This window comes from Eptesicus fuscus, chromosome 13 (genome assembly GCF_027574615.1).
Source record: "Eptesicus fuscus isolate TK198812 chromosome 13, DD_ASM_mEF_20220401, whole genome shotgun sequence".
Lineage (NCBI taxonomy): Eukaryota > Metazoa > Chordata > Mammalia > Chiroptera > Vespertilionidae > Eptesicus > Eptesicus fuscus.
The window spans coordinates 22,648,523-22,786,069 of record NC_072485.1 but is presented as its reverse complement, the minus strand read 5'-3'; the positions used below and the strand labels follow the sequence as shown (position 1 = coordinate 22,786,069).

General features: G+C 42.4%; 5 protein-coding genes, 1 non-coding gene and 3 pseudogenes across 8 annotated transcripts; 5 read left to right on the top strand and 4 right to left on the bottom strand.

The window, feature by feature from the left end:
* The first annotated feature begins 3,514 nt into the window (after positions 1–3,514).
* Positions 3,515–3,633, top strand: LOC129151358 (5S ribosomal RNA). Its single transcript, XR_008558048.1, has one exon. It is a non-coding gene; the product is annotated as a 5S ribosomal RNA (ribosomal RNA).
* Positions 3,634–16,321: 12,688 nt separating this feature from the next.
* Positions 16,322–28,530, bottom strand: CWC15 (CWC15 spliceosome associated protein homolog). 2 transcript variants are annotated; one of them, XM_008149182.3, is made up of 7 exons: positions 28,419–28,530; positions 26,797–26,935; positions 26,106–26,218; positions 25,183–25,271; positions 23,961–24,074; positions 19,670–19,788; positions 16,322–16,492 (listed from the first exon to the last, which is right to left on the bottom strand). In XM_008149182.3, exons 2-7 carry the CDS (start codon positions 26,925–26,927, stop codon positions 16,363–16,365), a joined length of 696 nt encoding a protein of 231 aa, XP_008147404.1. In that variant the 5' UTR covers positions 26,928–26,935; positions 28,419–28,530; the 3' UTR covers positions 16,322–16,362. The 2 variants fall into 2 exon arrangements, with proteins under 2 accessions (XP_008147404.1, XP_028012791.1); XM_028156990.2 differs by lacking the exon at positions 28,419–28,530 and adding an exon at positions 28,160–28,375.
* A 105-nt stretch (positions 28,531–28,635) lies between these two features.
* LOC114234323 (lysine-specific demethylase 4D-like) lies at positions 28,636–63,037 on the top strand. 2 transcript variants are annotated; one of them, XM_054725767.1, is made up of 4 exons: positions 28,636–29,002; positions 30,455–30,548; positions 53,248–53,331; positions 60,563–63,037. In XM_054725767.1, the coding sequence occupies exon 4, from the start codon at positions 60,857–60,859 to the stop codon at positions 62,426–62,428; it is 1,572 nt and encodes a 523-aa protein (XP_054581742.1). In that variant the 5' UTR covers positions 28,636–29,002; positions 30,455–30,548; positions 53,248–53,331; positions 60,563–60,856; the 3' UTR covers positions 62,429–63,037. The 2 variants fall into 2 exon arrangements, with proteins under 2 accessions (XP_054581742.1, XP_054581741.1); XM_054725766.1 differs by lacking the exon at positions 53,248–53,331.
* Positions 63,038–74,805: 11,768 nt separating this feature from the next.
* LOC129151157 (von Hippel-Lindau disease tumor suppressor-like) lies at positions 74,806–81,343 on the bottom strand (annotated as a pseudogene).
* A 3,614-nt stretch (positions 81,344–84,957) lies between these two features.
* Positions 84,958–87,100, top strand: LOC129151342 (lysine-specific demethylase 4D-like). Its single transcript, XM_054725768.1, has one exon. It carries the CDS (start codon positions 84,958–84,960, stop codon positions 86,482–86,484), a length of 1,527 nt encoding a protein of 508 aa, XP_054581743.1. The 3' UTR covers positions 86,485–87,100.
* Positions 87,101–98,895: 11,795 nt separating this feature from the next.
* On the bottom strand, positions 98,896–105,430 carry LOC129151156 (von Hippel-Lindau disease tumor suppressor-like; annotated as a pseudogene).
* Positions 105,431–108,312: 2,882 nt separating this feature from the next.
* On the top strand, positions 108,313–111,195 carry LOC129151155 (lysine-specific demethylase 4D-like). The gene is made up of 2 exons (XM_054725094.1): positions 108,313–108,377; positions 109,003–111,195. The coding sequence occupies exons 1-2, from the start codon at positions 108,313–108,315 to the stop codon at positions 110,579–110,581; spliced, it is 1,644 nt and encodes a 547-aa protein (XP_054581069.1). The 3' UTR covers positions 110,582–111,195.
* Positions 111,196–116,882: 5,687 nt separating this feature from the next.
* LOC129151154 (von Hippel-Lindau disease tumor suppressor-like) lies at positions 116,883–129,547 on the bottom strand (annotated as a pseudogene).
* Positions 129,548–132,925: 3,378 nt separating this feature from the next.
* LOC129151153 (lysine-specific demethylase 4D-like) lies at positions 132,926–135,291 on the top strand. Its single transcript, XM_054725092.1, has 2 exons — positions 132,926–132,945; positions 133,116–135,291. Exons 1-2 carry the CDS (start codon positions 132,926–132,928, stop codon positions 134,692–134,694), a joined length of 1,599 nt encoding a protein of 532 aa, XP_054581067.1. The 3' UTR covers positions 134,695–135,291.
* Positions 135,292–137,547: the final 2,256 nt, after the last annotated feature.

The window sequence follows — 137,547 nt, the reverse complement described above, 5'->3', positions numbered from 1 at the left end:
TTGGTGTTTCTCTCTCTCTCTCTCTCTCTCTCTCTCTCTCTCTCTCTCTCTCTTAAATTAATAAACATATTATCAGGTGAGGATTAAAAAGAAAATACTCCAGCCCCAGCTGGTTTGGCTCAGTGGATAGAGCGTCAGCCCAAGGACTGAAGGGTCCTGGGTTCAATTCCGGTCAAGGGCACGTACCTTGGTTGTGGGCTTGATACCCAGCCCCAGTTGGGGGGCATGCAGGAGGCAACCAATCGATGTGTCTCTCTCACATTGATGTTTCTCTCTGTGTGTCTCTCCTCCCCCTCCTTTCCACTCTCTCTAAAAATCAATGGAAAAATATCCTTGGGTGAGGATTAACCAAAAAGATAGATAAACAAACAAATTCCAGAGAGAGAGTGGTTCTCAACCTTTCTAATGCCGCGACCCTTTAATACAGTTCCTCATGTTGTGGTGACCCCCAACCATAAAATTATTTTCGTTGCTACTTCATAACTGTAATTTTGCTACTGTTAATGAATCATAATGTAAATATCTGTGTTTTCCGATGGTCTTAGGCGACCCTGCTAGAGGTTCTCAACCTGTGGGTTGAGAATTGCTGCTGTAGAGCCTAAGACCATTGGAAAACACAGATATTTACATTATGATTCATAATAGTAGCAAAATTACAGTTATGAAGTAGCAACGAAAATAATTTTATGGTTGGGGGTCACCACAACAAAAATAATTTTATGGTTGGGGGTCACCACAACATGAGGAACTGTATTAAAGGGTCGCGGCATTAGAAAGGTTGAGAACCACTGAGCTAGAGGCTGTTCCCCAGCTACCCTTCTTGCAGCAGGTTCTCTTGAAAGGCGGTCTGAGTAGCTGTGACACCCTGTGCCTAGCTAACTATAGACCAGGTACTCAACACACGGCAATCCAGAAATCTCTTTAAGCAGTGCCCACATTCCAACTTTCCCCTTTCTCTTCATCATCAAAGCTTAGCTGTCTTGCCCTAGTTGGTTTGACTCAGTGGATAGAGTGTTGTTGGCCTGCGGACCGAAGGAGCCTGGGTTCGATTCAAGTCAAGGGCCTGTACCTCAGTTGCAGGCTCCTCCCAGGCCTGGCAGGAGCCAACCAATCGATGTGTTTCTCTCACATCGGTATTTCTCTCTGTCTTTTCCCCTCTCTTCCACTCTCTCTAAAAATCAATGGAAAAATATTCTTGGGTGAAGATTAAAAAAAACAAAAAGTTAGGTGTTTTTCATGCTGTTCTTTTAAGACGCTGTGTCCTGTTTTCTTAAGACCTTAATGCCCCTCCAGGAAATGACTGTCATTGGAGAGTGGCTAAGCGTGCAGGTCCCGAGGCCGAACTGCCTAGGTCAGTGCCTGAATCCACCACCTACTGACTGTGGGAGGTGGGTCAAAGCACCTAACTCTGTGCCTCACTTTTTTCATTTACAGATTTCTGACAAAAATAATGGCTATCTTGCAGGGCTGTAAAAATTGCTACTTAGAACAAAGCTTTGAGAATAAGTTCTCAGAGCCCTCATCAATAATAGGATTAGTGCCCTTATAATGGAGACCCTAAATCAAAACATTTTTTTGCTTAATCTCTTTACCTTTTTCACCCAGCCCCCAACCTCCCTCCCCTCTGACAGCTGTCAGTCTGTTCTTCATATCTATGAGTCTGTTTTTATTTCGTTTGTTAGGTTATTTTGTTCATTAGATTCCACATATAAGTAAAATCATATGGTACTGGTCTTTCTCTGAATGGCTTATTTCACTTGTGGTGGTGAGCACACAATACGATCTACAGATGATGTATTATCGAATTGTACACCTAAAATCTATATAATTTTAATAACCAGTGTCACCCCAATAATTTCAATAAAATAAAGTCTCTTTAGTTAGAGAGAGAGTGTGAGAGAGAGTGAGAGAGATTGCTTGCTCTCTTCCTCCCTTCGTCATGTGAGGATACAAGGAGAAGTCCGCAGGCCTAAAGAGTGTCCTCACCTGACCAAGCTGGCATCCGAACTTGGGCTTTTAGCCTTTAAAACTATCTGTATAACAAAAGGTTAATATTCAAATTGTCCCCTCGGTAGTTCCACTGACCGGGGGTGGTTGCTATGACATGAACTGACCACCAGGGGGCGGAGCGGCAGCCCGGGGAAGAAAGGCCCCGATTGGCCCTGATTGCTGGCCAGGCCTAGGGACCGAATTTCGTGCACCTGGCCTCTAGTGAGAAATAAATTCCTGATGTTTATAAGCTACCCAGCCTACCATGTTTTGTTAGAGCAGCATGAACAGATTAGGCCAACAATTAACTAAAAATTAATAAGTTCTCAGTCAAAATTAATATTAATATGATTAATTAATGTTAATTAATATTAATATATCTCCCAGAAACATGTTTGCCTTTGAGCTTTTGCATTTCAATTTATCCTACTTGCTAACGCCTAGTAGACATTTAAAAAAAGTCTGGCGGAGACTTTAAGGAACCCTTCATACCATTGCATGTAGGCCAGTATCTATTCTGCCTGGCTTTGGAATCAGACACGAGGTTGTTAGCATAAAGCCGAACACATAGTAAATACTCAAAATGGGAGAGTGATGTCAGCACCGCGGCAAGAAACATGACTCTTGTTTCTCCCCTTAAATTTGCAACAAATCAGACAACCATAACTCAACAAAAGCTCTCCTGCTCAACACACCAGCATGCCTGAAAGATCCACAATCGAAATGGCAGCTATTTCTCCCATGAGCACTGGTAAACATAGTCTCTGCCTTCACTTTTTTCTTTTCATTCTTTTATTTACTCAACATTTACTGAGCATCTGTGGGTGTCAGGCACAATGGTAAGTGCCAGAGAATCAAAGATTAACCAGACACAGTTCGTGTCCTTCACAAGACCAGATGCTAAGAGGAGAGAAGGTACAGGCACAAAAGTAACTATATAAAGGGTAGGAAATCGTGTTAATTTTAGCAGAGGGTTGGATAAAGTGCTAAGAGAGTAGAGAAGAGGGAGAAATTGCTTTCAGAGGGGCATCAGGGAAGACCTTCTGGAAAAACAGATCCATCACCTGGTTTGTAGATGCCAAGATCTAGACGCACGGGACCCGGGAATGTGCAGAAAGAGCCCCTTGGAAAGGAAACGCATTTGGCATTGTATTTATCATCTGCCAGCACCTGGCCTGGAGGAAACTATGCGTGTTTTCAGGGAGGTGTTGCTTTATATGAAACAGCTGCCTCTCAAATCACATTATAAATATAAATGGCAGCGTCCTGGCTGGTGTGTATTAGTTGGTTAGATGTCCAAAAGGTAGCCAGGCCTGGTCAGCATGGCTCAGTGGTTGAGTGTTGACCTATGAACCAGGAGGTCAAGGTTTGATTCCTGGTCAGGGCACATGCCAGGGTTTCGGGCTCAATCCCCAGTAGGAGGCATGAAGGACGCAGCCGATTGATGTTTTGCTCTCACTTTCTCCCTCTCCCTTCCTCTCGCTATAAAAATGAATTTAAAAAAACATTTAAAAGTATATAAATGGTCTATGGCCATACCACCCTGAACGCGCCCGATCTTGTCTGATCTCGGAAGCTAAGCAGGGTCGGGCCTGGTTAGTACTTGGATGGGAGACCGCCTGGGAATACCGGGTGCTGTAGGCTTAAAAAAAAAAAAAAGTATATAAATGGCAGAACTACACAGCAAATCAGAAATAATAACAAGGATAACTTCAAGCCTGTCATCTGCTCCTTTTAAGCATTTTATAAACAATGCTCACCTCTGAATGCTTTTCTGGGAATGCTTTTATGCCCTGATGGAGGAATACATCAAGGTCTTTTCCTTTCTTTTGGTCATTATCAGAATAATTGCAAGGGGAACCAACACCCTGTTAAGGACTCTGACTCTATCCCTTCCTTGGGGGGAATTGCCACCTGTCTCCTGCTCATCCTGAACTTCCTCCAAATTGAGTTACTTTTAGATTTATTCCTATTCTGCCCTCACAAACTCCACTTCATGCAGGTCCCCCACTAGGCTTCTAAAATGAATGCAACCTGCGGGCTGACGTCACCTGTGTTTCTGGTCCTCACGCCTCTGCTGGGAGAGATAGCCCTGGTTGAGATTTCTAGTAAAATGGGCTGGTCCTTGGCTATCTGTTTATTTATTTATTTAATATATTTTATTGATCTTTTACAGAGAGGAAGGGAGAAGGATAGAGAGCTAGAAACATCGATGAGAGAGAAGCATTGATCAGCTGCCTCCTGCACACCCCCCACTGGGGATGTGCCCGCAACCAAGGTACATGCCTTTGACCAGAATTGAACCTGGGACCCTTCAGTCCCCAGGCCGACACTCTATCCACTGAGCCAAACCAGCCAGGGCCAAATTAAGTTTAATGGAGGAGTCAGGTAAGGAAAGCAACAGGATTCTGGGGGCGATCGAATTCTTTCTGTACCTCTCCCTCTGGATGGCTCATAATCATATCGATTCCACTGCTTCTCAGGCCCCATTTCTCTGAACTGAGAGAGTTAGCTCGGAGGGTATTTTTCATGGAACATTATCTCCATGAACTATAATTGTTATTAACCTCCCTTCATGCTTTGGCAATGGGAAGCTGACAGCTCCTTTTCTCTAAGGACTAGGAGTAGGTGAGAGAGGGTGTTTAAATGATGCCCTGCCTTTTCAGGACAGGTGTTTGTCTCTTTTTTTCAAGAAACCCAGGGAAAGGAAATGTGCTTTGTAGAAATAGCAGGCACCAGGGGTGGGGTGGGCCAGCGACCTCCCTGCTCCTCTTTGAGTTCACATTTAGCTCTATCGAGAGCAGGGGGTCAGGTGCCCTTCTCAAAGCATCTGCTATGGAATTAGCTGCTTGACAAAAAAAAATATCATTGCACCAAATACCAATGAAATTAGCCACTGACACATGTAAGGGAATTTGTATTTTATTGGATTCCCACATTGTCCAGAGGGCAAGCTGTCATCGACCCCAGGTGACAGCTGAGGAAACCTGGGCCCCATCTCCTTCATCCTATGACCTTGCTGAAGGTCATCCTGTGCTTGGGCAAGAACTTGAGCCCAAATACAAACAAAATGGTGCTCCTTGCTACTGGAAATTTGTTGGGAAATGGCGAACAAAGGAATAAAAATAAGATGTAAGGGCCTAAAATTATGAGTTAAGTATTGCCTCACAGTCACTCACAATGGAGGAAACAGTTGCATAGCTCCTTTTCTTAGGCACCCTTATGAAGAGAAAAACATGGTAGACAAACAGAAAATGATTGTAAATGGATTTTCAGTTTTGCTTGCTTTTTTTCTTTGTTTGTATAGAGGAGAGAATAATTTGTAGTTACTTGTACTATTAAAATAAAAGTAAGAATTGAGCTCTCATTATTTTTTGAGGGTTGGAGGAAATGAGAATAAATCTACACTAATAAAAGAGAAATATTCAAATTGGCCATCACTTTGCGACACCCACTAGCCAATCAGGAGTGAGTATGCAAATTAACACGACAATGATGGCGGTGGCCCCGCCCCCAGCCGCTCCAGGCCTCTGGGCAGCACGCATGCAGGCATGGAGCGGCCGGGTGGGGCGGGATGCCTGCTATGACGGGGAGGGGAGGGGGTGGAGGGGGATACAGGAGCGGCACTCTGACTGGAGCAAAGACTGAAGGCTCCGACCAGAGCGAAGGCCTGGGTCCTGGGTGCCAGAGGAAAACTGGTGCCGGCAGCCAGGGGAAGGAAGGCCTATTGCATGAATCTTCATGCAACGGGCCTCTAGTAATGCTATAAGCCTCTATGAGAGGCTAGAAGCTCCTAACTCAGCAGGAGAGAAAATACAGTGGAAAGTGGGAGGGGAATTTCTGATTGTACCTGCAGGGACCTGGGAAGGTGTGTCATAGGTCTAAGCTGGATCAGGGGGAATGGGAAAGATAGTTTTGGAAAGACAGTTTGTCAGGGGGAAATGGCAGTCGAGGGACAAGGAACAGTGGGAGTGAGGACAAGAAGCATGGCAAGCCCTTGCCAGTTTGGCTCAGTGGACAGAGCCTCAGCCTGTGGACTGAAGGGTCCCGGGTTTGATTCCAGTCCAGGGTACGATCCTGGCCCTGGTAAGGACACAACCAATCCATATGATGTTTCCCTCTCTCTGTCTCTCGCCCTTCCTTCCAATCTCTCTAAAAATCAATGGAAAAATACCCTTGGGTGAGGATTAACAACAACAATAAATACATAAATAAATGCACAAATGTTTTTAAGAAAAAAGAAGCAGGGAGAGTGCTGGAATATTTGAGATACTACAAGCAGATGAACGTAGGGGCTGAGTGAAATAGCGATTATTACCTTGAACAACAAAGTTTGCACCATTATTGAGGAAGTGGGGAAATTCCAAGTGAAGTTTGGAAGACCACAGTGACAACCATTGACCTCCTCACTGACTATTTATAAAAGTGCAGAATTCTCAGAATCAGAGCCTTCAGTGTTGAAAGTCAGCAGGGGTTGTTTCTCCCCTTCTCAGCATTCAGCAAGTAAGTCCCATCACTCCACCTGCAAACCTTCACGCTCGCCCCTCGCCACCGTCAGAGGGCGCCTCTCTGCACAGTAAGGGCTCTGCAGGCGGAAGATGCTTCCTTCCATCGCTCTGAAATCTGTGTCTAGGTCCAGACCCATCAAGGCCCATGCCCATACCCACAGCAGCCTCCCACACAGGTGAGCACGGCCTCCTACCTCTCCAAGCTGATCCTGAATCTTTTTCTCTGGACTAATCGTGGGGTTCCTTCAACAGTTCCCATTTACCACTCCTGTTTTTTCTTGTTCTTTGAAAATGTTCATTTATTTCTCTCAAAGTGCAGCTTTGCACTTTGCCACCTCGCTCCCTCCACCCCGCTCCCTCGTCGTGTGCCAGTGTGCACCCCTATAGGCTTGGGGGATCACCGCAGTGAAGAAAATAGGTAGCTGTTGATAGAGTAGGAGAAGGTGGGGTGGGGGCAGGAGAGAACTAAGGTTTATTGATCACTTACTATGTACCAGGCTTTGTGCAAAGAGCTTTACACACGTTTTGCCTTATTCTTACAAAATGAAATCATTATCCCCATTTTTTGGATCGGCAAACTAAGTCTCCGGTAGATGAAATGAGTGGACCCACGTCAAGAAAGTGGAGCAGCTGTGCTTTGAACCCACCTCTGTGTGACCCCCAGATAGGCAGACAACTTACATCTTCGAATGTCACGTTTAGAACAGGGTCTTGCACATTGTAGGTGCTCAGTTTTAAAGCACATGCTTTAGACCCACCTTCTAAAAGCACCGAGTATTGCCCTAACTGGTTTGGCTCAGTGGATGGAGCGCCAGCCTGCGGACTGAAGGGTCCCAGGTTCGATTCCGGTCAAGGGCATGTACCTTGGTTGCGGGCACATCCCCAGTGGGGGGTGTGCAGGAGGCAGCTGATTGATTTTTCTCTCTCATTGATGTTTCTCTCTATTCCTCTCCCTTCCTCTCTGTAAAAAAATCAATAAAAATATATTTTTTAAAAAATAAAAGCACTGAGTATTATAAGCAAAGCACATCATAGCTTAGTATTTACCCCATATATATATATATATTCTCTCTCTCTCTCTCTCTCTCTCTCTCTCTCTCTCTCTCTCTTTCTCTCTCTCTCTCTTTCTGCCCCCCCTCCCCCCTTGCATCAAAACCACGGTCTTCTCTGCATGAGCAATTTCCGCTTCTCCTGGTATGCTGCTTTGGTGCTCGGAGGCTTCTGACAGCCTCTTTAATAATTATGTTCTGTCTCCACATGTTTCATGAGCTTTTCCCAATAACCAACTCAGGAGACAATGGGAAGATGGATGTAGTAGTGTTTGTCTGGAGCTGATGGATGTGCCTGCAGCCTTCGGTAATTTTCAAGCGGATTTAAAACTGAAACTCAAGAGAAAGCTTTCCCCCTCTGATTTGTTTGGCCTCAGTGAAACCGCTCCCTCTTCCCCAGCCTGGCCCGTGTCCCACAGTGATCACTTTCAGTGGGTCTGGCCTGGAGCCCCTTTGTGTGGTGATAAGAAAGCAGGAGTCCAATCTGCTCCATTGTCATCACCACCTCAGCCCATGAGTCTTGGTCAATAAAAACGGGGTAAATGTATCTACTCTGAGTGTCACGTTCCTCTTGTCAAGCCTAGCTTTCCTGTCCAAAGAACATGTTCTACCTCTAAGTGCAAGTAAATTCTCTTTGGCATGTCTATGAACTTTACTTTTTCCCTAAATTGAGAATTTTCTTCCTCAAAAAGAGAGAGAGAGAGAGAGAGAGAGAGAGAGAAAGAGAGAGAGAGAAGGAAGGAAAAAAGGAATCATGAAGGACAGAAGGTAAGGGAACCAACATTGCTGAACACCTAGGCATTTTACGTGTATTTAAGCATATGTTACCACTACAGGCCTGGTACACGAAATTTGTGCACTGTGGGAGGGGGGGTCTCTCAGCCCGGCCTGCACCCTCTCGCATTCTGGGAGCCCTTGGGGGATGTCCTACTGATGGCAGTCAGATATCCTTAGCACTGCCGCAGACGGCTTCTGGCTCAGGGCTTCTAGCTGAGCGGCACTCCCCCTGTGGGAGCACATTGACCACCAGGAGGCAGCTCCTGAGTTGAGTGTCTGCCCCCTGGTGGTCAGTGCATGTCATAGCAACTGGTTGTTCTGTCATTCAGTCGATTTGCATATTAGCCTTTTATTATATAGGATTGAAATCCCCACAGAAAGTGCTGTTCTCAGGGGCAGTACTGCCCCCAGTGGGGGGTTGATAAAAGGCAGAGATGGAGTCAGGAGCCGTTCTGTTTCCAAGATGTTTGTGTGAGGTGCTTGTGGGCCATGAGTGGAGATGCTCAGCAGACAGTTGGAAGAAGTAAGGGCAGGAGCTCTGGTGATGGATGTGTGCTGGAGATGTTATGGGCTCAGTGACATAAAGCTGTGCCATGCTTACTAAAAGAGCTTAACCCTGTGGAACAGACTTCTTCCTGGCGCTACCCAACCTCCACACCACCCACGATCGCCCCAGGTGAAGAATTTCCCAAACCCAGGGAACTCGGACCTCTTATTCCATGTGGGTCTTCAGAATGCTAGGGTGAAGGAGCAGTGAAGGGAAAAGGCAGGAAGGACTTAAATGGAGGAGAACATGAAATGGAAGGAAGGGTGAGAGGTTTAACACTATGGGAGGACCCCATAGAAAATGTCCATCCACATAGAGCATCTTAAAAAATGGAGGCAGCAAGGGAACAATAAGTGAGCTGCAGTTGGGGTCCGATACCTGGCACGCCCCTGCCTTGGTATCCTTCTCCATCTGGACTAAGAAGGACTTTGAGGAACTGCCCAAGCCTCTTTAGTACAGCATTGCTCAAGTCCTCTGAGTTTATTACAACTGGGGGGCGGGGGGAGGACGGGAGGAAGACAGGAAAGAAACCAAAAAGAGATATACTAGTACAATAAACAGTCAGTCAAAAGGTGATTGCTTGGTTAGAATATTGTAAACTCTCATGGGGTGGGAGGTGTTGGAGAGGGGGGATGCTGTCTCTGAAAAAATAAAGGTCCTGATTTGTATTATTTGCCAATTTCCATGGTATAAATTCTTCCATTATGGTTGATTTATAACTGGATTACAAAATTTCTGACTATTTACTAAGTAGCTTTTGCAAGAGGTAATTATCAAATTATCTTGCAGATGGTTCCAGAATATCATGGAGTTTTGCATATAGCCATTCAGAAGAATGAATTATAACCAGTTGTCTTAGAAATATTTCTATAAATTTTTGTTGAATAAAAATGACAATCATAGAATTATGTCATATTAACTTATGTCATATAAAACAAACAAATGTGTGTATGTGTGTGTGTATGAGAGAGAGATAGAGAATGTGAACACAGAGAGAAGCCTGGATGATACCCATGGGTTACTTAGTAGGTGCTAATGGGGAAGAAGTAGAAGAGAGAAAATAGGAAAACAGAAAGCAAGAAGCCAAGTAATAGAAAAATACTGGGTCTTTTTATTTTTTTAAATCACATATAATACATGAGATATAATTATATTTATTTTTATGTGAAATTAAATATATACCAAATTTGTAAAAACAGGTAAAGTGAAGCAAAAGCAATGTAAATAATAAATTTAAATTTTTAAAAATTTTCACGAGCGACAATAAGGGCAAGGTAAGCAGGGAAGTCTGAAGGGAGCAAGCCTGTCTACTGATGGATGTTGACCTTGTGTTCATAGTGGACCACTGGGCAGATGGTTGTCTCCTGGAGAAACCCTGACGGCCATAAAGTCCACCCTGGGACAGAGAACTGGGTCCTATCACCCACGCTATCCAAATATATCAGAAAAAACTTTTACAACACATTTAAAAAAACCATAACATTATATAAAAATACCTTTGTGGATATGAAATATCAATCTACAGAATCACTAAATTCAAGAGCTGAAATTTTGAGAATGAATCACTTAGATCCCTTAATGCAGCCACAATAAAATATATTCCTGAATTAGAGCATTCTCCCAAGGTCAGAACCATAGCTCTCCCAAGACCTTTGCACTTCTCTGTGAATCTAGAATTCCCACACAAGATGTAATTATTCTAGTTCTGGCCAAGCTATGCTGGGCTTTAATCCATAAATCACCTTTGAACAATGCTTCAGGGTAGGTTAAAAATACCTTCAAAACCTATACAGATTCCTACCCTTATCCTCGCTGTTCCAAAAATATGCTCTGAACACCAGAGCTGCTCAGCAGCAGGAGGGGAAGGCAGAGGGCTAGTTGGTTTCCTGCCTGGCCAAGGACAACCTCATCATTTGCCCTGAGACCTTGGGAGTCCCTTCTCCCATCTCTTTCCTAGGGACCAGTTAGTGCAGCCATGACAGCATGCCGCCTCCCAGTTCATGAAGGAGCTACTGAGATGGCAAAGGTTCCATGCACTGCAACAACTGGGGGTAGGCCTAGGGACACGTGTGTGTGTGTGTGTGTGTGTGTGTGTGTGTGTGTGTGTGTGAGAGAGAGAGAGAGAGAGAGAGAGAGAGAGAGAGAGATTGTGCATGTGTGCTTGACTGTAAACACATTTCATACAACTACTTTGAGCCCAGACTAACCCATGAACACCTGCCTGAGATCTAGATGAAAACAGGTAGAATCCAATGCAGAAAAAGTGACTGCTGTGTGTAGCGTACAGCACTGGGGACCCGAAATGCATGACAGGCAGTTCCTCATTTCTAGAGGGAAAATGCAGTCTACTCAAGGGATAAGACACAGGCACAAATACATTTTTTAAATAAAAGACTGGATATATGTGTTGTTTCAGAACCAATGACATCCATTTCTTAGTATAATGAATGCTAAGAGGAAAAAGAAAACTTTGATGGCCCTGCTTCATTTTGTTCTTTTTAAAAAATGTTTTCGTTGATTTCTTTTAGAGAGAGGAAGGGAGAGGGAGAGGGAGAGAGAAATATCAATGTGAGAGAGAAACATTGATTGGTTGCCTCCAATACGCATCCCTTCAGACTGGGGACTGAACCCACAACCTGGCATGTGCCCTGACTGGGAATCAAACCCACAATCAGTGGATAGAGCGTCGGTCTATGGACTGAAGGGTCCTGGATTCAATTCTGATCAAGGGCATGTACCCTGGTTGGGGTATGTGCAGGAGGAAACCAATCGATGTCTCTCTCTCACATGCATATTTCTCTGTCTCTTCCCTCCCCACTCTCTCTAAAAAATCAATGGAAAAATATCCTCATGAAAATGTAAAACTCATAGTCATAAATCTAACGAGAAATGTGCAGGGCCTCTTTGAAGAAAACTCTAATACTCTACTGTGGAGCATTTAAAAAGGCTGTAATAAATGTGGAGAAATGCCTATTCCTGGGTGGAAAGAATCAATCATATAATTTATCAGTTCTCTACCCAAAAGGAATTATTATGAAATTCTAGGAGTTTGGGATTTTTAATAATTGATGTGTTGACCAAATTATTTTTAAAATTCCTGTTAAAATAAATGTGTAAGATCATAAAAAAAAATCTGGAAAAGAATAATGAGAAGGCCTTTCCCCACCAATTTTAAAATGGATCACACATATACAGGGGGTGGGGAAAAGAAGGTCTACAGTTGTGAGTGACATTCTTTTGAGTTAATAAAGCTATTGTAATAATCATAATCTGCATGTCTTTTTCCATCCAGGAATAGGTATTTCTCCACATTTATTACAGTAGAGTAATAAATGCCCCACAGTAGAGTATTAGAGGTGTTATAGGGTTAGGGTTAGGGTTAGGGTCAGGGTCAGGGTCAGGGTCAGGGTTAGGGTAATGCGTTATACATTTTCATGAATGGGATTTTAAAAAGTATATACTTTTTTTATTGATTTTTTACAGAGAGGAAAGGAGAGGGATAGAGAGTTAGAAACATCGATTCAGCTACCTCTTGCACACTCCCTACTGGGGATGTGCCCGCAACCAAGGTACATGCCCTTGACCGGAATCGAACCTGGGATCCTTGAGTCCGCAGGCCCATGCTCTATCCACTGAGCGAAACCAGTTAGGGCAGTGGTGGGTGTTTATTGAAGGGTGTAAACAAGGCTGGGAGTGGCTGTACCAGGGATGGTGGGGAGGGGTGGCCAGGTGGAGGGGTGGGGCGGGGTGGCGGGAGGAGGTGGGAGTGGTCAGAGGAAAGTGTGAGTGCTGTCTCCCAGCACCACCACCACCACCACCACCACCACCAGCCCTAGCACTTGCTGAAAGTGGCTCCAAGGCTGGGCCTGTGTCCGAAAACCTTGGCCCTGGAAAAAGGGGATGGGCACCAACACCCCAGCCCTTAGAAGCACCAGCTCTCCTCTTCTCCCTTTCACTGGATTCCCCCTGCCCCCCTCCTCCCCACCCAGGAGTAGTTCAATCCAATGAGCCCTACTTCTAAGGTGTCTTAAAGACAGGACAGGCCCCACGGTGCTCCCTGGTGCTGGTGCTCCGAGGTTCCAGCAGGAAGCTGGCCCAGCAGGCCCTGCTCTCGGCAGGACTCCTAGGCCTCTGCGCCCTGGGTCCCAGCTTTTCCACCTGTGCTGGGCGAGTACCAGACCCCGACTGTGCCTGTGCCCAGGCCTGCAGGGGGCAGGGGGGAGCGCAGAGGGCAGCCCTTGTTATGTCCCTAACATGGTGCCAGGTCCTGGGGGAAGCTGCAGGCACTATCCCTAAGACTGGAGTTACAGCTGAAACATTTCCAAGTCTTGCTACCATATAAGTGGCTGAGTATTTCAAGCCATGTCAGTTCTAAAGCGTGTACTGTTGACACTCCTCCACCGCCCTTGCCCACATTTGTACTAGGTACCCTGCTTCCTGGCCACCTCTCAGTGGACCAGCTTGTCTCAGAACACAGATGCTCTGTTGGCCAGTGGAGCTATGGAGACACCCTTATAGGGACACTGGGAGTATGGATGAGTGGCCTCGAGGTTTTTTTGTTTTGTTTTTGGTGTAGAAATCTAGTCTTGCCGAAGCGGGGCAGATGAATAGTGAGAAGCAGAGTAAGAGCTGGACAAAGAAGGTGCCTTTTAAGTATTCTCAAAATAAACCTCTATTTCACTGAGTTTCCGTTACTGGCTTTCTAATCCCAGGAACCAAGCGAAAGCATCCCTGTCCGCCATACCTATTGCCCAACCCAAGCTCTGAGGGGCTAAGGAAACTCTTAATTCAAAACCAGACCTTTATGATAGGACAGAACAGGCTCTCAAACTTCCAGCAGCCCTGCTCTCGGCTAGTGAAATCCCCATGTGCCTGCCACGCGTACATCTCCTATCATTCATTCCCACCAAACGTCCTTGCAGTTGTTACTATGGTTTCATAGTGAGAAAACTCAGAAGGGCTCAATGACAGAGGCCAACACACCCGGTAAGAGGATGGGCTTTGGGATAAAGGCAGGTCCAGGTTTGAATCTGGCCCTATCCCCTTAAGGATTTATGGCTTTGCTTGTTTTTTCAAGTTTTCTTGCACACTTCAGTTTCCTTAGCTATGAAACAGGGAAAAGAATGCCTACCGTACAGGGAGTGGTGTCGACGAAATGGCTGCAGTTCTAGTCAAGCCCCAAGTGACAGAGCTGGGCGTCACCTCCAGGTCCATGTGGCTTCAGAGCCTGGCTCAGCAGGGCCCTTGAAGGACATGGACAGATTCCTCCCTCAAGGCAACCGAAGAGGTTTGGCAACGAGGAAGCAAGGCGTTTTAGCTAAGGCTGTTTCCTCCATAAATCTGAGCTGAAACGAACATTTATGTGTCCTGGACCAATGACTGGTTATACAACGTTGATTTATATTGTAAAATGTTAGGGAAAGGGAGAAATCATTGAAATCAGCCTTACTCCGATTCTTCCTGAACCCATCAGGCAGAAACAGGAAATCTGAAGTGGATCTTGGAGTATTGGTGTACCCAATCAGACCCATATGGGAAATCTAATAATGGTGCTCACACCTGTAAGCACATTTGCATGTAGTTTTAAGGCATCCATACATGTCCCATCATGTATTAATCTTGATCCAGTCACTCAGCCTGAATTTCATTTTTATCTTTGAATAATCTGGTACTGTCTTCCTATTAAAGTGTTGCTATGAAGAAAACTGCAAATGAATGTAAAAGCACTTTTTAAATAGTAAAATTGGAGATGAAAATGTTTTATTATTAAAGGCTTAAAAAAAAACACTAGTCACCCAGCCAGTGTGTTCAGTGGTTGAGCATCAACCAATGAACCACGTCAGGGTTTGATTCCTGGTCAGGGCACATGCCTGGGTTGCAGACTTGATCCCCAGTAGGGGGCCTGCAGGAGGCAGCTGATCAATGATTCTCTCTCATCATTGATGTTTCTCTCTCTCCCTCCCTTCCTCTAAAAATCAACCAACATATAATTAAAAAAAAAAGTAACAGTATTCACAATTTTGAGTCAATAGCTCAGTTGGGAAATACAGTGCAGGGCATGAGCAAGTCCACCTGGGCTCCATTTCCAGCTCTAGTCCAGACTAGGGCTGCATGCATCCATCCATGCTTCCACTGGGGCAGTGGTCAGCAAACTCATTAGTCAGCAGAGCCAAATATCAACAGTACAACGATTGAAATTTCTTTTGAGAGCCAAATTTGTTAAACTTAAACTTCTTCTAACGCCACTTCTTCAAAGTAGACTCGCCTAGGCTGTGGTATTTTGTGGAAGAGCCACACTCAAGGGGCCAAAGAGCCGCATTTGGCTCTCGAGCCGCAGTTTGCCGACCACAGCACTGGGGAAATGCTGTAGTGGATAAGGTCTTAGAATGGGTCTTTATGTGTATCTGTAAAAGGCTCAATGTTTGGTCCCAAACTTCCTATCAGTGACACCCTTAAAATCACAGCCTGGGTTTATGGAAAACTTCATTTCCTAGCTGAGTAGACATCTATCTCCACTTTCCACGTACACATACTCCCAAGATAACAAATAAGCAAAATCCCATTTCTAAAGGCTTTTAAAAAAGATGTTTTTATTGATTTCAGAGTGAGGAGGGGAGAGGTAAGAATCCTTGATGGGCTGCTTCCTGCACAGCCCCTACTGGGGATAAGAGCCTGCAACCTGGGCATAGGCACTGACTGGGAATTAAACCCTGACCTCCTGGTTCATGGGTCGACAGTCAACCACTGACCCACACCGGCCAGGTTCCAAAAATTTCACGTATCGTTTGATGTTAAAATTTCCCTAGGCTTTGCATCTAAGGTGTGGCTGTGTGCAAACTCTATCTCATTTGACAGAAACATGGCAGCTGAGTATCCAGGAGAAAAGGTGAGTGCCACATGCTTCCTCGGCAAGCTTCAGGAGCTCTTGCCTTGGGCCAGGGAGCCTCTGGGAAAGTAAGATACCCTGTGCCCCCCACACAAATCAGGGTGCTTCCTGGTTGAGGACACATTTCCATTGCATATGGGCCTCGATGGAATCCCTTTAATCTTTCATCATACTTTTCAAAAAAACCACAGGAAGATATCATGAATTAACTGCTCTTAAATCCATGTTAGAGAAATGAGGAGAAAGTTAATGTACAGAAATACAATATACAAAAGAAAATATGCAAAGTTTCATAAGCTGCATACATTTCAACAAAAAAGTTGGAGGACATGATTTTGGTTACTTAGATCATTAAAAACATTAAGCAGATTACCTTTCGAAGAATACCTGACTGGAAACATACAGAGACTGGAAACTGGTTTAAACCAATTACCAAGTCCTTATCAAATAAGGTATCAATCAAGGAAAAGATATTTTGGAACTTAAAATTAGAAAAGCCTATTCACAATTTAAATGAGGGGGAAAGGAAAACAACAACAACAAACTAGCCAAAGTGAAGTCAGAATGATCATTTACAGAGTCTTTAATTAAGCACATAAAACTGTACTATTTAATATATTTCTCCATGAACTTTTTGTGAAATTCAGATCGCAGCGTATCATTAACAAATCTTTTGTCTTTCTTCTGGTCATCCACACCTTTTGCACAGTTCTTGAAAACAACATCATCATCCCACCTGAAGAAAAAGAAAATAAAATGTTCTTATAATGCTTGTATCAGGAGATACACTGTGTGAATTGCAAAGCTTAGTCATTACACAGAAAGATGTTCCGCACGTATACTGAGGCAGCAATTACATATGCCCCAAAGAAGACAGAATGTGATCTTGCTCTATCACAGCAAAAGGGCAATTCCTATTAGAACATATAAAACATTCTTCTCACTTCACCAGTACCAGATGCTTTGACTAACTCAGAAAGCAGAAATATATAAACTTTAACTGCATAAATATCAAATGTTTTCAGTTCTAAAGCAAAGAGGCAATACCTGGTACCACCCTGATTAGTACAAGATAACTCTAGACGGTAACTGACCAATTTACTGTAGTTCAGATTATTTGGTTCTAAGCATTTTATCTACTCTTTCATCAGTTAGCATTTAGTAATCATCCACTGTAGTATTTATATTTCAGGACAACAAAAGGAGAAGTACTGGCATATAACAATAACGCTCATATATTGGCACATATCTGCATTAACCATGAAGAAACAGAAGCTGAAGAGCTTAGAGCAGGACTGTGGTTGGATTCTTCTGGTTGGGTTTCATAATGCACAAACATAAAAAGAACACCCATGGGTGGGCTACAAAATAATGTTTTATAGAAAACCAAGAATGTAATTTCAAAATGTCATCTAGCCCATAAAACAAAAACCCACTCTGTAATATATATACTCTAACAAATACATATAAAATGGAAGCCCATGTAATGTGTTTGTATGCACAAGTTGCATGCCAGAAGACACTGCACATGGAAAATAAGCAAAGAGCATGGCATCTGTGGAAAGTGTCAGTAAACTCATCATGGTGCAGGACACAGGTGAGTGAAAAGCTGAGCAGAGCTGGGTCAACTGTAACCTGCATGTTAAGACTGTTCCAGATGCCACACAATTCCATCTGGATCCAAACAAGGCAGTAGAACAAAGTAGAGTTTAACATCAATATACCTGATGTAGTTTTTCCTCTATCCACCCTCCCAACTCACTCCCAAAAGGCTTTTAGCCTCCTTCTCAACATCAACCTGCTCTTCCATGTTGCTAAATCTGATGGCCACTTTCCAGCACTCATTTTACTTGACCTGTCCTCATTACTAGACCTATCACTCTCCTCTTTTAGAAAGAAAGCCTTGTCTGTTTGGCTTCCAAGGCACCCACCAATCTCTCTTGCTTCGCCTCCTTCCTCACTCCTTCTTAGCCTGTTTTTTTCCTCCCCCATTTAATCAATATTTACTGGGCACCTAGTATGTACTGGGCACCCAGTACGTTCCAGGTATTGACAGTTAACCACCTATCTACTCTCTAAACATTATCCTGGGCTCAGTCCTCTGACTTCTCCCTCTAGCTGTGCTCATCCTGTAGGTGACCTCATCCAGTCTTTGTGGCTTTAGAAAACTTCTGTAGGATGACAGCTCCCAAATTTATTGTTTCCAGCCTGGATTCACTCCATAACCAGTCATCAAGCTACCTAACTCAACATCTCCACATAGATTTATGTAACATTCTGAACTTGACATCTTGTATCTGTCACCTCCAACTACTTTTATTTACATCTCTATCCTTTAATGTTCAGGCCAAATACCTCGGAGTCTGGCCTCTGCTAAAATGTCAGCTGCCAGGCAATTACTGCCCTTAACCATGCTTTGCCATTGTAAGGAGTCATTTTATTATAAATGAGTTGGGAAGCCATGGGATGGTCTAAAACAGGAGACTGTGATCTTTCATTTTAAAAGGACCACAACACTGCGGTGTTAGGAAAAAACTGGGGGTGGGGAAGGAGAGTATGAGCGCGTAAGCAGACCAGTGAGGGCCCTGCATTACTCCAGATTGGAGGCGGGAGCAGTGGAGCTGGTGAGAAATCAGATAGGTGTGAAAGCTAAGCCTACAGCGTTCCTTGATCACCTTATACAAAATAACAACCAAGCTTCCTCACACTCAGCATTTCTTATAAGCTGTTCTGTTTTATTTGCCTATGTATCACTATCTCAAGTACTATATTCAGTTATTGTTATTGTTTTGCTTCTGTTAAGGGTAGTAGTGATTATTTGCTTAATAATGGTTTTCCTATGTAGCAGATAACTTTCTTTAAAAAATTTTTTTAAATTGATTTTAGAGAGAGGAAGGGGGGATGGCGAGGGAGAGGGAGGGACAGGGAGAATATAAATCATCAGTTTGTCGTTCCACTTTAATTATGCATTCACTGGCTGCTTCTTGTATACGCCCTGATGGAGGATCGACCCACAGCCTTGGCTTACCGGGATGACACTCAAACCAGCTGAGCTGCCTGGCCAGGGCTATGTTCAGTATTTGTTGTTTATAGTCTCTCCCTCTTTAGCCTTCTACTTCACCCCTCCCAACACGCATGCTATACAGAAGAGTAAACACGGTGGGCCTAAAGCTACTATCCTTAGAAAGGTGCCACTTGCAAGATTGGCCCTAAGCTAGCACTTGGAAACTTGGGACTCCAAGAACCTTCTATCACTGTGCCCAGACTCTCTGTACAAACAATGTGGTTTATGTGGAACACCTGTTTCCCTTCTGGGAGTCTGAATTTTGGCATGTGCTAGGCAGAGGTTACCTCTATGACTAGACCCCATAAAACCCTTGGGCATGGAGTCTCTAAAGGGCTTCCCTGGGCAGAACCATTGCACAGATGTTACTCCATTTTCGTTGCCAGGGGAAAGGATGTGCTGTGTGTGGCCCCTCATGGAAGAGACAGAGCATAAGGAAGCGTGCACCTGGATTCCTTTTATTCCTTTCCCCCTTATGATCTGGCTGTGACTTTACTACGTTTGTCATGAAAACAACTACTATAAGCTGAGTCCCGAGTCCTAGTGAGTCTCCGAATGTGAAGGGTGGACTTGGGACCCTTGACACATATAGCTAAAACGTAAACTTCATAGGGTGAAAGGCTCAGTGCACTGCTCCGTCTCTAATGCTTACAACAGTAGCTGGTACACAGCTGGTTCCTGTAATTATCTATGGAAAATATATTATTTCCTTTCATTCTCCTTCTTCCATTATTCCAAAATCGGACACAGAAGGTTATCAGTGAAAAGTGTGATTTTAAAAGCTTTATACAGTTTGCTATAAAACCCACATGTGTGTATGTACTTTCAACTGATTACTGTGTATAGTACCTTCTTTTAACTTTGAAGTTGGCCTGAGGCTGGGATGGGCCAGTGAGATTAAGGAGAGGGTTTCCACTCAGAATGTTTTCCATACGAATCCTTTCTTCTTCAGCTTTTTGTTCTTGTTCCTGTCAACGACAGGGGAAGATTCGTATTTACTTATAGTAACTTCAGGGTCAATCTTTTATACAACTCATATATTAAGACTGTTAGGGATAAGAATTAAAGTAGTGTTGTTTTTTGTTTGTTTTCAAGACATACCAGAAAGTTTCCCTTTTCAAAATAAAATAATTTGATATTTTTATTATGTTTCATGCATGCCATCATTCATTACTGTCTTCTGACTCTAAAACTCTTTAGATGCATACTTAAATCTTTCTTTTTTGAAGTAATCACAAAATTGCTTATTTTAAGAGAGTAGACCAATAAACATTCTAATAATTCAAGTATACTAGCCTGGCTGGTAGGGCTCAGTGACTGAGTGTTGACCCATGAATTAGGAGGTCACCGTTTGATTCCTGGTCAGGGAACATGCCCCGGTTTTAGGCTCCATTCCCAGTTAGGGGGCTTGCAGGAGTAGCCAATAAATGATTCTTTCTCATCATTGATGTTTCTATCTCTCTCTCTCCCTTCCTCTCTAAAATTAAAAATATATTTTAAAATGTATGTATATTTTAAATATATATATATATATATATATATATATACATATACTAAACATAAAAGACATTTAGCAAAGCTATTACCTCAATTTTTAAAAGGCTATACATAACTGAATGTAAATATTTTATTTTGAATTACTAACAATGTAAACATGAATTTCTAAAATTGTTGACAAGTTTATTAACCAAAAAGTATCTCCTAAAATAAGGCAAACTATCAAAATTATATTGTAACATGTATTTCTACCAATTTACCTGAAGCTTATAATTTTTGTCCTATGACTTGTTACTTTCTATTTTTATACCTCTCATACCTTACCAGTTACAAGCTTATCTTTCTTCACTTTTATTTTAGCATGAACTTCTTTAAATTCAAATCCCCCTCAGTTTCATTCATAGAATTAGGAAGATAAAATGTCTAAAAATCCATAACCGTAACTTCTAGACCTACCTGATTCCATATCTTAACCCAAAGATAAATCCCACTTTGCTGTGTATTGGGGTGATAAATTAATAACTTCATCGGGCATGGAAAAAAAAGACTTTCTGGAAGTCTATTTAAAAAATAAAACTATGTTGCCCTGGCCGGTTTGCTCAGTGGTTAAAACGTCATTGGCTTGTGGTCCAGGGTTCGATTCCTGGTCAAGGGCATGTACTGGGTTTTAGACTCAATCTCTGGCCCCCGTTGGGGCACGTGCAGGAGGCAACCAATCAATGTGTTTCTCTCCCATCTCTGTTTCTCTCTCTCTCGCCCTCTCTCTCCCTCCCTCCCTCCTTCCCCCCAGCTTTGTACTCTCTCTAAAAAAACAATGGAAAAAAATATCCTCAGGTGAGAATAACAACAGCAAAATAATAATAATAAATAAATAAAATAAACTTATGTTAAACCACCTGGAAAAATAACCTAATTTTCAGTACAGGTTAATGATACTTCATTTTTTAAAAAATTAAATTTATTGGGGTGATATGGGTTAGCAGAATTATACAGGCTTCAGGTGCACAATTCTACAACACATCATCTCTACACTGAATTGTGTGTTCACCACCCCAAGTCAAGTCTGTCCATCACCATTTATCTCCCCTATACCCTCTCCCTCTCCACAATCACACTTGTCCATGTCCATGATCTTTTTCTCTTTTTTGCTCAATCCTTCTAACGCCCCTCCTCATCCTGTCCCCCCAACATCCAACTGTGAACACTGGATTTCATTTTCTTATAAGGTCAAGTAACTGGAAGGTGATAAAATGCAATTTTCAGGGGGAAAAAATAATTTAGGCCATTGCTCAGACCTTTAACAAAGTCAGGAACATCCACCATATATTAAGAACAGACAGCTTTCTAAAACTATGTATTTATTTTTTAACAAATTATATTAATGCTGAAATTTAAGACATTACTCTGAGATGCTAGAAAAATAGGAGCTAAAGTATACAATGTATCCAAACCTATAACAATGTGTAGGATGTAATAAGGTCCTGGCCATTCTATGTTTGGAATATATTTCCTTTAGAGTTATTGGCTGGTTGCTACACACAGCCCTGGAAAAAAAAGATGCTAACTCTTTCCATATTCAAGTACCAGGCACACTATGGGGATCAAATCCAAACCACCCTGTTTTATAAATAAAAAATTATTTGAACAGTCACATTATTAATTTATGTCCTGTCTATGGTTGCTTGTGCTACAACAGGCAGAGCTGAACAGTCGTGACAGGGGCTATGTAGCCCACAAGCCTAAAGTAGTTATAATCTGGCCCTTTATAGAACGCTTTCCAACCCTTGACATGGGCAGACTGGTCTGAAATGTTCTTTTAGGACACACAAAAAGCAACCACTAGAAAGCCAGGGCAACAGGGAACTAAAACACAGTCAACTCCAAGAAACACCAACACATTTTTGTACAGAGACCAGATGAACCTCACAAAGTTACAAGATCTTCTGAAATGTTTATCTTCCTTAAATGTTAACCAATGTATTTAAATTGCTCATCTCTCTATGTATTCAGAACAATTGCCCTCTAGTGGTGTACAAGTGATTTTAGAAATGTTCTTAAATTCTTTGATTTCTAGAATTAGAAAAATTATAAGCTATTATAGAAGTTACGCTATCCTGTGCCAAACTCTGATAATAGTAAAATATTTTTCTTCTTCCAATCTGAATTCACGCAGTCCTCAAAGCCTATCCCAAATTTGATCTCTTTTCTGATGACCCTCTGATAACACATGAACTCTACAACCTCCCTAGATTCCAAGCATTAACCTACACCAGTCTTTTCTCTAAATCTTCTTCCTCTTTTTTTAAACAGAACAATTTTTGGCTCATATGAAATCTTACACAGATGCCATAAAACAGCTGCTCTGTTCTGGTTGAAAGGGCAGACAGCTATCTCTACTTGGACATCTCATAATGTATCAAAAATATCCAATTCAACATGTTCCGAACAGAACTCATCATCTCTTTTCTCTCCACCTCCCTTCTGTATCACCTTTCGTTTCTCTCTGCCCATCCTTCTGTATTCCCTGTTCGTGTATGGCACCATCTAATCTACCCAGAAAATGCGATCATCTTTACTGCCACATATGATCAGTAAATTTATTTGGTCAATTCTACCTCCTTGATAGCTCCTATCAGCATCTGTTTACTTCTTTCAATTTCAACTCCTATTAAACACGATTATCATAACTGCATGTGAGGATTATTGGAATAGCTTCTTCCATACTTCTGCCAGAGTAATCTTTCTAAAATGCATAATCTCACCAATTTCCTGTTGAAACTGACCAGCTGCTCCTATTCTTCAAAACAGTGTCCAAATTCCTTTAGCATTGGTTTACAATGCTTTTTTTAAAAATTGATTTCAGAGAGGAAGGGAGAGGAAGAGATAGAAACATCAAAGATGAGAGAAAATTATTGATCAGCTGCTTCCTGCATGCACCCCACAGGGGATCGAGCCCACAAGCCAGGCATGTGCCCTGACCAGGAATCTAACCATGACCTCCTGGTTCATAGATCGAAGTTCAACCACTGAGTCACGCTGCTGGGCTCTCTAATGCTTTTTGGCCTGTTCTTGCCTCCAATTTCATCTCTTATTTTTATTACTATGTGTCTTATTTAATTCTTACAACTGTCTTTGAGTTAGATATTCTTTCCTCCTTTTGTGTAAATTGAGAGACTGTGGAGACTCTGAGAAGTTAGGTAAAATGCCCTAAATTATATAAAATCTATTGACAGACTGCTTCAACAAGTGCCTTGAAAGAAGGCTAAGGCAGGAGACAGGGGAGACAAGGGGAGAAAAGACGATGACATCATTATATTCATGAGTTCTTTGTAGGCCATGACTAAATCATTTTTTATTCTTCTGACACTTAATAGACATTAACTAAATGTCTGTTGAGCAAAGAAACAAGTGGATTAAGAGCAAGATGAGTATTATATTATTAAGCATGCCTGAACTATTTGGAAAGAATTTTCCTACATTACCAAGTGACTTAAAATGCCATAAAAATTTATCAGATTTATAGATCTACAGGTGATATATCTAGACATGCCAAGAAGAATTTCCAATATAAGATTTTACTTGAATTTAAAAATATTTCTACTTTAGTTTATGAAAGAAGATGTATTTAACACTTTCATTTTACCTTCCTGGCTTGCTCTTCAGCTCTTTCTTTTTTAATTTTTTCTAGTTCTGCAAGAAGAGCTGCAGTATCATCGTCATCACTCTCCTCTTCAAAATCTTCATCTTCATCTTCCTCCTAAAAAAGAATGTGATGGCCCATTGAAGAGAAAATTCACATTACTATTTTTTTCCTCCATAAAAATTGCCAGGTCTTTGGAGCAGGATTAATTTTCCCAGTGGGAGAGATAGATACACCTAGATATTATTAAAATCAACAACTAAACAAAAAATAAAACCCACAAAAAAGCTTATGAAAACTCACTAAAATGTCAACCCCTGTTATGTTTTAGAGATTGTAACAACAAATAGTATAATAAAATACCTTTCAAATTGACATGGTCAAAGGGAATTTAGACATAAAAATATTTCTAAAACTAGGAAAAAAACAACAACACTTTACACTGATATACACAGCACATATATACATAGTGTATCACCCTAAGAATCAAAATAGTTTTATACAGCCTAAAACTTGTACCTATTAGGATAATCCAAAGTACTAAAAGGGCAGTAACTTTTCAGAAGAAACCAATTTCAAATGAATAATCATTAGTCTCACTGAGTTCCCTATAGTTAATTAACTGAATTATTTAATTCAATCTGTCCACTCTAGAATTGCTGATTTATGTGCTTAATCAGATGCTACTCATGAAAGATTACTCAGATTTCACTGTAAGTAGAAAACTGCAAATTAACTGTGGGTCCCATTGAATTTCCATGTCACTAAAGCACTAATCCTTAAGATCTCCCACTTAGCTCACTTCCCTCCCTCAGCACAGAGGGCGCCAGTAAGTGCACTGCACTCTGGAGGGGCATCAGTGGTATCTGATATGGAAAGGCTCGAGTTCAACTTTAGGGGCTGCTATTGACAGAGCGAGTGCCCAGTCTGAAGAGTGCCCTCTGGAGATTGATAACATGGCAGCCCAAACTCTATGGGTAAATATAGGGAAATTATTTTTTTAGGGAAGCATATTCTTTAATAAACCACTTCCCTCTATGGTTCTCCAGAGATAAAGTTTGATTAACCTGCAATACTTTGTTTTAAAATCAACTATAAAGTTTAGCATTTGTATAACAGTTAAGTAAAAATAAGTACAGGGCACTTGTTAAAGCTGAAAGAATAAAAAAAAATTCAGAAAACATGATATAAATTACTACAGAGATGAAAGGAGGAAACAACATACATCTGTTAGAGGATCATCTGCATCGAGGTTGGCAGCAGGAATCTGGTCTAGCCGAGGCTTCTTTGACACTGAAGAGGAGGTTGTATGTTCTGGGAAAGACAAACAACACTTAGCTCACTGAAACAAAGACTACATTTCTTGTAACATTTTAGGGACCTGTGGGTACAAATAACTTAGATTATGTGTATCATGACACAGGGATCAAAACCACAGTGCCTGGCAAATAAGCCCTTGGTAATAAATATTTGAAAAAATTAATGAAAGCATTGATTTTAATATGGGAACTGTAGCCTCTCTCAGGAAATTGAGAGAATAGTTTACATAAGCTGGAAACATATGCTCCTAGATGCCTTTCCAACGAAAAATGGGAGAACTTCATAGGCAGAAACCATGGGGCCTCAAAAAGTCTGGCTCTTATAAACATTTTGATCTAAACTGAAACAATGGCTGCTAAATATCCCCAGGTCATCTTATTCCTTCTATAGAACCATAAGAAGATAGAACTCCTAGAGTCAACTTTATTATCACCTCTAATCTAATCAAATCTGATCATATCATTTAATAGTGTTGCAACTCACACCAATATTTAAAAGCAAACAAACACAGCCCTAACCGATTTGGTTCAGTGGATAGAGCATCAGCCTGTGGACTGAAAGGTCCCAGGTTCGATTCCGGTCAAGGGCATGTACCTTAGTTGCGGGCACATCCCCAGTAGGAGGTGTGCAGGAGGCAGCTGATCGATGTTTCTCTCTCATTGATGTTTCTGATTCTCTATCCCTCTCCCTTCCTCTCTGTAAAAAATCAATAAAATATATTTTAAAAAATAAAAATAAAAGCAAATAAACACAAATAGTAGCCTACTCCAAATACCAAGCGAAAGAAAAAGTATTGTTAACAATCTTATGAAACATATGTGTTGGTACCTCGAGTTGGACGATCTCTATTCTTTTCTCTTGCAGCAACTCTCTCTCTCTCTTCTAATTCTCTTCTGAAGTCACGGTTCCGAACCTCTTCAGGGGCATCCTGAGTGGTCTGTCTAAAGTAGAAACAAACCAGGGCAAAAATGTTTCTAAAAAATATATGGCTGTAGCAATGGAAGATAACTCACAAAAAGCATCTCTGTCCTTGAGTCCCTCCAGCACAAAAGAAGGAATTGGATGAGATATTACCCTAACCTGAGGGTTACTTATAGGTATCCACATGGTATTTGCAATATTTCAAGAATCCCAAAATGAATCACATATATTCTCATAATAAGGCTAGAGATCCATTAAAATGTCTTTATTTTTTGTTAGCAGGTCAACTCAGGGAACATTACAATAACACTTTTTTTCTCATATTGATTAGTACTGAGAGTGTATTGTCTCTCTGAAGTAATGTTATTATTTTTCCATCTACCTATGGATATTCTTGGTTAACAGGAATTTCTGCTTAAGAAATACCTGGTAGCTTTTTACAATCATAGCATAATTTTAATGTTAGATATTCTATTACAATCTACTTATATAAAAATAGATGACTTAAGTGATATAACCCAAACATATTACTATCTCATGACCATGCCACTTAACAGTCTTGCTTTGTGAACAAGAATAAAATGAAAGTCTTCATTACCTATATTTTATCTTTGTGTGAGAGGGTAGGTCTCTACTTGAATACTGCTTTGAGAGTTGGCTCAAATCACCTTCTCCTTTTCCTCTCCCGCCTCTCGCAGGTTCGAAAGTTGGCCGAGCTGCTGTTGTCATCTTTTATGCTTTGAAGAAAAATAATACCAAGTTTATTTCCCAAATGGCAAATTCTCATTTCTTAAAGTATTAATATCCATCCTTGTGAAATAATTTCCGTAACTCATTCTCCAAAACTTACTTAAATAACCTCGACACCAAAGTTCTCAAGAAAACAAATAATGAGGCTCAGTGTATACAAAGATTAAGGCTAGGTAACTCCTATTTAGTACAAAAAGTTGTCATGAAGATCTGAGTTTGTGTTCCTGTTCTTCTGCCTCTGTGGCCTTGGGCAAGTCACTTAGCTTAAGTTTCTGTCATCTGTGGAATGAGGATATTCTTCATAGAATTATTATGAGATCTGAGCGGCAAAGCCCTTGTAAAATACAGTATTGCCATGACTGAGTTTTAAAAGTTCTCAACTCCACCAGAGTCCCTATGGCTCGCATCTTATCTAAACCTCACACAACAGAAAATAGGCTAGACACTACAAAAGGAATATTTAAAACTCACCAAAAAGATAATTTAATCACTTCGTGTCCTGGATAAAGTGTGCTAAGCCTCAGTAACAGTTACCGAGCCCTAGCCGTTTTGGCTCAGTGATAGAGAGCCGGCCTGCGGACCAAAGGGTCGCGGTTCGATTCCAACCAAGGAAGGTGCCTCGGATGCAGGTTCCTCCCCGGCCTGGGCCCTGGTCAGGGCTCCTACTGGAGGCAACAAATCGATGTGTTTCTCTCATATCAATATTTCTCCCTGTCTTGCCCTTACTCTCCCACTCTCTCTAAAAACAATGGAAAAAAATGTCCTTGCATGAGGATTAAATAACAAAAGCAAACACTGACAGTTACCTGGGCAAAATTCTCCAGCCTTTTGTTGATCCAACTTTTTCTGACAGCAGCCAATACAGTACAAGTCAGATCTTTTGTAAGTTATAATTTAAGGAATGCTCGAAAGACAGGAACCTCACCCCCAAAGGATGCTGATAAAATCCGGGACCCGGCCTTATGCTACTTTTGGTTATGAACAGCCAAAATAACATTAAAATAACATAATACAAGTGGCTACTAAGAACCCGTTAAGCGTCGGAAAAGCAAGTGTGCGGGGGATGTAGGAGGAACCGGTACGTCTCTAGATTTTCAAAAAAGGGAAAGGAATGTACGTATCCAGAGGGGGAGAAACTGTTTCCGGCCGCCGAGGGCGCCGCCGTCTCCCACTCGCCCCTGAATGACGATTCCCGTCTCCCGGGAGTTCACCTTCGAGATGTCAGCAGGAACTCGCTGACTTCGCCTCGCCGACTGGGCAAGGGCTGGGGAGGCCCGGACCCCGCAGACCGCCGTCTGCAGTGCTGCCTTCGCGCTGCGCTCTCCGCGGCGCCCGGGACCCAAGAAGCGCCCGCCGCTCTGGGGCCTCCACCCACGCAGGGTCCTCCGCCCGCGATTCCGATCCCAACCGCCCTTTCCCGCCGCACTCGGATAAGAAAGACAACCCGCTACCGTCCCGCCAAGGACCTACCTTGGCCGAGGTCCCTCCGATTCTGCAGCCTCTGGAGATCACACAGACATTTTCATCGGCTCTTGGGCTCCCAGAATCCTCTGCATCCGGGGTCACAGCCCAAGACCCGGAAGTGAACTCCAAGCCCTTTGGCCGCGCTTCAGGGCGGAGGAAGCGACCAATCCGCAGGGGCCGAGGGGGAAGTCGGAGCGACGTCAGCGGGGGGCGGGGCCGAAACGGCCGAGGGGGCGGTCGTTTGAATTCGGTGCCTCAGAGCTGATCTTAAACATCGTTTTATACCTTCAAGAACCAATTACTTAATGTCTCTTCCGTCTTTTCCTTCCCCGACCCCCTCCCAGACTCCTTCATTCCGGTACTGCGTGGACGGAAAACCCCGGGTAGCCGACACCACGTCCCCGGCTAGCGGGAGAGAGCGTAGAGAAGGATTCCTCCCAACTGTTTAAATCCAACGGCTCCTGCTGCCTTTCTCCAGAGCTAGACCCAACCAGCCTAGAGAGTTGGGCTACGGAAAAACTAGTGTTCTCATTTAATTGGATATGAAGAAAGAACAAATAAGTACGGGGGCAACCACGATCTTTATAAAGGTACCATTCCTGCAAAAAAAAAAAAAAATATTAGCCTTCAAAGCAAAGGTTGTATTCGTATTGTTTGCTAAAATATTATATTTTAAGGAACCTAAGTTCTAGCGGGAGGGGTGATGTCACGATTAGAGATTTCATTCATTTCTGAATTGGCTCCGGGGGTTTGGAACGGTGGGCCCAACGGCCAGGAGCACGAGCTGCGGTGATAAGATGGCTCCTCGTGCAGTAGGTGAAGTTTGAGGAGGGCAGCGAACGGGGAAAGATTAGCCCTCCTTCCCTCCCCTCTCCCCCTCCGACCCCCCGAACACTCTGGGAGCAGGGCTCTTGTTTGCTTAGTGTGTCATGCTGTCTCATCACACAGTGCTTGGCCAGTGTAGATGCTCAATAAATTATTCGCTAAACAAAATGAAAATTCAACTCCCTCAAGTTTCTAATGTAAAGAGCTCATAAAATTGAACATTAAAATGCTTTTCCCCCCCAGAAATCTTACTTGAAACTTTTAAGTGGGGGGGGGGGGGGGTAGAGGAGTAGAGAAAGTCCTTTCTTCCATAAAGTTCAAAAAATGTAAATATTGATTTTTCTCACTGAAGGTATTTCTCCCCTCCTCTTGCACATCTCCGTAAAGGACACCACCATCACACCAGTGACTCAACCCCCGATCTCAAGGCTCTTGCTGAAATTCCTTTTCAGTCCCTCTTCACATCCAGTTCCTTAGCAAGTCTTGCCAATGTAACTTTGCAAATACACCCTAAATGTTATTCCACTGTCACTGCCCTGGTCCAAGCCACGATCATTTTCCACCTGGATTGTAACTGCCTCCTGGGAGGATGGTCCGGCTTGCACTTTTGTCCTACCTTCAGTTTTGCAGAGCCGTGAGAGGGATCTTTTAAAATTACGAATCGGGTAGTGTTATCTCCTGCATAGAGATCCATTGCAGTTAGAACAACCATTGAATTTTTTTAATGTGGCCTGAGGACCCGTCGGGCGTGGGCTGGCCTGCCCGTCGCCCTGACTTTTCTAATCAGTCACTATCTTCCACACTAAGGTCTAGCCACAGCCAAGCAGGTGTTTCTGTTCCACAAACAAGGACAGATTTCCTCACCTAGCTTTTCTCTGCTGCCTGTGCCCCAACATAGCGGTTAGTACCCTTCAGGTCTCAGTCATTGAAGGGAAAGAGAGCTATAGGCTGACTGGTTTGGTTCTTAAATTCCAGTTCTGCCCTTTCCTTGCTGTGTAATCTTAGGCAAGCGGTTTTTCCTTTCTGCGCCCTCAGTTTCCTCATGTGTAAAATGGGAATAATTCTAGTTTGTACTTCATAATGTTATTATAAGAACTAGTGAATTAATACTTGTAAAGCACGTAAACTGTCTCAGAAAACAGTACTTGTTAAATAAATGTTAGCTATTATTATAATTAATATTATTTTTATTATTATTGTCTATCTTCCTGTATTAGAACATAAGTTCCAGGAAAGCAGGAACCTTGTCTCTCTTGTTCACTGGTGTATCCTCTGCATATAGAACAGTGCCTGGCAAATAATAGGTGCTGAGTAAGTATTTGTTGAATGAATGAATGAATGATGCACTATGAAGTGGAGGAATGAGTAACAATGGCAAGGTGGTGACACAATTACAGCAAGTACCCCTGGCTTTTACATTCCAACTGCCCTTATCGGCCCCGAGCCCATCACCCTGATTCATTTAACTACTAGCCTACCACCTAATCTTTTCATCATCAACCACTGTTAAATAACATCAACATATAATCAGTTCACAAAATTAAAAAGCAAAGTCAAAATTAATTAATTAAGTCAAAATTAATACTTTGACTTAAATGGTCTGAAAGTATTAATAAGGAAAAGAAACTACACACTCTTTTTATTTGTGGTTTTAAAGTACTAATAAGAAAATGAAACTAGAAAGCCGTTGACTTAAATGGTTACTTGGATTCCATTTATAAGTGAGATTATGTGATACTTGTCTTTCTCTGACTGGCTTATTTCGCTTAGCATAATATTCTCCAGGTCTCTCCATGCTGGCTCAAAGGGTAAGAGATCCTTTCTTAAAATTTAAATATATTTTTATTGATTTCACAGAGGAAGGGATAGGGAGAGAGAGAAAGAAACATCAATGATGAAGGAGATCCTTTTTTACAGCTGCTTAGTATTCCATGGTAAAAATGTACCACAGCTTTTTACCCGCTCACCTACTAATGGGCACTTGGGCTGTTTCCAGATCTTAGCTATTGTAGATAGTGCTGCTATGAACATAGGGGTTCATACATTCTTTCTGATTGGTGTTTTGATATTCTTAGGATATATTCCTGGAAGTGGGGTCGCTGGGACAACTAGCAGTTCCATATTTAATTTTTTGAGGAAACTCCACTTTGTTTTCTGTAGTGGCTGTATCAGTCTGCATTCCCGTCAGCAGTGCACTAGGGTTCCCTTTTCTCCACATCCTCGCCAGCACTTGTTATTTGTTGATTTGTTGATGGTAGCCATTCTGACAGGTGTGAGATAATACCTCACTGTTATTTTAATTTGCATCTCTCTGATGATTAGTGATTTTGAGCATTTTTTCATGTTTCTCTTGACCATCTGTATGTCCTCTTTGGAGAAGTGTCTATTTGGGTCCTTTGCCCATTTTTTAAATGGATTGTTTGTCTTCCTTTTGTTTAGTTGTATAAGTTCTTTATATATTTTGGAAATTAACCCCTTATCAGATATATCATTGGCAAATATTGTTCTCCTATACAGTGGGATCCCTTTTCATTTTGTTGATGGCTTCTTTTCATATAATCTCACTTATATGTGGAATCTAATGAATTGACGAACAAAATAAATCCAGAGACATGAAGCCTGGAACAGACTGATGAATCTCATAGGGAAGGGGGATGAGGGTCGGGGGCAGGAAGAGATTAATCAAAGAATTTATATGCATATAAGCATAATTACAATAGTGTGATAAGCCTGGTGGGGGCAGAGGTAGGGTGGAAGGGGGCAATGGGGGGAAAAAGAGGGACATCTGGCCCTGGCCTGTTTTGTTCAGTGGTTAGAGCATCGACCTGCAGACCAAAGGGTCACAGGTTCCATTCCCGGGGCATGTACCTCCTGAGAAGGCAGCCAATTGATGTAACGTACATGTTTCTCTCTCATCCCCTCCTTCCCTCCCTCCCTCATCTCCTTCCCCCCCTCTCTCCTTCCCCCTCCTCCCTCCCTGCCACTCTCTAGAAATCAATGGAAAAAATATCCTCAGGTGAAGATTTTAAAAAGGAGGGGATATCTATAATACTTTAACAATAAAGATAAATTAAAAAACAAATGGCTACTTAGAAAAAAAGATAAGATGTAAATTTTCTAAAAGTTTAAAATTCAGCTACCTTTGCTGGTAAAAAAAAAAAAAAATCCTATAACCTCTGAAGAATTCTCATTTTAAACCAATTACCACAAAAATCTTCTTGGCCCTTAATCCTGCCTACTAGTCCTCTTACACTCCCCTAATTGTTTGTTTTCCCACTCTGCAATAATATGACTCCTGCATTCCCCTCCTTAAATTTGCATGCGTCTTTCACCCTCTTTCCCTTCCTCATCCTCTCTCCCACTGGTAGGTAACATTCCGCTTTCTCTGGGAAAACGAAAGCTCTTAAACAAGAGCTCCTCATCTGCTGTCCAGCATATCTGCCGCACTGCCTTTGACTACGCCCATACCCCCAGCTTTCCACGTGTCTGGAGAGATGAGGTGACCCAGACCTTTACCCTTCTTTTCTGGACCCCAGTCCCTCTTCCCACTGGCATCCTGCTATATTTTCTATCTCATAACCTACTAATATATCCCTTTAAGATCATTCTTAGCAGCTTTTGGATATGGTGTAGTATATCTTAACCTTAACAACTGCTCCTTCATTTTAATGAGAATATTTTAATTTGATGTGAAAAGGATGTTTCATTAAATAACTGTGATAGCAAAATAGATTATTCTTACAGTAGGATGTAATGTAGTAATTCTAGCTACAAAGTGAATATAAATACTACATCCAGTTGAATTGAATGCCCAAAAGGAAAACAAATAACCATAGAAATCTTAAGAAGGAAATTTAAGAGACTGTTTATACAACCTAGGGTTTGTAAAGAATTTCTGATCAAGGCAGAACATCTGAGAGCTATAAAAGAAATCATTTTAAAAATTCATCTATATATACATGTAATTTTATGGCAGAAGATACCAAAAGCAAAGTCAAAAGATAAATGCCAGATTAGCAGGTAAATTTTGTAATGTCTCTTAACATATAAAGGGTTACGACTACCACTATTACTGCTAAGACACGTAAGATAAAAAATACAAACAACCCAATAAAAAAATTGAGTGATGAATATAAATAGACCATTCAGAAAGAGCAATTCTAAATAGATAATAAATGTGAAAGACAATCTCCCCATTAAGAAAATGAAAGTAAACTAACAATGATAATATTACAGCATTAGCTTGGCAACAATTTTTAAAAATTTATACAGTTGGGCCTAGCCGGTGTGGCTCAGTTGTTGAGCATAGGCCCATGAACCAGGGGGTCATGGGTTTGATTCCCAGTCAAGTGCACATGCCTGGGTTGTGGGCTCTATCCCCAGTCGGGGGTGGACAGGAGGCAGCCAATCAATGATTCTCATCATTGATGGTTCTGTTTTTGTTTTTTTTTTAAATAAGGAGTGATTGTTAAGGTTAAGACATACTACACTATATCCAAAAAATGTATTTTCTTAAATATATTTTTATTGATTTCAGAGAGGAAAGAAGAGGGAGAGAGAGAGAGAGAGAGAAACATCAATGATGAGAATCATTGATTGGCTGCCTCCTGCCCGCCCCGGGCATATGCTCTTGACTGGGATCAAACCCAGGACCCTTCAGTCCTCAGGCCAGCACTCTATCTCCCCTGAGCCAAACCGGCTAGGGCTTAAAAAATTTTTAATACAGTTGTGGGGAGGAGATGGAGGAGGGTATAGGGGGGATAACTGGTGATGGACAGACTTGGGGTGGTGAACACAATACAGTGTACAGATGATGTATTGTAGAATTGTGCACCTGAAATTTGTATTAATTTTGTTAACCAGTGTTACCCCAATAAATTCAATAAAAAGGAAAAACACTGCTCTAAAAAATAAAATACAGTTAGATGGGGTTGGGAGAAAAAGGGGATCCCGTCAGACAATAGGGAAGCATTGATTCCATTTCCCTCACAGTAAAAGTTGCTCACAATGAAACCTACAAGGCTCTCCTCAAACTAGTTGACCTGTCTTTAAAATATAAAAAAAATCACATATATATATATATATAATTGACTTCAGAGAGGAAGGGAGGAGAGAGATAGAAACATCCCCCTACTGGGGATCGAGTCTGCAACCTGGGCATATGCCCTGACCAGAAATCGATTTCTTACCAAAAATCTTGGTCCAAAGGACAATGTTCAATCCACTGAGCTATACCAGCGGGGCTAGTTGATCTGGCCTCTCTAGGCTACAGGCCTTCCTGTGTTGTTTGATTGTAGCTCCTGCCTTAGGGCCCTTGCATTAATTATTTCCTTGGCCAAAAGGAATAATACTATTGCCTGTATTATTCAAGTCTTTGTTCAAATGAGGTCAACCTTATTTGCAGCCTTAAAGTTGCAATCCTCCTCCCACTTTGTCCTGTAACATCCTGCACTCCTTATTTCCCTTGTCCTGCTCTACTTTTTTTTATGTAGCACATATCATTTTCCACGATCCTATATAATTTAATTACATTTATTATTTCTTTATCTACTGTGTTTTCCAAGTGGGTGAATAACTGAATGAATGAATGGGTAAATGAGTTTTAACAGGAAAAAAAAAATCACATTTTGCTCTAAAAAGTATTGCCTTTATCTTTTTATATTTTAAAGGAAAAAAAAGTAATTTAGATTTGAAATAAAGATACACCAAAGCTCAGAAGATTTCTTTTTATGAAAGAATATCTAAATGAAAAATCATGTGATTATCAGGTTCTGTATGTCCCTCAGGATTCTCATTCAGTCAGCTCCACCACAAACTAATCACCACTTCAGTTTAATCCATTTCCCCCAATTCTAATAAATTCCCTCATTTACAATGTTACCAGCCTGCAAAATTCAAAAATTTTGCTTGAAAATGTTTCTTTGAGGCTTTAATTAAGAAAATGGAGAAAAAAACCAAAGGTCACAAGTCATAGGTCACATTGAAAAATAAACAAATAGCCCTAGTCGGTTTGGCTTAGTACTCTTGACTTAGTACTCTTGAAATCGAACCGGGGACCTCTTGGTCTACAGGCCAATGCTCTATCCACTGCAGGCTCCTCCCCTGCCTGGGCCCTTGTCTGGTGCAGGAGGCAACCAATCAATGTTTTCTCTCTGTCTTTTCCTCCCTCTTCTACTCTCTCTCAAAATCAATGTAAAAATATCCTTAGGTGAGGATTAAAAATAAATATAAATAATGGCATCAGTTTAAAAATTTTAACCTGAAAATGACCAATTTTCTAATATGAAAAGTTGGTGGCTTAATCTGTTTTGACTAATGAAAAGAACAGGAAAATAAGGTAGCTTGTCTTCTAACAAAAATCCTGATTTTAAATTAAGACACTCTGCCTGGTGGGCGTGGTTCAGTGGTTGAGTGTTGACCTATGAACCAAGAGGTCACAGTTCCTTTCTCTGTCAGGGCTCATGCCTGGGTTGCAGGCTTGATCCTCCAGTGGGGGGCGTGCAGGAGGCAGCTGATTAGTGATTCTCATCATTTATGATTCTCTCTCTCCCTCTCCCTTCCTCTCTCTGAATCAATAAAAATATATTAAAAATAAATAAAATAAATGAGGACATTCTGGAGCCCAGAAAGATGAATTCCTGGAGATAAATTAAATTTGCTGATGGTCCAGGCTAGATTACTGGCTAATATAGTTTAACCAGCTCTTACCTAATCTGAGCTCGTGGCTACCTCACTAGCTGACTAAAACAATTAAAAACAAACATTAAGAAACAGTTAAAACTTAAACAACTAAAATATAGAAAATAAAGTTATAGAAAAAGATATTCCAGGCAAATTCTAAACCACAAACTTTATGTAGCACTTTTAATTACAAAAATATTCTTTAAATAGAATAGCATTAATAAGGACATTAATAGGGGCATCTCATTGCATCACAAAGAAAACTCCACTAGGAAAATACTACAATTATGAACACATATACAACTATGTAACCACATGGTCTGGAAAAATATAAAGCAAAAATAATTAAAGGAAAAACACAAATCTGCAATTGTGGGAATTTTTAACACAAATTTCTCTCAGATTGATAGATCAACAACATTGATGGATCAAATGCATAGATATGTATAGTTATCGCATTTATATATGCATAAAATCTTTTAACAAAAGAAGAGAATGAAAAAGAGCATCCTTGTCTTTTTCCTGATCTGAAAGGAAAAGCTTTTATTTTAGTTATTTAGTTATTTCAGAGAGGAAGGAAGAGGGAGAGAGATAGAAACATCAGTGATGAGAATCATTGATTGGCTGCTTCCTGCGCACCCCAAACGGGATTGAGCCCAAAACCCAGGCATGTGCCCTGACTGGGAATCGAACTGTGATCTGGTTCATAGGTCGACATTCAACCACAGAGCCACGCTGGTGGGCCAGGCAGGAAAGCTTTTAACTTTTCACTATTAAGTATGATGTTTACTGAAAGTTTTGGATACACTTTATTCAATTAAAAATATTCCTACAATTTTTAGTTTGCTAAATGTGTAGGAATCCCTTTCCACGTCCCGCGTGGTCCAGGGTTCTGGTTCAGGGTTCGAGTTCTGGAGAAGGGCCGCACACAAATGAATGGAGACTTGAAGAAATTCAATTTGGCGAAATGGGGGGGCCAGGCAGTAGTCCGCCTCTAGTGGGAGAACTACTCCCTGCTCTGGCCCTGCCATCCCTTTTATTGAGGCTTTGGGGAAAACATCTTAGCCAGGATAAACAAAAGTTTACATGGGAAAAACAAAGGTGGAGGCTGCTTCAGCTAACAATGTCTCAACTAAAGGGTGAGTGGTTAGAGCAATTAAGGTTGTTGACCAGCCTTCCTGGCTTCCTGTCAACATCTCTCTTTTAGTGAAACTGATTTGTTTCCGGCAAAATGGATGGTGAATTTTATCAAATACTTTTCTGCATCATCTAATCTGTTTGTGTGTTTTAGAATATTAATTTATTTGTTTAACTATCACCTGACCTTTAATTCCTGGAATAAACCCATCTTAATCATAATAAATATACTGTAGGAATCAGTTCACTTAGATTCTATTTAGGACTTTTCATCTATGTTCATAAATGAAATTGGCCTATTACTTTCTTTTTTTATAGTGTGCTTTTTGGAGACTTGTATCATAAAGTTTGTATCATAAAATATGTGGGGGCCCGGCTGGGTAGCTCAGTTGGTTGTGAGGGTTTGTTTGGTCCCTGGTCAGGGCACATACAAGAATCAACCAATAAATACATAAATAAGTGGAGCAACAAATAAGTGTTTCTCTCTCTCTGTCTCTCTCTCTCTGTCTCTCTGTCTCTCTCTCTCTCTCTCTTTCTCTCTCTCTGTATCTCATCAATAATTTTAAAAAAAAAATTTTTATCAATAATTTTTTTAAAATATGGGGGAAATTTTCCTTTTCTGTTCTCCATGAAAATTTGTCTAAGTTGGAATTAAATTTGTTGGTGTAGCCATCTGGGCCTTTTCACTCTTTTTGTGAAAAGAGTTTTGACTATTCCTTTAGTTTCCTTGATGGTTATAGATAAACTCACATTCTGTTTCTTCTTGTGTCAATTTTGCAGTTGTGTTTTTCTGAGAATTTATTTCATCTAAATTTTAAAATATATTGGCTTAAAGTTGTTCATACTATATTTTATTTTTTATATCTTTAGCACCTACGGTGATGAACTCTTTATCTTTCCTGACATTATTTGTGCCTTCTAATTTTGGTCTTTATCATTTGCACCAGAGGTTTGTCAATTTTACTAGACTTTTCAAAACACCAACTTTTGCTTTTATTCATCTCTATTTTATATTGGTTTTCTATTTCTTCAATTTCTTGTCTTATTTTTATTATTTTCTTCTGCTTTCTTGGCTGTAGTTTTTCCCTAACTTCCTGAGATGGATGCTTAGTTCATTTAATATTCCAGCCCTTTTTTTAAAAAAAATCCTTACCCAAGGATACTTTTTTCTTTCTTTTTCTTTCTTTTTTTTTTTTTTTTTTTGAGAGAGAGAGAGTGGAAGGGAAGAAGGAGGGGGAAAAGAGAAAAGAGAGAGAGAGAGAAACATCAAAGTGTGATACTGATACATCAATTGGTTGCCTCCCACTCTCGGCCTGACCTGGGCTGGAGATCTAACCTGCAAGAGCAGCCTTTCTTTTCTTAGCTATTTATATAAGCCTATAAATCTCACTGCTTTCCAGCACCCTACAAGATTTAAAATGTAAAATATTTACTATTTATTTGGAGTATTTTCTAATTTCCATTTTTATTTCTTTCTGATTAAAGATTTATTTAGAAATGTGTTCTTGCTCTAGTCAGTTTGGCTCAGTGGATAGTGTCAGCGTGCGGACTGAAGGGTCCCAGGATTGATTCCAGTCAAGGGTACATGCCTGGGTTGCAGGCTCAATCCTCAGTAGAGGGGTGTGCAGGAGGCACTGATCAATGATTCTCTCTCATCATTGATGTTTCTATCTCTCTCTCCTTCTCCCTTCCTCTCTGAAATCAACAAAAATAACTAGCAAACACACAATTTTGTAAAAGAACACTGGGAATCAAGCCCACAAATTGGGCATGTGCCCTGACCAGGAATCAAACTATGACCTCCTGGTTCATAGGTTGACACTCAACCACATTGGCCGAGCTCTAGTTGTATCTTTAATATTAATTTCCCTTTATTGTTTTGTGGTCAGAGAACATGTTCTGCCTGCTTTCAGTCCTTTGATATTTGTTAAAACTTGTTTTATGGCCAATTTTGTAACATTTCCATGTACTTAGAAAAAAATTATATTCTGCAGTTGGGGATTACAAAGTTCATTATGTGCCCAGTAGGTCAATTTTTTTGCATTGCTCAAATATTTTATATTGCTTTTTTTAACTGCTTGATCAATTAGTTCTTGCCTTCTCTGAGTCCCTGTCATTCTCAAAGTATCTCTGATTGGGTGATAAATGATAGGATATAACTTAAAGTTTAAAACAACTCTTATTAAAATATAATAGGATTTCTACTGACTCAGGCAATATTTAACATCTTACTAGAGATCATATTTAATTATATAAGAATTCCACTCCTGCCCAGCTTCAGAATAAAGAAAGAATAGGAGCTATGGCTACTAGAAAAGAAGAGATATAATTTTTACATTTTTCCCCAAAATTATGATTATCTACATGGTAAACTCTAGAATTAATGGTCAAGCTAGCTGAACTAATAGGAAATATGAGAGATAGGGTTTAAAAAGACATAGAAGATCATTAAATAATAAAACTTAATAGAAAAACATGTCTGTTTACATAGGACTCAAAAAATTATCAAGTTCCTAAGACTATATCTAAGGAAACAAAGACATTATCTTTATGGGTAAAAGTCTGAAACTTTATTGAAATACATACAAGATTCAATTAAATGGAAGATCAGTTAAAGGGTGGAAATGCTCAATATGAGAGCTATGTCCAACCCCAATTTTTCTTTAACTTCATGAAATTTCAACTTAAATCAATAGGGTTTTTATAGAACTTGACAAGCATATTCTAAATTAATACAGAAGTTTAACTCTATTAATCTAGTCAAATTAATCCCCAAAAAAGATGAATTAAGGACATGGTAACTTGCCTTACCAATTATAAATACTAAGTGTAATAACTAAAAGAGTACAGTTTCAGCACAGAAATAGACAAATAACCCAATAGACTTGAATAAAGAGTTTAGAAAGAGATCCAGGCTTATATTGCAACTTAGTTATGAGACTTGCAGGATTCTAACTCAGGGGGAGTATGGTGGTAGACAATCGGATTTCTAAAAGAAAACAACAGCAAAAACAAAAAAACGCCAACAACAGTACAAATCCATCTCAATAACAATGGCACAGTGTCCTAAAGGGGTGAAACAAAGATGAAAATCAAAGAAATCAAAACAAAGGAAGATAAAATCTTTGTTATTTCAAGGAACAGTGGATTACTTAATCAGGATGTAAGGGAATAAATCATAATGGAAAAGGTTAATAAGTTTGATTAATTTTTTCAAAATATCTAAGATACCATAAATTCAAGTGGAGGTGGTGGTCTGGGTTAAGATATTTACAACAGTACAGTAGAATTAGTATCTCAAACATTTAAAGAACTTTTACCAATCAGTAGATAAAAACATGTACAGCCAAGACCGGTTTGGCTCAGTGGATAGAGCGTCGGCCTGCGGACTCAAGGGTCCCAGGTTCGATTCCGGTCAAGGGCATATACCTTGGTTGCGGGCACATCCCCAGTAGGGGGTGTGCAGGAGGCAGCTGATCGATGTTTCTCTCTCATCGATGTTTCTAACTCTCTATCCCTCTCTCTTCCTCTCTGTAAAAAAATCAATAAAATATATTTAAAAAAAAAAAAAAACATGTACAGTACAGTAGAATTAGTATCTCAAACATTTAAAAAACTTTTACCAATCAGTAGTAAAAAAAATGAGCAAAGGTTATTCACAAAACTGAAATCTTCAAAAGGCCAATAAACCAATAAAAAATGTCACCTCATCAGAAAACAGGACACACAATACTAATAATAATACTACAGAAGATAATTTTTTCTGCCCATCAAATTACCAATAACTAAAAATTTGACATTATCAAATGCATCTGCAGAAAACTCTACTACTCTTTGTATTAATTAGGAGAGTCACTAGGTAAAGCAAGTTAACATTGCCTAATAAAATACAAGTGTTTCTGTATCACCTCAAAATAACACTTCAAAATATCCACCCTAGATAATTTCTCAATGTAAAATTATGACACATGTAAAAGGTTTTTAACGTAGCATTATTTATAATAAAAAACACTGGAATAATCTACCCACTGATAGAGAAATGCATTAATAAAATATATTCTTATGACAGATTAAATGTATATTATCCTAAAACTTAAGGTTGAATAAAAAAATTGTAAAAACATTAGCATATTTGCTATAAAATCATTTATATAGAGCAAAAATTACTGATATACAAAACAACACTCCATATTATTAATGGATATACAACACACAAAAATGAAAAGATAGCCACAGAAAATGAACCAAATTCATGATAATTGTTGCTTATGGGACTGGGAAGGAGAAGGAGATTAGAATTTGGAGTTTGGGTGTGAAAGGGACTCTACTTCATCTGAAATATTTATTCCTTTTAAAAGTACGTGAAGCAGCCCTAGCCTATTCAGCTCAGTGGATAGAGTGTTGGCCTGTAGACTGAAGGGTCCCGGCTTCGATTCTGGTCAAGGGCACATGCCCAGGTTGTGGGCTCAATCCCCAGTAGAGGGCATTCAGGAGGCAGCCAATCAATGATTCTCATCATTAATGTTTCTATCTCTCCCTCTCCCTTCCTCTCTGAAATCAATAAAAATATATTTTTTAAAAAAGAAAGTACTTGAAGCAAAATTTTAAAAAAGTTCTTGAAGCAGGAACAAGATCTTCAGATGTCTGTTATCACTGTTTATATTCCACATTAAGCTGAAGGTTCTAGTCAGGTCAGTTAAACAAGAAAAAGAAATAGAAGCATCCAAATTGGAAAGAAAGAAATAATACTATCGGCAGCCTACATGATTTTATGGAGAGAAAATCTTAATGAACCACTAAAAATATACTAGAACTAATAAATAAGTTCAAGTTGCAGGATACAAGAACAGTATACAAAAACCAATTGACTTCTATACACTAGCAATGAAGAATCTAAAAATGAAATTAAAATTATTCCATTTATAAAGCATCAACTAAAATGTTTAGGAATAAATTTAACAAAAGAAGTGCAAGATTTCTACACTGGAAACCACAAAACATGGTTAAAGAAGAGCTCAATCAATGGAAAGACCTTACATATACATGGATCAGAAGATTTAACACTGTGAAGTTGGCAATATTCCCCAAATTGATCTATAATTCAGTGCAATTCCTATTATAATTCCTGAAATTAAAAGTTGATCTTAGCCTGGCCAGCGTGGCTCTGTGGTTGAGTGTTTACCTATGAACCAAGAGGTCATGTTTCAATTCCTGGGCAGGGCACATGCCTGGGTTGCAGGCTCAATCCCCAATAGGAGGAGGCAGCTGATCAATGATTCTCATCATTGATGTTTCTATGTCCCTCTCCCTCTCTGAAATCAATAAAAATATACACTGAGTGGCCAGATTATTATGATCTCTGAACACATAATCTGGCCACTCAGTGTATATCCTATATAATAAAAGGCTAATATGCAAATTGTCCCCTCCACCAGGAGTTCAACCAGTAGGCAGGCCAGCCAACCACCTATGTCCCCTCCCCCTGGCCAGGCTGGCTGGACCCCAGCCATGCACAAATTCATGCACCGGGCCTCTAATATATAGATATATATATAGCCAGATTATTATGCGTTCAGAGATCATAATAATCTGGCCACTCAGTGTATATTAAAAAATATTGATCTTAAAATTGATATATAAACACAAAGAACCCACAATAGCCAATCTTGAAAAAGAACAAAAAATTTAGAGGACTCACACTTCCCCATTTTACAACTTACTACAAAGCTCTATAGCTCAATAGAATAGAATTGAGAGTTCAAAATAAGCCCTTACATTTATGGTCAATTGATTTCAACAAAGGTTTCGAGACAATTCAACAGCAAAAGAATAGTCTTTTCAACAAATGTTGCTGGAACAGTGGATACCCATATGCAAAAGAATGAATTTGGATCCCTATCTTCCACCAAACTCAGAAATTAAGTCAAAATTGATCATTGACTTAAAATGTGAGCTAAAATCATAAAAGTCTTAGAAGAAAACAGGAATATATTTCCATGACCTTGAAGTAGGCAGTTTCTTAGATACAACATCAAAAGCACAAGCCATAAAGAAAATTGATAAATTGGATCTCATTGACTTTCAAAAGTTGTGCACTTCAAGACAGAAGAAAGTGAAAAGATAACCATTGACGGGGAGAAAATATTTGCAAATCATGTATTCAACAAGAGACATAGCTAGGACATATAATTACTTCTTGCAACTCAATAAGACAATTCAAGAAATGAGCAAAGGATTTGAATAGACATTTCTTCAAAAATGATATATGAATGGCCAATAAGCATAAGAAAAAATGCTCATCATTAGAAACCACAAGATCTGACATCACAGCAACTTGAAGTGCTATTAAAAAAACACAATGAGCCCTGGCTGGTTTGGCTCAGTGGATAGAGCATTGGCCTGGGGACTGAAGGGTTCTGGGTTCGATTCTGCTCAAGGGCACATGCCCGGGTTGAAGCCTGATCCCCAGTAGGGGGTGTGCAGGAGGCAGCCAATCAATGATTCTCTATCATCGATGTTTCTGTCTCCCTTCCTCTCTGAAATTAATAAAAATATATTAAAAGAAAAGCAATGGAAAAAATATCCTCAGGTGAGGATTAACAAAACAAAACAAAAACACATAGAGTTACAATATGACTAAGTAATTTCACTCCTCGGTATCCAAGATAGATAAAACCATATGACCCCACATAGACTTGTACATGCATGTTCATAACAGTTACTCATAATAGCCAAATGTGAAACCAACCCAAATGTTTTCGGCTGATGAATGGATAAATAAAATATGGTATATTCATAGCAATGGGATATTTATTATTCAATGATAAAAAGAAACAAAATACTGATGCATGCTACAACATGGGTGAATCTCAAAAATATACTGAGTATAACAAGCCAGATACAAAAGACCAGACATATGATTATATATATGAAATATCCAGAATAGGAAATCTGTAAAGACAGGAAGATTAGTGGTTGCTTGGAGCTGAGCACAGAAATGGGCTGTGACTACAAGTGGGCATGAGGTTTCTTGTTGGAGTGATGGAAATGTTCTAATTAGATCATGATGATGGTTGCAGAGCTGTAAATATACAAAGTCATTGAACTGTACACTTAAAATGGGTGAAATTTCTTGTTATTATATCTCAATAAAGCTGTTTAAAAAAACACTTGAAGCAAATATGACAAAATATTAAGATGTCAATTCTGGCTGGTTGGAATGTAGGTTTTTGCTTTATATTCTATTTACCCTTGGTTTTAATGTTTAAGATACCATAAATTCCTGAGCCCCAATTTCAAGTCAGATAGATACGTAAATTTAGAGTCTTTTTATTATACGCTTACCTTCAGACACTGACAGTTGCACACATCCCCAAAGCAATGAATGATCCCTTGTCAGAGCACTCTCAGTGGGGTCTACCTGTCTCATTCACAGCAAATGCAGCTCTTTAGTGCCTGGCTCTTCAACATACGCCAAGAATGACTGGACATGAGGAAGGCATTTTACATGAAAGAAAGAAAACATCCTGGAAGGGTGAATTCAGAGGAAGCACACAATATAGAGAGCAAATGAAGCTTTTTTAAAAATCTGTATAATACTTCTAGAGAAAATCTGTGGCCCTGGAAAGTATTAGAAATGTATAATAAAAGGAATATTCAGAGAATAGAAGAGAAATGTGGACATGAAAAATAGTTGCTAAAAGGTTTGGAATATAAAATATAACAAAATAACAAAGAGAAAATGAGATGATCAGTCCAAGTAGTTTAATATTCAACCATAGAGACTGAAAATATAGTGGGAAGGAATCTATTAAAGAAATGATAAGAGAAAATTTCACTGTAACGAAGAATATGAGTTTCTACATCTGAAGGTCTAGCATAATAGTTGACAAAAAAAGATTTACCAATCATATCGTAATGAAATATCAGAAAATAAGCCTCAAAAGAATATCCTAAAAGTGTCCAGAGAGTAACAACAGGTTGCACAAAATCCATCAGAAAACAAATTGCTCGAGAGAGAACACACATAAAACAAATTGGTTTTAGGTTTCTAGAAGTTAGAATTCAATGGAACAGTGTCTTCAGGATCCTGAAGGAAAAGCATAAGGGTAGAACAAAGACATTTTCAGACATGCAAGTTCTGGTAGACAGTTATATTTGTGATCAACCAATAACTTTAGACTTTCCTTTTTCTGTTTGGGGAAATACCCACATTAGGAAACCCTGCCTCGCCTGAGTTGAAGCCAGAATTCAATGTATCCAGCATCTAGGCTCTTTCAATCAGATACTTCCTGGGTAAGACCTCAATTTGAAGAAATTGAGGGAGTAAATTTTACACAGGATCAACGCCTGGAGGAGGGTGATGAGAGAGCTTTCAGAGGCAGCAGTGGCATAGGTTCTAGTTAGTGATGGCCCTTGCTCAGGATCTTTGATGCCTTGGACCAGAGGAGGTATTTGAATACCTTAATACAGTATATAGATTTTTTGATAATTTGGGTATTGTTTCTGGATGCACAGTCTTCAAACCCTATTTTCTGGTCCTGTAGATTCTGTGAGCTACTTAATAATCTCTAATGAAGCTTCCAAGGATGCTCCTGGTGGGTAAGCTCCACTAACACAAAGGAAAGAAGACTGAGATGGGGGAACCAGGAAATATAACAGAGAGAGGAAAAGGGGATCCCCAAGGTCACAGTGAATAGAAACCCCAGGATGCAGGCTGGGCAAAGATTAACCAGTCCAAAATCAAGTAAGCATATGGAAGGCTTCAGGAAGAATAGTTCTTGAAAAAGAAATCTGATTTAGCAACGGATATGCTTTATTTTTTAAATTGATTTGAGAGAGAGAGGGTAAGGGAAAGAGACATATTTATACATTCATTGGTTTATTTTTGTATGTGTCCTGACCAGAGATTGAATCTGCAACCTTAGAGTATCTGGGCTACCCAACTGAGCTACCCAGCTAGGACTGATATGGTTTATGTATTTAGAAGAGATTTTCACTACTAGAAATGAATTTGGGATGAATTAACATGTATAAAACCAAGCAAGTGAAATAATGAGACAAATATTAACTAGGATAAATGAAACTTGATACATGAAAGGAATTGTAGCCCTAGCTGATTTGGCTCAGTGGATAGAGCGTTGGCCTGCGGACTGAAAGTTTCTAGGTTCGATTCCGGTCAAGGGCATACATGCCAGGGTTGCAGGCTTGATCTCCAGTAGGGGGTGTGCAGGAGGCAGCAGATCAGTGATTCTCTCTCATCATTGATGTTTCTATCTCTCCCTATCCCTCTTCCTCTCAGAAAACAATAAAATATTTTTTTAAAAAGAAAGGCAGTATAATCATAGTAAACTACATGACTCAGCTGTGACTAATTTTATATGGTATAGCTATATGAGAGGATGGGTATGTGTGTTCGGATGGACCATAAGAGAACTAAATCCATGTGTTATATAGTATGAGTGTCCACAATGTCTAAAACTGAAAAGTCTAGAAATATTGGGAGGGAAAAAGCAGAAGAAACAGCTAAAATACATGAGTGATTGCCTTTGAGGAGTGCAAATGAGGGAGAGGAAGTAAGTTGATCAGTGTTCTTTTTTAAAAAATATATATTTTATTGATTTTTATAGGGAGGAAGGGAGAGGGATAGAGAGCTAGAAACGTCGATGAGAGAGAAACATCGACCAGCTGCCTCCTGCACACCCCCTACTGGGGATGTGCCCGCAACCAAGATACATGCCCTTGACCGGAATCGAACCTGGGACCTTCCAGTCCGCAGGCTGACGCTCTATCCACTGAGCCAAACCGGTTTTGGCGAAATATAATTTTTTAAAAATAAATGTATTTAAAATGTTAGAATTTGCCTCAAAACTCAATAGAGTGGCTGTGTCTTGGAAGTATGGGATTCAAGAAGACTTCTGGCTCCTGCCCCTCTAGCTGCCAGTTACCACTGTGACTGCCACAGTATCCACGAAACAGGAAAACTGCTGACTTAAAGGCCAAGTCCCAATCTTTGACATGATTTAACCTATGCTGTTCATGCTTGGCACTTCTCTGTGTCTCTCTCCTCTATGTCCACATTCTTGGATGTTCCCAAATAAGAAGTTCACACCAAATATTGGCATTTGAGGCACAAAGGTTACAGTAAAATTCACCTTTTTAATCTTCTCTTTTCCATGTGTTTTATCAAAAAGGAAATGTTGAAGCTTGTGGGGCAGAAACATGCAGATATCTTGGAGAGAGAAACAAGCACATCTTATGGAGGGGATTTATTACTTTAGACAAGTGCCCATCAGAGGTGAACACTAGCTGTCAAGTAAGGCATTCTGGAGAGCTCCCACCTCAATAGTTTGTATTGGAACCCAATAAATGGCTCAGGCAAATTGTGCTCATGGACTGTGGAGGACAGAATCCACATAGTCCATGAGCACTACTTGCTTGAGCCCCCTCCAGGGTTGGTAGGGAAGGATACCTCATGTAGAAGATTAATCTGGAAGGCAGGGGTTATAACTTAAAAGAAAAAGAGAAGAACTCTGGCTTGGTGGCTCAGTTGGTTAGGTGTCATCCTGTACACCGAAAGGTTGCAGGTTAGATTCCTGGTCAGGGCACGTGCCCAGGTTTCAGGCTCAGTACCTGATAGGGGTGTACAGGAGGCAGCTGATCGATGTTTCACTCTCACATTAATGTCTCTCTCACCCCATTCCTTCCTCTCTCTAAAAATCAATACAAATATAAATTTTTTTTAAAGGAAAAGAAGTGAGGGAGGAAAAGCATAGAGTCAGAGAAAATGACTGGAATTCTTTTACTGGAGCCAAGTGTTTGTGTAAGGAACTCTTGAGAGATAAGTTTGAGAAAACAAAAAGAGATAAAGATGTGGTTTAAACACAGTCATTCACTGTTTCCAAACTCCACTGAAGTGACAGGAACAGGATTTTTGTTTTAAGAAATTTGAAAACATGATTTACCAAACCCTGAAAAGGTGAATCCTAAATTGGCAGCAAGGAAAGCCAAGAAGCTACACAACGGTCCGTACAGAACCCCAAAGGCTTAGGATTTCATAGCACCATGTACCTCTGGATGTGGCAGATAAAACGAGGCTAGGGAGGATCTGTTTCAACAAATCCTTTCAAGTCTAAGAGGTTGGAGCCTCAGATGCCCTCCCTTCCTTTGGGCAGCAGAGCAAACTGCTCCTCTCACCCTGGCAGAAGACTAAGCTTCATGGTCTATGGACTGGGAATTTCCAGGCACCATTGAGAATGTGGTTGTCATGGGGAAAACAAGTTGATTTAGTGAATCTCACAAGCTGGATTGGATACTGGAAATTTCGGGACCCATTTTCCACGGGAAGCCAGGCCTGTCCCCTCCAGGAAGAAGACTGGAAGATCCTTCGCTGTTGAACAAAGGTTCAACCAGAAAACAGCCCAGCCAGATCACCATGCAGGGAAGCATCATCAATAAACCCTTCTGCTCGCCCTGAGCTTCTAGTCAGTTTTTTGTGCTATGCTTTTATATTCGAGCCAACTACTAAGGATTATCAGACATTTGAGAAAATTTTTAAACTTGAAAGGTAGACCAAAACAAACAAAAAAAGAATAAAAAATTTGGAAGAAACAGACCATACAGCCTGGCTGGCATGGCTCAGTGGTTGAATGTCGACCTATGAACTAGGAGGCCACCGTTTGATTCCTGATCAGGGCACATGCCCAGGTTGCAGGCTCGATCCCCAGTGTGAAGTGTGCAGGAGGCAACAGATCAATGATTCTCTCTTATTATTGACTAGAGGCCTGGTGCACAAAATTCATGCACTCAGGGGAGTCCCTCAGCCCCACCTACACCCCTTTTGCAGTCCAGGAGCAGTCAGACATCCTTAGTGCTGCCACGGATGGACGGGGGAGAGGCTCCCGCCACTGCCGCTGCACTCGCCAGCTGTGAGCCAGGCTTCTGGCTGAGCGGTGCTCCCCCTTTGGGAGCGCACTGAATACCAGGGGGCAGCTCCTGCATTGAGCGACTGCCCCCTGGTGGTCAGTGAGCATCATAGCGACTGGTCATTCTGCTGTTTGGTCAATTTGCATATTAGCTTTTTATTATATAGGATGTTTCTCTCTCTCTTTCTCCCTTCCTCTCTGAAATCAATAAAAAATATATTTTAAAAAAAACCAAAAACAACAGACCATACATATATGGGGGGAAAATGAAATCTTTAAAAGCCATTGACATTTTTGTACTTTTAGAGAGACAGAAAAAAATGCTCCCAAAAAACAAGAACAGAACAATAAAAAAGAAGGGGAAAAAGGAAGTTACATATACACAAAAAGCTAAGGGAACAGAAATAACCCGTTGGAAATAAATATTTGGTAGACCCCTAACTGGTTTGACTCAGTGGATAGAGCATGGGCCTGCGGACTGAATGGTCCTAGGTTCGATTATAGACAAGGGCATGTACCTTGGTTGTGAGCACATCCCCAGTAGGGGGTGTGCAAGAGGCAGCTGATCGATGTTTCTCTCTCATAGATGTTTCTAACTCTCTATCCCTCTCCCTTCCTCTCTAAAAAATCAATAAAATATTTTTTAAAATTTGGTAGAATGAAAAAGAGAATAGTAGGCTTGAAAAATGACATTTTTCAGAAGCTAGAACATAGTGATAAAGGAATAGGAAATTGGGAGAAGAAAAGATACAAAAAATAGTGGTCCAATATCCAAATAACAGGAGTTAATGTATGGATGAAAAAGTAGAAGTCATCAAAGAAGTAAATAAAAAGTTTCCCTAAAACTAAAGAACCAAAATTTTGAGATTGAAAACATGTAAGAACACTGAGACAAAAGCCTTTATAAACTGAGGGTAGGAGAAAGAAAAATATACACCAAGCCTTATATAAAGATGTAGGAATCAGCCCTGACTGGTTTGACTCAGTAGATAGAGCATCTGCCTGGGGACTGAGGGATCCCGGGTTCGATTCCAGTCAAGGGCATGTACCTTGGTTTCGGGCACATCCCTAGTGGGGTGTGTGCAGGAGGCAGCTGATCGATGTTTCTAACTCTCTGTCCCTCTCCTTTCCTCTCTGTAAAAAATCAATAAGATATAAAAAAAAAAAAGACCTAGGAATCAAAATTACATTTTTCTCATTCCTCACTCCTTATCCATAAAACAGTAAAAAAATAAGTTAATAAAACAAAAACACCCAGTCAGAATTAAAGGTAAAATCAAACTCACAATTAAAGGTATAATTAACATAAAAGAAAAACTGTAAGATAATATTTATCTGCCTTTGGATGAGGAAGTAACTTTCTAAACATAAAGCCAAGAAGAATATTACAAAGGAAAAGAGATTCAATAACATTAAACATTGAAATACATGTCAGAACATTTTAAATAAAATTAAAGAAGTATAGCTCAGCCAGTGTGGCTCATTGGTTGAGCATTGACCCATGAACCAGCATGTCACGGTTCGATACCCAGTCAGGGCACATGCCCAGGTTGTGAGCTCCATCCCCATTGGGGACATGCAGGAGGCAGCTGATCAATGATGTTTCTCTCTCATCCATGTTTCTCTGTCTCACTTCCCCTCTCTAAAATTCAATAAAAACATTTAAAAAAAAATAGAGTTTAGGAGAAGCACGCCTGAGAGAGAAGACGGGGAAGGGGAAGGCGTGGGCATGATCCTAGGATGGAGAGGATCTTGGAGAAATTATTATTTAAATATATTTTTATTGATTTCAGAGAGGAAGGGAGAGAGAGATAGAAATATCAGTGATGAGATAGAATCATTGATTGGCTGCCTCCTGCACACCCCTCATTGGGGATCAAGCCCAGCAAACTGGGCATGTGCCCTGACCAGGAATCGAATTGTGATCTCCTGGTTCATAGATTGACGCTCAACCACTGAGCCACACCAGCCAGGCTTGGAGGAATTATTTTTAAAAGACATAGGAGAAAGACTTCCTAATTTCTAGAAATCTACCAAGTTTATGAAATCAGATGTTTTTATAATCACTCTGATATTAAGAACACACTTTTCAATTGTCAGAACTGTCAGGTTTCTTTAGACGAATTCTGGTGGTTGTGGATACTATGGATAAGAATAAAATGGAAGCTCTAGGGATTTGGTTCAGTGGACAGAGCTTTGGTCCGAAGACTGAAGGGTCCCAGGTTGGATTCTGATCAAGAGCACATACCTCAGTTGCAGGTTCCCCAGCCCTAGTCCAGGGGTATGCAGGAGGCAACCAATCAATGGGTCTCTCTCACATCCATGTTTCTGTCTCTTGTGGAGCCCTAGTTGGTTTGGCTCAGTGGATAGAGCACCGGCCTGCAAACTGTTCAAGGGCTCATGCCCGGGTTGAGGGGTAGATCCCCAGTAGGGCCTCTGCAGAAGGTGGACGATCAATGATTCTCTCTTATTATTGATGTTTCTCTCTTCCTTCCTTTCTGAAGTCAATAAAAATATATTTTAAAAATAAATACTTGATGCTGGTCTCAAATTTAAAAAAATCAATGGAAAAATATCCTCAGGTGAGGATTAACCAAAACAAACAAACAAAAAACAACCCTAAAATGGAAGAGTATCTGAAATGCAAGGGTATTTAGTCTCCACTGGTACCTGGGGCTCCAGTTGAAAGTGAAACCAGACAACCAATGGGTCTGGGCTGCCTGTCACTACTTGAGCCAATAAGAGACAGGGTTTGCGGGGGAGGGGAGAGGAGAAGAGACAGGGTTGAATTATGGTTTATTCCAATAATGCCTACAGTTTGGGAAAACAGCAGGCCACCCCCGAAAATCTGCTCCACCCCACTCCTCCCTAAGCCAGATGCTATATTGGGTAGAAGGACAAAGATTACATGGGGAAGTAGACAAAAGGAATAAGAATAGGTACATAAACAATAAAAATGGGTATTACAGGCATGGGGAAGTAGGCGAAGGGGTAAAAATGGGTAAAATGATTACAGATTACAGGTAATGGGATTGAGGAGTTGCAAAGGGCGGTGCTTCGGGGACTTCATTGTTTGGCAAGAAGATTGTTAGTTTTTGCATGATAATAGGCAGTTCTGGGATGTGGAGAATGGACCGAATTTCCAGGTTAACTCCCAGGTCCCAGACTTACAACTCCCACCAAGATCAAAATATGCTTTCTTTAATCAGAACAAAACAATGTTTGCAGAGCATGATTAATATTTCTTATAACTGTAGCTAGTCTCCACTATTCTATTTCTCCCTCCCACCCCTAACAAAAGAAGCAGAAGGCAGTCTCACAGTAAAAGCAACCATTTGAGACCAAGTCTCAAAGAGAAGTGACTGATTTGTGGGAAGTACTAAAGGGCATTGTCATTGTGCCTGGCCAGTTCTGAGCATAGAATAACACAAAATCAGAGTATTTCCTTTGAGGCCCAATATCTGAAGAATTATGTAATGCCTCATTCTTTCTAGGATCCTTAGAAATGTAGAAAGGAAATAGTTTATAAAAAAAAAACACCCCACAAACTTAATGCTTATTTTAATTGTATATTAATAATTCGGTAAGAAATGAGGGCTTGTGTGATATTCATAGTCAGCATGTTATTATTTTTCTTTTCTAAAAATATATTTTTATTGATTTCAGAGAGGAAAGGAGAAGAGAGAGATAGAAACATCAATGATAAGAATCATTGAGTGGCCACCTTCTGCATGTCCCGCATTGGAGATCGAGCCCACAACCTGGGCATGTACCCTTATTGGGGATCGAACCATGACCTGGTTCACAGGCTGATGCTCAACCACTGAGCCATGCTGGCTGGGCAGCATGTTATTATTTCTTAGGGGAAAGGCCCTTACTTGGTTTGTAAGTTTCTCATATCTAGCTCCCCTAAACTGTTTCACTTTTCTTTTTTTCATTTCTTCAGATCAAGTTTTCAGATAGAAAGAATGAAATATTTGATTATGTATTCCAGAAAAAAACACATAAAGAATTTATAGTAAAATCATTGTAGAATTGTTTATATGTCCCAGGCATGAAACAGCTCGGGCCACCGTCATAGGCCTCAAGCTAGGATGAACTGAGGATTGTACTTCTGCTTTGCCCTGACTGATGTAAGAGCAACCTCACCAATCAGGTGTCTCCTTGACATTGCCAGGGGGTTGTAGAAGAATATCTTAGATTAAAAAAAAGAAAACAGAATGAGATAAAAGACTATCACGTGACACTGGTAATCTTGTCACTTGTAGAACTTAAAGGTCTAGTTTGGGTGGTGACAGCTGTAGAGTAGGAGAGGAAGGCAAGCTGGATCCTTGGACTCTTCGGTAAGGAAGGTAAGGAGAGCGTGGGATGCCTCTCGGGGTGTATAGATGAGGAAATGGGTTTGTGAATGTAAACTGTTGTCATTTATGTTTCAACATGTTTGGTATTGAAAGGGAGGTGAGAGAAGACAGTAGTTTAAATCAGGAAAGATGCCTAAACCGGTTTGGCTCTGTGGATAGAGAGTCGGCCTGGTGACTGAGGGGTCCCGGGTTCGATTCCAGTCAAGGGCATGTACCTTGGTTGCGGGCACATCCCCATTTGCGGGTGTGCAGGAGGCAGCTGGTCGGTGTTTCTCTCTCATCGATGTTTCTAGCTCTCTGTCCCTCTCCCTCTCTGTGAAAAATCAATAAAATATATATAAAAAAATAAATCAGGAAAGAGACTGAAGACTAATGATTTAAGAGAGACAAAGAGGATAGTGATTATTTAATTGACCTCAATCCTTGAACAATATAAGGTGTTGATTTAATGAGTTTAACTGGAGACCTCAGCCCTGGAGAGGAGGAGTACCTCTTCAGAGAGGAGAGCAGGATGAAAGATGGGATGTAACCATAGGGGAGAGGAGGCTACAGTGTGTGATAAATTGTTTCCTTGTTTCCCTTCCTTCCTTCCTTCCTTCCTTCCTTCCTTCCTTCCTTCCTTCCTTCCTTCCTTCCTTCCTTCCTCCCTTCCTTCCCTCCCTTCCCTTCCTTCCCTTCCTTCCCTTCCTTCCCTTCCTTCGTTGAGGGTACTATAGATGTCTTCTTTTTTTTTTCCCCCATTGCACCTCTTCACCTGGTTCTTGCCCCGCCCCAGGCCTCCAGCCCTGTTGTCTGTGTCCACAGGCAATGCATATAAATTCTTTGGTTAATCTCTTCCCACACCTCCTCCTCCTCCTTTCCCTCTGAGATTCCTTGCCTCTGGTTCTTTTTTATTTATCTGTTTATTTTGTTCATTAGATTCCACACATATAAGTGAGATAATGTGATTCTTGTCTTTCTCTGTCTTATTTCACTTAACTTAATAATCTCCAGGTCCCTCCGTACTGTCTCAAAAAGTAAGAGATCTTTTTTTTTTTTTTTTTTTTAATATACACTCATCTACTGATGGGGACTTGGGCTGTTTCCAGATATTAGCTATTGTAAATAACGCTGCTGTGAACATAGGGGTGCATATATTCTTCTTGATTGGTGTTTTGGGATTCTTAGGATATATTCCTAGAAGTGGGATCACTGGGTCAAATGGCAGTTCCATTTGTAATTTTTTGAGGAAACTCCACATTATTTTCTATCGTGGCTGCACCAGTCTACATTCCTATGAGCAGTGCACTAAGGTTTCCTTTTCTCCACATAACAATTTTTGGAGTGCACACTTTATAAAGTACAAAGACTCCTCAGAAAAATACAATGATGAACAAGACATAGACCATTCCTTCAAAATACTTTTAAAAAAAAATCGATTTCAGAGGAAAGGAGAGGGAGACAGAGATAGAAACATCAGTGATGAGAGAGAATCATAGATCTCTTGCCTCTTGCACACCCCTCACTGGGGATCAAGCCCATAACCTGAGCATGTGCTCTGACCGGGAATCGAACTATGACCTCCTGGTTCATAGGTCAACCTTCAACCATTAAGCCACACCAGCTGGGCTCAAAATACTTTTATATGGAAGATGAGACAAGTACAGAGATAACTCTAGGAGAATGCGAACACAAATTAATGAGCTTAATATACATTTTTCTACACCTCACTTTCTTCCTCCATGAAGGAGATAATGATAGTCTGAACTTCATTGACTAGTTATAAGGTTTGAATGAGATACTGTATAGAAGTGTTTATTAAAGGGCCTGGCAAAGATTAAGTGCTAAATAAAGGTGATTCTAGCTGTTCACATTATATAAGGTAAAAATGGTAAGTGCTAAGAGAACTAGAGGAGATGAAGAAGAGATGGTATTTTGTTGAGGCAATAAAAGAAGATAAGGGATCAAATCAAGTTCATTTAAGAAGGGGTAGAATGTAAGGACTAAGAAGGAAGAGAAATTTGGAAAGGAGAATGTGAGAAGAGGGAAACAGTTGTCTGGGAAGGCCAGGGGCCCTGTACTTGAGGATAAGGCTGGGGACCTTGGGTCATTCCTCCAGCAATGGGAAGGAAGCCATTATTCCCGTGGGAAGCTGAGCATGAGCACTTCCCATCCAACTTGTCAGGGCTCTGGGCTAGCCCATTGTTCAGGCATTCTGGGGCGGACACCTAGAGTCATTTTTGTACAATGCTGCTCCTTCATAATAATTCATCCCTGAGTGCTCATCAGGTGTATCTGGACTGGAGAGAGAGTGTTGTTATTTCCACCCAATTTTTAGAATCTAAATTAATTGAATTTGTCATGCTCCCTCAAGGATGAACCAGATTGTCATCCACTTCCCCTCCACCACCCCCATTTATTAGCAGTAAGTTCTATAGAGACCTAGAGATTGTTTAACCAGTTGTAACCCTCCGTTCATCCTTTGACGTTAAAATTGAAAAAGGAGAGGAGTGTAGTGTCCTCCTTATCTCACCCTCTGCAGATTCATTGGTGCAGGAAGGTCCAAGTAGGGCAGAGGTGCCAAGAGTCACTGCTCTCATTCCAAGACCCCTGCCATTAGCATTCAGGTCAGCCCACAAACATCGGATTGGAACACTCTTAAAAGCCATAAAAGCAGGTCGTTACAGAGAGCAAGCACTTCCTTGACTATTTCTGCCCGCTGACCCCAGACCCAAAGGAAAAAGGATTTATGTTTGGTCAAAGAAGCCAAATTGTAGTGGCCTCCCTAGGTATGGGGGTAGTGGAGGATTGGGACTTAGCCCCGAATTTTTTTGTCTACATGGATCTCTGGCGCCAAGATTCTAGGGGACCATGGAGATGTGGGGGTTTTCTATTACTTTGAGCAGTGGCAGGTTTCCTATTACTTTGAGCAGGCAAGCTAATATTTGTAGTCTTGATGGGAGATTGCAGGGTGAAGAAGATGAAATGCCTTGATTTCTAAAGGGACGGGGTTACCCCTTCCTGGGAGCTCCTCACCATGGTCCTTGGCAGCCCTGAATGCTAATAGTGTTTTGTGTCCTGACAGTTATTCGAGCGGCACTGCACTACCTTTCCTCCATTCTGGCAGCTTTACCAGAGAAATCTTTGTGTTCCTAAGTGGGCTCTGAAATGTGTAGACCCCCAAAACTTGGATTTGTTCATGGTTTCTGGCAAACTTTGGGGAATTTATTCAGAGCCAGTAACTCAGACATTTCCAATAAGTTTATAGGGCGAATTCAAGTGGATTCAGAATATCTAGAAAGTCTCCTCTGATTTCCTGCACCAACTGAAGATAGGAGTAGGTATGTCTGAGCTCCTGACTGGTGAGGCTAAGTGATTTTACTTGTACTAGGGAGCTGGGCATTAACCCCTCCAAGTTCTTAGCGACTCTCCCAGTCACTCACTGTAGCTGTGAATGAAGCTGTTTGTTTGCGCTTATAAATTGTTTTTTAAAAATTATTTTTTATTTAAAAATATTATTTAAAAAATAAAAAAAATAATTTCAGACTTGTTGAGGGATGGCAGTCCTTTCTCTCCTATATTTTCTTTGTAAGAAATCTCAAAGAAAAAAATTAGATAAAACACCCATGTTTTGTGAGCCGATAACACTGAAAAGTAAGTGGTTTACTAGAACAAGGGAGGGTGGTTCAGTTGGAAGAGAAGCTTATATAGTTGTTTGGGTTACAATAAGATTAGGGTGGGGCTGACCTGATTAGATTTTCGAAGAGTCACTCATAAGGGCTCTGATTATCAATACATGTTTTATTAGGAGACGTTTTCTTGAGAGAAAACAAGGCCATCAGAGGAGATCTTTCCGAGAAGGTGATATCTGAGCTGAGGCTAAGGAGGTCAGAGAGTTGCCTGTGTGCAAAGACCATCAGGCAGAATACCGGGCTTATTTGAGACACAGGAAGATGGTTGGAACTGAGAGGGCAAGGGGTGGAGTAGGAAGAGGTAGTCACAAGGTAATGGTGGACCAGATCATGTAAAGACTTCAAGGACATTCGAAGGATTCTAACTAGATGGAGGAGGTGTTCTGGAAGTTTTAGAGGGGAAGGTGAAATAGAATATTTGGAGAATGGAAAACCTTAGAAATTGGGAGAGTATAAGAGGATTAGCAAACAAGTATTAAGGGACCACTTGAAATTGCTAATGAAATAGTTTGCTGATGTATCTTTGTTTTTAACTTTAATGAGAATATTTCTTTTGTTTTACTATTAAGTATGATACTTGCCCCTGGCCGATTGCTCAGTGATTAAAGCCTGGCCCCCCTCCTCCTCCACTCACTCCAAAGGGTGGTGGGTTCAATTCCAGGTCAAGAGCATGTACCTTGTTTGCGGTTGCAGGCTTGATTCCCAGGCTTGGTTGGGGTGCATGCGGGAATCAACCAATTGATGTGTCTGTCTCTCATTCTCCCCACCTCCCTTCCACTCTATCTAAAAGCAATGGAAAAATATCGTTGGGTAGGATTAAAATAAAGAATGTTAACTTATTTATTTTTTTCTTAAAATATGTTGTTGTTGATTTTTAGATAGGAGAGGGAGAGAGAGAGAGATAGAAGCATTGATTGCCCACCACTGAGGATCCTGTGCCCTGACGGGGAATCAAATAAGTGATCCCTTGGTGCTTGGGACAATGCTCAATCCACTGAGTCACAGGAGCCAACGCTATTTATGTATGTACGTATGTATGTGTGTATGTTTAAATCCTCACCTGGGGATATTTTTCCATTGATTTTTAGAGAGAGTGGAAGAGAAAAGGAAAGAAAGAGAGAAACACACCGATTGGTTGCCTCCTGCACGAACCCCAATCAGGGCCCTAGCCAGGGAGGAGCCTGCAACCGAGGTATGTACCTTTGACCAGAATTGAACCCGGGATCCTTTGGTCCACATGCTCTATTCACTGAACCGAACCGGCTAGGGCCCGCTATTTATTTTTTACATGAAACCATGTACATTATAGAAGTCATTTTTCCTTTTTAATTAAACATTGGGTGACATCGATTAATAAAATTATATAGGTTTCAAGTGTACACTTCTATGATACATCGTCTGTAAATTGCATTGTGTAGTTTTTCTTAATGTTTTATAACTAGAGAATTTTAAACTCATGAATGGATGCTGAATTTCATCAAGTACTTTTTGGTACCTACAAGATGAAAATGTTCACTTCCTTCATGAACACTCTGAATTAGATTATTAGATTTTTGATATTGAATCATCCTTGCATTCCTAGGATACATCCTATTTGGTTATGTTGTAGTATTCCTTTAATATATTGGCATATTTGATTGGATAGTATTCTACTTAGCATGCTTTCGTTTACACTTACAAAAATGGCCTGTAGCATTATTTTCTGTTGTCCTTTTCTGATTTTGCTATCAGAGATAAGAATAACCTCCTCTGAGTAGCTCTCCCAACTTTCTGTACACTGAAAGAACTTGCATAATAAGACTTAACTGATTCTTTAAAATTTGTTAGACTCACCTATAAAATGATGTGAAAAATGAGTTTTTAGGGGTCATATTTTAAACCAGATTTTTATACTGGGTCATTCAAGGTTTCTGTTTTCCCTTGGGTTCATTTTGGATATATTTCCTCTCAAAAATTGTTCTGTTCTCTTTTCAAAATTTTGATGTCAAATTGCAAACATTATCCTTTGAGATTTTATTTTATTTTTTAAAATATGTTTTCATTGATTTCAGAGAGGAAGGGAAAGGGAGAGAGAGAGATAGAAACATCAATGATGAGAGACAATCATCCATTGGCTGTCTCCTGCACGCCTCCACTAGGGATCGAGCCTGCAAGCTGGGCATGTGCCCTTGACTGGAATCGAACCCAAGACCCCTCAGTCTGCAGACCAACACTATTCACTGAGCCAAACCAGCTAGGGCTATCATTTGAGATTTTAGAAATTCCCTACTATATTACTAGCTTAGTGTACTATTCAGTTCCTAGTATTGTTTATTTTTTACCTTCTTTCCTGTCTCCTGATCAGTTTTGCTCAGAATTGTTGCTTTTATTAGTCTCCTCAAAGAACATTTTTGTCATCATCATCTGTTTTGCATGTATTATCTTTCATTAATAACATCTTTCTTTTTGTTATTTCTATATTCTTCTTCCCTTCAATTGAATGTTTAGTTCATTTATGTTCAATCATGTGTCCTTTTACTTTTAATATAATGAAATATGTCTTTTACTGTTCTTGAATGCTTTTCACCCTAAACTCTATTTTTTAAAAATATGTATTTTTATTGATTTCAGAGAGGAAGGGAGAGGGAGAGATAGAAAGATCAGTGATGACAGAGAATCATTGATCAACTGCCTCCTTCACTCCCCCTACTGGGGATCAAGTTAACCCAGGCATGTGCCCTGACAGGGTATTGAACCCTCCTGGTTATTAAGTCAAGGTTCAACTCTGAGCAACACCAGCCGGGCCTAAACTCTATTTTTAAATAAACATATGTCAATTTATGAAAGTCATAATAGCTTGATGAATTATCACATTAGCTCTTCTGATGGCTGTCTAATGAACACTTAGGTTCAGAACAGAATATTAACATCACTCCAGAGAACCCTTTTAATCCCCAAAGGTAAGGGGGTCTCACAACCTCTTTCTTTCCCAAAGGTAATCACTCTGACTTCTAACATAGATTACCTTATTTTAAGAATGGATAATTTTGCTCATTATTATGCTTATAAAATTATTCCAAAATTTAAATGTAGTTTTTGTTTATCTTAATTGATACACTGGATTCCATTGTATGACTACACCACAATATATTTCCCCATTCTGCTGTGATGGACATTTGAGTTGTTCCTAGTATTTGGCTACTAGAAATAATGTAGTTATGAACATTCTTGAAAGTGACTTTCAGTGAACAGCTGGACACATTTCCTTGCATGTGATAACAGTTGGATCATAGCACTTGTATATGTTCTCTTTTACACAATGCATATGCTCAATTTTAATAGATACTGTCCAAATTGTTTTCCAAAGTGAATGTAATGATTTCCATTCTCTCTACTGAGATATAAAAATTCCAATTGTTCCACATCCATACCATCTCTTACATTGTAAAGTTATAAAATGGTAGCCTTTCTTGGAGTTTTCAATAATATCCCATGGTGGAATATTATTTGTAGTCCCCCAATAACTTCTTCTAAATATTAATTTTTAAACTTTCTGTATTTTTTTCTTTCAGGTTTTGCTTTAAAGACATCAGAAGACACTTGGTATACCACAGCCAGGACTTCATAATTCAATAGATCTCCAGAGGACAGCCAGCTGAGGAATATCACAGGAGTGGAGTCTCCTGGTGAATCAGCAGGCCTAATAAGCGTTACCATCTAGTCTGCATAAAAGTCATAATAGCTTGATGAATTATCACATAAGCTCCTCCTACCTCATAGATATTCAAATCCATTTTTGAAAAAGTAGCGTGTTCCAGCATCCTCAACTATCTAAGCTACTTAAAGTCTTTGTACTTTGCTTATTGATGGAAGCTATAAAGTCTAAGGCTAATTGTGCCCAGAATCCAAATTGTAACATAATGATATTTTATCCAACCAAAGAAGAGTTTGATGATTTCGATAAATATATTGCTTCCATAGAATCCCAAGGTGCTCACCGAGCTGGCCTGGCTAAGATCATTCCACCCAAGGAATGGAAAGCCAGACAGACCTACGATGATGTCAATGACCTCGTAATAACCACTCCCCTCCAGCAGGTGGCGTCTGGGCGAGCAGGTGTGTTCATTCAATACCACAAAAAGAAGAGGGCCATGACGGTGGGGGAGTATCGCCTGCTGGCCAACAGTGGACAATACCAGACTCCACCACACTTGGATTTTGAGGATCTGGAGCGGAAATACTGGAAAACGCGCCTGTACGATTCGCCCATATATGGCGCTGACATCAGTGGCACCTTGTTTGATGCCGACACTAAACAATGGAACCTTGGCCACCTGGGAACCATCCAGGACCTGCTGGAGCAGGAGTGTGGGGTGGTCATCGAAGGCGTCAACACCCCCTACCTGTACTTTGGCATGTGGAAGACCACCTTCGCCTGGCACACGGAGGACATGGACCTTTACAGCATCAACTACCTGCACTTCGGGGAGCCCAAGACGTGGTACGCGGTGCCCCCAGAACACGGCCAGCGCCTGGAGCGCCTGGCCAGGGAGCTTTTCCCGGGCAGCTCTCGGGGCTGCGAGGCCTTCCTGCGGCACAAGGTGGCCCTCATCTCGCCCAGTGTCCTCAAGGAGAACGGGGTCCCGTTCAGTCGCATCACCCAGGAGGCTGGAGAGTTCATGGTGACGTTTCCCTACGGCTACCACGCTGGCTTCAACCACGGCTTCAACTGTGCGGAGGCCATCAACTTTGCCACCCCGCGCTGGATCGACTATGGCAAAGTGGCCTCTCAGTGCAGCTGCGGGGAGGCCAGGGTGAGCTTTTCCATGGACGTGTTTGTGCGCATCCTGCAGCCCGAGCGCTATGAGCTGTGGAAGCGCGGGGAGGACCGGACTGCTGTGGACCACGTGGAGCCCACGGCGCCGGGCAGCCGGGAGCTGAGCGCCTGGAGGGAGGGCCGGGCGGCCTGGAGATCTGCGCTGGGCCTGAGGCACCTCCAGCCCCGTCGGGCCACGCACACCCCTCCATCAGTGGGCACGGGCCGTGGGTCCCGCCGCCACCGCAGCAGCCGGGCCCCTGTGCGCCAGCCATCCCTGCGCCCCTGGCCAGCCCCGGGTTCTGCCTCCGCCGCCCAGCCCGCGGCCTTCTCCTTGAAGTCCGACCCATCCTCACAGCCAACCTCCGGCACATCTGCCCAGGATCTCCAGCCAACTGGCACACGTGGTCGTGGTCGAGGTCGTGGTCGTGGACGTGGTCGTGGTCGTGGTCGAGGTAGCTATCCTCAGGAACAGGGGACTCAAGAGTCGATTGTTCAGGCCCCGGCTAAGAGGCGCCGCCTAGTGGGCGCAGTGCACACAGCTCCGGATCCTCAAGTCCAGCCTGTGCCTGAGGACAAACCCTCCATGGACAGCCCAGCACCGCTGGACCCAGCATCCTAAGGTGGCTTTTGGGTGCCGCTGTGCTCCCGTCCCCGAAACCCAGGGGACGCCTACCTTTGTTCTCCATGTTCTTTTGTGTGGAGATTCATCGAGCCTGGCCACATTTACATCTCAAGGCTGTGAGCAACTTTGTAAGTCACTGGTCTTGCATGAGAGTTCCCCGGTGTTGCCTCTGGACTGGCTGAGTCCCTGGTATTTAACAAGATCGCCATAGTTTATTCTTCCTCCCAGGCCCTGGAATGTCTTTGGACACTGCTAACTCCTGTGTGGCCAATTGAGCTTTCACCCACTGGACACCCCATGTCTATGTGCACCCTAAAGGTTCTGCTGAGTTTGCCAAAGACTGATCTACCCCAGACTCCCATCCTCTGGAACAGCTGTGGATGTTGCCCATCTTCAGAAGAATCCTGGGCTTTGGTTCCCCTCCAGTCTCCCTCCCTTTTCTTTCTTCCTTCCCCTGCCCCTCCACCCCGCTTTCCTGCTAAACCAGGCCCTTTTGACCAGTTAGGTCAGCAGAGGCTCAAAAATCAGTTATGATCTTTCTGAGTCATTGATATGTTTAAAATGCTGTCACCAGTATTTGTTCACAAATATATTAAAGGTAACTGATATCTGGCTTTTTTTTCCTAATATTGTTCATTCAACCAATTGAGGGTTTGAGGTTACTGTTTTCTGCACTTTTCCTACTAATTATATCAAAACATTTTAAGAAAAACATATTCTTATGGCCTAGTAAAATTGTGTGGAGTTGGTGAATGAAGTGGGGATGGTTGTTGGGTTCTGCTTGACCGCCTGGCTTGGGAATTGGATGTATAGACATTATCTTAAGGATGACTTGGTAGAAATCATTTGGCATTTGGCTGAGCAATAGAACCGAGTTGCTGGGAGAGATGAGCAAGCAGAGGACAAAAGTACCGTCATCCAAATTTTTTCTCTTCAAGTCTTCTTTTTCAAAGCTATATGTATGTATTTATTTTAATATTTCAATATATTGTTACTGATTTCAGAGAGGAAAGGAGAGGGAGAGAGAGAAACATCAATGATGAGAGAGAATCATTGATCAGCTATCTCCTGCACACTCCTAACAGAGGATCGAGCCCACAACCCAGGCATATGCCCTGATCAGGAATCAAACTGACCTCCTGGTTCATATGTAGATGCTTACCCACAGAGCCATTCCAGTCGGACTATATCTATATTTCATGTGGTTAATTCACTGGTTCATTTCAATAAACAAATCCATTAAATAAATTAACAAGACCATTTCAATTGGTAATATGTGGGGATGGGACGGTAGGGCAGAATTGGCAGGGGCTGGCATGGGTTCTGGTGATCAGGGAAAGCTTAGAGCAGGAGACCTTTCTGAGACCCAACTGACAAAAGGGATTGGTTTCCACTTAGAGAAAACAGAAAATGTAATAGCTCTAGTGTGGAATAGAAAGAAAGCTTGTTTGTATGAGTCATAGAACAGAAGAAGGAGAACCGTAGGACCTTGTGACTCATATTAGGTATTTGAATATTTTTCTTTTTAAAAATCATTAAGTATTTTTATTTATTTCAGAGAGAAAGGGGGAGGGAGAGACAGATAGAAACATCAATGATAAGAATCATTGATCGGCTGCCTCCTGCATGCCCCCCTACTGGGGATCGAGCCCACAACCCAGGTATGTGTCCTTGACCGGAACTGAACCCAGGGCCCTTCGGTCCGCAGGCCGATGCTCTATCCACTGAGCCAAACCAACTAGTGTGGTATTGGAATATTTTTCAACTTGAAATAAGGCAGTGGCAATTTAAAACAGCGCTTGACATGATGTGACATACATATTCAATCAGCATAGCTCTGTGGACAATGGGGGCAGAAGTATTTAGAATATCTAAGTGATACAAGGGAGAGTTGGTGGTTATTTTGACTTAAGCTTTACTAATGAAGATGCACAGAGTGGACAAACTCAGAATAAATTTTGGAAATTAAAAATGATAGTTTGGATACAAAAGGAAACATTTCAAAGAAGCAAATCACCTTTCCCCTGGGCCCAGCTCTCCCTTACAGAATTTCAGTAACCCTCAGGAATACGAAGCACCGAATAAAGTGAAGAGCAGTGAGTACCCTCCTGTGAAGCTAGTGAGTGTGTAATTGGTGAAAACTATTGAGAAACAGTAGCAAGATAAAATTTTGAACTCACATAACCTATGACCAAGAGATTAATGTGTAGGCACTAGTGCGGGGTACTCCAATAGATGTCTGGGAGAATGTCCACAGCAACTGAGTAAGAGGTCAGAAGAGGAAACAATGTGAAGGCCCATCGGCAGTAGAAACATTTATACAATTGAATGCAGCCCCCAAACAAAACAAAGCCAGTTATGTGTGTGACACGATGAAGGAAAAATACACACGAAAGGGTACATTAAAACATTCTCTCTTTTTTTTTTATATATAGATTTTTTACAGAGAGGAAGGGAGAGGGATAGAGAGTCAGAAACATGGATGAGACAGAAACATCGATCAGCTGCCTCCTGCACACCCCCCTACTGGGGATGTGCCCGCAACCAAGGTACATGCCCTTGACTGGAATCGAACCTGGTACCCTTCAGTCCCCATGCCGGCACTCTATCCACTGAGCCAAACTAGTTAGGGCAAAACATTCTCTTCTTTTTTTTTTTTTTTTTTTTTTTAAATATATTTTATTGATTTTTTATAGAGAGGAAGAGAGAGGGATAGACAGTTAGAAACATCGATGAGAGAGAAACATCCATCAGCTGCCTCTTGCACACCCCCTACTGGGGATGTGCCCGCAACCAACGTACATGCCCTTGACCAGAATCGAACCTGGGGCCCTTCAGTCCGCAGGCCGACGCTCTATCAACTGAGCCAAACCGGTTTCGGCTACATTCTCTTCTTAAAGGTTTATTTTTAAAGGTTTTATAAAGTTTTTTTAAAAAATGGTAACAGTTTTAATTTCATATTGTTTACTGAAATTAATATGCTAGCAATTCGGACAGGTTAATTGGAGAGGCGGATGAGGCAGTACTCCCGAAGGAGGAGCCTGAGTCAGGTACTAAGTGACTGGCAATATAGTATTTCTTGACCTGGGTGATGGTTCTACTTTGTTCCCTCTACGGTTATCAATAGATGTTAATAGTTCCTAATATGTGTAAGTTAAGCTGTACCACTATGCTTTGTGAACTTCTGTAAGCACATATTTTATAATTTTAAAAAATGTTAAAGAAACCTTTCTGCTTTAAAAAAATTATCATGTACTGGTTTATAGAATTGTTTGTTTTATATTGTGCTGTATCATTTTGTAGACTGTTTTAAAAAATAGATTATATTTCTAATTTTTTCATTCTCCTATTCTTCTTTGACACCTCTTATTTATTATTTTATTACACTTAGTGATACTTTATTTTTTTTTTAAAATGTATTTTATTGGTTTTTTACAGAGAGGAAGGGAGAGGGATAGAGAGTTAGAAACATCGATGAGCTGCTTCCTGCACACCCCCTACTGGGCATATGCCCGAAACCAAGGTACATGCCCTTGACCAGAATTGAACCTGGGACCTTTCAGTCCTCAGGCTGACGCTCTATCCACTGAGCCAAACCGGTTAGGGCTGATACTTTATTTTTAAGAACAGTTTTAGATTTAAAAATATTGATTAGAGAATTGGGAGAGTTCCCCCCATATAATTACCCCCATGCTACCTCATTCACAGTTTCCCCTATTATTAACACCTTACAATACTGTGGTACATTTGTTACAGTTAATGAATCAATGCCTATACGTTATTCAATAAATCTGTTATTCAGATTTCCTCAGTTTTTACTCAATGTCCTTTTTATGTTCCAAGGTCACATCCAAAATTCCAAGTTACATTTACTTTTATTGTCTCTTTCGGTTTCTCTCCGCTGTCAGAGATTCTCAGATTTATTTATGATAAAATGTTTATATGGAAACTTGACAATTTGGGGAAGTATTACTCAGGTGTATTGTAGGAGGCCCATCTTCTGGAATTTGTCTGATATTTTTTTAACATTTTTTAAAATTGATTTTTAGAGAGAGAGAGATCAACCTGAGAGTGGAACATCGATTGGCTGCCTTCTGCACACTTCCCATTGGGGACTGAGCCCCAAACCCAGGCATGTGCCCTAACCAGGAATCGAACTAGCAACCCATAGGTGCATGGGACGACACCCAACCAACTGACCCACACCAGCCAGGGTGTCTGATGTTTTTCTTATAATTGGCCAGAGTTTATGTGGTTTTTTTAAGAGGAAGATTATAGAGGTGAAGTGCCATTTTTATCACATCATATCAAAGGCATAAGCTATCAACATAATTGAGGACTCTCACTGAAGTAGTATTTGTCAGCATTCTCCACTATAAAATTACTACTGTGGCAAGAGGTCCCACCCACTGTGGCAAGTGGTCCCACCCCCTGCCACATGCTGCTCTGTACTCTTGAAGACAGTCCATATTGTAGTCCGCACTCGGGACAGGGTGTTACTCTTCCCTCCTTTACGTGCAGTTCTACATAGGTTATTTGGAATCTTCTGCAGGAGGGACTTATTTGTCGTCTCCAACTTTTTATTTACTCATCCATTTCTATCAGTGTGACTCAGATATTTATTTTGTATTTGTGGTTATAATTCAGTACTACTTTCTATTGTTGCTGAAATTGTTTGAGCTCTGGCCACTGGGAGCCCTTTCCTTGGGTTCCTGTGCCCCTTCGATGTGTCCCCATTGATGTGTTTGTTTTCAGGATGTCCTTCATTTCAGGCACTACAAGATGCTCCAGGCTCATGTTGTGTATTTCCTGCCCCAGTCCTGGAAACTTCTTACTTCATCAGTATCTCCAGATCTGCATTTTAGTCTTCTTTAAAAGTATCAGATTTATGTTTTTACTAATCATCTCTATTTTTTTATGTGTGTTTTCCTTTATTATTTTTAATATTTAAAAAGTATGTTTTCATTGATTTTAAAGAGAGAGGGAAAGATAGAAATATTGATGGATCAGTTGCCTCCCGCACACTCTGGGGATGGAGCTTACAGCCTGGGCATGTGCCCTGACCAGGAATAGAACCTGTGACTTCTTGGTGCATGGGTTTACACTCAGCCATAGAGCCACACTAGCTGGGCCTGTTTCCCTTTTTATCATGCAAACATATCTTTTATTTTATTTTGAATAATTCTGTTTTTACTAATTGCTTGAGCTGAACATAAAAATCAATATATTTTTAGATATATAGATATTATTGTAGATAATATGTGGATATTAATTTTCAAATAAATATGGTTGGTTCATTTTTTATTGTTGACTTTGATTTTTTTCTCTTCAAAAACTTTTTTTTAAACCAGAAGATACAGATCAGAAATTCATTTGACATCTCTCTCTCTCTTTCTCCTCCACTCTCATCTTTAATTTTCTACCTGACAAATAGAAAATCTGAGGAAATGACTTACGTTTGACCTTGTCCAAAAGCCAAAAAGCTAGTTCATGTCCCTTTAAGACCCAAGGATTATCACCTTAACAAGAATTCCTTAAGTGAAGAGAAAAAATAAATAATGGCAACCGAAAATTGCCCAAACCCAGAAAATCCCAAACATCAACTGAACTTGAGCAGATGTTTCTTTCTTTTTTAAAAAAGTGTATCTTTTTGTTAAAAGGAGGACAGATATACTCCTTTTGATAGGGGGGGACCTATAATCTAATAGAGCACCTGAATTAACCTGAAAATAATATTATTTTAAATCTTAGAACACATATAAATATATGAATAGGGGCTTAATTTTCTTATATAATAATAGAAGATTAAGTTTTTCTTAAGTTTTCTTTTCAAGGCCTGTGCGAAGCTATTAGGGAGGCGACTCAGCTGTGAATCCAGCAAGCAGAACCGAGAAGCATGGTCAGGCCAACCCATCGGGAGTCAAAGCATCATCTCGTCAACATCACCTCATCACCTGATAACTGATGACATCTTCGGAACTTCAGGACTGCACCTAGCTGCATTCTGTTCCTTAGCCCCTTTCCCTTATAATCTTGTCCCTGCAACTTGCAGGAAGGCAGGATTTGATGCTTCTAAGCATCCTCCCTTCCTTCTTGGTTGGCGAGCCTTCTCAATAAACGCCTAATGTGATTCAACCCTGCCTTCGTTATTGGACACAGTCACAGGCATCCCGAGTCTACTCCGGGGTTTCCCGGTAACACATTTCCCCCCACCCATAAACAAAAGTTTCTTCACACTTCAGACCACCACCCAATCATGACTTGTCTTTAACATCTAGTCTTTTCTTCTTTTTTAATTGCTGTTTCAGGTGCTGCAAAACACAGTTAAGACATTCAAAACTAACCACAAGCTATCAAAACTAGAGGGCTTTGCCAAAGAAGCCAGGTTCCAAAAATGCACCTAAAATTTATCACTGAACAAAAAAATAATGAGATTAGAGGTCAGGGAAATGGTGGCTTAGAGAGGCAGTCTGCAAGCGGCAGGAGGGAGGCCCTTTATTGCTGATTTTCAATTTATTTGATTGTGGTCAAGACCGCTCAATATGTTGACTCTGTAGAATTTTTATTGATACTTATTTTGTGGTCTTATATGGATAACATTTTTTGTTTCATAGGTATTTATTTTAATATTTATTGTTAAAAGTATTACATATGTGCCCATTTCCCCTCCATTGACCTCCTCCATTTCCCCTCCCCCCCACCCCAGGCGTTCAGCATCCTATTGTCTGTGTCCATGGATTAGGCATATATGCCTACAAGGTCTTTGGTTAATTATCTCCCACCCAGTCACCTTCCCCCACCTTCCCTCTGAGATTCCACACTGTTCCATGCTTCCATGTCTCTGGATCCACTCAGTTCATCAGTTTATTTTGTTACTTAGATTCCATATAGGAGTGCAATCATGTGATACTTATCTTTCTCTGACTGACTTATTTCACTTAGCATGATACTCTCCAGGTCCCTCCATGCTGCATCCAATAGTAAGAAATTCTTCTTTTTTTACTGCTGCTTAGTATCCCATGGTAAAAATACACCACAACTTTTTTACCCACTCACCTACTGATGGGCAGGCACTTGGGCTGTTTCCAGATCTTAGCTATTGCAAATCACGCTGCTATGAACATAGGGGGGCACACATTTTTTCTGATTGGTGCTTTGGGTTTCTTAGGATATATTCCTAGAAGTGGGATCAGTGGGTCAAATGGCAGTTCCACATTTAATTTTTTGAGGAAACTCCATACTGTTTTCCATAATGGTTGCACCACTCTGCATTCCCACCAGCAGTGTACGAGGATTCCCTTTTCTCCACATCCTTGCCAGCACTTGTCATTTGTTGATTTGTTGATGGTAGCCATTCTGACAGATGTGAAATGATACCTCATTGTAATTTTGATTTGTATCTCAGATGATTAGTAACTTGAAGCATTTTTCCATATGTCTCTTGGTCATCTGTATGTCCACTTTGGAGAAGTGTCTATGTAGGTCCCTTGCCCATTTTTTAATTGGATTGTTTGTCTTCCTTTTGTTAAGTTGTATGAGTTCCTTATATATTTTAGATATTAACCCTTTATCAAATGTATCATTGCCAAATATGTTCTCCCATTTCGCTTTGTTGATGGTTTCTTTTGCTGTGCAAAAACTTTATTTTGATGTAGTCCCATTTGTTTATTTTCTCCTTGGTTTCCTTTGCCTTAGGGGATGTATCTGTAAACATACTGCTATGAGAGAGTCTGAGATTTTGCTGACTGTGGTTTCTTCTAGGGTTTTTATGGTTTCACAACTTACATTTAAGTCTTTTATCCATTTTGAATTTATTCTTGTGTATGGCATAAGTTGGTGGTCTAGTTTAATTTTTTTTGCATGTATCTGTCCAATTTTCCCAAGACCATTTATTGAAAAGTCTGTCTTGACTCCATAGTATTCTCTTGCCTCCTTTGTCAAATATTAATTGAGCATAATGGCTTGGGTCGATTTTTGGGTTCTCTTTTCAGTTCCATTGATCTATAGGCCTGTTCTTGTGCCAGTACCAGGCTGTTTTGATTATGGTAGCTTTGTAGTATAATTTGAAATCTGGTATTGTGATCCCTCCAACTTTGTTTTTCTTTCTCAAAATTGCTGCAGCTATTTACAGTCCTTTTTGAGTTCATATAAATTTTTGGAGTATTTGTTCTAGCCCTGTGAAATATGCCATTGGTATTTCAATAGGGATTGCATTGAATCTGCAGATGGCCTTGGATAGTATGGACATTTTAATGATGTTGATTCTATGGGATACCCAGCTGGAATCTGAAGGGCCCCTGTGAACCTCTCTGAGGTTGTAAGGATGGACCACTCTTTTTCTTTTCTTCACATTTTTTAAAATTATTTTTTTTTAAATTTTTAAATTTCTTTATTTATTAAGGTGTCACATATTTGTCCTCATCCCCCCATTCCCATCCCCCACCCTTCCTCACGGATGCCCCTACCCCCCTGTTGTCCCCAACCATTGGTTAGGCTTGTATGCATGCACACAAGTCCTTTGGTTGATCTCTCCCCCCTACCCCCACCCTCCCTTACCCTCCCTCTGAGACCCGACAGTCCGATCGATGCCTCCTTGTTTCTGGGTCTGTTCTTGTTCATCAGTCTATGTTGTTCATCATTTCCCCTAGATGAGTGAGATCATGTGTTACTAGAAATATACTTATAAGAACCGAATGTGAGATGAGCAATAATAGTTATGCTGACAGGCAAATGAATCAGTCTGTAGTGAGTTTCTTTCTGGACCAACAGTTCTTTTGAGACCCAATTTCAATGTCCACCAGTTCCTTATGTGTACATATCGGCACTGACTTTTCAGCTCTGGATGGTGGACAAATGGTGGTAATGCAGGTCCGACTCCCTCAGGTTTGGTCTCGCCCGGACCCAGGGGCACGGCTTCACCCAGACTCAGGGGCGCGCGGCCTCACCCGGACCTGGGACCCAGCATCACCTGGGCCCCGGGGCGCGTGGCCTCACCCAGACCCAGGTGTGCGTGGCCTCATCTGGACCCGGGATCCAGCTTCACCCAGACCTGGGACCCAGCCTCACCCGGATCCAGGGGCGCACGGCCTCACCCGGACCCGGGATCCAGTTTCACCCGGACCCAGGGGCACGTGGCCTCACCCGGACCCCAGGGTGCGTGGCCTCTCTCGGACCCAGGGGCGCACGGCCTCACCCGGACCCGGGACCCAGCCTCATCTGGATCCAGGGGCGCACGGCCTCACCCGGACCCGGGAGGATGGACCACTCTTATGCCTCCATGGTCCAGGCCCCGACACAGTTGCCCAAATCTCCTGGACCCCTGACTGTGATTCCCTGGAGCTAAAGCTAGAGGCGCTGCCTCTCTGGGGTCCTGGGACACGTTCCCTGCCAATGGGTGGTCTTCCATCTTTGAGCCTATCACTGATGAAGATTTAGCCAAATATGGCTGTATCTGACCCTCAGCCCTGGGAACCACAGCGCCTCCCAGCCAAGCTACAATCTGGGCACAAAGAGTACTGACCAGCGTGGGTCCACAGTCAAGATGCTTTATCTCCTAGAAACGACCCATTTCTTAAGCTGCCAGATGTTTCTACTACTATGCCAAGCAGGGATCCCAGTTGCTAGCCAAATCGACCTCCCCATTGGGGCAGCTGCCCTAGAATGCTGTGGTACCTCTCAGGGATGCTCAGCCCACTCCTAGATGCCATGGATACGGCTGGTTTTGATATCACCTTCAGGATCCCTCCCCTGCCATGGTGTGCCTTGATAAGGAGAACATTCTGAGATGTTCTAAACTAAATTACAGCAGGAGATAGGTAGATAGATAGATAGATAGATAGATAGAGCTGTTAGTCTATTAATGGCTTGGAGCCAGCTAAGAAAGGAGAGCTCACATTCCTGTGGGTGTCTTTGGAAGTTGGGATTAATTTCCAGATGACTAGTTCTGCAGGTTATTAAGAAACTGGTTTCCACTGGACATGCTGCAGCCAGAACTTCTCTCTCTCCTGCTGCTCTGACACAATCTGGGCACAAAAAGTACTGACCAGCGTGGGTCCACAGTCCACTCCTCCCAGGCCACTGCTCAGGCCTCTGCTCAGGCTGAAATGAGGCAGTTTACCCAATGACTGTGTCAGCCAGTACTGCTTCAGGGATGTTTGTAATTTTTGAAATAATTTGCTTTCCTTGATAGAGAGAAAGAAAAGGAGAGGTATAGAGAAATAGAAACATTCATGAAAGAGAAACATCGATTGGCTGCATGACCCCGCTGGCGATGGAGCCCAAAACCCAGACATGTGCCCGGACTGGGAATGGCACCAGGGAACCTTTTAGTTCATGGGTCAATGCTCAACCACTGAGCAACACCGCCCGGGTGGCATATTTGTAATTTTACTTATGTTTTATTAAAGTTGCTATCCCCAATGTGTAGCTGCAAAATAAAGAAAGGTAAAATCCTTGAAATGCATTTAAAAATATTTTTTATTGATTTTTTACAGAGAGGAAGGGAGAGGGATAGAGAGTTAGAAACATCAATGGGAGAGAAACATCGATCAACTCCCTCCTGAGCACCCCCTACTGGGGATGCGCCCACAACCAAGGTACATGCCCTTGACCATAATTGAACCTGGGACCCTTCAGTCTGCATGCCGACGCTCTATCCATTGGGCCAAACCGGTTAGGGCTAAAATGCACTTTTATTTTTTCACTTTACTCAGCACCATTTAATGTATTAACGAACAGCTTTTTTTTAAAACTCAAAATAGGAAACCACACAGTCTATTAATACATTTAATACATTCATAAGACTTCAAACAACAAACACATTATTTATGCTACAGATTTTCAGTCTTCCTAGGACAACACAAGAAACACAGTACTCAAATTGCATGTTTTAATAAGAGCGACATGAAATCTCATTTTGACACAAAGACAGGTTAAAAACACAATAAAACCAGCACCAGCAGACTTCCTTAAGCCCCCTTCCTATCGGACTCTGGAATTCTCTCTGCTACCGTACATACCAGCATTCATTCTTCAATATACAAAAAAAGTAGATATTTAGAGGTATAGCACTAATGAGTCCTACAACAGGCTCTTCTCTCTCGGGGAGGCCTAAAGCCAACTCTTTTGCTGAATGCTGAAGAGGGAACAAGATTGGGTGAAACTTAACGCACAGTGAGACAGCTGTGGGGGGTTTGTGTCATTCACTTCCTTCTGCAGAGCACAGGAGCTGAGCTCAAACGTTAGCATAGAAATGAAAGAGGCCAAGAAATATCCCAACATTATTTTCAAGAGAAAGATTGTACTATTGTCTCTGAAGAACTTACAAAGATGCCAGGAGGAGATATTGAAGTCATCAAGTTAAATGAGAAAGAAATCCAAACTGTATGTACAGTATAACCTCAACTATGTTAAAAACAAGCCAACCAAAAGTTGAAAATTGAAAATGTTAAGTTAGTGATTGTGTTTAAGTAGTGTATCTGCAGTGACCTTTTTCTTCCTGTTACTTTTCTGTCTTTTCCGAAATTTTCTCTACAGATTTTTAAAAAACTGTTACACTAAAGGAAGCCTGATGGAAGCACTGAATGAATTGAAGCCCAGCCTATAAGGAAGTATTTGCACATTTATAAAAAGATGAAACATGCCAGGCTACTCTCTGGAGTAACTTCCCAGGGCTCTGAGGGCTTCGGCGCCTCCTCCAGCCAGGTGCAAAGTGTCTCCAGATCCTGTCTAATGAAAAACGTTGATCCAAACAGAAGTGTCATGGATTTACAAAAAGAAACAGAAATCCCACACTCGGCAGAAATTCAGTTATACTATAAACTCAGTTATCTCCTTCACACTAGAGCAGTGATGGGCAACCTTTTGAGCTTGGTGTGTCAAACTTCGCCAAAAAACTGAGCATAACTCGGGTAGTGTGTCACTTTGAGGAAAAAAACATTATTTCGCAAATGTTTCATCCTCAGGAAAAGCAAATGTTTCATCCCCGGCATGTGGCCGCCTCAGCGGCTGTGTATCATCAGAAATGGCTACGCGTGTCAGTGCTGACACACGTGTCATAGGTTCGCCATCACTGCACTAGAGTTTACAGGAGGACAGCTATTTTCTCCTATCTTCTCTGCAAATGTCAAGTTTCAAAAGACCTATCATCACGGTAACTGTAAAAAGCTAATCCTGGGGTAGAAAAAGCAATAAAACGGCACTGGAACAATAGTAACAGACAAAGCATAAAATTTAGGAAATTGTAAGAAGTGCTTTCTATAAAATGATTCCTATTAAAACACTTACATATGTACACACTCTAAGGCCCCCCATTTTTCCCTGCAAAAGGGGGCAAACCTCCCAAACCCTTTCTCCCAAGGTATCCACTGGTTTGCTCACTCAGCAAACACGGATGAGGGCTCATAATGGGAGAGGCACTGGGGTATCACAGGGCAGACAGACTTGTCCTGCCTCAAGGTCACCTCAGTCTGCTCAAAGCAGGAGGCAGCAGACACATCGCCAGCCACAATACAGCCATTAAAGGCAGATGCCACTGCTTTCTGCCAATCAAAGAACAGGCTGCAATTCTCACCGCATTATTGACACAAAGCTTCTTCCACAGAAGAGCCTTTCCCTTCACAAACTCTTCTAGGGAGGGCAGACATCACATTTTGTGACATTTACTCCTTAACATCCCAATACCTAGTGAGGTCTTTTAAGCAATGGAGCATGTGACACTCTAAGAATGAGATCTTGAAACCGAGAATAGTGATCGGTGCTATATCTAGATTAAGACTAGCCTGTTCCTTCAACAACTGAGGATTAGGAGTGCAAATTTCAATTAAAATCTTTAGTCTCGTCCATCCCTTGATTTTCTTTTTCTTTTTTTTAATTTAAGATATATTTTATTGATTTTTTACAGAGAGGAAGAGAGAGGGATAGAGAGTTAGAAACATCGATCAGCTGCCTCCTGCACACCCCCTACTGGGAATGTGCCCGCAACCAAGGTACATGCCCTGGACCGGAATCGAACCTGGGACCCTTGAGTCCGCAGGCCGACGCTCTATCCACTGAGCCAAACCGGTTTCAGCCACCCCTTGATTTTCAATATGCTCCTGTGTCTGCCGCTCCTGGTCTTTCTTCACAGCTGCCTGGTCTTCCAGGTCTTCGTAGAGCCATCTCACAACGTCCGGTCTCCTGAGTTGTCAGTCTTGACGAGGCTTCGGACAACGGGAAGGCATCGCTGTTTTAGGGTACACACTGGTAGTGTGACATTGGCAAAAATAGGCTGTCCGTCAACATTGGAGATGGCTCAGATAGTTCAGTTTGGTAAACCAGAAGCCCGTCATCTGTCCCAGCATCTCGCAGGAGCCGAAGGTGCCCTCGGTAGCTGTGCATGCGGCGGTCGTGCCCGGTGGCAGCGTGGGGTAGGGGTGCGGCCCGCTGTGGAAGTGGAGCCACACAGGACTCACGACGCCCGGGCTGTGGTTCCAGATGAGTTGGGACACACTGCAAATTCACCGAGCTCAGCACAGGCCCGGCCTCCTGGCCTCCATCTCCTCCATGGCATCCGCCTCCCTACCCCACAACCAACTCTCCCCCTCAAATGCATTTTAAAAAATCTGAATGATATAAAAAAGATATAGCTGTTAAAAACAAGAAAACAGGGCCATATTGGAGTCGCTCATGCTAGGCAGCACCTCACCAAACCAAGACTGAACTTAATGACACTCTCCCAGAAATGGAACCCACGGCAGTCCATCAGGACTCGCCTGATGAGCATCAGTTAGGTCATCTGCCTCCTGGGCCCCTCCATCCCCTAGTCCAGTGATGGGCAACCTTTTGAGCTTGGTGTGTCAAACTTCGCAAAAAAACTGAGCATAACTCGAGTAGTGTGTCACTTTGAGGAAAAAACTAACTCCAAGACTCTAGTCGCAAACGTTTCATCCTCAGGAGCAGCAAATGTTTCATCCTCGGCATGCGGCCGCGTGTCATCAGAAATGGCTACGCGTGTCAGTGCTGACACGCGTGTCATAGGTTCGCCATCACTGCCCTAAAGGAAGGTAACCTTGCAATAACCCACCCAGGTGTTTGCCTCCTATGACTTCCTGCTCCTGCCCCTTCCTGCCTGGAAAGGCCTTTCCTTTTGCACAGCTCCTGGGAGCTGCTTCCCACCTGCTCCATTGAATGCTGCCTGATTTGAATCCTTCGACTTTTAAATGACCTTCTAACGATCTAAAACAAAGTGATTCAGAAAAGTTACAAGTAAATGGACAAGCAAAACGCTATGGTGCAAATACAAACAGAAAGCAGGAGTTATGGGGCTAAAATCAGACAAGTTAGAATTGAGGCTCAAAGGCAAGTTTCACCATGAAAATATGGCCGTCATTGAATGCCCATGTAACACTGGTAAGGATAAATTACAGAAAATAAAACAGGTTAAAAGAAACGGATTAAAAATAGGATATTTTTATGTGACATTGTGATTTATAATAGGAATATATATTGATTGGGTCTTCATCCCAGTTTCTGGCACAGAGTTCCTAAAACCCTTGGAAATTCCTAAGAGATGAGAGCTGCACAGATTTTCCACTTCAAATTCACCCTTTTGCCCCCTATTACTAACACCTTACATTACTGTGGTACATTTGTTATAGTGAATGAACCAATGCCTATATGTTATTCAATAAATCTGTTATTCAGATTTCCTCAGTGTTTACCCAATGTTCATTTTATGTTCCAAGATCACATCCAAAATACCACATTACATTTGGTTTCTCTCGATTGTAATAGATTCTCAGACTTGTGTCTGACAAAATATTTATATAGAAACTTGCCAATTTGGGGAAGTATTGCTCAGGTATATTGTAGGATGCCCCTCTATTGGAGTTTATCTGATGGCTTTCTTATTGTTTAAAATAGCCTTTAAAGTTGATTGTTTAAATTTATTTTTATTTTTTGCAAAGCAAAGGTCTTTTATGGAAGTCACAGACCAGGTGCCCAGGACTGCGGCCCCACGCTGGGCCGGGAGCTCAGGCCGCGGAGCGTGGGTCCTGCCTCAAGCAGCCGGGGGACTGAGCCCGGATCTCTGGCGCCCCAGGCTTCGTAGCTACAGGATGCACAGCGCCCTTCACAGCAGGCTTTTACCAGGAACCAGCCTGCCCTGGGGCGTGTACCCAGAACCCGGTACAAAATGCCCTCTGAAAATGCATTTCAAAATAGAGACCTTTCTCCAGAACTGTAAAAGCCAGAATAATGCAAAATATTCTTTTAGGAAAGACTGATCAAAATGACCCTTAACATTCAAACCAATGCGGACCCGCTTCCTGTCTCCCCGAGACCTCCGGGCGCCGGTCAGTTCTCCATCTGCTCCAGGGCCAGCTCGCTGGGCCCAGCGGGGACACGCCCTCCTCGCGGGCGCTGTCCCAGTCCCCCGGGACCCACCTCTCCAGCCCTCCCGGGAGGCCCTCAGGCTGGGGCTGGCAGGCCAGGGTTAAAGTTAATTTTTAGAGAGAGAGAGGGAAGGAGAGAGAGAGAGAGAGGTCAATGTGAGAGTGGAACATAGATTGGCTGCCTCCTGCGCAGCCCCCACCGGGCATTGAGCCCAAAATCCAGGCATGTGCCCTGACCAGGAATAGAACTTGCAATCTCTTGGTTCATGGGTCTACACTCAACCCTAGAGCCACAATGGCCGACCTTGTTTCCCTTTTTATCATTTAATCTTGTCTTTCCTTTTCTTTTGCATAATTCTGTTTTTGTGGGTTTTTTTTACTAATTGCTTGAGCTAAAAATAAATAACAATCGAGTTTTAGATATACTAATATTATTACTGTAGATGTTATGTGGATATTAATTTTCAAATAAATATGGTTGGTTCAGTTTTTATTGTTGACTTTCTTATTTTCTCTTTAAAAGCGTTTTTATTTATTTATTTTTTAACATATTTTATTTATTTTTACAGAGAAGAAGGGAGAGGGATAGAGAGTCAGAAACATCAATGAGAGAGAGACATCGATCAGCTGCCTCCTGCACACTCCCCACTGGGGATGTGCCCGCAACCAAGGTACATGCCCTTGACCGGAATCGAACCTGGGACCCTTCAGTCCGAAGGCAGACGCTCTATCCACTGAACCAAACCAGTTTCTGCTAAAAACGTTTTTTAAACAAGAAGATACCAGATCAGAAATTCAATTGACCTCTCTCTCTCTTTCTCTCTCTCTCTCTCTCTCTCTCTCTCTCTCTCTCTCTCTCTCTCTCCTCCACTCTCATCTTTAATTTCCTACCCGACAAAAAGAAAATTTGAGGAAATGACTTAGGTCCAGCCTGTCTGAAAGCCAGAAAGGGAGTCCTTTCAAGACCCAAGGATTATCACCCCAACAAGAATTCCCTAAGTAGCCTGGCCATCGTGGCTCAGTGGTTGAGTGTGGACCTAGGAACCAGGAGGTCACGGGTTTGATTCCCGGTCAAGGGCACATGCCCGAGTTGCGGGCTGGATCCCCAGTGTAGGGCGTGCAGGAGGCAGCCCGTCTAGGATGCTCTCTCCTCATGGATGTTTCTCTCTCTCTCCCTTCCTCTCTGAAAACATTTAAAACATATATTAAAAAAAAAAAAGAAAAGAAAAAAAAAAGAAGCCCTCACCAGTTTGGCTCGGTGGATAGAGCGTCAGGCTGCGGACTGAAGGGTCCCAGGTTCGATTTCGGTCAAGGGCATGTACCTTGGTTGCCAGCACCTCCCCAGTGGGAGTTGTGCAAGAGACAGCTGATAGATGTTTCTTTCCCATCGATGTTTCTAACTCTCTATTCCTCTCCCTTCCTCTCTGTAAAAAAATCAATTAAAAAAATATATTAAGAATTCCCTTAAGTAAAGAGAAAAAGTAAATAATGGCAACCGAAAATTGCCCAAACCTAGGAAATCCCAAACATCAGCCAAACTTGAGCAGAAGTTTTTTCCTTTTTTAAGTGAGTGTACCTTTATTGTTCTCTTCTTCCCCAACCCCCAATCACAAACAGAAGTTTCTTCACACTGCAAACCATGACCCAACAATGACTTGTAAAGCATTGAGTTTTTTCTTCTTTTTTAATTGCTGTGGTTTTTTTACTAATAAAGTTTGAGGTGGAAAACACAAAGGCATTCAAAATTAACCACAGGCTATCGACACGAGCGTGCTTTGCCAAAGAAGCCAGTTTCCAAAAATGCACCTAAATTTGTCACTGAGCAAAAAATAATGAGATTAGGAGCTGGGAAAGTGGTGACTTAGCCAGGCGGTGTGGATGGGGCAGGAGGGAGGCCTTTTATTGCTGACTTCCCATTTTATTAGATTATGACCAAGAGGATTCTCAATATGTTAATTCTGAGGAATTTTTACTGATCTTTATTTTGTGGTCTTAAATTGATAACATTATGCAAATGTTTTATACGTATTTAAAAGCACTTTCCATTTGTTATGTGGTTGCAGGTTACATGATCAAAGTTGTTACAGTTGTTCAAACTTTCATAGCATTTAATTTTCCTCTCTAGTTTGATTATCAGGTTCTGAGAGGATGGTATTAATTGCTGCTAGACCAGGGTGGGTTTTCTTTCCTGTTTAATATTCATGTGGTTTGACTTCCTCGCTCCTTTATTTTTAACCTCTTAGTATGCTTAAAGACTGGAGTTTTGTTTTTATTTTTGCTTTAAAAGGTGACCTAGACCAGTGGTTGGCAAACCGAGGCTCGCGAGCCACACCCGGCTCTTTGGTCCCTTGAGTTTTTAGCAAAGGCCAGCTTAGGAATACCCTAATTAAGTTAATAACAATGTACCCACCTATATAGTTTAAGTTTAAAAAATTTGGCTCTCAAAAGAAATTTCAATCTTTGTACTGTTGATATTTGGCTCTGTTGACTAATGAGTTTGCCCACCACTGACCTAGCCAAAGTAAAGGGATTAACCAGGCCGCTAATCCATAGATCACCGTGGAAGGGCAATGAGGAGATTACTTACTATGGCCCAGGTATAAAGCCAGGCCCAAGAGGATGTGGGCTGCATTTAAAGGCCAGCTCTCAAGCAGATACCGTCTCTCTGGATCCTGCAGAACCTTCACCTGGAATTGGGATTTCGCTGGTGGACAGTAGGTCACTTGATTTCTGCTATTTGTGCTTGTAATCAAAAGAGCTTTTTTTTCCTATTACAAATTTGAAGAACTGACTATAGTTTTATATTATTTATGACTGAGAAATATGTATCTGGATATCATCCCCTTGAGTTAAAGCAAGTTTTTATTTTATTTTTTTAAAGTATGTATCAATTGATTTTTTAGAGAGAGAGAGTAAGGGGGAGGGATAGAGAGATTGAAACATCAGCAGCCCGCTGCATGCCCCTTACAGGGGATGGAGCCCACACTCCCGGAATTCATCTGGGGACCTCTTGGTTTACGGATCAACGCTCAACCATTGAGCAACACTCGCCAGGCTAGAAAACAAGTTTAAAAAGAAAAACTTGTGCCCAGCCAGTGTCTTCAATGGTTGAGCAATGAGAAAATCACCATTGGAAGCTCATATTTCGGGTTCTATCTCCAGAAGGCAGGTGATCCCGGATTCTCTCTCATTGATGTTCCTTTCTCTCTCCCCCTCTTCCCTCCTCTTTGAAATCAATACAAATATATTTAAAAAACAACACAAAAAAACTTTTTCAGACTTGTGAGGTTACCTTGTTTCTTAATATTTTCTTGGTAAAAATCACAAAGATTTTCAGCAAAAAGTCTGGCATTTAGGGAGCTGATGACCAATAATCGGGTTTCTAGATCTGGTTAAAGAGTGAATCAATTGGAAGGGACGTGGAAAATATGTGAGATAAAATCGAGGTTTTAAATTAGGGATGGGGCATTAGAATGGGGAAGGTGCTGGTTGAATTAGAGTTGAGATGGGACATGATTTTGCCTGACCTCCAGTACAGCATGTTTCGTTCAGAGGCTGAATCTGTAAAGGAAATTCTTTTCTGGGTCCTAATGTATCATAATTTGGAATCAAGATTTTACAATAGCAGAAGGCAAGCACTTTTTTGTTGTTGTTTTTCCTTTAAAGCATAAAACTAGAAAACAATGACGTGTTATATCAGAAAGCAACTTTTTCCTGGTAAGGTATCATTTATTTATGCAAAGTACAAATATTATGTGTATTTCATTTTTTGACTTCTCCTTTAGGGCCTTGTATGTCTTATTTTTTAAATTGGTTTCAAAGATGAAGGGAGAGGAGAGAGAGAAACGTCAACGATGAATGAGAATCATTGATTGGTTGCCTCCTGCACGCCCCACACTGGGGATGAAGCCCCCAACTTGGGCATGGGCCCTTGACCAGAATCGAACCCAGGGCCCTTCCACTGAGCCAAACAGGCTAGGGCTAGATTTGGTTTTGCAACTGGGACCTGGACAAAGTGAGATGACTAACTAGGCCCCTCCCCCTGAGATCCCATTGGATGAGCAATGAGGAGATTACTATGGCCCAGGTATAAAGCCAGGCCCATGAGGATTTGGGGCTGCATTTGAAGGCCAGCTCTCAAGCAGATACCGTCTCTCTGGATCCTGCAGTACCTTCACCTGGAATTGGGATTTTGCTGGTGGAAGGAAGGTCACTTGATTTCTGCTATTTTTTTAAAATTTCTTTATTGATTAAGGTATCACATATTTGTCCTCTTCTCCCCATTCCCATCCCACACCCCTCCCCACACATGCCCCCACCCCCCTGTTGTCCTTAACCGCCGGTTAGGCTCATATGCCTGCACACAAGTCCTTTGGTTGATCTCTCCCTTTACCCCCACCCTTCCCTACCCTCCCCCCGAGGCCAGACAGTCTGATCCATGCCTCCTTGTTTCTGGGTCTGTTCTTGTTCATCAGTTTATGTTGTTCATTATTTCCCCTAGATGAGGGAGATCATGTGTTACTAGAAATACACTTATAAGAACCGAAAATGAGACAAGCAATAATGGTTATGGTGACAGGCAAATGAATCAGTCTGTAGTGAGTTTCTTTCTGGGCCAACAGTTCTTTTGAGACCCAATTTCAATGTCCAACAGTTCCTTATGTGTACATGTCAGCACTGACATTTCAGTTCTGGATGGTGGACAAATGGTGGTAATGCAGGTCCGACTCTGTCTGGTTTGGTCCTGGGCAATCTGCAGTGATGCACAGCTGCTATGATTTCTACTATTTGTGCTTGTGACCCAAAGAGCTATTTTCCTATTACAAGTTTAAAGAACTGACTATAGTCTTACATTTTTTATGATTGAGATGTATGTATTAGGCTATCATTCCCTTTAGTTAAAGATTTTATTTTTTAAGTATGTTCTAATTTATTTTCTTTTAGAGAGAGAGGAAGCGAGAGGGAGAGAGGTAGAAACATCAATGAGAGTAAAATTGACCAGCAGCCCCTTAATGGGGAGTAAGCCCACAATCTGGGCATGAATACTGACCGAGAGTTCATCTGGGGACCTCTTGGTTCATGGATCAGTGCTCAGCCCCTGAGCCATACCCACCAGGCTAGAAAACAGTTTAAAAATAAAAACTTGTGCTCAGCCAGTGTCCCTCAGTGGTTGAATGTCAACCCATGAACCAGGGAATAAGCTTTGGATGCCCAGATTTCGGGCTCAATCCCCAGTGTGTGGCGTGCAGGAGGCAGCCGATCCAGGATTCTCTCTCATCATCAATGTTCCTATCTCTCTCTCCCTCTCCCTTCCTCTCTGAAGTCAATAAAAATGTACTTTAAAAAACACACAGAAAAACCTATTTTTTAGACTTTGGGTTATGTATTTTTCTTAATATATTTTTGGTAAAAACCACAAAGGGAAAAGCCTGGCATTTAGGGAGCTGGTTTAATAAGCGTGTTTCTAGATCTGATTAAAGAGTGAATCAATTGGCAGGGTCTTGGAAAATATGTGAGATAAAATCAGAGTTTTTTTTGTTTGTTTGTTTTTTTGTGCTGACAGTTATTATTTCCTTGAACTTAAGCTGTTTTTTTAAAAATATATATATATTTTTCTTGATTTTCAGAGAGGAAGGGAGAGGGAGAGAGAGATAGAAACAGCAATGATGAGGGAGAATCACTGATGGGCTGCCTCCTGCAGGCCCCACAATGGGGATCGCCCACAACCCAGGCATGTGCCCTGAGTGGGAGTTGAACCATGATCTACAGGTTCATGGTTTGATGCTTAATCACCAAAGCACACTCCCCAGGCCATATATGTATCCTAATTTGGAATCAAGATATTAGAGTAACAGAAGGCAAGCACTGTTTAAATTTTTATTTATTTTTAATTTTTTTATTGATTTTTTACAGAGAGGAAGGGAAAGAGAGAGTTAGAAACATTGATGAGAGAGAAACATCGATCAGCTGCCTCCTGCACACTCCCTACGGGGGATGTGCCCGCAACCACGGTACGTGCCCTTGACCGGAATCGAACCTGGGACCTTTAAGTCCGAAGGCTGATGCTCTATCCACTTAGCCAAACCGGTTTCAGTGGCAAGCACTTTTCAGTTGTGGTTTTTGCCGTAAAACAGTTCAGAACAATAACATTTTATATCAGAAAGCAACTTTATTCCTGGAAAAGTCTCATTTATTTATGCAAAGTACAAGTATATTTGTATTATATTAATTGACTTCTCCATTAGGGCCTTGTATTACTTTTTCTTTTTTTTTCAAAGAGAAAGGGGGAAGAAGAGAGAGAGAAAACACCAATGCTGAGAGGGAATCATTGATCAGCTGCCTCCTGAATGTCCCCCACTGGGGATCAAGCCCACAACCCAGGCATGTGCCCTGACTGGGAGTCGAACCATGATCTACTGATTCATAGGTTGATGCTTAACCATGGAGGCACACTACCCGGGTCGCCTATGTACTTTTGAGAAAGTGATCTATTTTAGTTTTCAAAAGTACTAGCAACAAGGTGTTCATAAGATTAAACTTTAATTTTTTAAAACTTTCCCTGGTGCATTTTTACATGTGTCCCCTATTTTATCATACAGTGCCTATTTGTACGTTTCACGCTTGTATCTTTTCACTTCTAATGTTCTTTCCTAAGAATCAGGTTTTAGAATAATTTCTATTAGGTGTTAGGGGTGTGTGTGTGTGTGTGTGTATAATTATTTACCAATATTCTGTGTTCTTGTCTTCCTGTTTAGCTTTTAAACTTCCTTGAGGAGACTCTCCGCTATTTGGGGCGAGGAGCCATCCAGGCACCGAAGCTGTGACTCAGGAGAAGCCTCAGAGACTCCAACACCCCCACAGGGGAGCCGATCCACAGGGGAGCCTCACAGAGCTGCAGGCTGAGCCTGGCAGCGCCAAGTGTCTGCTCCCTGGGAACTGGTCCATGTCCTTCAGGCACAAAAAGTACTGACCAGCGTGGGTCCCCTTGGTGAGGCCGAAAGCCTGGAAAAGGCTTATTTGTCAAACACTCAATCTGAGTGACTGCGTCACAGACACACCAAAACTTAAAAAAAAAAAAAAAGAATAGAGAAGACATTGCTCCCTCATTCTCAGCTATCTAAAACATCCTTAAGAACCTGGGACTCCCCTGCTTACATGGCAGCCATGATGTCTAATGAACCAAGTGGGATAATCATGACCTTCCACCCAACCATGGAAGAATTTAAAGATTTCAACAAATATATTGGTTACATGGAATCCCAAGGTGCCCACCGAGCTGGCCTGGCTAAGATCATTCCACCCAAGGAATGGAAAGCCAGACAGACCTACGATGATGTCAATGACCTCGTAATAGCCACTCCCCTCCAGCAGGTGGCGTCTGGGCGAGCAGGTGTGTTCATTCAATACCACAAAAAGAAGAGGGCCATGACAGTGGGGGAGTATCGCCTGCTGGCCAACAGTGGACAATACCAGACTCCACCACACTTGGATTTTGAGGATCTGGAGCGGAAATACTGGAAGACGCGCCTGTACGATTCGCCCATATATGGCGCTGACGTCAGTGGCACCTTGTTTGATGCCAACACTAAACAATGGAACCTTGGCCACCTGGGAACCATCCAGGACCTGCTGGAGCAGGAGTGTGGGGTGGTCATCGAAGGCGTCAACACCCCCTACCTGTACTTTGGCATGTGGAAGACCACCTTCGCCTGGCACACGGAGGACATGGACCTTTACAGCATCAACTACCTGCACTTCGGGGAGCCCAAGACGTGGTACGCGGTGCCCCCAGAGCACGGCCAGCGCCTGGAGCGCCTGGCCAGGGAGCTTTTCCCGGGCAGCTCTCGGGGCTGCGAGGCCTTCCTGCGGCACAAGGTGGCCCTCATCTCGCCCAGTGTCCTCAAGGAGAACGGGGTCCCGTTCAGTCGCATCACCCAGGAGGCTGGGGAGTTCATGGTGACGTTTCCCTACGGCTACCACGCTGGCTTCAACCACGGCTTCAACTGTGCGGAGGCCATCAACTTTGCCACCCCGCGCTGGATCGACTATGGCAAAGTGGCCTCTCAGTGCAGCTGCGGGGAGGCCAGGGTGAGCTTTTCCATGGACGTGTTTGTGCGCATCCTGCAGCCCGAGCGCTATGAGCTGTGGAAGCGCGGGGAGGACCGGACTGCTGTGGACCACGTGGAGCCCACGGCGCCGGGCAGCCGGGAGCTGAGCGCCTGGAGGGAGGGCCGGGCGGCCTGGAGATCTGCGCTGGGCCTGAGGCACCTCCAGCCCCGTCGGGCCACGCACACCCCTCCATCAGTGGGCACGGGCCGTGGGTCCCGCCGCCACCGCGGCAGCCGGGCCCCTGTGCGCCAGCCATCCCTGCGCCCCTGGCCAGCCCCGGGTTCTGCCTCCGCCGCCCAGCCCGCGGCCTTCTCCTTGAAGTCCGACCCATCCTCACAGCCAACCTCCGGCCCATCTGCCCAGGATCTCCAGCCAACTGGCACACGTGGTCGTGGTCGTGGGAATGGTCGTCGACCTCGGGAACAGGGGACTCAAGAGTCGATTGTTCAGGCCCCGGCTAAGAGGCGCCGCCTAGTGGGCGCAGTGCACACAGCTCCGGATCCTCAAGTCCAGCCTGTGCCTGAGGACAAACCCTCCATGGACAGCCCAGCACCGCTGGACCCAGCATCCTAAGGTGGCTTTTGGGTGCCGCTGTGCTCCCGTCCCCGAAACCCAGGGGACGCCTACCTTTGTTCTCCATGTTCTTTTGTGTGGAGATTCATCGAGCCTGGCCACATTTACATCTCAAGGCTGTGAGCAACTTTGTAAGTCACTGGTCTTGCATGAGAGTTCCCCGGTGTTGCCTCTGGACTGGCTGAGTCCCTGGTATTTAACAAGATCGCCATAGTTTATTCTTCCTCCCAGGCCCTGGAATGTCTTTGGACACTGCTAACTCCTGTGTGGCCAATTGAGCTTTCACCCACTGGACACCCCATGTCTATGTGCACCCTAAAGGTTCTGCTGAGTTTGCCAAAGACTGATCTACCCCAGACTCCCATCCTCTGGAACAGCTGTGGATGTTGCCCATCTTCAGAAGAATCCTGGGCTTTGGTTCCCCTCCAGTCTCCCTCCCTTTTCTTTCTTCCTTCCCCTGCCCCTCCACCCCGCTTTCCTGCTAAACCAGGCCCTTTTGACCAGTTAGGTCAGCAGAGGCTCAAAAATCAGTTATGATCTTTCTGAGTCATTGATATGTTTAAAATGCTGTCACCAGTATTTGTTCACAAATATATTAAAGGTAACTGATATCTGACTTTTTTTTTCTAATATTGTTCATTCAACCAATTGAGGGTTTGAGGTTACTGTTTTCTGCACTTTTCCTACTAATTATATCAAAACATTTTAAGCAAAACATATTCTTATGGCCTAGTAAAATTGTGTGGAGTTGGTGAATGAAGTGGGGATGGTTGTTGGGTTCTGCTTGACCGCCTGGCTTGGGAATTGGATGTATAGACATTATCTTAAGGATGACTTGGTAGAAATCATTTGGCATTTGGCTGAGCAATAGAACCGAGTTGCTGGGAGAGATGAGCAAGCAGAGGACAAAAGTACCGTCATCCAAATTTTTTCTCTTCAAGTCTTCTTTTTCAAAGCTATATGTATGTATTTATTTTAATATTTCAATATATTGTTATTGATTTCAGAGAGGAAAGGAGAGGGAGAGAGAGAAACATCAATGATGAGAGAGAATCATTGATCAGCTATCTCCTGCACACTCCTAACAGAGGATCGAGCCCACAACCCAGGCATATGCCCTGATCAGGAATCAAACTGTGACCTCCTGGTTCATATGTAGATGCTTACCCACAGAGCCATTCCAGTCGGACTATATCTATATTTCATGTGGTTAATTCACTGGTTCATTTCAATAAACAAATCCATTAAATAAATTAACAAGACCATTTCAATTGGTAATATGTGGGGATGGGACGGTAGGGCAGAATTGGCAGGGGCTGGCATGGGTTCTGGTGATCAGGGAAAGCTTAGAACAGGAGACCTTTCTGAGACCCAACTGACAAAAGGAATTGGTTTCCACTTAGAGAAAACAGAAAATGTAATAGCTCTAGTGTGGAATAGAAAGAAAGCTTGTTTGTATGAGTCATAGAACAGAAGAAGGAGAACCGTAGGACCTTGTGACTCATATTAGGTATTTGAATATTTTTCTTTTTAAAATCATTTATTAATTTTTATTAATTTCAGAGAGAAAGGGGGAGGGAGAGAGAGAGATAGAAACATCAATGATAAGAATCATTGATCGGCTGCCTCCTGCATGCCCCCCTACTGGGGATCGAGCCCACAACCCAGGTATGTGCCCTTGACCGGAACTGAACCCAGGGCCCTTCGGTCCGCAGGCCGATGCTCTATCCACTGAGCCAAACCAACTAGTGTGGTATTGGAATATTTTTCAACTTGAAATAAGGCAGTGGCAATTTAAAACAGCGCTTGACATGATGTGACATACATTTTCAATCAGCATAGCTCTGTGGACAATGGGGGCAGAAGTATTTAGAATATCTAAGTGATACAAAGGAGAGTTGGTGGTTATTTTGACTTAAGCTTTACTAATGAAGATGCACAGAGTGGACAAACTCAGAATAAATTTTGGAAATTAAAAATGATAGTTTGGATACAAAAGGAAACATTTCAAAGAAGCAAATCACCTTTCCCCTGGTCCCAGCTCTCCCTTACAGAATTTCAGTAACCCTCAGGAATATGAAGCACCGAATAAAGTGAAGAGCAGTGAGTACCCTCCTGTGAAGCTAGTGAGTGTGTAATTGGTGAAAACTATTGAGAAACAGTAGCAAGATAAAATTTTGAACTCACATAACCTATGACCAAGAGATTAATTTGTAGGCACTAGTGCGGGGTACTCCAATAGATGTCTGGGAGAATGTCCACAGCAACTGAGTAAGAGGTCAGAAGAGGAAACAATGCAAAGGCCCATCGGCAGTAGAAACATTTATACAATTGAATGCAGCCCCCAAACAAAACAAAGCCAGTTATGTGTGTGACACGATGAAGGAAAAATACACACGAAAGGGTACATTAAAACATTCTCTTTTTTTTATATATATAGATTTTTTACAGAGAGGAAGGGAGAGGGATAGAGAGTCAGAAACATGGATGAGACAGAAACATCGATCAGCTGCCTCCTGCACACCTCCCTACTGGGGATGTGCCCGCAACCAAGGTACATGCCCTTGACTGGAATCGAACCTGGTACCCTTCAGTCCCCATGCCGGCACTCTATCCACTGAGCCAAACTAGTTAGGGCAAAACATTCTCTTCTTAAAGGTTTATTTATTTTTAAAGGTTTTATAAAGTTTTTTAAAAAATGGTAACAGTTTTAATTTCATATTGTTTACTGAAATTAATATGCTAGCAGTTCGGACAGGTTAATTGGAGAGGCGGATGAGGCAGTACTCCCGAAGGAGGAGCCTGAGTCAGGTACTAAGTGACTGGCAATATAGTATTTCTTGACCTGGGTGATGGTTCTACTTTGTTCCCTCTACGGTTATCAATAGATGTTAATAGTTCCTAATATGTGTAAGTTAAGCTGTATCAATATGCTTTGTGAACTTCTGTAAGCACATATTTTATAATTTTAAAAAATGTTAAAGAAACCTTTCTGCTTTAAAAAAATTATCATGTACTGGTTTATAGAATTGTTTGTTTTATATTGTGCTGTATCATTTTGTAGACTGTTTTAAAAAATAGATTATATTTCTAATTTTTTCATTCTCCTATTCTTCTTTGACACCTCTTATTTATTATTTTATTACACTTAGTGATACTTTATTTATTTATTTTTAAAATGTATTTTATTGGTTTTTTACAGAGAGGAAGGGAGAGGGATAGAGAGTTAGAAACATCGATGAGCTGCTTCCTGCACACCCCCTACTGGGCATATGCCCGAAACCAAGGTACATGCCCTTGACCGGAATTGAACCTGGGACCTTTCAGTCCTCAGGCTGACGCTCTATCCACTGAGCCAAACCGGTTAGGGCTGATACTTTATTTTTAAGAACAGTTTTAGATTTAAAAATATTGATTAGAGAATTGGGAGAGTTCCCCCCATATAATTACCCCCATGCTACCTCATTCACAGTTTCCCCTATTATTAACACCTTACAATACTGTGGTACATTTGTTACAGTTAATGAATCAATGCCTATACGTTATTCAATAAATCTGTTATTCAGATTTCCTCAGTTTTTACTCAATGTCCTTTTTATGTTCCAAGGTCACATCCAAAATTCCAAGTTACATTTACTTTTATTGTCTCTTTCGGTTTCTCTCCGCTGTCAGAGATTCTCAGATTTATTTATGATAAAATGTTTATATGGAAACTTGACAATTTGGGGAAGTATTACTCAGGTGTATTGTAGGAGGCCCATCTTCTGGAATTTGTCTGATATTTTTTTAACATTTTTTAAAATTGATTTTTAGAGAGAGAGAGATATCAACCTGAGAGTGGAACATCGATTGGCTGCCTTCTGCACACTTCCCATTGGGGACTGAGCCCAAAACCCAGGCGTGTGCCCTAACCAGGAATCGAACTAGCAACCCGTAGGTGCATGGGACGACACCCAACCAACTGACCCACACCAGCCAGGGTGTCTGATGTTTTTCTTATAATTGGCCAGAGTTTATGTGTTTTTTTTAAGAGGAAGATTATAGAGGTGAAGTGCCATTTTTATCACATCATATCAAAGGCATAAGCTATCAACATAATTGAGGACTCTCACTGAAGTAGTATTTGTCAGCATTCTCCACTATAAAATTACTACTGTGGCAAGAGGTCCCACCCACTGTGGCAAGTGGTCCCACCCCCTGCCACATGCTGCTCTGTACTCTTGAAGACAGTCCATATTGTAGTCCGCACTCGGGACAGGGTGTTACTCTTCCCTCCTTTACGTGCAGTTCTACATAGGTTATTTGGAATCTTCTCCAGGAAGGACTTATTTGTCGTCTCCAACTTTTTATTTACTCATCCATTTCTATCAGTGTGACTCAGATATTTATTTTGTATTTGTGGTTATAATTCAGTACTACTTTCTATTGTTGCTGAAATTGTTTGAGCTCTGGCCACTGGGAGCCCTTTCCTTGGGTTCCTGTGCCCCTTTGATGTGTCCCCATTGATGTGTTTGTTTTCAGGATGTCCTTCATTTCAGGCACTACAAGATGCTCCAGGCTCATGTTGTGTATTTCCTGCCCCAGTCCTGGAAACTTCTTACTTCATCAGTATCTCCAGATCCGCATTTTAGTCTTCTTTAAAAGTACCAGATTTATGTTTTTACTAATCATCTCTATTTTTTTATGTGTGTTTTCCTTTATTATTTTTAATATTTAAAAAGTATGTTTTTATTGATTTTAAAGAGAGAGGGAAAGATAGAAATATTGATGGATCAGTTGCCTCCCGCACACTCTGGGGATGGAGCTTACAGCCTGGGCATGTGCCCTGACCAGGAATAGAACCTGTGACTTCTTGGTGCATGGGTTTACACTCAGCCATAGAGCCACACTAGCTGGGCCTGTTTCCCTTTTTATCATGCAAACATATCTTTTATTTTATTTTGAATAATTCTGTTTTTACTAATTGCTTGAGCTGAACATAAAAATCAATATATTTTTAGATATATAGATATTATTGTAGATAATATGTGGATATTAATTTTCAAATAAATATGGTTGGTTCATTTTTTATTGTTGACTTTGATTTTTTTTCTCTTCAAAACTTTTTTTTTAAACCAGAAGATACCAGATCAGAAATTCATTTGACATCTCTCTCTCTTTCTCCTCCACTCTCATCTTTAATTTTCCACCTGACAAATAGAAAATCTGAGGAAATGACTTACGTTTGACCTTGTCCAAAAGCCAAAAAGCTAGTTCATGTCCCTTTAAGACCCAAGGATTATCACCTTAACAAGAATTCCTTAAGTGAAGAGAAAAAATAAATAATGGCAACCGAAAATTGCCCAAACCCAGAAAATCCCAAACATCAACTGAACTTGAGCAGATGTTTCTTTCTTTTTTAAAAAAGTGTATCTTTTTGTTAAAAGGAGGACAGATATACTCCTTTTGATAGGGGGGACCTATAATCTAATAGAGCACCTGAATTAACCTGAAAATAATATTATTTTAAATCTTAGAACACATATAAATATATGAATAGGGGGTTAATTTTCTTATATAATAATAGAAGATTAAGTTTTTCTTAAGTTTTCTTTTCAAGGCCTGTGCGAAGCTATTAGGGAGGCGACTCAGCTGTGAATCCAGCAAGCAGAACCGAGAAGCATGGTCAGGCCAACCCATCGGGAGTCAAAGCATCATCTCGTCAACATCACCTCATCACCTGATAACTGATGACATCTTCGGAATTTCAGGACTGCGCGTAGCTGCATTCCGTTCCTTAGCCCCTTTCCCTTATAATCTTGTCCCTGCAACTTGCAGGAAGGCAGGATTTGATGCTTCTAAGCATCCTCCCTTCCTTCTTGGTTGGCGAGCCTTCTCAATAAACGCCTAATGTGATTCAACCCTGCCTTCGTTATTGGACACAGTCACAGGCATCCCGAGTCTACCCCGGGGTTTCCCGGTAACACATTTCCCCCCACCCATAAACAAAAGTTTCTTCACACTTCAGACCACCACCCAACCATGACTTATCTTTAACATCTAGTCTTTTCTTCTTTTTTAATTGCTGTTTCAGGTGCTGCAAAACACAGTTAAGACATTCAAAACTAACCACAAGCTATCAAAACTAGAGGGCTTTGCCAAAGAAGCCAGGTTCCAAAAATGCACCTAAAATTTATCACTGAACAAAAAGATAATGAGATTAGAGGTCAGGGAAATGGTGGCTTAGAGCGGCAGTCTGCAAGGGGCAGGAGGGAGGCCTTTTATTGCTGATTTTCAATTTATTTGATTGTGGTCAAGACCGCTCAATATGTTGATTCTGTAGAATTTTTATTGATACTTATTTTGTGGTCTTATATGGATAACATTTTTTGTTTCGTAGGTATTTATTTTAATATTTATTGTTAAAAGTATTACATATATCCCCATTTCCCCTCCATTGACCTCCTCCATTTCCTCTCCCCCCCACCCCAGGCGTTCAGCATCCTATTGTCTGTGTCCATGGATTAGGCATATATGCCTACAAGGTCTTTGGTTAATTATCTCCCACCCAGTCACCTTCCCCCACCTTCCCTCTGAGATTCCACACTGTTCCATGCTTCCATGTCTCTGGATCCACTCAGTTCATCAGTTTATTTTGTTACTTATATTCCATATAGGAGTGCAATCATGTGATACTTATCTTTCTCTGACTGACTTATTTCACTTAGCATGATACTCTCCAGGTCCCTCCATGCTGCATCCAATAGTAAGAAATTCTTCTTTTTTTTACTGCTGCTTAGTATCCCATGGTAAAAATACACCACAACTTTTTTACCCACTCACCTACTGATGGGCAGGCACTTGGGCTGTTTCCAGATCTTAGCTATTGCAAATCACGCTGCTATGAACATAGGGGGGCACACATTTTTTCTGATTGGTGCTTTGGGTTTCTTAGGATATATTCCTAGAAGTGGGATCACTGGGTCAAATGGGAGTTCCACATTTAATTTTTTGAGGAAACTCCATTCTGTTTTCCATAATGGTTACACCAGTCTGCATTCCCACCAGCAGTGTACGAGGATTCCCTTTTCTCCACATCCTTGCCAGCACTTGTCATTTGTTGATTTGTTGATGGTAGCCATTCTGACAGATGTGAAATGATACCTCATTGTAATTTTGATTTGTATCTCAGATGATTAGTAACTTGAAGCATTTTTTCATATGTCTCTTGGTCATCTGTATGTCCACTTTGGAGAAGTGTCTATGTAGGTCCCTTGCCCATTTTTTAATTGGATTGTTTGTCTTCCTTTTGTTAAGTTGTATGAGTTCCTTATATATTTTAGATATTAACCCTTTATCAAATTTATCATTGCCAAATATGTTCTCCCATTTCGCTTTGTTGATGGTTTCTTTTGCTGTGCAAAAACTTTATTTTCATGTAGTCCCATTTGTTTATTTTCTCCTTGGTTTCCTTTGCCTTAGGAGATGTATCTGTAAACATATTGCTATGAGAGAGTCTGAGATTTTGCTGACTGTGGTTTCTTCTAGGGTTTTTATGGTTTCACAACTTACATTTAAGTCTTTTATCCATTTTGAATTTATTCTTGTGTATGGCATAAGTTGGTGGTCTAGTTTAATTTTTTTTGCATGTATCTGTCCAATTTTCCCAAGACCATTTATTGAAAAGTCTGTCTTGACTCCATAGTATTCTCTTGCCTCCTTTGTCAAATATTAATTGAGCATAATGGCTTGGGTTGATTTTTGGGTTCTCTTTTCAGTTCCATTGATCTATAGGCCTGTTCTTGTGCCAGTACCAGGCTGTTTTGATTATGGTAGCTTTGTAGTATAATTTGAAATCTGGTATTGTGATCCCTCCAACTTTGTTTTTCTTTCTCAAAATTGCTGCAGCTATTTACAGTCCTTTTTGAGTTCATATAAATTTTTGGAGTATTTGTTCTAGCCCTGTGAAATATGCCATTGGTATTTCAATAGGGATTGCATTGAATCTGCAGATGGCCTTGGATAGTATGGACATTTTAATGATGTTGATTCTATGGGATACCCAGCTGGAATCTGAAGGGCCCCTGTGAACCTCTCTGAGGTTGTAAGGATGGACCACTCTTTTTTTTTTCTTCACATTTAAAAAAAATTTTTTTTTTAAATTTTTAAATTTCTTTATTGATTAAGGTGTCACATATTTGTCCTCATCCCCCCATTCCCATCCCTCACCCTTCCCCACGGATGCCCCTATCCCCCTGTTGTCCCCAACCATTGGTTAGGCTTGTATGCATGCACACAAGTCCTTTGGTTGATCTCTCCCCCTACCCCCACTCTCCCTTACCCTCCCTCTGAGACCCGACAGTCCGATCGATGCCTCTTTGTTTCTGGGTCTGTTCTTGTTCATCAGTCTATGTTGTTCATCATTTCCCCTAGATGAGTGAGATCATGTGTTACTAGAAATATACTTATAAGAACCGAATGTGAGATGAGCAATAATAGTTATGCTGACAGGCAAATGAATCAGTCTGTAGTGAGTTTCTTTCTGGACCAACAGTTCGTTTGAGACCCAATTTCAATGTCCACCGGTTCCTTATGTGTACATATCGGCACTGACTTTTCAGCTCTGGATGGTGGACAAATGGTGGTAATGCAGGTCCGACTCCCTCAGGTTTGGTCTCGCCCGGACCCAGGGGCACGGCTTCACCCAGACTCAGGGGCGCGCGGCCTCACCCGGACCTGGGACCCAGCATCACCTGGGCCCCGGGGCGCGTGGCCTCACCCAGACCCAGGTGTGCGTGGCCTCATCTGGACCCAGGATCCAGCTTCACCCGGACCTGGGACCCAGCCTCACCCGGATCCAGGGGCGCACGGCCTCACCCGGACCCGGGATCCAGTTTCACCCGGACCCAGGGGCGCGTGGCCTCACCCGGACCCCAGGGTGCGTGGCCTCTCTCGGACCCAGGGGCGCACGGCCTCGTCCGGACCCAGGGGCACGGCCTCACCCGGACCCGGGACCCAGCCTCACCCGGATCCAGGGGCGCACAGCCTCACCCGGACCCAAGAGGATGGACCACTTTTATGCCTCCATGGTCCAGGCCCCGACACAGTTGCCCAAATCTCCTGGACCCCTGACTGTGATTCCCTGGAGCTAAAGCTAGAGGCGCTGCCTCTCTGGGGTCCTGGGACACGTTCCCTGCCAATGGGTGGTCTTCCATCTTTGAGCCTATCACTGATGAAGATTTAGCCAAATATGGCTGTGTCTGACCCTCAACCCTGGGAACCACAGCGCCTCCCAGCCAAGCTACAATCTGGGCACAAAGATTACTGACCAGCGTGGGTCCACAGTCAAGATTCTTTATCTCCTAGAAACGACCCATTTCTTAAGCTGCCAGATGTTTCTACTACTATGCCAAGCAGGGATCCCAGTTGCTAGCCAAATCGACCTCCCCATTGGGGCAGCTGCCCTAGAATGCTGTGGTACCTCTCAGGGATGCTCAGCCCACTCCTAGAAGCCATGGATACGGCTGGTTTTGATATCACCTTCAGGATCCCTCCCCTGCCATGGTGTGCCTTGATAAGGAGAATATTCTGAGATGTTCTAAACTAAATTACAGCAGGAGATAGGTAGATAGATAGGTAGATAGATAGATAGATAGATAGATAGAGCTGTTAGTCTATTAATGGCTTGGAGCCAGCTAAGAAAGGAGAGCTCAGCCGAAACCGGTTTGGCTCAGTGGATAGAGCGTCGGCCTGCGGACTCAGGGGTCCCGGGTTCGATTCCGGTCAAGGGCATGTACCTTGGTTGCGGGCACATCCCAGTGGGGGGTGTGCAAGAGGCAGCTGATCGATGTTTCTCTCTCATTGATGTTTCTAACTCTCTATCCCTCTCTCTTCCTCTCTGTAAAAAATCAATAAAAAAAAAAAAAAAAAAAAAGAAAGGAGAGCTCACATTCCTGTGGGTGTCTTTGGAAGTTGGGATTAATTTCCAGATGACTAATTCTGCAGGTTATTAAGAAACTGGTTTCCACTGGACATGCTGCAGCCAGAACTTCTCTCTCTCCTGCTGCTCTGACACAATCTGGGCACAAAAAGTACTGACCAGCGTGGGTCCACAGTCCACTCCTCCCAGGCCACTGCTCAGGCCTCTGCTCAGGCTGAAATGAGGCAGTTTACCCAATGACTGTGTCAGCCAGTACTGCTTCAGGGATGTTTGTAATTTTTGAAATAATTTGCTTTCCTTGATAGAGAGAAAGAAAAGGAGAGGTATAGAGAAATAGAAACATTCATGAAAGAGAAACATCGATTGGCTGCATGACCCCGCTGGCGATGGAGCCCAAAACCCAGACATGTGCCCGGACTGGGAATGGCACCAGGGAACCTTTTAGTTCATGGGTCAATGCTCAACCACTGAGCAACACCGCCCAAGTGGCATATTTGTAATTTTACTTATGTTTTATTAAAGTTGTTATCCCCAATGTGTAGCTGCAAAATAAAGAAAGGTAAAATCCTTAAAATGCATTTAAAAATATTTTTTATTGATTTTTTACAGAGAGGAAGGGAGAGGGATAGAGAGTTAGAAACATCAATGGGAGAGAAACATCGATCAACTCCCTCCTGAGCACCCCCTACTGGGGATGCGCCCACAACCAAGGTACATGCCCTTGACCATAATTGAACCTGGGACCCTTCAGTCTGCATGCCGACGCTCTATCCATTGGGCCAAACCGGTTAGGGCTAAAATGCACTTTTATTTTTTCACTTTACTCAGCACCATTTAATGTATTAACGAACAGCTTTTTTTTAAAACTCAAAATAGGAAACCACACAGTCTATTAATACATTTAATACATTCATAAGACTTCAAACAACAAACACATTATTTATGCTACAGATTTTCAGTCTTCCTAGGACAACACAAGAAACACAGTACTCAAATTGCATGTTTTAACAAGAGCAACATGAAATCTCATTTTGACACAAAGGCAGGTTAAAAACACAATAAAACCAGCACCAGCAGACTTCCTGAAGTCCCCTTCCTATCGGACTCTGGAATTCTCTCTGCTACCGTACATACCAGCATTCATTCTTCAATATACAAAAGAAAGTAGATATTTAGAGGTATATCACTAATGAGTCCTACAACAGGCTCTTCTCTCTCGGGGAGGCCTAAAGCCAACTCTTTTGCTGAATGCTGAAGAGGGAACAAGATTGGGTGAAACTTAACGCACAGTGAGACAGCTGTGGGGGGTCTGTGTCATTCACTTCCTTCTGCAGAGCACAGGAGCGGAGCTCAAACGTTAGCATAGAAATGAAAGAGGCCAAGAAATATCCCAACATTATTTTCAAGAGAAAGATTGTACTATTGTCTCTGAAGAACTTACAAAGATGCCAGGAGGAGATATTGAAGTCATCAAGTTAAATGAGAAAGAAATCCAAACTGTATGTACAGTATAACCTCAACTATGTTAAAAACAAGCCAACCAAAAGTTGAAAATTGAAAATGTTAAGTTAGTGATTGTGTTTAAGTAGTGTATCTGCAGTGACCTTTTTCTTCCTGTTACTTTTCTGTCTTTTCCGAAATTTTCTCTACTGATTTTAAAAAAACTGTTACACTAAAGGAAGCCTGATGGAAGCACTGAATGAATTGAAGCCCAGCCTATAAGGAAGTATTTGCACATTTATAAAAAGATGAAACATGCCAGGCTACTCTCTGGAGTAACTTCCCAGGGCTCTGAGGGCTTCGGCGCCTCCTCCAGCCAGGTGCAAAGTGTCTCCAGATCCTGTCTAATGAAAAACGTTGATCCAAACAGAAGTGTCATGGATTTACAAAAAGAAACAGAAATCCCACACTCGGCAGAAATTCAGTTATACTATAAACTCAGTTATCTCCTTCACACTAGAGCAGTGATGGGCAACCTTTTGAGCTTGGTGTGTCAAACTTCGCCAAAAAACTGAGCATAACTCGGGTAGTGTGTCACTTTGAGGAAAAAAACATTATTTCGCAAATGTTTCATCCTCAGGAGCAGCAAATGTTTCATCCCCGGCATGTGGCCGCCTCAGCGGCTGTGTATCATCAGAAATGGCTACGCGTGTCAGTGCTGACACACGTGTCATAGGTTCGCCATCACTGCACTAGAGTTTACAGGAGGACAGCTATTTTCTCCTATCTTCTCTGCAAATGTCAAGTTTCAAAAGACCTATCATCACGGTAACTGTAAAAAGCTAATCCTGGCGTAGAAAAAGCAATAAAACGGCACTGGAACAATAGTAACAGACAAAGCATAAAATTTAGGAAATTGTAAGAAGTGCTTTCTATAAAAATAATTCATATTAAAACACTTACGTATGTACACACTCTAAGGTCCCACATTTTTCCCTGCAAAAGGGGGCAAACCTCCCAAACCCTTTCTCCCAAGGTATCCACTGGTTTGCTCACTCAGCAAACACGGATGAGGGCTCATAATGGGAGAGGCACTGGGGTATCACAGGGCAGACAGACTTGTCCTGCCTCAAGGTCACCTCAGTCTTCTCAAAGCAGGAGGCAGCAGACACATCGCCAGCCACAATACAGCCATTAAAGGCAGATGCCACTGCTTTCTGCCAATCAAAGAATAGGCTGCAATTCTCACCGCATTATGGACACAAAGCTTCTTCCACAGAAGAGCCTTTCCCTTCACAAACTCTTCTAGGGAGGGCAGACATCACATTTTGTGACATTTACTCCTTAACATCCCAATACCTAGTGAGGTCTTTTAAGCAATGGAACATTTGACACTCTAAGAATGAGACCCTGAAACCGAGAATAAGTGATCGGTGCTATATCTAGATTAAGACTAGCCTGTTCCTTCAACAACTGAGGGTTAGGAGTGCAAATCTCAATTAAAATCTTTAGTCTCGTCCATCCCTTGATTTTCTTTTTCTTTTTTTTTTAATTTAAGATATATTTTATTGATTTTTTACAGAGAGGAAGAGAGAGAGATAGAGAGTTAGAAACATCGATCAGCTGCCTCCTGCACACCCCCTACTGGGGATGTGCCCGCAACCAAGGTACATGCCCTTGACCGGAATCGAACCTGGGACCCTTGAGTCCGCAGGCCGACGCTCTATCCACTGAGCCAAACCGGTTTCAGCCACCCCTTGATTTTCAATATGCTCCTGTGTCTGCCGCTCCTGGTCTTTCTTCACAGCTGCCTGGTCTTCCAGGTCTTCGTAGAGCGATCTCACAACGTCCGGTCTCCTGAGTTGTCAGTCTTGACGAGGCTTCGGACAACGGGAAGGCATCGCTGTTTTAGGGTACACGCTGGTAGTGTGACATTGGCAAAAATAGGCTGTCCGTCAACATTGGAGATGGCTCAGATAGTTCAGTTTGGTAAACCAGAAGCCCGTCATCTGTCCCAGCATCTCGCAGGAGCCGAAGGTGCCCTCGGTAGCTGTGCATGCGGCGGTCGTGCCCGGTGGCAGCGTGGGGTAGGGGTGCGGCCCGCTGTGGAAGCGGAGCCACACAGGACTCACGACGCCCGGGCTGTGGTTCCAGATGAGTTGGGACACACTGCAAATTCACCGAGCTCAGCACAGGCCCGGCCTCCTGGCCTCCATCTCCTCCATGGCATCCGCCTGTCTACCCCACAACCAACTCTCCCCATCAAATGCATTTTAAAAAATCTGAATGATATAAAAAAGATATAGCTGTTAAAAACAAGAAAATAGGGCCATATTGGAGTCGCTCATGCTAGGCAGCACCTCACCAAACCAAGACTGAACTTGATGACACTCTCCCAGAAATGGAACCCACGGCAGTCCATCAGGACTCGCCTGATGAGCATCAGTTAGGTCATCTGCCTCCTGGGCCCCTCCATCCCCTAGTCCAGTGATGGGCAACCTTTTGAGCTTGGTGTGTCAAACTTGCCAAAAAACTGAGCATAACTCGGGTAGTGTGTCACTTTGAGGAAAAAACTAACTCCAAGACTCTAGTCACAAATGTTTCATCCTCAGGAGCAGCAAATGTTTCATCCTCGGCATGCGGCCGCGTGTCATCAGAAATGGCTACGCGTGTCAGTGCTGACACGCGTGTCATAGGTTCGCCATCACTGCCCTAAAGGAAGGTAACCTTGCAATAACCCACCCAGGTGTTTGCCTCCTATGACTTCCTGCTCCTGCCCCTTCCTGCCTGGAAAGGCCTTTCCTTTTGCACAGCTCCTGGGAGCTGCTTCCCACCTGCTCCATTGAATGCTGCCTGATTTGAATCCTTCGACTTTTAAATGACCTTCTAACGATCTAAAACAAAGTGATTCAGAAAAGTTACAAGTAAATGGACAAGCAAAACGCTATGGTGCAAATACAAACAGAAAGCAGGAGTTATGGGGCTAAAATCAGACAAGTTAGAATTGAGACTCAAAGGCAAGTTTCACCATGAAAATATGGCCGTCATTGAATGCCCATGTAACACTGGTAAGGATAAATTACAGAAAATAAAACAGGTTAAAAGAAACGGATTAAAAATAGGATATTTTTATGTGACATTGTGATTTATAATAGGAATATATATTGATTGGGTCTTCATCCCAGTTTCTGGCACAGAGTTCCTAAAACCCTTGGAAATTCCTAAGAGATGAGAGCTGCACAGATTTTCCACTTCAAATTCACCCTTTTGCCCCCTATTACTAACACCTTACATTACTGTGGTACATTTGTTATAGTGAATGAACCAATGCCTATATGTTATTCAATAAATCTGTTATTCAGATTTCCTCAGTGTTTACCCAATGTTCATTTTATGTTCCAAGATCACATCCAAAATACCACATTACATTTGGTTTCTCTCGATTGTAATAGATTCTCAGACTTGTGTCTGACAAAATATTTATATAGAAACTTGCCAATTTGGGGAAGTATTGCTCAGGTATATTGTAGGATGCCCCTCTATTGGAGTTTGTCTGATGGCTTTCTTATTGTTTAAAATAGCCTTTAAAGTTGATTGTTTAAATTTATTTTTATTTTTTGCAAAGCAAAGGTCTTTTATGGAAGTCACAGACCAGGTGCCCAGGACTGCGGCCCCACGCTGGGCCGGGAGCTCAGGCCGCGGAGCGTGGGTCCTGCCTCAAGCAGCCGGGGGACTGAGCCCGGATCTCTGGTGCCCCAGGCCTTGTAGCTACAGGATGCACAGCGCCCTTCACAGCAGGCTTTTACCAGGAACCAGCCTGCCCTGGGGCGTGTACCCAGAACCCGGTACAAAATGCCCTCTGAAAATGCATTTCAAAATAGAGACCTTTCTCCAGAACTGTAAAAGCCAGAATAATGCAAAATATTCTTTTAGGAAAGACTGATCAAAATGACCCTTAACATTCAAACCAATGCGGACCCGCTTCCTGTCTCCCCGAGACCTCCGGGCGCCGGTCAGTTCTCCATCTGCTCCAGGGCCAGCTCGCTGGGCCCAGCGGGGACACGCCCTCCTCGCGGGCGCTGTCCCAGTCCCCCGGGACCCACCTCTCCAGCCCTCCCGGGAGGCCCTCAGGCTGGGGCTGGCAGGCCAGGGTTAAAGTTAATTTTTAGAGAGAGAGAGGGAAGGAGAGAGAGAGAGAGAGGTCAATGTGAGAGTGGAACATAGATTGGCTGCCTCCTGCGCAGCCCCCACCGGGCATTGAGCCCAAAATCCAGGCATGTGCCCTGACCAGGAATAGAACTTGCAATCTCTTGGTTCATGGGTCTACACTCAACCCTAGAGCCACAATGGCCGACCTTGTTTCCCTTTTTATCATTTAATCTTGTCTTTCCTTTTCTTTTGCATAATTCTGTTTTTGTTTTCTTTTACTAATTGCTTGAGCTAAAAATAAATAACAATCGAGTTTTAGATATACTAATATTATTACTGTAGATGTTATGTGGATATTAATTTTCAAATAAATATGGTTGGTTCAGTTTTTATTGTTGACTTTCTTATTTTCTCTTTAAAAGCGTTTTTATTTATTTATTTTTTAACATATTTTATTGATTTTTACAGAGAGAAGGGAGAGGGATAGAGAGTCAGAAACATCGATGAGAGAGAGACATCGATCAGCTGCCTCCTGCACACTCCCCACTGGGGATGTGCCCGCAACCAAGGTACATGCCCTTGACCGGAATCGAACCTGGGACCCTTCAGTCCGAAGGCAGACGCTCTATCCACTGAACCAAACCAGTTTCTGCTAAAAACGTTTTTTAAACAAGAAGATACCAGATCAGAAATTCAATTGACCTCTCTCTCTCTCTCTCTCTCTCTCTCTCTCTCTCTCTCTCTCTCTCTCTCTCTCTCTCTCTCCTCCACTCTCATCTTTAATTTCCTACCCGACAAAAAGAAAATTTGAGGAAATGACTTAGGTCCAGCCTGTCTGAAAGCCAGAAAGGGAGTCCTTTCAAGACCCAAGGATTATCACCCCAACAAGAATTCCCTAAGTAGCCTGGCCATCGTGGCTCAGTGGTTGAGTGTGGACCTAGGAACCAGGAGGTCACGGGTTTGATTCCCGGTCAAGGGCACATGCCCGAGTTGCGGGCTGGATCCCCAGTGTAGGGCGTGCAGGAGGCAGCCCGTCCAGGATGCTCTCTCCTCATGGATGTTTCTCTCTCTCTCCCTTCCTCTCTGAAAACATTTAAAACATATATTAAAAAAAAAAAGAAAAGAAAAAAAAGAAGCCCTCACCAGTTTGGCTCAGTGGATAGAGCGTCAGGCTGCGGACTGAAGGGTCCCAGGTTCGATTTCGGTCAAGGGCATGTACCTTGGTTGCCAGCACCTCCCCAGTGGGAGTTGTGCAAGAGGCAGCTGATAGATGTTTCTTTCCCATCGATGTTTCTAACTCTCTATTCCTCTCCCTTCCTCTCTGTAAAAAAATCAATTTAAAAAATATATTAAGAATTCCCTTAAGTAAAGAGAAAAAGTAAATAATGGCAACCGAAAATTGCCCAAACCTAGGAAATCCCAAACATCAGCCAAACTTGAGCAGAAGTTTTTTCCTTTTTTAAGTGAGTGTACCTTTATTGTTCTCTTCTTCCCCAACCCCCAATCACAAACAGAAGTTTCTTCACACTGCAAACCATGACCCAACAATGACTTGTAAAGCATTGAGTTTTTTCTTCTTTTTTAATTGCTGTGGTTTTTTTACTAATAAAGTTTGAGGTGGAAAACACAAAGGCATTCAAAATTAACCACAGGCTATCGACACGAGCGTGCTTTGCCAAAGAAGCCAGTTTCCAAAAATGCACCTAAATTTGTCACTGAGCAAAAAATAATGAGATTAGGAGCTGGGAAAGTGGTGACTTAGCCAGGCGGTGTGGATGGGGCAGGAGGGAGGCCTTTTATTGCTGACTTCCCATTTTATTAGATTATGACCAAGAGGATTCTCAATATGTTAATTCTGAGGAATTTTTACTGATCTTTATTTTGTGGTCTTAAATTGATAACATTATGCAAATGTTTTATACGTATTTAAAAGCACTTTCCATTTGTTATGTGGTTGCAGGTTACATGATCAAAGTTGTTACAGTTGTTCAAACTTTCATAGCATTTAATTTTCCTCTCTAGTTTGATTATCAGGTTCTGAGAGGATGGTATTAATTGCTGCTAGACCAGGGTGGGTTTTCTTTCCTGTTTAATATTCATGTGGTTTGACTTCCTCGATCCTTTATTTTTAACCTCTTAGTATGCTTAAAGACTGGAGTTTTGTTTTTATTTTTGCTTTAAAAGGTGACCTAGACCAGTGGTTGGCAAACCGAGGCTCTCGAGCCACACACGGCTCTTTGGTCCCTTGAGTTTTTAGCAAAGGCCAGCTTAGGAATACCCTAATTAAGTTAATAACAATGTACCCACCTATATAGTTTAAGTTTAAAAAATTTGGCTCTCAAAAGAAATTTCAATCTTTGTACTGTTGATATTTGGCTCTGTTGACTAATGAGTTTGCCCACCACTGACCTAGCCAAAGTAAAGGGATTAACCAGGCCGCTAATCCATAGATCACCGTTGAAGGGCAATGAGGAGATTACTTACTATGGCCCAGGTATAAAGCCAGGCCCAAGAGGATGTGGGCTGCATTTAAAGGCCAGCTCTCAAGCAGATACCGTCTCTCTGGATCCTGCAGAACCTTCACCTGGAATTGGGATTTCGCTGGTGGACAGTAGGTCACTTGATTTCTGCTATTTGTGCTTGTAATCAAAAGAGCTTTTTTTTCCTATTACAAATTTGAAGAACTGACTATAGTTTTATATTATTTATGACTGAGAAATATGTATCTGGATATCATCCCCTTGAGTTAAAGCAAGTTTTTATTTTATTTTTTTAAAGTATGTATCAATTGATTTTTTAGAGAGAGAGAGTAAGGGGGAGGGATAGAGAGATTGAAACATCAGCAGCCCGCTGCCTGCCCCTTACAGGGGATGGAGCCCACACTCCCGGAATTCATCTGGGGACCTCTTGGTTTACGGATCAACGCTCAACCATTGAGCAACACTCGCCAGGCTAGAAAACAAGTTTAAAAAGAAAAACTTGTGCCCAGCCAGTGTCTTCAATGGTTGAGCAATGAGAAAATCACCATTGGAAGCTCATATTTCGGGTTCTATCTCCAGAAGGCAGGTGATCCCGGATTCTCTCTCATTGATGTTCCTTTCTCTCTCCCCCTCTTCCCTCCTCTTTGAAATCAATACAAATATATTTAAAAAACAACACAAAAAAACTTTTTCAGACTTGTGAGGTTACCTTGTTTCTTAATATTTTCTTGGTAAAAATCACAAAGATTTTCAGCAAAAAGTCTGGCATTTAGGGAGCTGATGACCAATAATCGGGTTTCTAGATCTGGTTAAAGAGTGAATCAATTGGAAGGGACGTGGAAAATATGTGAGATAAAATCGAGGTTTTAAATTAGGGATGGGGCATTAGAATGGGGAAGGTGCTGGTTGAATTAGAGTTGAGATGGGACATGATTTTGCCTGACCTCCAGTACAGCATGTTTCGTTCAGAGGCTGAATCTGTAAAGGAAATTCTTTTCTGGGTCCTAATGTATCATAATTTGGAATCAAGATTTTACAATAGCAGAAGGCAAGCACTTTTTTGTTGTTGTTTTTCCTTTAAAGCATAAAACTAGAAAACAATGACGTGTTATATCAGAAAGCAACTTTTTCCTGGTAAGGTATCATTTATTTATGCAAAGTACAAATATTATGTGTATTTCATTTTTTGACTTCTCCTTTAGGGCCTTGTATGTCTTATTTTTTAAATTGGTTTCAAAGATGAAGGGAGAGGAGAGAGAGAAACGTCAACGATGAATGAGAATCATTGATTGGCTGCCTCCTGCACGCCCCACACTGGGGATGAAGCCCCCAACTTGGGCATGGGCCCTTGACCAGAATCGAACCCAGGGCCCTTCCACTGAGCCAAACAGGCTAGGGCTAGATTTGGTTTTGCAACTGGGACCTGGACAAAGTGAGATGACTAACTAGGCCCCTCCCCCTGAGATCCCATTGGATGGGCAATGAGGAGATTACTATGGCCCAGGTATAAAGCCAGGCCCATGACAGCTCTCAAGCAGATACCCTCTCTCTGGATCCTGCAGTACCTTCACCTGGAATTGGGATTTTGCTGGTGGAAGGAAGGTCACTTGATTTCTGCTATTTTTTTAAAATTTCTTTATTGATTAAGGTATCACATATTTGTCCTCGTCTCCCCATTCCCATCCCACACCCCTCCCCACACCTGCCCCCACCCCCCTGTTGTCCTTAACCGCCGGTTAGGCTCATATGCCTGCACACAAATCCTTTGGTTGATCTCTCCCTTTACCCCCACCCTTCCCTACCCTCCCCCCGAGGCCCGACAGTCTGATCCATGCCTCCTTGTTTCTGGGTCTGTTCTTGTTCATCAGTTTATGTTGTTCATTATTTCCCCTAGATGAGGGAGATCATGTGCTATTAGAAATACACTTATAAGAACCGAAAATGAGACAAGCAATAATGGTTATGGTGACAGGCAAATGAATCAGTCTGTAGTGAGTTTCTTTCTGGGCCAACAGTTCTTTTGAGAACCAATTTCAATGTCCAACAGTTCCTTATGTGTACATGTCAGCACTGACATTTCAGTTCTGGATGGTGGACAAATGGTGGTAATGCAGGTCCGACTCTGTCTGGTTTGGTCCTGGGCAATCTGCAGTGATGCACAGCTGCTATGATTTCTACTATTTGTGCTTGTGACCCAAAGAGCTATTTTCCTATTACAAGTTTAAAGAACTGACTATAGTCTTACATTTTTTATGATTGAGATGTATGTATTAGGCTATCATTCCCTTTAGTTAAAGATTTTATTTTTTAAGTATGTTCTAATTTATTTTCTTTTAGAGAGAGAGGAAGCGAGAGGGAGAGAGGTAGAAACATCAATGAGAGTAAAATTGACCAGCAGCCCCTTAATGGGGAGTAAGCCCACAATCCGGGCATGAATCCTGACCGAGAGTTCATCTGGGGACCTCTTGGTTCATGGATCAATGCTCAGCCCCTGAGCCACACCCACCAGGCTGGAAAACAGTTTAAAAATAAAAACTTGTGCTCAGCCAGTGTCCCTCAGTGGTTGAATGTCAACCCATGAGCCAGGGAATAGGCTTTGGATGCCCAGATTTCGGGCTCAATCCCCAGTGTGTGGCGTGCAGGAGGCAGCCGATCCAGGATTCTCTCTCATCATCAATGTTCCTATCTCTCTCTCCCTCTCCCTTCCTCTCTGAAGTTAATAAAAATGTACTTTAAAAAACACACAGAAAAACCTATTTTTTAGACTTTGGGTTATGTATTTTTCTTAATATATTTTTGGTAAAAACCACAAAGGGAAAAGCCTGGCATTTAGGGAGCTGGTTTAATAAGCGTGTTTCTAGATCTGATTAAAGAGTGAATCAATTGGCAGGGTCTTGGAAAATATGTGAGATAAAATCAGAGTTTTTTGTTTGTTTGTTTGTTTTTTTGTGCTGACAGTTATTATTTCCTTGAACTTAAGCTGTTTTTTTAAAAATATATATATATTTTTCTTGATTTTCAGAGAGGAAGGGAGAGGGAGAGAGAGATAGAAACAGCAATGATGAGGGAGAATCACTGATGGGCTGCCTCCTGCAGGCCCCACAATGGGGATCGCCCACAACCCAGGCATGTGCCCTGAGTGGGAGTTGAACCATGATCTACAGGTTCATGGTTTGATGCTTAATCACCAAAGCACACTCCCCAGGCCATATATGTATCCTAATTTGGAATCAAGATATTAGAGTAACAGAAGGCAAGCACTGTTTAAATTTTTATTTATTTTTAATTTTTTTTATTGATTTTTTACAGAGAGGAAGGGAAAGAGAGAGTTAGAAACATTGATGAGAGAGAAACATCGATCAGCTGCCTCCTGCACACTCCCTACGGGGGATGTGCCCGCAACCACGGTACGTGCCCTTGACCGGAATCGAACCTGGGACCTTTAAGTCCGAAGGCTGATGCTCTATCCACTTAGCCAAACCGGTTTCAGCGGCAAGCACTTTTCAGTTGTGGTTTTTGCTGTAAAACAGTTCAGAACAATAACATTTTATATCAGAAAGCAACTTTATTCCTGGAAAAGTCTCATTTATTTATGCAAAGTACAAGTATATTTGTATTATATTAATTGACTTCTCCATTAGGGCCTTGTATTACTTTTTCTTTTTTTTTTCAAAGAGAAAGGGGGAAGAAGAGAGAGAGAGAAAACACCAATGTTGAGAGGGAATCATTGATCAGCTGCCTCCTGAATGTCCCCCACTGGGGATCAAGCCCACAGCCCAGGCATGTGCCCTGACTGGGAGTCGAACCATGATCTACTGATTCATAGGTTGATGCTTAACCATGGAGGCACACTACCCGGGTCGCCTATGTACTTTTGAGAAAGTGATCTATTTTAGTTTTCAAAAGTACTAGCAACAAGGTGTTCATAAGATTAAACTTTAATTTTTTAAAACTTTCCCTGGTGCATTTTTACATGTGTCCCCTATTTTATCATACAGTGCCTATTTGTACGTTTCACGCTTGTATCTTTTCACTTCTAATGTTCTTTCCTAAGAATCAGGTTTTAGAATAATTTCTATTAGGTGTTAGGGGTGTGTGTGTGTGTATATAATTATTTACCAATATTCTGTGTTCTTGTCTTCCTGTTTAGCTTTTAAACTTCCTTGAGGAGACTCTCCGCTATTTGGGGCGAGGAGCCATCCAGGCACCGAAGCTGTGACTCAGGAGAAGCCTCAGAGACTCCAACACCCCCACAGGGGAGCCGATCCACAGGGGAGCCTCACAGAGCTGCAGGCTGAGCCTGGCAGCGCCAAGTGTCTGCTCCCTGGGAACTGGTCATTGTCCTTCAGGCACAAAAAGTACTGACCAGCGTGGGTCCCCTTGGTGAGGCCGAAAGCCTGGAAAAGGCTTATTTGTCAAACACTCAATCTGAGTGACTGCGTCACAGACACACCAAAACTTAAAAAAAAAAAAAAAAAGAATAGAGAAGACATTGCTCCCTCATTCTCAGCTATCTAAAACATCCTTAAGAACCTGGGACTCCCCTGCTTACATTGCAGCCATGCTGTCTAATGAACCAAGTGGGATAATCATGACCTTCCACCCAACCATGGAAGAATTTAAAGATTTCAACAAATATATTGGTTACATGGAATCCCAAGGTGCCCACCGAGCTGGCCTGGCTAAGGTCGTTCCACCCAAGGAATGGAAAGCCAGACAGACCTACGATGATGTCAATGACCTCGTAATAGCCACTCCCCTCCAGCAGGTGGCGTCTGGGCGAGCAGGTGTGTTCATTCAATACCACAAAAAGAAGAGGGCCATGACAGTGGGGGAGTATCGCCTGCTGGCCAACAGTGGACAATACCAGACTCCACCACACTTGGATTTTGAGGATCTGGAGCGGAAATACTGGAAGACGCGCCTGTACGATTCGCCCATATATGGCGCTGACGTCAGTGGCACCTTGTTTGATGCCGACACTAAACAATGGAACCTTGGCCACCTGGGAACCATCCAGGACCTGCTGGAGCAGGAGTGTGGGGTGGTCATCGAAGGCGTCAACACCCCCTACCTGTACTTTGGCATGTGGAAGACCACCTTCGCCTGGCACACGGAGGACATGGACCTTTACAGCATCAACTACCTGCACTTCGGGGAGCCCAAGACGTGGTACGCGGTGCCCCCCGAGCACGGCCAGCGCCTGGAGCGCCTGGCCAGGGAGCTTTTCCCGGGCAGTTCTCGGGGCTGCGAGGCCTTCCTGCGGCACAAGGTGGCCCTCATCTCGCCCAGTGTCCTCAAGGAGAACGGGGTCCCGTTCAGTCGCATCACTCAGGAGGCTGGGGAGTTCATGGTGACGTTTCCCTACGGCTACCACGCTGGCTTCAACCACGGCTTCAACTGTGCGGAGGCCATCAACTTTGCCACCCCGCGCTGGATCGACTATGGCAAAGTGGCCTCTCAGTGCAGCTGCGGGGAGGCCAGGGTGAGCTTTTCCATGGACGTGTTTGTGCGCATCCTGCAGCCCGAGCGCTATGAGCTGTGGAAGCGCGGGGAGGACCGGACTGCTGTGGACCACGTGGAGCCCACGGCGCCGGGCAGCCGGGAGCTGAGCGCCTGGAGGGAGGGCCGGGCGGCCTGGAGATCTGCGCTGGGCCTGAGGCACCTCCAGCCCCGTCGGGCCACGCACACCCCTCCATCAGTGGGCACGGGCCGTGGGTCCCGCCGCCACCGCAGCAGCCGGGCCCCTGTGCGCCAGCCATCCCTGCGCCCCTGGCCAGCCCCGGGTTCTGCCTCCGCCGCCCAGCCCGCGGCCTTCTCCTTGAAGCCCGACCCATCCTCACAGCCAACCTCCGGCCCATCTGCCCAGGATCTCCAGCCAACTGGCACACGTGGTCGTGGTCGTGGTCGAGGTCGTGGTCGTGGTCGTGGTCGTGGTCGAGGTAGCTATCCTCAGGAACAGGGGACTCAAGAGTCGATTGTTCAGGCCCCGGCTAAGAGGCGCCGCCTAGTGGGCGCAGTGCACACAGCTCCGGATCCTCAAGCCCAGCCTGTGCCTGAGGACAAACCCTCCATGGACAGCCCAGCACCGCTGGACCCAGCATCCTAAGGTGGCTTTTGGGTGCCGCTGTGCTCCCGTCCCCGAAACCCAGGGGACGCCTACCTTTGTTCTCCATGTTCTTTTGTGTGGAGATTCGAGCCTGGCCACATTTACATCTCAAGGCTGTGAGCAACTTTGTAAGTCACTGGTCTTGCATGAGAGTTCCCCGGTGTTGCCTCTGGACTGGCTGAGTCCCTGGTATTTAACAAGATCGCCATAGTTTATTCTTCCTCCCAGGCCCTGGAATGTCTTTGGACACTGCTAACTCCTGTGTGGCCAATTGAGCTTTCACCCACTGGACACCCCATGTCTATGTGCACCCTAAAGGTTCTGCTGAGTTTGCCAAAGACTGATCTACCCCAGACTCCCATCCTCTGGAACAGCTGTGGATGTTGCCCATCTTCAGAAGAATCCTGGGCTTTGGTTCCCCTCCAGTCTCCCTCCCTTTTCTTTTCTTCCTTCCCCTGCCCCTCCACCCCGCTTTCCTGCTAAACCAGGCCCTTTTGACCAGTTAGGTCAGCAGAGGCTCAAAAATCAGTTATGATCTTTCTGAGTCATTGATATGTTTAAAATGCTGTCACCAGTATTTGTTCACAAATATATTAAAGGTAACTGATATCTGACTTTTTTTTTTCTAATATTGTTCATTCAACCAATTGAGGGTTTGAGGTTACTGTTTTCTGCACTTTTCCTACTAATTATATCAAAACGTTTTAAGCAAAACATATTCTTATGGCCTAGTAAAATTGTGTGGAGTTGGTGAATGAAGTGGGGATGGTTGTTGGGTTCTGCTTGACCGCCTGGCTTGGGAATTGGATGTTTAGACATTATCTTAAGGATGACTTGGTGGAAATCATTTGGCACTTGGCTGAACAATAGTACCCGAGTGCTGGGAGAGATGAGCAAGCAGAGGACAAAAGTACCGTCATCCAAATTTTTTCTCTTCAAGTCTTCTTACTTTTTCAAAGCTATATGTATTTATTTTAAATATATATATATATTTTATTTTTTTTATTTTATTGATTTTTTACAGAGAGGAAGAGAGGGATAGAGAGTTAGAAACATCGATCAGCTGCCTCTTGCACATCCCCTACTGGTGTGCCCGCAACCAAGGTACATGCCCTTGACCGGAATCGAACCTGGGACCTTTGAATCCGCAGGCTGATGCTCTATCCACTGAGCCAAACCGGTTTCGGCTATTTTAATATATTTTTATTGACTTCAGAGAGGAAAGGAGAGGGAGAGAGAGATAGAAACATCAATGATGAGAGAGAATCATTGATCAGCTATCTCCTGCACACTCCTAACAGAGGATCGAGCCCGCAACCCAGGCATATGCCCTGATCAGGAATCAAACTGTGACCTGGTTCATATGTAGATGCTTACCCACAGAGCCATTCCAGTCGGACTATATCTATATTTCATGTGGTTAATTCACTGGTTCATTTCAATAAACAAATTCATTAAATAAATTAACAGGACTATTTCAATTGGTAATATGTGGGGATGGGACGGTAGGGCAGAATTGGCAGGGGCTGGCCTGGGTTCTGGTGATCAGGGAAAGCTTAGAACAGGAGACCTTTCTGAGACCCAACTGACAAAAGGAATTGGTTTCCACTTAGAGAAAACAGAAAATGTAATAGCTCTAGTGTGGAATAGAAAGAAAGCTTGTTTGTATGAGTCATAGAACAGAAGAAGGAGAACCGTAGGACCTTGTGACTCATATTAGGTATTTGAATATTTTTCTTTTTAAAAATCATTTATTAAGTATTTTTATTGATTTCAGAGAGAAAGGGGGAGGGAGAGACAGATAGAAACATCAATGATAAGAATCATTGATCGGCTGCCTCCTGCATGCCCCCCTACTGGGGATCGAGCCCACAACCCAGGTATGTGCCCTTGACCGGAACTGAACCCAGGGCCCTTCGGTCCGCAGGCCGATGCTCTATCCACTGAGCCAAACCAACTAGTGCGGTATTGGAATATTTTTCAACTTGAAATAAGGCAGTGGCAATTTAAAACAGCGCTTGACATGATGTGACATACATTTTCAATCAGCATAGCTCTGTGGACAATGGGGGCAGAAGTATTTAGAATATCTAAGTGATACAAGGGAGAGTTGGTGGTTATTTTGACTTAAGCTTTACTAATGAAGATGCACAGAGTGGACAAACTCAGAATAAATTTTGGAAATTAAAAATGATAGTTTGGATACAAAAGGAAACATTTCAAAGAAGCAAATCACCTTTCCCCTGGGCCCAGTTCTCCCTTACAGAATTTCAGTAACCCTCAGGAATATGAAGCACCGAATAAAGTGAAGAGCAGTGAGTACCCTCCTGTGAAGCTAGTGAGTGTGTAATTGGTGAAAACTATTGAGAAACAGTAGCAAGATAAAATTTTGAACTCACATAACCTATGACCAAGAGATTAATTTGTAGGCACTAGTGCGGGGTACTCCAATAGATGTCTGGGAGAATGTCCACAGCAACTGAGTAAGAGGTCAGAAGAGGAAACAATGCAAAGGCCCATCGGCAGTAGAAACATTTATACAATTGAATGCAGCCCCCAAACAAAACAAAGCCAGTTATGTGTGTGACACGATGAAGGAAAAATACACACGAAAGGGTACATTAAACATTCCCTTTTTTTTTTTTTTATATAGATTTTTTACAGAGAGGAAGGGAGAGGGATAGAGAGTCAGAAACATGGATGAGACAGAAACATCGATCAGCTGCCTCCTGCACTCCCCCTACTGGGGATGTGCCCGCAACCAAGGTACATGCCCTTGACTGGAATCGAACCTGGTACCCTTCAGTCCCCATGCCGGCACTCTATCCACTGAGCCAAACTAGTTAGGGCAAAACATTCTCTTCTTAAAGGTTTATTTATTTTTAAAGGTTTTATAAAGTTTTTAAAAAAATGGTAACAGTCTTAATTTCATATTGTTTACTGAAATTAATATGCTAGCAGTTCGGACAGGTTAATTGGAGAGGCGGATGAGGCAGTACTCCCGAAGGAGGAGCCTGAGTCAGGTACTAAGTGACTGGCAATATAGTATTTCTTGACCTGGGTGATGGTTCTACTTTGTTCCCTCTACGGTTATCAAGAGATGTTAATAGTTCCTAATATGTGTAAGTTAAGCTGTATCAATATGCTTTGTGAACTTCTGTAAGCACATATTTTATAATTTTAAAAAATGTTAAAGAAACTTTTCTGCTTTAAAAAATTTATCATGTACTGGTTTATAGAATTGTTTGTTTTATATTGTGCTGTATCATTTTGTAGACTGTTTTAAAAAATAGATTATATTTCTAATTTTTTCATTCTCCTATTCTTCTTTGACACCTCTTATTTATTATTTTATTACACTTAGTGATACTTTATTTATTTTTTAAAATGTATTTTATTGGTTTTTTACAGAGAGGAAGGGAGAGGGATAGAGAGTTAGAAACATCGATGAGCTTAGTGATACTTTATTTATTTATTTTTAAAAATGTATTTTATTGTTTTTTTACAGAGAGGAAGGGAGAGGGATAGAGAGTTAGAAACATCGATGAGCTGCTTCCTGCACACCCCCTACTGGGCATATGCCCGAAACCAAGGTACATGCCCTTGACCGGAATTGAACCTGGGACCTTTCAGTCCTCAGGCTGACGCTCTATCCACTGAGCCAAACCGGTTAGGGCTGATACTTTATTTTTAAGAACAGTTTTAGATTTAAAAATATTGATTAGAGAATTGGGAGAGTTCCCCCCATATAATTACCCCCATGCTACCTCATTCACAGTTTCCCCTATTATTAACACCTTACAATACTGTGGTACATTTGTTACAGTTAATGAATCAATGCCTATACGTTATTCAATAAATCTGTTATTCAGATTTCCTCAGTTTTTACTCAATGTCCTTTTTATGTTCCAAGGTCACATCCAAAATTCCAAGTTACATTTACTTTTATTGTCTCTTTCGGTTTCTCCGCTGTCAGAGATTCTCAGATTTATTTATGATAAAATGTTTATATGGAAACTTGACAATTTGGGGAAGTATTACTCAGGTGTATTGTAGGAGGCCCATCTTCTGGAATTTGTCTGATATTTTTTTAACATTTTTTAAAATTGATTTTTAGAGAGAGAGAGATATCAACCTGAGAGTGGAACATCGATTGGCTGCCTTCTGCACACTTCCCATTGGGGACTGAGCCCAAAACCCAGGCGTGTGCCCTAACCAGGAATCGAACTAGCAACCCGTAGGTGCATGGGACGACACCCAACCAACTGACCCACACCAGCCAGGGTGTCTGATGTTTTTCTTATAATTGGCCAGAGTTTATGTGGTTTTTTTAAGAGGAAGATTATAGAGGTGAAGTGCCATTTTTATCACATCATATCAAAGGCATAAGCTATCAACATAATTGAGGACTCTCACTGAAGTAGTATTTGTCAGCATTCTCCACTATAAAATTACTACTGTGGCAAGTGGTCCCACCCACTGCCACTTGCCGCTCTGTACTCTTGAAGACAGTCCATATTGTAGTCCACACTCGGGACAGGGTGTTACTCTTCCCTCCTTTATGTGCAGTTCTACATAGGTTATTTGGAATCTTCTGCAGGAGGGACTTATTTGTCGTCTCCAACTTTTTATTTACTCAACCATTTCTATCAGTGTGACTCAGATATTTATTTTGTATTTGTGGTTATAATTCAGTACTACTTTCTATTGTTGCTGAAATTGTTTGAGCTCTGGCCACTGGGAGCCCTTTCCTTGGGTTCCTGTGCCCCTTTGATGTGTCCCCATTGATGTGTTTGTTTTCAGGATGTCCTTCATTTCAGGCACTACAAGATGCTCCAGGCTCATGTTGTGTATTTCCTGCCCCAGTCCTGGAAACTTCTTACTTCATCAGTATCTCCAGATCTGCATTTTAGTCTTCTTTAAAAGTACCAGATTTATGTTTTTACTAATCATCTCTATTTTTTTATGTGTGTTTTCCTTTATTATTTTTAATATTTAAAAAGTATGTTTTTATTGATTTTAAAGAGAGAGGGAAAGATAGAAATATTGATGGATCAGTTGCCTCCCGCACACTCTGGGGATGGAGCTTACAGCCTGGGCATGTGCCCTGACCAGGAATAGAACCTGTGACTTCTTGGTGCATGGGTTTACACTCAGCCATAGAGCCACACTAGCTGGGCCTGTTTCCCTTTTTATCATGCAAACATATCTTTTATTTTATTTTGAATAATTCTGTTTTTACTAATTGCTTGAGCTGAACATAAAAATCAATATATTTTTAGATATATAGATATTATTGTAGATAATATGTGGATATTAATTTTCAAATAAATATGGTTGGTTCATTTTTTATTGTTGACTTTGATTTTTTTCTCTTCAAAACTTTTTTTTTAAACCAGAAGATACCAGATCAGAAATTCATTTGACATCTCTCTCTCTCTTTCTCCTCCACTCTCATCTTTAATTTTCTACCTGACAAATAGAAAATCTGAGGAAATGACTTACGTTTGACCTTGTCCAAAAGCCAAAAAGCTAGTTCATGTCCCTTTAAGACCCAAGGATTATCACCTTAACAAGAATTCCTTAAGTGAAGAGAAAAAATAAATAATGGCAACCGAAAATTGCCCAAACCCAGAAAATCCCAAACATCAACTGAACTTGAGCAGATGTTTCTTTCTTTTTTAAAAAAGTGTATCTTTTTGTTAAAAGGAGGACAGATATACTCCTTTTGATAGGGGGGACCTATAATCTAATAGAGCACCTGAATTAACCTGAAAATAATATTATTTTAAATCTTAGAACACATATAAATATATGAATAGGGGGTTAATTTTCTTATATAATAATAGAAGATTAAGTTTTTCTTAAGTTTTCTTTTCAAGGCCTGTGCGAAGCTATTAGGGAGGCGACTCAGCTGTGAATCCAGCAAGCAGAACCGAGAAGCATGGTCAGGCCAACCCATCGGGAGTCAAAGCATCATCTCGTCAACATCACCTCATCACCTGATAACTGATGACATTTCGGAACTTCAGGACTGCACCTAGCTGCATTCTGTTCCTTAGCCCCTTTCCCTTATAATCTTGTCCCTGCAACTTGCAGGAAGGCAGGATTTGATGCTTCTAAGCATCCTCCCTTCCTTCTTGGTTGGCGAGCCTTCTCAATAAACGCCTAATGTGATTCAACCCTGCCTTCGTTATTGGACACAGTCACAGGCATCCCGAGTCTACTCCGGGGTTTCCCGGTAACACATTTCCCCCCACCCATAAACAAAAGTTTCTTCACACTTCAGACCACCACCCAATCATGACTTGTCTTTAACATCTAGTCTTTTCTTCTTTTTTAATTGCTGTTTCAGGTGCTGCAAAACACAGTTAAGACATTCAAAACTAACCACAAGCTATCAAAACTAGAGGGCTTTGCCAAAGAAGCCAGGTTCCAAAAATGCACCTAAAATTTATCACTGAACAAAAAAATAATGAGATTAGAGGTCAGGGAAATGGTGGCTTAGAGAGGCAGTCTGCAAGCGGCAGGAGGGAGGCCTTTTATTGCTGATTTTCAATTTATTTGATTGTGGTCAAGACCGCTCAATATGTGGATTCTGTAGAATTTTTATTGATACTTATTTTGTGGTCTTATATGGATAACATTTTTTGTTTCGTAGGTATTTATTTTAATATTTATTGTTAAAAGTATTACATATGTGCCCATTTCCCCTCCATTGACCTCCTCCATTTCCTCTCCCCCCCACCCCAGGCGTTCAGCATCCTATTGTCTGTGTCCATGGATTAGGCATATATGCCTACAAGGTCTTTGGTTAATTATCTCCCACCCAGTCACCCTCCCCCACCTTCCCTCTGAGATTCCACACTGTTCCATGCTTCCATGTCTCTGGATCCACTCAGTTCATCAGTTTATTTTGTTACTTAGATTCCATATAGGAGTGCAATCATGTGATACTTATCTTTCTCTGACTGACTTATTTCACTTAGCATGATACTCTCCAGGTCCCTCCATGCTGCATCAAATAGTAAGAAATTCTTCTTCTTTTACTGCTGCTTAGTATCCCATGGTAAAAATACACCACAACTTTTTTACCCACTCACCTACTGATGGGCAGGCACTTGGGCTGTTTCCAGATCTTAGCTATTGCAAATCACGCTGCTATGAACATAGGGGGGCACACATTTTTTCTGATTGGTGCTCTGGGTTTCTTAGGATATATTCCTAGAAGTGGGATCAGTGGGTCAAATGGCAGTTCCACATTTAATTTTTTGAGGAAACTCCATACTGTTTTCCATAATGGTTGCACCAGTCTGCATTCCCACCAGCAGTGTACGAGGATTCCCTTTTCTCCACATCCTTGCCAGCACTTGTCATTTGTTGATTTGTTGATGGTAGCCATTCTGACAGATGTGAAATGATACCTCATTGTAATTTTGATTTGTATCTCAGATGATTAGTAACTTGAAGCATTTTTTCATATGTCTCTTGGTCATCTGTATGTCCACTTTGGAGAAGTGTCTATGTAGGTCCCTTGCCCATTTTTTAATTGGATTGTTTGTCTTCCTTTTGTTAAGTTGTATGAGTTCCTTATATATTTTAGATATTAACCCTTTATCAAATTTATCATTGCCAAATATGTTCTCCCATTTCGCTTTGTTGATGGTTTCTTTTGCTGTGCAAAAACTTTATTTTGATGTAGTCCCATTTGTTTATTTTCTCCTTGGTTTCCTTTGCCTTAGGAGATGTATCTGTAAACATACTGCTATGAGAGAGTCTGAGATTTTGCTGACTGTGGTTTCTTCTAGGGTTTTTATGGTTTCACAACTTACATTTAAGTCTTTTATCCATTTTGAATTTATTCTTGTGTATGGCATAAGTTGGTGGTCTAGTTTCATTTTTTTTGCATGTATCTGTCCAATTTTCCCAAGACCATTTATTGAAAAGTCTGTCTTGACTCCATAGTATTCTCTTGCCTCCTTTGTCAAATATTAATTGAGCATAATGGCTTGGGTTGATTTTTGGGTTCTCTTTTCAGTTCCATTGATCTATAGGCCTGTTCTTGTGCCAGTACCAGGCTGTTTTGATTATGATAGCTTTGTAGTATAATTTGAAATCTGGTATTGTGATCCCTCCAACTTTGTTTTTCTTTCTCAAAATTGCTGCAGCTATTTACAGTCCTTTTTGAGTTCATATAAATTTTTGGAGTATTTGTTCTAGCCCTGTGAAATATGCCATTGGTATTTCAATAGGGATTGCATTGAATCTGCAGATGGCCTTGGATAGTATGGACATTTTAATGATGTTGATTCTATGGGATACCCAGCTGGAATCTGAAGGGCCCCTGTGAACCTCTCTGAGGTTGTAAGGATGGACCACTCTTTTTTTTTCTTCACATTTTTAAAAAATTTTTTTTAAATTTTTAAATTTCTTTATTGATTAAGGTGTCACATATTTGTCCTCATCCCCCCATTCCCATCCCCCACCCTTCCCCACGGATGCCCCTACCCCCCTGTTGTCCCCAACCATTGGTTAGGCTTGTATGCTTGCACACAAGTCCTTTGGTTGATCTCTCCCCCTACCCCCACTCTCCCTTACCCTCCCTCTGAGACCCGACAGTCCGATCGATGCCTCTTTGTTTCTGGGTCTGTTCTTGTTCATCAGTCTATGTTGTTCATCATTTCCCCTAGATGAGTGAGATCATGTGTTACTAGAAATATACTTATAAGAACCGAATGTGAGATGAGCAATAATAGTTATGCTGACAGGCAAATGAATCAGTCTGTAGTAAGTTTCTTTCTGGACCAACAGTTCTTTTGAGACCCGATTTCAATGTCCACCAGTTCCTTATGTGTACATATCGGCACTGACTTTTCAGCTCTGGATGGTGGACAAATGGTGGTAATGCAGGTCCGACTCCCTCAGGTTTGGTCTCGCCCGGACCCAGGGGCACGGCTTCACCCAGACTCAGGGGCGCGCGGCCTCACCCGGACCTGGGACCCAGCATCACCTGGGCCCCGGGGCGCGTGGCCTCACCCAGACTCAGGTGTGCGTGGCCTCATCTGGACCCAGGATCCAGCTTCACCCGGACCTGGGACCCAGCCTCACCCAGATCCAGGTGCGCACGGCCTCACCCGGACCCGGGATCCAGTTTCACCCGGACCCAGGGGCGCGTGGCCTCACCCGGACCCCAGGGTGCGTGGCCTCTCTCGGACCCAGGGGCGCACGGCCTCGTCCGGACCCAGGGGCACGGCCTCACCCGGACCCGGGACCCAGCCTCACCCGGATCCAGGGGCGCACGGCCTCACCCGGACCCAGGAGGATGGACCACTCTTATGCCTCCATGGTCCAGGCCCCGACACAGTTGCCCAAATCTCCTGGATCCCTGACTGTGATTCCCTGGAGCTAAAGCTAGAGGCACTGCCTCTCTGGGGTCCTGGGACACGTTCCCTGCCAATGGGTGGTCTTCCATCTTTGAGCCTATCACTGATGAAGATTTAGCCAAATATGGCTGTATCTGACCCTCAACCCTGGGAACCACAGCACCTCCCAGCCAAGCTACAATCTGGGCACAAAGAGTACTGACCAGCGTGGGTCCACAGTCAAGATGCTTTATCTCCTAGAAACGACCCATTTCTTAAGCTGCCAGATGTTTCTACTACTATGCCAAGCAGGGATCCCAGTTGCTAGCCAAATCGACCTCCCCATTGGGGCAGCTGCCCTAGAATGCTGTGGTACCTCTCAGGGATGCTCAGCCCACTCCTAGATGCCATGGATACGGCTGGTTTTGATATCACCTTCAGGATCCCTCCCCTGCCATGGTGTGCCTTAATAAGGAGAACATTCTGAGATGTTCTAAACTAAATTCCAGCAGGAGATAGGTAGATAGATAGATGATAGATAGATAGATAGATAGATAGATAGATAGATAGATAGAGCTGTTAGTCTATTAATGGCTTGGAGCCAGCTAAGAAAGGAGAGCTCACATTCCTGTGGATGTCTTTGGAAGTTGGGATTAATTTCCAGATGACTAGTTGTGCACGTTATTAAGAAACTGGTTTCCACTGGACATGCTGCAGCCAGAACTGAGCCCAGGAGCTTCTCTCTCCCCTGCTGCTCTGACACACCTACTCCCAGGCCACTGCTCAGGCCTCTGCTCAAGCTGAAACGAGGCAGTTTACCCAATAACTGTGTCAGCCAGTACTGCTTCAGGGATGTTTGTAATTTTTGAAATAATTTGCTTTCCTTGATAGAGAGAAAGAAAAGGAGAGGTATAGAGAAATTGAAACATTCATGAAAGAGAAACATCGATGGGCTGAATGACCACACTGGTGATGTAGCCCAAAACCCAGACATGTGCCCGGACTGGGAATGGCACCAGGGAACCTTTTAGTTCATGGGTCAATGCTCAACCACTGAGCAACACCGCCCAGGTGGCATATTTGTAATTTTACTTAGTTTTATTAAAGTTGTTATCCCCAATGTGTAGCTGCAAAATAAAGAAAGGTAAAATCCTTAAAATGCATTTAAAAATATTTTTTATTGATTTTTTACAGAGAGGAAGGGAGAGGGATAGAGAGTTAGAAACTTCAATGGGAGAGAAACATCGATCAACTCCCTCCTGAGCACCCCCTACTGGGGATGCGCCCACAACCAAGGTACATGCCCTTGACCATAATTGAACCTGGGACCCTTCAGTCTGCATGCCGACGCTCTATCCATTGGGCCAAACCGGTTAGGGCTAAAATGCACTTTTATTTTTTCACTTTACTCAGCACCATTTAATGTATTAACGAACAGCTTTTTTAAAAACTCAAAATAGGAAACCATACAGTCTATTAATACATTCATAAGACTTCAAACAACAAACACATTATTTATGCTACAGATTTTCAGTCTTCCTAGGACAACACAAGAAACACAGTACTCAAATTGCATGTTTTAACAAGAGCAACATGAAATCTCATTTTGACACAAAGGCAGGTTAAAAACACAATAAAACCAGCACCAGCAGACTTCCTTAAGCCCCCTTCCTATCTGACTCTGGAATTCTCTCTGCTACCGTACATACCAGCATTCATTCTTCAATATACAAAAAAAGTAGATATTTAGAGGTATAGCACTAATGAGTCCTACAACAGGCTCTTCTCTCTCGGGGAGGCCTAAAGCCAACTCTTTTGCTGAATGCTGAAGAGGGAACAAGATTGGGTGAAACTTAACGCACAGTGAGACAGCTGTGGGGGGTCTGTGTCATTCACTTCCTTCTGCAGAGCACAGGAGCGGAGCTCAAACGTTAGCATAGAAATGAAAGAGGCCAAGAAATATCCCAACATTATTTTCAAGAGAAAGATTGTACTATTGTCTCTGAAGAACTTACAAAGATGCCAGGAGGAGATATTGGAGTCATCAAGTTAAATGAGAAAGAAATCCAAACTGTATGTACAGTATAACCTCAACTATGTTAAAAACAAGCCAACCAAAAGTTGAAAATTGAAAATGTTAAGTTAGTGATTGTGTTTAAGTAGTGTATCTGCAGTGACCTTTTTCTTCCTGTTACTTTTCTGTCTTTTCCGAAATTTTCTCTACAGATTTTTAAAAAACTGTTACACTAAAGGAAGCCTGATGGAAGCACTGAATGAATTGAAGCCCAGCCTATAAGGAAGTATTTGCACATTTATAAAAAGATGAAACATGCCAGGCTACTCTCTGGAGTAACTTCCCAGGGCTCTGAGGGCTTCGGCGCCTCCTCCAGCCAGGTGCAAAGTGTCTCCAGATCCTGCCTAATGAAAAACGTTGATCCAAACAGAAGTGTCATGGATTTACAAAAAGAAACAGAAATACCCACACTCGGCAGAAACTCAGTTATACTATTGCGGTATCTCCTTCACACTAGAGCAGTGATGGGCAACCTTTTGAGCTTGGTGTGTCAAACATCGCCAAAAAACTGAGCATAACTCGGGTAGTGTGTCACTTTGAGGAAAAAAAACATTATTTCGCAAATGTTTCATCCTCAGGAGCAGCAAATGTTTCATCCCCGGCATGCGGCCGCCTCAGCGGTCACGTGTCATCAGAAATGGCTACGCGTGTCAGTGCTGACACACGTGTCATAGGTTCGCCATCACTGCACTAGAGTTTACAGGAGGACATCTATTTTCTCCTATCTTCTCTGCAAATGTCAAGTTTCAAAAGACCTATCATCACGGTAACTGTAAAAAGCTAATCCTGGGGTAGAAAAAGCAATAAAACGGCACTGGAACAATAGTAACAGACAAAGCATAAAATTTAGGAAATTGTAAGAAGTGCTTTCTATAAAATGATTCCTATTAAAACACTTACATATGTACACACTCTAAGGCCCCCCATTTTTCCCTGCAAAAGGGGGCAAACCTCCCAAACCCTTTCTCCCAAGGTATCCACTGGTTTGCTCACTCAGCAAACACGGATGAGGGCTCATAATGGGAGAGGCACTGGGGTATCACAGGGCAGACAGACTTGTCCTGCCTCAAGGTCACCTCAGTCTTCTCAAAGCAGGAGGCAGCAGACACATCGCCAGCCACAATACAGCCATTAAAGGCAGATGCCACTGCTTTCTGCCAATCAAAGAGCAGGCTGCAATTCTCACCGCATTATTGACACAAAGCTTCTTCCACAGAAGAGCCTTTCCCTTCACAAACTCTTCTAGGGAGGGCAGACATCACATTTTGTGACATTTACTCCTTAACATCCCAATACCTAGTGAGGTCTTTTAAGCAATGGAGCATGTGACACTCTAAGAATGAGATCTTGAAACCGAGAATAAGTGATCGGTGCTATATCTAGATTAAGACTAGCCTGTTCCTTCAACAACTGAGGGTTAGGAGTGCAAATCTCAATTAAAATCTTTAGTCTCGTCCATCCCTTGATTTTCTTTTTCTTTTTTTTTTAATTTAAGATATATTTTATTGATTTTTTACAGAGAGGAAGAGAGAGGGATAGAGAGTTAGAAACATCGATCAGCTGCCTCTTGCACACCCCCTACTGGGAATGTGCCCGCAACCAAGGTACATGCCCTTGACCGGAATCGAACCTGGGACCCTTGAGTCCGCAGGCCGACGCTCTATCCACTGAGCCAAACCGGTTTCAGCCATCCCTTGATTTTCAATATGCTCCTGTGTCTGCCGCTCCTGGTCTTTCTTCACAGCTGCCTGGTCTTCCAGGTCTTCGTAGAGCCATCTCACAACGTCCGGTCTCCTGAGTTGTCAGGCTTGACGAGGCTTCGGACAACCGGAAGGCATCGCTGTTTTAGGGTACACGCTGGTAGTGTGACATTGGCAACAATAGGCTGTCCGTCAACATTGGAGATGGCTCAGATAGTTCAGTTTGGTAAACCAGAAGCCCGTCATCTGTCCCAGCATCTCGCAAGAGCCGAAGGTGCCCTCGGTAGCTGTGCATGCGGCGGTCGTGCCCGGTGGCAGCGTGGGGTAGGGGTGCGGCCCGCTGTGGAAGCGGAGCCACACAGGACTCACGACGCCCGGGCTGTGGTTCCAGATGAGTTGGGACACACTGCAAATTCACCGAGCTCAGCACAGGCCCGGCCTCCTGGCCTCCATCTCCTCCATGGCATCCGCCTCCCTACCCCACAACCAACTCTCCCCGTCAAATGCATTTTAAAAAATCTGAATGATATAAAAAAGATATAGCTGTTAAAAACAAGAAAACAGGGCCATATTGGAGTCGCTCATGCTAGGCAGCACCTCACCAAACCAAGACGGAACTTGATGACACTCTCCCAGAAATGGAACCCACGGCAGTCCATCAGGACTCGCCTGATGAGCATCAGTTAGGTAATCTGTCTCCTGGGCCCCTCCATCCCCTAGTCCAGTGATGGGCAACCTTTTGAGCTTGGTGTGTCAAACTTGCCTAAAAAACAGCATAACTCGGGTAGTGTGTCACTTTGAGGAAAAAACTAACTCCAAGACTCTAGTCGCAAATGTTTCATCCTCAGGAGCAGCAAATGTTTCATCCTCGGCATGCGGCCGCGTGTCATCAGAAATGGCTACGCGTGTCAGTGCTGACACGCGTGTCATAGGTTCGCCATCACTGCCCTAAAGGAAGGTAACCTTGCAATAACCCACCCAGGTGTTTGCCTCCTATGACTTCCTGCTCCTGCCCCTTCCTGCCTGGAAAGGCCTTTCCTTTTGCACAGCTCCTGGGAGCTGCTTCCCACCTGCTCCATTGAATGCTGCCTGATTTGAATCCTTCGACTTTTAAATGACCTTCTAACGATCTAAAACAAAGTGATTCAGAAAAGTTACAAGTAAATGGACAAGCAAAACGCTATGGTGCAAATACAAACAGAAAGCAGGAGTTACGGGGCTAAAATCAGACAAGTTAGAATTGAGGCTCAAAGGCAAGTTTCACCATGAAAATATGGCCGTCATTGAATGCCCATGTAACACTGGTAAGGATAAATTACAGAAAATAAAACAGGTTAAAAGAAACGGATTAAAAATAGGATATTTTTATGTGACATTGTGATTTATAATAGGAATATATATTGATTGGGTCTTCATCCCAGTTTCTGGCACAGAGTTCCTAAAACCCTTGGAAATTCCTAAGAGATGAGAGCTGCACAGATTTTCCACTTCAAATTCACCCTTTTGCCCCCTATTACTAACACCTTACATTACTGTGGTACATTTGTTATAGTGAATGAACCAATGCCTATATGTTATTCAATAAATCTGTTATTCAGATTTCCTCAGTGTTTACCCAATGTTCATTTTATGTTCCAAGATCACATCCAAAATACCACATTACATTTGGTTTCTCTCGATTGTAATAGATTCTCAGACTTGTGTCTGACAAAATATTTATATAGAAACTTGCCAATTTGGGGAAGTATTGCTCAGGTATATTGTAGGATGCCCCTCTATTGGAGTTTATCTGATGGCTTTCTTATTGTTTAAAATAGCCTTTAAAGTTGATTGTTTAAATTTATTTTTATTTTTTGCAAAGCAAAGGTCTTTTATGGAAGTCACAGACCAGGTGCCCAGGACTGCGGCCCCACGCTGGGCCGGGAGCTCAGGCCGAGGAGCGTGGGTCCTGCCTCAAGCAGCCGGGGGACTGAGCCCGGATCTCTGGTGCCCCAGGCCTTGTAGCTACAGGACGCACAGCGCCCTTCACAGCAGGCTTTTACCAGGAACCAGCCTGCCCTGGGGCGTGTGCCCAGAACCCGGTACAAAATGCCCTCTGAAAATGCATTTCAAAATAGAGACCTTTCTCCAGAACTGTAAAAGCCAGAATAATGCAAAATATTCTTTTAGGAAAGACTGATCAAAATGACCCTTAACATTCAAACCAATGCGGACCCGCTTCCTGTCTCCCCGAGACCTCCGGGCGCCGGTCAGTTCTCCATCTGCTCCAGGGCCAGCTCGCTGGGCCCAGCGGGGACACGCCCTCCTCGCGGGCGCTGTCCCAGTCCCCCGGGACCCACCTCTCCAGCCCTCCCGGGAGGCCCTCAGGCTGGGGCTGGCAGGCCAGGGTTAAAGTTAATTTTTAGAGAGAGAGAGGGAAGGAGAGAGAGAGAGAGAGGTCAATGTGAGAGTGGAACATAGATTGGCTGCCTCCTGCGCAGCCCCCACCGGGCATTGAGCCCAAAATCCAGGCATGTGCCCTGACCAGGAATAGAACTTGCAATCTCTTGGTTCATGGGTCTACACTCAACCCTAGAGCCACAATGGCCGACCTTGTTTCCCTTTTTATCATTTAATCTTGTCTTTCCTTTTCTTTTGCATAATTCTGTTTTTGTGGGTTTTTTTTACTAATTGCTTGAGCTAAAAATAAATAACAATCGAGTTTTAGATATACTAATATTATTACTGTAGATGTTATGTGGATATTAATTTTCAAATAAATATGGTTGGTTCAGTTTTTATTGTTGACTTTCTTATTTTCTCTTTAAAAGCGTTTTTATTTATTTATTTTTTAACATATTTTATTGATTTTTACAGAGAAGAAGGGAGAGGGATAGAGAGTCAGAAACATCAATGAGAGAGAGACATCGATCAGCTGCCTCCTGCACACTCCCCTACTGGGGATGTGCCCGCGACCAAGGTACATGCCCTTGACCGGAATCGAACCTGGGACCCTTCAGTCCGAAGGCAGACGCTCTATCCACTGAACCAAACCAGTTTCTGCTAAAAACGTTTTTTAAACGAGAAGATACCAGATCAGAAATTCAATTGACCTCTCTCTCTCTTTCTCTCTCTCTCTCTCTCTCTCTCTCTCTCTCTCTCTCTCTCTCTCTCCTCCACTCTCATCTTTAATTTCCTACCTGACAAAAAGAAAATCTGAGGAAATGACTTAGGTCCAGCCTGTCTGAAAGCCAGAAAGGGAGTCCTTTCAAGACCCAAGGATTATCACCCCAACAAGAATTCCCTAAGTAGCCTGGCCATCGTGGCTCAGTGGTTGAGTGTGGACCTAGGAACCAGGAGGTCACGGGTTTGATTCCCGGTCAAGGGCACATGCCCGAGTTGCGGGCTGGATCCCCAGTGTAGGGCGTGCAGGAGGCAGCCCGTCTAGGATGCTCTCTCCTCATGGATGTTTCTCTCTCTCTCCCTTCCTCTCTGAAAACATTTAAAACATATATTAAAAAAAAAAAAGAAAAGAAAAAAAAAAAGAAGCCCTCACCAGTTTGGCTCGGTGGATAGAGCGTCAGGCTGCGGACTGAAGGGTCCCAGGTTCGATTTCGGTCAAGGGCATGTACCTTGGTTGCCAGCACCTCCCCAGTGGGAGTTGTGCAAGAGACAGCTGATAGATGTTTCTTTCCCATCGATGTTTCTAACTCTCTATTCCTCTCCCTTCCTCTCTGTAAAAAAATCAATTTAAAAAAATATATTAAGAATTCCCTTAAGTAAAGAGAAAAAGTAAATAATGGCAACCGAAAATTGCCCAAACCTAGGAAATCCCAAACATCAGCCAAACTTGAGCAGAAGTTTTTTCCTTTTTTAAGTGAGTGTACCTTTATTGTTCTCTTCTTCCCCAACCCCCAATCACAAACAGAAGTTTCTTCACACTGCAAACCATGACCCAACAATGACTTGTAAAGCATCTAGTTTTTTCTTCTTTTTTAATTGCTGTGGTTTTTTTACTAATAAAGTTTGAGGTGGAAAACACAAAGGCATTCAAAATTAACCACAGGCTATCGACACGAGCGTGCTTTGCCAAAGAAGCCAGTTTCCAAAAATGCACCTAAATTTGTCACTGAGCAAAAAATAATGAGATTAGGAGCTGGGAAAGTGGTGACTTAGCCAGGCGGTGTGGATGGGGCAGGAGGGAGGCCTTTTATTGCTGACTTCCCATTTTATTAGATTATGACCAAGAGGATTCTCAATATGTTAATTCTGAGGAATTTTTACTGATCTTTATTTTGTGGTCTTAAATTGATAACATTATGCAAATGTTTTATACGTATTTAAAAGCACTTTCCATTTGTTATGTGGTTGCAGGTTACATGATCAAAGTTGTTACAGTTGTTCAAACTTTCATAGCATTTAATTTTCCTCTCTAGTTTGATTATCAGGTTCTGAGAGGATGGTATTAATTGCTGCTAGACCAGGGTGGGTTTTCTTTCCTGTTTAATATTCATGTGGTTTGACTTCCTCGCTCCTTTATTTTTAACCTCTTAGTATGCTTAAAGACTGGAGTTTTGTTTTTATTTTTGCTTTAAAAGGTGACCTAGACCAGTGGTTGGCAAACCGAGGCTCGCGAGCCACACCCGGCTCTTTGGTCCCTTGAGTTTTTAGCAAAGGCCAGCTTAGGAATACCCTAATTAAGTTAATAACAATGTACCCACCTATATAGTTTAAGTTTAAAAAATTTGGCTCTCAAAAGAAATTTCAATCTTTGTACTGTTGATATTTGGCTCTGTTGACTAATGAGTTTGCCCACCACTGACCTAGCCAAAGTAAAGGGATTAACCAGGCCGCTAATCCATAGATCACCGTGGAAGGGCAATGAGGAGATTACTTACTATGGCCCAGGTATAAAGCCAGGCCCAAGAGGATGTGGGCTGCATTTAAAGGCCAGCTCTCAAGCAGATACCGTCTCTCTGGATCCTGCAGAACCTTCACCTGGAATTGGGATTTCGCTGGTGGACAGTAGGTCACTTGATTTCTGCTATTTGTGCTTGTAATCAAAAGAGCTTTTTTTTCCTATTACAAATTTGAAGAACTGACTATAGTTTTATATTATTTATGACTGAGAAATATGTATCTGGATATCATCCCCTTGAGTTAAAGCAAGTTTTTATTTTATTTTTTAAAGTATGTATCAATTGATTTTTTAGAGAGAGAGAGTAAGGGGGAGGGATAGAGAGATTGAAACATCAGCAGCCCGCTGCCTGCCCCTTACAGGGGATGGAGCCCACACTCCCGGAATTCATCTGGGGACCTCTTGGTTTACGGATCAACGCTCAACCATTGAGCAACACTCGCCAGGCTAGAAAACAAGTTTAAAAAGAAAAACTTGTGCCCAGCCAGTGTCTTCAATGGTTGAGCAATGAGAAAATCACCATTGGAAGCTCATATTTCGGGTTCTATCTCCAGAAGGCAGGTGATCCCGGATTCTCTCTCATTGATGTTCCTTTCTCTCTCCCCCTCTTCCCTCCTCTTTGAAATCAATACAAATATATTTAAAAAACAACACAAAAAAACTTTTTCAGACTTGTGAGGTTACTTTGTTTCTTAATATTTTCTTGGTAAAAATCACAAAGATTTTCAGCAAAAAGTCTGGCATTTAGGGAGCTGATGACCAATAATCGGGTTTCTAGATCTGGTTAAAGAGTGAATCAATTGGAAGGGACGTGGAAAATATGTGAGATAAAATCGAGGTTTTAAATTAGGGATGGGGCATTAGAATGGGGAAGGTGCTGGTTGAATTAGAGTGGAGATGGGACATGATTTTGCCTGACCTCCAGTACAGCATGTTTCGTTCAGAGGCTGAATCTGTAAAGGAAATTCTTTTCTGGGTCCTAATGTATCATAATTTGGAATCAAGATTTTACAATAGCAGAAGGCAAGCACTTTTTTGTTGTTGTTTTTCCTTTAAAGCATAAAACTAGAAAACAATGACGTGTTATATCAGAAAGCAACTTTTTCCTGGTAAGGTATCATTTATTTATGCAAAGTACAAATATTATGTGTATTTCATTTTTTGACTTCTCCCTTAGGGCCTTGTATGTCTTATTTTTTAAATTGGTTTCAAAGATGAAGGGAGAGGAGAGAGAGAAACGTCAACGATGAATGAGAATCATTGATTGGCTGCCTCCTGCACGCCCCACACTGGGGATGAAGCCCCCAACTTGGGCATGGGCCCTTGACCAGAATCGAACCCAGGGCCCTTCCACTGAGCCAAACAGGCTAGGGCTAGATTTGGTTTTGCAACTGGGACCTGGACAAAGTGAGATGACTAACTAGGCCCCTCCCCCTGAGATCCCATTGGATGGGCAATGAGGAGATTACTATGGCCCAGGTATAAAGCCAGGCCCATGACAGCTCTCAAGCAGATATCGTCTCTCTGGATCCTGCAGTACCTTCACCTGGAATTGGGATTTTGCTGGTGGAAGGAAGGTCACTTGATTTCTGCTATTTTTTTAAAATTTCTTTATTGATTAAGGTATCACATATTTGTCCTCTTCTCCCCATTCCCATCCCACACCCCTCCCCACACCTGCCCCCACCCCCCTGTTGTCCTTAACCGCCGGTTAGGCTCATATGCCTGCACACAAATCCTTTGGTTGATCTCTCCCTTTACCCCCACCCTTCCCTACCCTCCCCCCGAGGCCCGACAGTCTGATCCATGCCTCCTTGTTTCTGGGTCTGTTCTTGTTCATCAGTTTATGTTGTTCATTATTTCCCCTAGATGAGGGAGATCATGTGCTATTAGAAATACACTTATAAGAACCGAAAATGAGACAAGCAATAATGGTTATGGTGACAGGCAAATGAATCAGTGTGTAGTGAGTTTCTTTCTGGGCCAACAGTTCTTTTGAGACCCAATTTCAATGTCCAACAGTTCCTTATGTGTACATGTCAGCACTGACATTTCAGTTCTGGATGGTGGACAAATGGTGGTAATGCAGGTCCGACTCTGTCTGGTTTGGTCCTGGGCAATCTGCAGTGATGCACAGCTGCTATGATTTCTACTATTTGTGCTTGTGACCCAAAGAGCTATTTTCCTATTACAAGTTTAAAGAACTGACTATAGTCTTACATTTTTTATGATTGAGATGTATGTATTAGGCTATCATTCCCTTTAGTTAAAGATTTTATTTTTTAAGTATGTTCTAATTTATTTTCTTTTAGAGAGAGAGGAAGCGAGAGGGAGAGAGGTAGAAACATCAATGAGAGTAAAATTGACCAGCAGCCCCTTAATGGGGAGTAAGCCCACAATCTGGGCATGAATACTGACCGAGAGTTCATCTGGGGACCTCTTGGTTCATGGATCAATGCTCAGCCCCTGAGCCACACCCACCAGGCTGGAAAACAGTTTAAAAATAAAAACTTGTGCTCAGCCAGTGTCCCTCAGTGGTTGAATGTCAACCCATGAGCCAGGGAATAGGCTTTGGATGCCCAGATTTCGGGCTCAATCCCCAGTGTGTGGCGTGCAGGAGGCAGCCGATCCAGGATTCTCTCTCATCATCAATGTTCCTATCTCTCTCTCCCTCTCCCTTCCTCTCTGAAGTTAATAAAAATGTACTTTAAAAAACACACAGAAAAACCTATTTTTTAGACTTTGGGTTATGTATTTTTCTTAATATATTTTTGGTAAAAACCACAAAGGGAAAAGCCTGGCATTTAGGGAGCTGGTTTAATAAGCGTGTTTCTAGATCTGATTAAAGAGTGAATCAATTGGCAGGGTCTTGGAAAATATGTGAGATAAAATCAGAGTTTTTTTTTGTTTGTTTGTTTTTTTGTGCTGACAGTTATTATTTCCTTGAACTTAAGCTGTTTTTTTAAAAATATATATATATTTTTCTTGATTTTCAGAGAGGAAGGGAGAGGGAGAGAGAGATAGAAACAGCAATGATGAGGGAGAATCACTGATGGGCTGCCTCCTGCAGGCCCCACAATGGGGATCGCCCACAACCCAGGCATGTGCCCTGAGTGGGAGTTGAACCATGATCTACAGGTTCATGGTTTGATGCTTAATCACCAAAGCACACTCCCCAGGCCATATATGTATCCTAATTTGGAATCAAGATATTAGAGTAACAGAAGGCAAGCACTGTTTAAATTTTTATTTATTTTTAATTTTTTTTATTGATTTTTTACAGAGAGGAAGGGAAAGAGAGAGTTAGAAACATTGATGAGAGAGAAACATCGATCAGCTGCCTCCTGCACACTCCCTACGGGGGATGTGCCCGCAACCACGGTACGTGCCCTTGACCGGAATCGAACCTGGGACCTTTAAGTCCGAAGGCTGATGCTCTATCCACTTAGCCAAACCGGTTTCAGCGGCAAGCACTTTTCAGTTGTGGTTTTTGCTGTAAAACAGTTCAGAACAATAACATTTTATATCAGAAAGCAACTTTATTCCTGGAAAAGTCTCATTTATTTATGCAAAGTACAAGTATATTTGTATTATATTAATTGACTTCTCCATTAGGGCCTTGTATTACTTTTTCTTTTTTTTTCAAAGAGAAAGGGGGAAGAAGAGAGAGAGAGAAAACACCAATGTTGAGAGGGAATCATTGATCAGCTGCCTCCTGAATGTCCCCCACTGGGGATCAAGCCCACAGCCCAGGCATGTGCCCTGACTGGGAGTCGAACCATGATCTACTGATTCATAGGTTGATGCTTAACCATGGAGGCACACTATCCGGGTCGCCTATGTACTTTTGAGAAAGTGATCTATTTTAGTTTTCAAAAGTACTAGCAACAAGGTGTTCATAAGATTAAACTTTAATTTTTTAAAACTTTCCCTGGTGCATTTTTACATGTGTCCCCTATTTTATCATACAGTGCCTATTTGTACGTTTCACGCTTGTATCTTTTCACTTCTAATGTTCTTTCCTAAGAATCAGGTTTTAGAATAATTTCTATTAGGTGTTAGGGGTGTGTGTGTGTGTATATAATTATTTACCAATATTCTGTGTTCTTGTCTTCCTGTTTAGCTTTTAAACTTCCTTGAGGAGACTCTCCGCTATTTGGGGCGAGGAGCCATCCAGGCACCGAAGCTGTGACTCAGGAGAAGCCTCAGAGACTCCAACACCCCCACAGGGGAGCCGATCCACAGGGGAGCCTCACAGAGCTGCAGGCTGAGCCTGGCAGCGCCAAGTGTCTGCTCCCTGGGAACTGGTCCATGTCCTTCAGGCACAAAAAGTACTGACCAGCGTGGGTCCCCTTGGTGAGGCCGAAAGCCTGGAAAAGGCTTATTTGTCAAACACTCAATCTGAGTGACTGCGTCACAGACACACCAAAACTTAAAAAAAAAAAAAAAGAATAGAGAAGACATTGCTCCCTCATTCTCAGCTATCTAAAACATCCTTAAGAACCTGGGACTCCCCTGCTTACATTGCAGCCATGCTGTCTAATGAACCAAGTGGGATAATCATGACCTTCCACCCAACCATGGAAGAATTTAAAGATTTCAACAAATATATTGGTTACATGGAATCCCAAGGTGCCCACCGAGCTGGCCTGGCTAAGGTCGTTCCACCCAAGGAATGGAAAGCCAGACAGACCTACGATGATGTCAATGACCTCGTAATAGCCACTCCCCTCCAGCAGGTGGCGTCTGGGCGAGCAGGTGTGTTCATTCAATACCACAAAAAGAAGAGGGCCATGACTGTGGGGGAGTATCGCCTGCTGGCCAACAGTGGACAATACCAGACTCCACCACACTTGGATTTTGAGGATCTGGAGCGGAAATACTGGAAGACGCGCCTGTACGATTCGCCCATATATGGCGCTGACGTCAGTGGCACCTTGTTTGATGCCGACACTAAACAATGGAACCTTGGCCACCTGGGAACCATCCAGGACCTGCTGGAGCAGGAGTGTGGGGTGGTCATCGAAGGCGTCAACACCCCCTACCTGTACTTTGGCATGTGGAAGACCACCTTCGCCTGGCACACGGAGGACATGGACCTTTACAGCATCAACTACCTGCACTTCGGGGAGCCCAAGACGTGGTACGCGGTGCCCCCCGAGCACGGCCAGCGCCTGGAGCGCCTGGCCAGGGAGCTTTTCCCGGGCAGCTCTCGGGGCTGCGAGGCCTTCCTGCGGCACAAGGTGGCCCTCATCTCGCCCAGTGTCCTCAAGGAGAACGGGGTCCCGTTCAGTCGCATCACTCAGGAGGCTGGGGAGTTCATGGTGACGTTTCCCTACGGCTACCACGCTGGCTTCAACCACGGCTTCAACTGTGCGGAGGCCATCAACTTTGCCACCCCGCGCTGGATCGACTATGGCAAAGTGGCCTCTCAGTGCAGCTGCGGGGAGGCCAGGGTGAGCTTTTCCATGGACGTGTTTGTGCGCATCCTGCAGCCCGAGCGCTATGAGCTGTGGAAGCGCGGGGAGGACCGGACTGCTGTGGACCACGTGGAGCCCACGGCGCCGGGCAGCCGGGAGCTGAGCGCCTGGAGGGAGGGCCGGGCGGCCTGGAGATCTGCGCTGGGCCTGAGGCACCTCCAGCCCCGTCGGGCCACGCACACCCCTCCATCAGTGGGCACGGGCCGTGGGTCCCGCTGCCAACGCGGCAGCCGGGCCCCTGTGCGCCAGCCATCCCTGCGCCCCTGGCCAGCCCCGGGTTCTGCCTCCGCCGCCCAGCCCGCGGCCTTCTCCTTGAAGCCCGACCCATCCTCACAGCCAACCTCCGGCCCATCTGCCCAGGATCTCCAGCCAACTGGCACACGTGGTCGTGGTCGAGGTCGTGGTCGTGGTCGTGGACGTGGTCGTGGTCGAGGTAGCTATCCTCAGGAACAGGGGACTCAAGAGTCGATTGTTCAGGCCCCGGCTAAGAGGCGCCGCCTAGTGGGCGCAGTGCACACAGCTCCGGATCCTCAAGCCCAGCCTGTGCCTGAGGACAAACCCTCCATGGACAGCCCAGCACCGCTGGACCCAGCATCCTAAGGTGGCTTTTGGGTGCCGCTGTGCTCCCGTCCCCGAAACCCAGGGGACGCCTACCTTTGTTCTCCATGTTCTTTTGTGTGGAGATTCGAGCCTGGCCACATTTACATCTCAAGGCTGTGAGCAACTTTGTAAGTCACTGGTCTTGCATGAGAGTTCCCCGGTGTTGCCTCTGGACTGGCTGAGTCCCTGGTATTTAACAAGATCGCCATAGTTTATTCTTCCTCCCAGGCCCTGGAATGTCTTTGGACACTGCTAACTCCTGTGTGGCCAATTGAGCTTTCACCCACTGGACACCCCATGTCTATGTGCACCCTAAAGGTTCTGCTGAGTTTGCCAAAGACTGATCTACCCCAGACTCCCATCCTCTGGAACAGCTGTGGATGTTGCCCATCTTCAGAAGAATCCTGGGCTTTGGTTCCCCTCCAGTCTCCCTCCCTTTTCTTTCTTCCTTCCCCTGCCCCTCCACCCCGCTTTCCTGCTAAACCAGGCCCTTTTGACCAGTTAGGTCAGCAGAGGCTCAAAAATCAGTTATGATCTTTCTGAGTCATTGATATGTTTAAAATGCTGTCACCAGTATTTGTTCACAAATATATTAAAGGTAACCGATATCTGACTTTTTTTTTCTAATATTGTTCATTCAACCAATTGAGGGTTTGAGGTTACTGTTTTCTGCACTTTTCCTACTAATTATATCAAAACATTTTAAGCAAAACCTATTCTTGTGGCCTAGTAAAATTGTGTGGAGTTGGTGAATGAAGTGGGGATGGTTGTTGGGTTCTGCTTGACCGCCTGGCTTGGGAATTGGATTTATAGACATTATCTTAAGGATGACTTGGTGGAAATCATTTGGCACTTGGCTGAACAATAGTACCCGAGTGCTGGGAGAGATGAGCAAGCAGAGGACAAAAGTACCGTCATCCAAATTTTTTCTCTTCAAGTCTTCTTACTTTTTCAAAGCTATATGTATTTATTTTAATATTTTAATATATATATTTTTTTATTTTTTTATTTTATTGATTTTTTACAGAGAGGAAGAGAGGGATAGAGAGTTAGAAACATCGATCAGCTGCCTCTTGCACATCCCCTACTGGTGTGCCCGCAACCAAGGTACATGCCCTTGACCGGAATCGAACCTGGGACCTTTGAGTCCGCAGGCTGATGCTCTATCCACTGAGCCAAACCGGTTTCGGCTATTTTAATATATTTTTATTGACTTCAGAGAGGAAAGGAGAGGGAGAGAGAGATAGAAACATCAATGATGAGAGAGAATCATTGATCAGCTATCTCCTGCACACTCCTAACAGAGGATCGAGCCCGCAATCCAGGCATATGCCCTGATCAGGAATCAAACTGTGACCTGGTTCATATGTAGATGCTTACCCACAGCCATTCCAGTCGGACTATATCTATATTTCATGTGGTTAATTCACTGGTTCATTTCAATAAACAAATTCATTAAATAAATTAACAGGACCATTTCAATTGGTAATATGTGGGGATGGGACGGTAGGGCAGAATTGGCAGGGGCTGGCCTGGGTTCTGGTGATCAGGGAAAGCTTAGAACAGGAGACCTTTCTGAGACCCAACTGACAAAAGGGATTGGTTTCCACTTAGAGAAAACAGAAAATGTAATAGCTCTAGTGTGGAATAGAAAGAAAGCTTGTTTGTATGAGTCATAGAACAGAAGAAGGAGAACCGTAGGACCTTGTGACTCATATTAGGTATTTGAATATTTTTCTTTTTAAAAATCATTAAGTATTTTTATTGATTTCAGAGAGAAAGGGGGAGGGAGAGACAGATAGAAACATCAATGATAAGAATCATTGATCGGCTGCCTCCTGCATGCCCCCCTACTGGGGATCGAGCCCACAACCCAGGTATGTGCCCTTGACCGGAACTGAACCCAGGGCCCTTCGGTCCGCAGGCCGATGCTCTATCCACTGAGCCAAACCAACTAGTGCGGTATTGGAATATTTTTCAACTTGAAATAAGGCAGTGGCAATTTAAAACAGCGCTTGACATGATGTGACATACATATTCAATCAGCATAGCTCTGTGGACAATGGGGGCAGAAGTATTTAGAATATCTAAGTGATACAAGGGAGAGTTGGTGGTTATTTTGACTTAAGCTTTACTAATGAAGATGCACAGAGTGGACAAACTCAGAATAAATTTTGGAAATTAAAAATGATAGTTTGGATACAAAAGGAAACATTTCAAAGAAGCAAATCACCTTTCCCCTGGGCCCAGCTCTCCCTTACAGAATTTCAGTAACCCTCAGGAATATGAAGCACCGAATAAAGTGAAGAGCAGTGAGTACCCTCCTGTGAAGCTAGTGAGTGTGTAATTGGTGAAAACTATTGAGAAACAGTAGCAAGATAAAATTTTGAACTCACATAACCTATGACCAAGAGATTAATTTGTAGGCACTAGTGCGGGGTACTCCAATAGATGTCTGGGAGAATGTCCACAGCAACTGAGTAAGAGGTCAGAAGAGGAAACAATGCAAAGGCCCATCTGCAGTAGAAACAGTTATACAATTGAATGCAGCCCCCAAACAAAACAAAGCCAGTTATGTGTGTGACACGATGAAGGAAAAATACACACGAAAGGGTACATTAAAACATTCTCTTTTTTTTTTTTTTATATAGATTTTTTACAGAGAGGAAGGGAGAGGGATAGAGAGTCAGAAACATGGATGAGACAGAAACATCGATCAGCTGCCTCCTGCACTCTCCCTACTGGGGATGTGCCCGCAACCAAGGTACATGCCCTTGACTGGAATCGAACCTGGTACCCTTCAGTCCCCATGCCGGCACTCTATCCACTGAGCCAAACTAGTTAGGGCAAAAC

Bases quoted from the DNA above. Each gene is read 5' to 3' on its own strand.
- CWC15 (XM_008149182.3), bottom strand. From the start codon at position 26,927: ATGACAACAGCAGCTCGGCCAACTTTCGAACCTGCGAGAGGCGGGAGA. The intron at 25,272-26,105 runs GTACCAACACAT...TGTCTTTCCCAG, and splicing joins TAGAGATCGTCCAACTCGAG to AACATACAACCTCCTCTTCA. The intron at 16,493-19,669 runs GTACTATACACA...CTTTTTCTTCAG, and splicing joins AACTTCAAAGTTAAAAGAAG to GTGGGATGATGATGTTGTTT.
- LOC114234323 (XM_054725766.1), top strand. From the start codon at position 60,857: ATGGAAGCTATAAAGTCTAAGGCTAATTGTGCCCAGAATCCAAATTGT.
- LOC129151342 (XM_054725768.1), top strand. From the start codon at position 84,958: ATGGCAGCCATGATGTCTAATGAACCAAGTGGGATAATCATGACCTTC.
- LOC129151155 (XM_054725094.1), top strand. From the start codon at position 108,313: ATGGAGGCACACTACCCGGGTCGCCTATGTACTTTTGAGAAAGTGATC. The intron at 108,378-109,002 runs GTACTAGCAACA...AACATCCTTAAG, and splicing joins ATCTATTTTAGTTTTCAAAA to AACCTGGGACTCCCCTGCTT.
- LOC129151153 (XM_054725092.1), top strand. From the start codon at position 132,926: ATGTCCTTCAGGCACAAAAA. The intron at 132,946-133,115 runs GTACTGACCAGC...AACATCCTTAAG, and splicing joins ATGTCCTTCAGGCACAAAAA to AACCTGGGACTCCCCTGCTT.